We start from the raw sequence: 138,865 nt of genomic DNA on the forward strand, positions 1-138,865 counted from the left end.
TAGCAAAATTTGATTTTTTTAAAAATAATTTTATAATATCAATGTTCATTTTAAGCACCCCCTGAATACTTACTGATTTTAATGTTTCGCAGTTGTGAAAAGTTACGAGTAGTATCAGAGGGGTAGCCGTGTTAGTCTGGATCTGTAAAAGCAGCAAAGAGTCCTGTGGCACCTTATAGACTAACAGACGTATCGGAGCATAAGCTTTTGTGGGTGAATGCCCACTTTGTCGGATGCATGTAGTGGAAATTTCCAGCGGCAGGTAGCGTTTTCAAATCAATGTAAATGTTCACAGTTGTGGGATACTGGGGAGGGGGAGGTCAGCCAATAATTATTTTACAACAGTCTAATTTGAGAGTCAAAAAGATAATGCTTTATCACCCTTAAAACACCGTCAACAAGTCCAAATTTCTGAATACGAATGCCCCTTCATTTAAAATCAAACACTAATAAGCTCTCAGGCAGCATTTCTCTTCTTTTGCCTGTCTGGACAGGTCCATCCCTATAGATGGGAACATTTCTGGTAGGTTTCTGTGCAGGGTGAACTTGTCCTGTCCCAACAAAAATCAAATCCTTCCAAGCCTAAGAAGGGTCCCATTAGGCCAGGGCGATGGTCCGCCCATCCCAGTGGCCTGTCCTCGGCCAGGGCCGTCAGAGGGAATGAACAGAACAGGCTTCCAGCCACCCAGCCGCCCGCCTGTCCCTGCTCGGCAGCCAGCGGCTTCGGGCCACCCCGGGGTGCGGCTCAGCACCTTGGCCAACAGGCCGCAGCAGCAGGAGCCTGTGTAGCCCCTGGACTTCGCTGCCTTGCGGCTGCTCGGCACGTGTCCCGCCGCCGCCGGTCCCCGGGCAAGTCCGGCTGCGAGAGGCCCGAAGCCCCGAGTCTCCGCGCCGCCGTCCCCGGCCGGGCTCCGGTCACACCCCAGCCGCCGCCAGGGGCCGCTGCCGCCCCGCTCCGCCCCGCCGCTCCCGGCCCCGCCAGCCCGGCCGCGGCCCCCGGCCTCCCTCCCTGCGCCCCGGCTGCGCTCGCTCCGCTCCGCCCGGCAGCGGGGCCGGCCCGTGGCGAGGCGGCGCCGGGACTCTGCCCAGCCCGCAGCGGGAGCGGAGCTCGGCCGGGCCGGGCCCGCTGCAGAAGCCCCGCCCGGGGGGGCCATGGCCGAGCGGGCCGCTGCCCAGGTAAGGGCCCGGCGGGCGGGGGAGCCGCGGGCCCCGGCGGCTGCTCCCCGCCCGGCCCGGGCCCCGGGGGCGACCCGCGGGGCGCGCGGTGCTGGCCGGGGCTGAGCCCCGGGGCGGGGGCGGCCGGGTTCGGGCAGCGGGGGCGGGGAGCGGGGAGCGGGGAGCAGGGACCCGCCCCCGCTCCCACCAGCCCCGCTGGCTTGGGGCCTTCACGGGAAATTGGCCGCTGGAGGGCTGGGTTTGCCCAGGCTCTGGTCGTTCCCGGGTGGCCTGGGTCTTTGTCCCACCCCGGCGAAGCCAGGAAGCGGTTGGAGCCGAAGGATTCAGGCTGCAGGGGGAGGAGGGATCGGAGGCCCCGTCTACACTATAACCACAACAGGGTTTTGTCCCAGTTTGTGACCCGAGTCTGAGCCAGTTGCTGCAAACGCCCCTCAGCCGTGTCTCTGCAGCCCCTTTTCCACCCCACGGCCCTTTTCCATCCTCCCTGGGGAGCTTGTTTCCCTGCGTTCCAGGCTCCCCCAGGCACCTCCCCGGGTGGCCGCAGGCTGTCGTGTCCCCAAAAATCAACCGCCGCAGAGCAGCACGTGGGGGCCATGCACTCGGGGGCGTCCTAGCAGCAGCAGTGTCGACGTGGTTGCGCAGGCCTGGCTGCCCCTCGTCGTGCCAGGGCTGTGATGCTGGTGCATGCCACCCTCACACCTGCTCACAGAGCCTCTCGCCCTCAGCAGGGACCGAGCAGGGTTTTCTCACAGGGGGCTGCTGCGGCAGCTCCAGCACGGAGTGCTTGGCCGCGGTCTGTCTCTTCCTGCTCTCAGTTTTTCCCCCGCTCGGCTGACATGTGCTTGTCAGGAGCAGGGAAGAGGCGTAGGAGGAGATAGATATTGGCAGCACCAGAGCCTCCAGGCTTGTGTTACCCCCTGACTGGCCTTCCCCAGGCTCTACCACTCCTTCTACTTGAACAAAGGCTGGCCTGGTCCATCTCCACTACACCCATCTCGCTGGTTTTTCCAGGCTCCCTCCTCCCTCCCCTGCACACCTGTCATACTGCTCACGGTCAGGCTGTGAGGGAGATGGTTGGCTCTTTCCAGTGGTGAGAAATGTCATTCATGGAGCACCACTCAGCTGAGTGGTAAGAGTCTCTGGTGTGGGATAGGCCTGGCATGTGTTCCCCAAGAACCTTCTCCACGTCTGTTTTGAAATGGCAGCGGAATTAGGTCACCTGGTGGAAGAAGCGTTCAGATCAGTGGGTGTAGCGAGTACGTCGGTGATGAGCCTGAGAAGTTTATATCGTTAGAGTCCCAAACCCACCAAGATGAGGCTGACAGAGAAGGGTCTGTTGTCATTTTTGTTGTTGCATCTGGAAAGCAGCCGTAAAAGACTAACTCTCGGGCCCAGAGAGCATGGAACAGCCTGGAACACGTGTGCGGGCCTTACACCCTTTCTCTTTGTGGCCGATCTCTTCTTTTCTCCTTGCAAGCAGGCTCCGCAATGGGATGTCACAGCAGAGCAGCCAGTGCCTTTAACCTCTCCGACTGCCCCTGATCATACTTCTGAGGCAGAAATGCAGCTGCCACTGGAACAGACTGCCATGTGGCCAGAGGTAACTGTGGAGACGACTGTGGAGTCGCATGCCACGCGACTGTTGACGCTAGAGGGAAGAATGGGGATGGCGGAGAACAAACTAGTTGGCTGTGAGAGGACAGTGGTGGAGTTTGGGAACCAGCTGGAGAGTAAGTGGGCCGTGCTGGGAACTCTGATCCAGGAGTATGGGCTGCTGCAGAGGAGGCTGGAGAACATGGAGAACCTGCTGAAGAAAAAAGATGTCTGGATCCTAAAACTTCCCCCAGGCGCCCAGGGAGAAGTCCCCAAGGTAACAATATCCCAGCTAGCACTGAGGGGCAGAAGTAAAGCTGTCCCCTCTATTAGATGTCCACAGGGTGTGTAGCCCAGTGATATTCAGGTCTGTTACAAAATGGCTTGGATAGATTGGGTGTACTGGTGCATAACGCAGCACTGGTTGGGGCTCCTTAGCTCCGTTCTCCTCCTCTCCATCTACAAGCCCATCTAAAAGGGGGAGAACTACGAGACACTCTGTCTTAAGCTAAGATGCTGTGACAGGCTCTGAGATCCAGAGAGAGTACAGAGAGCCATGGAATGAGAACAGGAAATTAGCAAGTGTAGTCTAGAGCTATCGATTTTAACGTTGGTAATCAAGTCTTAACCTGTAGTACTGAACCTGCAGCTTTTCGTAGTATGCAACTGGTCAATGATCAGTTGAAGTGCCAGTCTTTGGTTTTATTACATCAATCAAACTATTGCCGGCTAAGACATGAAGAGGGGGGTAAAGTCACACTCAATCAGCAGTGGAAGGCTAGATAAAAGTAGTGGGTCCTGAGAAGGCAGGAGGGAGAATGCTTGGCTACGCACTGCTGGAAGCTTTCCAGACGTAAGGACAGCATGAGAAGTGGCATAAAGGCAGAACCTGAAGAAGCTGACAGAGTGTTAAGAGGGAACTGGGCAGAGTATGGCCATGAGAGGGAGCATTGGGGGCGCTGTGAGAGGCAGGGGTGAGCTGCGTCATGCTCTGAAGGTGATGACGACGGAGGTCTGTGTGACACTGTGCTGGGGAGGGGAGGTGCTGAATACTCTCCCCAGTGGGGGCAGGAGGTGCTGAGGCTGTGACGCTTGTGATTTCAGGTCCCTGTGAAGTTCGATGAGGTCTCAGGCTGTTTCTCCGGGCAGGAGTGGGGGGTTTTAGAGCAACGGCGGGAGGAGCTTCACAAGAACACAATGAGGAACAACTATGAGACGTTGATCTCGCTGGGTAAAGATGAGTTGAAAATTCCTTTAGTATCAGTCAGATCTCGGAAGTGCCAGATGCTGCTCAGTATATTGCTCAGGCTGTAGGCACCTGCTAGCCCTGCCTCTGGAATACTCTGGTCTTACCCACAAGGAGGTAGGGAACCCCTCTTCCTGATCTCTCTCCCCATGCATGATGGGGGGTACCTAGAGCATCTCCTGCAGAGCCTGTTTTGCTCCACACTACTTGGCTGATCAGATTCGGGGAGCACTCCTGTGATCGGTTTACCGTTCCTGAGCCCAGACAAAGCGAGCTAGTCCCACGTCAGACTTAAGAAAAGAGCAGCCACCCCCATTTACTTCCACTGGTGCTGCCCATGGCCTCTGGTGATGGAAGGGGGCGGGTTTAAACTGGTTAAAGATTCTGTGGATTTGTAGGTGTGAACTCAGTGAATTATTAACCAAACCCTAATCCCCTTAATATCCTTTTCCATGGACAGACAATATTGCTTCCACGCCTGATGCTCAGGCCCTGATTGAACCCGGGGTAGAGCCTCGTGTCCAGGAACAGCAGGAATCTCAAAAAAGAGAAACTCCACCGGATCCCAGCACAGGTGAGGAGGAACTGACCAGAGCAACTTGGAAGCAGCAAGAAGTCGTCAAGGGCAGGAAATTAACATGATTTTCCTGTGCTCTTGTAGTTGTTATATCTCTTCTGATGAGTTCGATCAACATGTTCCTTCTCTGTGGGAGTTTTCGCCATTCACAGCTAGTGCTGGCGCCAGTCAGGTGTTGCCATCTGCCCTGAAATCCTCCCTAAAGGATTCAGTGGATGTGAGAGAAACCTAATGTCATTCTCCTTCCCGTGAACAGGATCTCCCATTTCTACTCCCAGCGATAGCTCATGGATTAAACAAGAGGAAACGCCATTTACTGAGAGTCAAGAGGGCTTGGTAGAGAGAGAAATCCCTACAGATCCCATCAAGGGTGAGTTTACGTACACAGGAAATGCTTTGCCAGCAGAGGCAGAGAAGAGGGATGTTTTTTACTGGGCAGTGGAAGTAGATCACAGACTGGAGGAACAGAACGGGGGGGTGGGAAGGTGATAAATATGTAAGGACAAGGTAGGTATGGTGAAGCAGAATTGGGGCGGGGGGAGGTTCTGATTATTTATTTGTATGACTCCAGCCGTGTGCTAGGCACTCTACAGACAGGAACCCTCTCTGCTCTCAACTTCCTGGGTTTTCCTGGTGAATGAGGAATGTCCTGGGATGAGGTTGCTGTTAAATCCTCTCTGGATTCCCTATGATATTCCAGCAGATGAGTGGCATCTTGAGGACAGTGCTGCCATCCCGGAACTTCCCAGGGGGGCGCAAGGAAGCTCAGAGGAGGATTTCCAGACACCTGCTGAGAGATGGAGCCACGGAAGTCAGTGCAGCTCACTGACACAGCAGGGAAACCCTGCAGGAAGCAGCCTGGGCCAGCCCACTCCGTGTGGAGAAGACTTCAGCGGCCTTGCACCAGCCACTGATCAGGAGGAAAGTCACCCAGGAGAGGGACCATATATATGCAGTGAATGTGGGGAAAGCTTTGTCTGTAAGCAGTTGTTTGCAGTGCACCAGGGAGTCCACACACCAGGGGGAGTCTGCATTTCTCCGGCATGTGGAGAAGGCCTCACTCAGAAATCCGATCTCCTACATCCCCAGAGAAGCCAGGTCGTGGCAGGTGCAAAGCCCTACAAATGCTCTGAGGGCGAGATAAACTTTAGCCTCAAAGCCAGCCTTCTCAAGCACCAGGTCAGTCACACGGGGTACACCTGCGCTAAGTGCAGGAAGAGCTTCAGGCTGAAGATAAGCCTCCTCGTCCACCAGCGACTCCACGCAGGGAAGGGTGAGGGCCCGCTGCTCTGTACGGACTGCGGGAAGAACTTCACCCACCCCTCGCAGCTGGTCCGGCACCAGCGGATCCACACTGGGGAGCGGCCCTACCAGTGCACTGACTGCGAGAAGAGCTTCACAGAGAAGTCCAAGCTTACCAACCACTATCGCACGCACACTGGCGAGCGGCCCTACGCTTGCGCCCAGTGCGGGAAGCGCTTCATCCGCAAGCACCACCTGCTGAAACACCAGCGCGTGCACACGGGCGAGCGGCCCTACCAGTGCCCCGAGTGCGAGAAGAGCTTCACCCAGAAGTACTACCTGGTCGATCACCGGCGGCTGCACACGGGCGAGCGCCCCTTCCAGTGCCCCACCTGCCAGAAGAGCTTCACCGAGAAGTCCAAGCTCACTAGCCACTTCCGCATCCACACGGGAGAGCGGCCCTACCACTGCGGGGAGTGCGGGAAGCGCTTCACAGAGAAATCCCAGCTCACCAACCACTTCCGCATCCACACCGGGGAGCGGCCCTACGCCTGCGCCCAGTGCGACAAGTGCTTCATCCGCAAGCACCACCTGCTGAAGCACCAGCGTGTGCACACGGGCGAGAGACTCCACCGCTGTCCCCAGTGCGAGAAGAGCTTCCGCTACAAACAGTCACTGAACTGCCACCTGAAAATCCACCTGGGGAACCACTGCCCTGTGGGCAGCGCCCTGTCCCCTGAGCAACAAACCCCAGCTAGGCCTCTTTGTTTATGAGAGAGATGGGGCAGGAGTCCCCGGGCTGGGAGCGCCTTGCAGGTTCTGATGTCATGTGACGTACAGGGAGGCTGGGATTCCCATTCAACCTACAGGAGGGTGCAGTGTTGTCATAGCTGTGTTGGTCCCAGGATACGAGAGAGACAAGGTGGGTGAGGGAATCTCCTTTTATTGGATCAACTTCTCTTGGTGAAGGAGACAAGCTTTCGAGCCCCACAGAGTTCTTCTTCAGATCAAGCTGGAAAGCTTGTCTATTTCACCAAGAGAAGTTGGTCCGATAAGATATTACCTCATCCATCGTGCCTCCCTACAGGAGTTAGACATCCAACTCCAGGGCATCACATTCCCTGAGGCTGCTTGGAAAATCGCAGCCTAAAACAACCCACTAAATTCCTTAAACATCCAGCCTACAGCTGGTGCTGGATAACTATTTTATAACTGCTGGCAGTTTCATGCCACCATCCTGTAAGGGGTTTTTAATAAAACTACCTAGTTTTCACATGGCACTTTTCATCAGTAGAGCCCAAAGTGCTTTCCAAATTTAAAATTATTTTAACACGTTCTAAATTTTGGGAGCCCAGCTGGAGAAGCCTTAAAGGAGCCTGATTTTTCAGAAGGTGACTGCTTGGCACTTGCTTAAAATCAGACCTCTTGGAGGCCCAATCAAAAACTGAGGAGGCCCCCCAAATCACTTGTCACTGCTGAATAACATAGGCCATGATGTGCAACTGATTCCTGTTTAAAGTCTCTTTGGTAATAAATATGAACTTTTCCCCCGGGGAGCTCTCAGGCTGGGAGGTGTTGCCAGCTATTCATTGGCTTGTGGATATTTGGAAGGGGTACAGGTTCCTCTGTCACTGTTGTTCCATCTCATTTTGCTGCCGCTCTGAGCCAGGAGAGTGAAGCACTAGACTAAAATGCCCGGTGGTGTTGAAACGCCATGATCAGCACTCCTACCTATGGGCCAGGGACAGGAACGGGGACTTCCTCCCCTCCCTGTTTGGAGGGGAAGGATTTTGCTGGGTGGAATGAAGCAGGCAGATGCACAGTCTCAGCCTGATGTGACAAGGTGCTGAATGGTCTTCGTTCCTGTTGACTGCAATGGGAGTTGATGGCGCAGCTCAGCACTTTGTAGGATTAGGCCCACAGAGTGGAGAGCTTAAAAGCGAGAGGGACCGAGGGCCTGCAGCGAGCAGCTGGATGGAGTAAAGAAAGCATGGAAGAGGCAGCACTATGGGTGGGGGGGATGGGGAAGAAGGTGGCAGTGAGTAGGAGAATGGAGCAAAGGGGACAGAGAGGAGGGATGGTGGGGGTGGGGGGAGAAAAGAGAGGTGATCCTCCCAGGAAGAGGGCTAAGCTAGAGAGCAGAGTCCCACAGCTCTTAGCTCAGTCTCTGGTGAGGTAGAGCTTGATAGCAGGCAGGCTCAGGCTTGTTTGGTTTGGGGCCAGTGGAAAAGTGGCCACAATCCATTCGGATTCATAAATGAAGGGAGTGTCACTCTGGTTTGGTCAACTAGATCATGGGTTCTGAGTACACTTCCCAGTAAACATCCTAAAGAGCTGCTGGGTTGGTGACTGTAAAACCTGGCAGGGTGTCTCCTGAATGATCCAAGCCATGCGGACAAGGAGGGTTTTCAAACACTTTTGTAAATATCAGTTGAATGAACACCGTGCCTCTAACTAAACATCTTTCCCTTGATTTCAAGTCAGGTGCAAGTCTGTGTTTTGTACCATACCCCTTTCTGCCGAGCTTTCCAGCGTTTCCATTCGGCCACCTGTGTAACTTGCTTAATGAGTGCCACTAACCCAGCCCACCTCCGGTTTTTCCACTGGTCTATCTTCCACTCCCTCTGGCTGCCGGCACTTTAACCTCCTCCTGCTACAAGCTGAGTTTCACTAGCACTTTCCCAATGCTTGTCAGGTGAAAGACCCATTTTCAGGGTCAGGCCTATTATTTAAAACACCCAGCATTGTGAGGTCAGTAAATATGCCCATTGGGCAGATGGGGAAACTGAGGCAGTGAGCACTGAAGGTACTAGTCCAGGGCTATTGTTTTCAGTACTCCTGTTAGAGGTTTCAGAGTAGCAGCCGTGTTAGTCTGTATCCGCAAAAAGAAAAGGAGGACTTGTGGCACCTTAGAGACTTAACAAATTTATTTGAGCATAAGCTTTTGTGAGCTACAGCTCACGTCATCGGATGCATTCAGAGGTGTATGAAATGCTAAGTGAATCTCATGCATTAACCTGAAGTTTAAGACTTAGTGTGCATGGAACCACCAGTGTGTGCTCCTGAAAAGCTTGTGGTTCTGTATGGCCAGTGTGTTGGCTGCCCCCCCTCCCAAGTTTGTGCCCATGTTGGCCTGCATGCCCTATTCTCCCTCTGTTCCAGTCTAGGGGGCCCATCTCCTAGGAATGGCCGAGGGGTACTAGGTGGCTGGTCCCAGTCTCCTCATCTGGTTCTGGGGAGGTGGCTGGTGTTAGGTTGCTGTTGCCGAACACTGAAAAATCTTCCAGGGCGGAGGGTAGGACACAGCCTGCCACCCCCGGCCTGGGCCTGAGGGACTAGCAAACGGCCCCGGCCACTCGCTGTCAGCACGGAGACAGGGGTGTGAGATCTCAATGGCTTGCACCAGGGGAGGGTGACAGCAGGGAACCCCCCCCATTGCCCAGCGCCCGCTTGCCAGGGGTCCTGGGACATTGGGGATATAGGGGGCACGTTTGCTGGGTGGAGGAGAAGCCGCTTCCCTCTCCCCCCCCCCCCCCCGACCCTGCCTGGTGTAAGGGGGGGGAGGGAGTCTAGCCAGACCCTGCAGGGAGGGTGAGGGGCGCCCCCCCACCCCACAGCTAAGACGTGGGGGGGGCGTCTCGCAGGGTCTGTGACCTGCGTCCTCTCCTGGGCGGCTGTTCTACCCTCAGGGCGGGTCCTGCCTGGGGGCGGGGCCTCGCGGGGGCGGGGCCGGGCTGCAGCCCCTTCCCCCGCGGCACGCGGAGGCCGGCTCCGGCTGGCGCCCCTTGCAGTTCCTCCGCCGAGCCGCCGGGGGCGCTGCCGCGCGGGGTTCACCTCGCGGCGGGCGGCGATGGCCTGCCGGGGGACTCGGGGGTGGGGAAGCGAGCGCCGGCCGCCGCCGGTGCAAGGGACACGTGGAGCCCCCTTCTCCGCTCCCGGGCTCCCTCCCGCCTGCTCCCCTCAGTGCGCCGCTGCCCCAGGCACCCCGCCCGGCGCCCCGATCCCCCGCTGCTCCAGGGACCCCCCCAGGCTGCTCCCTTGACCAAGGGATCCCCGCCCGGCGCCCCGATCCCCCGCTGCTCCAGGGACCCCCCCAGGCTGCTCCCTTGACCAAGGGATCCCCGCCCGGCGCCCCGATCCCCCGCTGCTCCAGGGACCCCCCCAGGCTGCTCCCTTGACCAAGGGATCCCCGCCCGGCGCCCCGATCCCCGCTGCTCCAGGGACCCCCCAGGCTGCTCCCCTGCCCCAGGGACCCCCGCCCGGCGCCCCGATCCCCTGCTGCTCCCTTGACCCAGGGACCCCCGCCCGGCACCCCGATCCCCCGCTGCTCCAGGGACCCCCCCAGGCTGCTCCCCTGCCCCAGGGACTCCCGCCCGGCACCCCGATCCCCCGCTGCTCCAGGGACCCCCCCAGGCTGCTCCCCTGCCCCAGGGACTCCCGCCTGGCACCCCGATCCCCCGCTGCTCCCCTGCCCCAGGGACTTCCGCCCGGTGCCCCGATCCCCTGCTGCTCCAGGGACCCCCCAGGCTGCTCCCCTGCCCCAGGGACCCCCACCCGGGGCCCCGATCCCCTGCTGCTCCCTTGACCCAGGAACCTCCACCCGGTGCCCCAATCCCCTGCTGCTCCAGCCCCCTCCCCGGCTGCTCCCTTGACCCAGAAACCTCTGCCTGGTGCCCCAATCCCCTGCTGCTCCAGGGACCCCCCCAGGCTGCTCCCCTGCCCCTGATAGCCTTTGCCCGCTGCTCTAGGGAAACCCCAGCTTGCTCCCCCATTGACCCCTGTAGCCCTTCCTCCAAGCCAGTTCCTCCCACCGCCCCCTGGTGCCCACTGGCCCCCCAGGGATACTTTCCCTCTCTCCCTGCCAGCCAGTTTATAGATTCACAGACTTTAAGGTCAGAAGGGACCATTACGATTGTCTAGTCTGACCTCCTGCACAACGCAGGCCACAGAATCTCACCCACCCAATCCTGAACAAACCCCTGACCTATGTCTGAGCTGTTGAAGTCCTCAACTCATGGTTTAAAGACTTCAAGGTGCAGAGAATCCTCCAGCGAGTGACCCGTGCCCCATGCTACAGAGGAAGGTGAAAAAGTCCCAGGGCCTCTGCCAATCTGTCCTGGAGCAAGATTGCTTCCCGACCCCAAATATGGCGATCAGCTTAACCCAGAGCATGTGGGCAAGACTCACCAGCCAGACACCCAGGAATGAATTATCTGTAGTAAATCAAATCCCACCCCATCTAACATCCCATCACAGGCCATTGGACATATTTACAGCTAATAGTCAAAGATCAATTAATTGCCAAAATTAGGCTATCCCTTCATACCACCCCCTCCATAAATTTATCAAGCTTAGTCTTGAAGCCAGATAGGTCTTTTGCCCCCACTGCTCCCCTTGGAAGGCTGTTCCAGAACTTCACTCTGATGGTTAGAAACCTTAATCTAATTTCAAGTCTAAACTTCCCAATGACCAGTTTATATCCATTTGTTCTCGTGTCCACATTGGTACTGAGCTTAAATAATTCCTCTCCCTCCCTGGTATTTATCCCTCTGATGTATTTATAGAGAACAATCATATCTCCCCTCAGCCTTCTTTTAGTTAGGCTAAACAAGCCAAGCTCCTTAAGTCTCCTTTCATAAGACAAGTTTTCCATTCCTCAGCTTATCCTAGTAGCCCTACTCTGTACCTGCTCCAGTTTGAATTCATCCTTCTTAAACATGGCATCCCTCCAAGCTAGCTCCCTCCATTCCCCCCCCCCCGCCGCCGCAGCTGCCAAGAAACACCCCCTGGGGTGCCCCTCACTCCTCCCAGGTAGCTGCCCTTTCACCTGAACTGCTCCAGATGCCCCAGTCTTCAATCATGCAGCACCCCCATCTACCCACCTGCCCCTCATTTCCAACTGCCTCAGACACCCCCAACCTTGAACTCCAAAGGTACCCCCTGGCACCCTGCCAGCTCCCAGCCATCAGCTTCCCCAGTTGAACACCTCTCACTATTAAGACCGTCTGCAGCCCTTGCCCTACCCCCACCGCCAAGCTCCCACCCACCAGCTGCTTCATACTCTTCCACCCTCAGCAATAGTGTGGAAGGCTGGGCTCTTTCACCACACCTCTGACTTTCTCTCCTCTGAGAAATGTCACGCACCAAGCTAGGCAGATGTGGCTGCGATGTGTGTCCAAAAGCCAGTCCCCTGCTACTGGCGTGAAAGGAGACTCCCCATTAGCTGTTAGCAGTACTGAGTCCATGACACACAGCTGCACGGACAGATGCCATCTTTGGGCGGACCCCAGCCGGCGCGTTAAAGACTAACGCTGCCGTAGCACGGCGCTAAGGCTGCAAGGATACCACGGTTTCGGAGCTGGGCAATGCAAACGCCATCGACGGGGACACCCTGCCGGTGCCACAGGGCGCCCCCGCTGCTAAGCGCCTGCCGTCCGCAGCCAGGCTGTGCGCTGGGCCAGCACCCACAGAGGTGACGCGCCCCCGGGTTTCTGTTTGAGCTTGACACCCTCCCTCCCTGCAGGGGGGTTGCAAACCCTTAGCTGCCGTTTGCTCCTCCCCCCTGCAGGGGGCGCTGCTGGCGCGCGGCTCCCGCGGCCGGCGAGCCGCGCTCCCAGCATGCATTGCTCCCCCCAGCATGGCCGCCGCGCCCAGCCCCTATTGAGGAGGCGCTGGGACGCGGCCCAGCCCAGAGCCGTCGCTGCGCTCGGCCCCGCTCCCCGGCAGGCTCCGGCTCGACGCTCCCAACCCAGGGCCATGGCTGAGTGGGCGCCCGAGCAGGTAGGGGGCCGGCGGGGGCCGGCATCCTCCCCCTGGGCCCGGGGAGCCGGGAGCCGGCCCAAGGGGAGCTCTGGGTTCCCTGCCCAGGCCCGCGGGGCGGGGGGGGGGGGGACTCGCTCCCTGGTTCAGGGAGCGGGGAATGGAGCTTGGCTGCTTCACAAGCCGCAAGAGCCAGTTTCCTCCCCCCCCCCACCCCTTGTGTGTTTCTATGGCAGCCAATGCTGTGACTAGGGCTGCTCCCACCGCCTTTGTAGCCCAGAGAGACTGGCTCTGGCGGAGAAACCTCTAGGGCAGAAGGCTCCAAAGGGCTCCATCCACGTAAAGGGGCATCTGCCTGAAAAGCTCTCACCTGCTGTTGTTGCATGCGATGCCAAATGCTCTTACAAGTCACTGATTAGAGAAGGGGAAATGGGGTAGTTGGTTTCTCTCCCCCCCCCCCAGTTATTTGCTTTGTGCATTTGACAGCCCTTTGTGTGTACTCAGTTTCGCTGTTTTCTCTGGGCGGGTGGTCTGATTCCCCTATTGTTGGGGATGGGGAGGCTTTCACACACCACCAGGGAGGGGGGAGAGAGAAAATCAAAAATGCAACTGGAAAAACACAAATATTGGTGGGGTTGCAGCGACAGAGAGAGGAGCTGAAATTACTTTTAATGCATGTTTGGTTGGATTTCAAGTTTCACGTTCTCATTGTGACCCTGTAGTAGTAAAGATCCAGACTCGGGAAGCTCTCAGCTGGCTGTGGCATGTGGCTCTTTTGTTGTTTCTCTCTTCAACTGACTCTGCTATGTGAGAATGTGACCACCCCCCTTTCCAATATCTGTCATTGCAAACAGGCTCTTGAATGGGACATGGAGTCCCAGGACCTGTCACTTGAACAGCCTCTTGCTGTCCCCGAAACAACTTCTATGGAAGAAACAGATCTTCAGACGGCAGAGATTTCCCTTACCGTCGTGGCTGAAATCCAAGCTGTGGACAGAAAGGTTGAGGTTCAGGCAGCACAACTGATGAATCTGGAGGGAAGAATGAGGATGGCAGAAACGAAACTAGTCGGTTGTGAAAAGACAGCAGTGGAGTTCGGGAATCAGCTGGAGAGTAAGTGGACTGCGCTGGGAACTCTGATCCAGGAGTATGGGCAATTGCAGAGGAGGCTGGAGAACATGGAGAACCTGCTGAAGAACAGGAACTTCTGGATCCTGAGGCTCCCCCCTGGTGCTAATGGAGAAGTCCCCAAGGTAACAAGGTCCCAGCTAGTGCTGAGGGGATGTAAAGCCAGACCCTTTACCAGACACTGAAGGGGCTTTTCATATACTCAGAATGTTCTGCACAAGTAGATTTGTTTTAAAGGGAGTCCCCATCCCCATTCTTGCTGCTCACCTGCTCTGCAGCGTCCCTTTGTCTCATTGTTTCCAAGGTATATGGATTCTGCTTCTAACATTGCTTCCTTTGGAAATTTGACCTCTTAGCTCAGGCTAAGGTGAAGGGGGGACGCTTTCACTAATTGCGTGACAAACAATTTGAGAAAGGGAATAGGCTAACTAACCACCACTGAGATAAAATCAGCAGTGTTTCTTTTCCTTTTCTGTGCCCATCTCACTCATATATTTGGTTGTTTGGAGAATTCTAATGTAAATGTAACAGTGTGGCTGGCAACCGCATAGCTGTGTTTAATGGGAGATTTAAATGCAGGGTGTGACATCCCCAGAGAAGCCAACTCAGCCAATTGGAACAGGACTTTGCAACTAAAGCATCTTTTTTTGGATACTGATTGTTCAAAGTGCCCAAGGCAGCTCAGCCTACATAGTGTCTGGTGTACGCATGGCATTTGATAACACATAGGTAAGATGTGCTGCTGCTGTGAGCGACTTACAATCTGAGCCACCGATCCTGCAGTCAGATCCATGTGGGCCGACCGTTTGCTCCTGCAGAGTCTCATACAGTTTGGGGGGCTCTGCACGAGTACCAGGGTCTGCTCACATCCCTGCCTTTGCAGGATCAAGGGTCAATTGCAATAGATGCAACTAAAGGATGAAGCATGCAGCAGGCTGTCCAAAGGGTCTGCGATAGAAATCATACAGAAGGCTTTGGCTGTAGGAAGAGGCAAGGACTAGATGAGGTGAAATCCTGGCCCCAGTGAAGTCGATGGGAGTTTCGTCACAGACTTCAGTGGGGAATGGATTTCAGCTGATGGGAGCCAGGCCCAATCTTGGGGAGCACCAGGTGGGAATGGGGAGGAACAACAAAATCCAGAAGAGAATACAGTGACAGAGGGAGCACTGGGAGGGAGAAGACAGGGCAGAATGGGGTGTTGGAGGAAACAAGGGGTGGTATGTAGACATGGAGCAGAAGGTGCTGAGTGTATCACCCTTGTAATTGCAGGTCCCAGTGACTTTCAACAACAACTCGTTTAATTTCTCTGAGCAGGAGTGGAAGAGCTTGGACGAATGGCAGAAAGAGCTTTACAGGCACATCATGAAGGGCAACTACGAGGCTGTGATCTCGCTGGGTAAAGACTGGCTGGGCTTTCGTTCCTGTCTTCGAAGCTGTGTGGTCTCTGAAGTGCCAGATTTCCCCAGGGTCTGACTTATACAAGCTCCATTGCCCCCTGGTGGATTAGGGGTCTGGATGTCGTGGAGGGGGTCTGATAATGGGATATGGAGACTTTGACACAATAGTGGGGTGTTCAGTTAACTAACTAGGCTGCACTATCAGTCCCTATTGATAGTCAGTGGATGGGTGTGCCCATCACAAAAGAACCCACACAATTAGCACACCTTGCTCAGGGCTTGTGTACACTACAAAATTAGGTCCACTTAAGTTAGGTTTACAGCCACTGCAGTAATGAAATCAGCTGTTGGTGTCCACACTGCTCTCCTTCTACCAGTGGTGCATGTCCTCACCAGGAACATTGCACTGACTGAAGTGATGCATTGTAGGGCACTGACAGCTGTACAGGGCTCATAGCTAGAGCTCCCCCACCCAGGCCTGACAGCCCTAGCTATGAGTCAGGTGCTGGGCTCAGTTTCATAGCAGGGAGCCTACCAGCAGTGAAATTGATATTCATGTCAGTTTCACAGCTGCTGCTATGTCACATTTCCTCTCTGGCTCAGGCTGTCAGCCCAGCAGGGCTCACAGCTAGAGACCCCCAGCTCTGGGGCTGACAGCCAGTGCCCAAACAAAATGTGAAATAATAGCAGCCATGAAACTGATGAGAATGTCAATTTCATGCTGGTAGGCTCCCACCTGTGAGATGGAGCCAGTGCTGGGCTCCCAGCTCAGACTGTCCGCCCTGGGGTGGGGTGGGGCTCCCGCTTTGACCCCTGTTGCCAGGACTGACAGCCAGGAAGCCTGCTGCCGCCTGGTTAGGGGGGAAGGGAGGAGAGCCTGAACCTGGGTGGCAGCTGGATACAGGCTCTCTTCCCCTCGCCCCCCACCCCATCCCTCACCGGGAGGTAGCAGCAAGACTCTGTGCTGTCAGCCAACAGGCGATGTAAGTAACGCAGACACTGCGTCGCCCGAACTACATTGACCTAAGTGCTATGCCTCTCGCAGAGGTGGAGTTTTTAGATGGATGTTGTGGGCGACTTACATTGGTGGGAGCACCATTCTAGTGTAGACGCTTACCTAGGTTGATGTAAGGTAGCTTACAGCAACTAACTCTGCAGTGTAGACCAGGCCTCAGCTTGACAGGCAGTCCAGAACTTGGTGTGAACCCTGTATACTGGAGTGGAGACGAACGACGGTTATCACAGAGCTGGGGCACAGGTAGGAGAGGGGTGCTCTGAATGGAGAGAGAGGAATTTACCTGACTTCAGGTAAATCCATTAAAATGGTTACTTCAGTCTGCTTGCCTCTTGGAGTCAGAACTAGCCTGTCAGTCACTGGCAATAATCCTCTGTAGGTCCCTCCAGTTTTCTGCCTCCCCAGCAGCTGGACATCTCCCAGCCATCCCTGCTGGACAGCATTGCTGAGGGAAACTCCAGACTTCATTTCAAATGTTCAGCCATCTCAGCTGTGCTCCTATTTTGTCTGCTTCCCAGGGCAGCAGTGGATTTTGAAGGAGTTGGTTCCCTCAGCTCTGCTTTCCATTTGTAGGCATTTGCAGTGGCTACTGTCCCTCTAGGCTTCAGGGATGGAGGTAGGCTGGGAACAGCCAGAGGCAAAAGGAAAGGTCTCTCTCCTGCTTCACTCCCATACTGAGCGTCTTGCTGGGTGCTTGGTCGGTGCTGGGTGCGGAGTGCAGTTTGCTCACATCCCGTTTTGGGTGGGGTCACCTTGGGCCCAGCTTCCATGGGCAGGAGAGGTGGCAGGATTGGAAAGAGCTGGCCCTTGGGCAAGCAGGCGCCCCATTTATGTGAAGAGGATTGAGCTAGAAGGGCAGTGAACCAGCATGGAGATCGTGCCATTATCCTCACAGCCCGCACCAGGAGCCATGCCTCTGATTGCGCCACCTCCCGCTCCACTTCCTCACGGGTTGTGGATGGAGGGAACTGACACAGCACAGATGCTGCTAACACCAGAGAGTGCAGGAAAAGGGCTCCCGGCCCAGCTTTCCCCCCTATTGTCATCTCTATAAAGCCCCTCCTGCTCCCCTGCCTGGAGCCTTACTTATATCCCAGGCTGACATTTCCAAACTAAACCAAGACCTAACTTGCCCCTGTGGATCCCATGCCACAGAGAGCAGTAGAACTTCTGGGAAGCCCATCCTTGAGCCCCAGGTCAGTACCTTCCTTGAGAGACTCAAGAGACATGGGGGGAAGGGGAGATAAAGAAGCCTAGCCTCTGCGGACAGGGAAATCACCGGTCACTGGCAATAGTTTCAGAGCAATCTGAGCCCAGTTGCATGCCTGAAGCAGCCCTATGGGGACCTATTTCCGAAGGGGAAAATGAATAAATAAAATGAGTGTTTCTTCCCAGCATGCAGCAGGGCACAGCGATGCAGAAAACACCAGGCTGTGGAAATATACTGATTCCTCTAGGTGCATGTGCACACATGCTCCCCTACAAAGGGAATTCTCCTTCTTAGGAGAGGAAGGCCAGCAGCCTAAAGCAGAGGAAAGAATCAAATAGTAAAAAACAAAACAGGATAAACTTCCTGGCAGGAGTGAATGGAGTATTGTGGAGTTTCACAGATGGGGTCTGCAGCTGCCGCAGACAAACTATAGCTGTATATAGCCTCATGCACCTTGGGAAGGTGTAATGAAGGACAGGGGTATCCTGTCTCTCCTGAAAGACTGAGAAAGCATTGGGCTGTCATCCCCAACTGCTGCTGACGTCTTGGGTATTGTTCCCAGCTTGTGTTGCTGGTCTCATGCTTCACCACCTCCCCGCCGCTCCCCAGAAGATGGTTATGGAGTGAGGAGAGGGACAGCAGCCCAGCTGTGGAAGAATCAGGAGGCAGGAACGTGCCTCTTGGCCCATCATTTGTTGGTTTCTACCTGCCCTCAGCCTCCATTTTCTAAGGCCACAAGTTTCCTTATTACGCACAAGTCAATTTCCCCTGGTATCGCTACGAGGACAAGTGTGGTTATTTCTCCTGGTGGTAGGCAATGCAGTGTTTCTCACTGGGGGAGATTTTTACCTGGAAGAATGGACTTCTCAGTCTCCAGGCCCTTCCCAGGCAGCCAAGGCCAGGCAGGGGTCATTTCAGCCCCTGCTTGGGCATGAAAACTCTCAGGTGACATCAGGTGACAACCAAAATAAACAAATATGAACTGCCATCTGACACTCAAAGTGCCCCCCATGCTTTCACAAGCAGTGCTGACGTGGGTGAACAGTATTGCAAGTATGGTCCTTTTCAGTCTACACATTGCATGGCCAAAGGACTCCCCCCAGGGTGGGGAACAGTGACAATCACATCTTTCACGTAGGTTTCCTGGGATGGATAAGCTGGGGAATCCTCAGTTATTTCTCTCTTGGTTTGGCACTGGTGCAACGCTGCTGGAATCCTGGGTCCAGTTCTGGTGCCCACTGTTCAAGAGGGATGTTCATAAATTGGAGAGGGGTCAGAGAAGAGCCACGAGAACGATTAAAGGATTAGAAAACCTGCCTGAGAGAGGTAGACTCAAGGAACTCATGTCTATTTAGCTTAAGAAAGAAAAGGATAAGGGGTGACTTGGTTACAGTCTAAGTATCTACATGGGGAAAAAATTATCTACATGGGGGAAAATATTTAATAATGGACAACTTATTAAATATTGTTAATAATTAACCACTGGAACAATTTACCAAGGGTCATGGTGGATTCTCCATCATTGGCAGTTTTTAAATTGGGTTTGGATATTTTCTAAAAGCTCTGCTCTTGGGATTATTTAGGGGAAGTTCTCTGGCCTGTGTTATCCAGGGGGTCAGACTGGATGATCAGTGTGGTCCTTTCTGGCCTTGAAAGGAAACTCATAGATTGAGCGATTCTTTGAGTAATGAGGTCCACGAATCCTCTTTTCCCCCCCACCCCCCCCCGGAGACAAATGCATCCTCCAGAATAGAGCTGGAAATGGACTTCCAGGGATTCGGGTTGTTTGTTAGGTGGAATTTATCATGTTCTGCATTAGGAGAAATCATTATGCCTTTTTCTCAAAGTATAATTAACACAGTCTATAATTTAGGAAAATAGAATGAAATTATCTTGGCTGTGGAAGTTACCTCAACTGGAGGGAATTTTATGGCGCAGGGCGTTCCCTTGCCATCAGTGACTGACCAGGTTGGTTCTGCCCCCAAGCTGCAAGCAGGCTCTAGTACTTGTTGTAATGAATCTGGTAACCTTGTTACTCAAAGAAAGAAAATGTTCAGATAAGCACAGATAAAATCTTCCTACTCTCCTCCCCATGCTGCAGGGCGTGGGCCTTGGGAGCGCTCCTGGGAAGGCTCCTGGTGCCTGAGCCAGGCCGAGCGAGCCGTGTGCAGTTGAGTGTGATTGCTCAGACTGTGGGTGTGAGAGCATCTTCTTTAGCCTCTGTTCCCATCACTCCTAGCAGTGAAATGGGGGTAGCCGGCAGTGATTTTAAGAGTCTGTGTGTATTCTGACCTGCACTGTGTGAGTATGAATAAAAGTTTCTGCGCCCAATATCCATTTCCACATACAGACGCTGCCATTTCCAAACCCGACCTTCTGTCCCGGATTGAACGAGGGGAGGAACCCAGTGTGGGAGATCAGAGTGACTCTGAGGAAAGACAAATCCCTGCAGATCCCGGCCTGGGTGAGTAATAGATTAAAACTCCTCATAAACCGTGTGAGAGAGATGTTGAAACCTGGGGCAGTCTGCCTGAGTCTTTCATGCATATCTCTGCTGATGAGTTTTGTCAGTGTTTTTCTTATCATAGAATATCAGGGTTGGAAGGGACCTCAGGAGGTCATCTAGTTCAACCCCCTGCTCAAAGGGGGACCAATCCCCAACTAAATTATCCAATTTCCCCTATTTCATCTCATCCCTAAATGGCCCCCTCAAGGATTGAACTCACAACCCTGGTTTTAGCAGACCAATGCTCAAACCACTGAGCTATCCCTCTCCCCGTCAATCCTTTTCTAGCTACCCCTGGTTCTAATCTGATGTTGACCTCTCTCCTGAAATCGTCTCTATAGCATCTAATGGATGTTAGTAAAACAACACGTAATTCTCTCTCCTGTGAACAGGATCTCCCGTTTCTACTCCCAGTGAGAGCTTGTGGACTAAATATGAGGAGCCCCCTGTCACGAATCAGGGAGTCTCTGAAGAGGGAGGGATCCCTACGGATCTTGGCACATGTGAGTTTTAGACACAGAGCATCACAGAGCTCTACGTAGTCAGAGGTGGAACAGAGATGGCGCGCTGTAGATCTAGGCTCTGAGTCTGCACCCGGACAAAGAAGGAAAGTGGGGAAGCTGAGAGTGGTTGATTGCAGTGAGGGAGGGGGCAATAACAGAGAGGCCATGGACTCCGGGCTTTGGACGGATCATAGCCTCCATGGAAAAGAGATGGGCAAGAGGGAGGGAAAGGGGAGAAGTGTCACGTGGATGGAGTCAGCACGCAGAGTGATAGGCAGACACAAGGTCAGAGTGTTAGGGAAGAAAGAGTCTGCTGAGGGATCCGAGGAAATCTAGAAAACCAGCGAATGAGGGGGTATGGGTGATACTGGAACTGCAAGAGTTGCTTGGTTTAAAGGCTGCCTGATCCCTGAAGTTTGGGGGGGTAGAGATTTAGAAGAGTAGAGTTGCACTGCAGGGTAAAAGATAAGCAGTGAGGCTCCTAGCCTTGAGAGGAAGGCTATGGAAAGCCGTAATGGAACTGGGGAGAGAGGACTTCAGCCTAAGGTAGCGTGTAGTGGGTGTAGCCAGGACTACAAACAGGAACAATGCATGTCTTCTCTGATGGGTGGGGTGGAGAATCCAGCCTAGAGAGACAAGGACACGTAAAATAGTATTTAAAAGTATCTAGAGTCCAGCTGAGCACTACCCTGTGTCACACTTGGGTTCTGCTGATGGGATCCGAGGGAAGTGAAGGTGGAATTCACACTTTTGCTGGGGTTTCCTGCAAAGCCTGTTTAAAGGGACGTTGGACCTGTAATGGGACGCACACAAACCATGTTACAAAAACATTAAGGTTGCAAGTGAAGCACTCATGGGTTAGGAAGCGCTAGGGTTAAGGTTGCTTGTGCAGTGCTCCGTCGCACTATGGGGATGGTGCATGCGCAGTCCAGCACACACAAGCTAGGAGGGTCTGGAGCATGCGTAGCACGGACAGATTCCTTGACTAACTGATCAGTGAAGCTGTGAGAAGTCTAGTGAGCATGTGCAAATGTAGAATTTTCAGAGGGTTCTAACTTGGCCAGCTTTGGGTGATTTTCACAGGAATGTCAAAAAGCACATCCCTGGCTCAAAGGGCCCACCTCTTGCTGCCAAATTTCCAGTCCCTGCCCCAAAGCACAGGAGTGCCAGAGCTTCTCAAAAAGAGAGGTTGCTAGGATTTTAACACTGAAAACCAAAATATTTTCCCCTAGCCTTGTTCTCATAAATGGCTGAACTGTTTTGACTGAAAATTTACCCACACACAAAATTCAGCCTGAGGCAAATACGCAGCATGGAACGTTTCAGCTAGAACCATTAAGATTTGGCAAAGTTCTAAACAACTGAAAAGAGGGTGTTATACTGGAAAGGGTTTGGCAACTTTAATAATAGGTGATGCTGGCAGCCCAGCCGCACCTGTGGCTACTTTTAAAATCAAAGCTTAAATTCTGCAGAAGTCAGGGATGTGTTCAGTTCTCACCTAAAATGGCTGAGTCTGCAACAGTCCTGTCTCTGTGTTTCTTTCCAGTGTCTTTGATAACTGCCAAACATTGAAGCGGAGCAGGACCCCATTGTGCTAGGTGCTGTTCTAACATAGAACAAAGATGGGGCCCTGCCCCAAAAATATTTTGTATCTTTTCCAGTGTAAACACCATATTCTCCGAGTTCTATTGTGCTTCATCTCCTGAGAAACTCGCCATCTCCATCTAGCTGGGCCTCGTCGCCATAGATTCAGGCTTCAGATGTGAATCAGAAGTGTTTTGGTCTATTTGCATGCCAGTAAGGTCTGTAGGCCCCAGCTGGGGGTCATGACCACATTGTGCTAGGCACGTACATACACCTAACAGGACAGTCTGTGCCCCAGCGAGTTTACCGTGTACATAATGAGGCTTTTGTTATGCCACTGGATGAAGTGAATGTCTCTGTTCTTTCTGTTCTGGCAGATGAGCAGCAGTGTGGTGAGGAAGGTCCTGCAAACCTAGATCTTCCTAGCCTGTTACCAGGAGACTGGGAAGAGCTTTTCTGCAGTCCTGAGGAGGAATTGATGAAGGAGAGCCAGTCCAGCTCAGCGATGCTGCAGAGGAACCCTCCTGGGAGTGGGCTGAGGCGATCTGCTCGCCGTGGAAGAGATTTAGTGAAAAATGTCTCTGAGGAAGCACATGCAGCAGAGGGGCCGTACATATGTTGCGAGTGTGGGGAAAGCTTCCTAGACAAACAGCTTTTTACCACACATCAGAGAATCCATGCATCAGGGGGAGCCTGCACTTCTCTGGAGCATGGAGAAAACATTAGACAGAAACCCAAAATCACAACTCCCCCAAAAACCCAGGCACCCGTCCGTTCAAAACCCCCTAAGCGCCCTGAGCCAGAGAAAAGCTCCAATCTCAAATACGGCTTCGTAAAACACCAGGCAAACCACATGGTGGAGAGGCCCTATACATGCACTCAGTGCAGGGAGAGCTTTAGTCTGGAGGTGAGTCTTATCTTACACCAGAAGCTTCACACGGGGAAGGGCGATGGGCCCCTGACGTGTACGTATTGCGGCAAGGACTTCCGGGACCTCTCCAAAGCGATCCGACATCAGCGGATCCACACGGGAGAGCGACCGTATCAGTGCACGGAATGTGGGAAAAGCTTCATCCGCAGGGATCATCTCCTGAAACACTGGCGGGTCCACACGGGGGAGACGCCGTACCAGTGCCCCGTCTGTGGGAAGAACTTCCGCTACAAGGAATCGCTGAACTGCCACCAGAAAATTCACACGCGGAATCCCCAGCCCCTGGAGGGTTCACAGCAGCTGGAGACGGGAACCCAGACCACCCTCCTCGGCGTGAAAAAAGAAAATAAACAGTAGCTCCACCCTGGGTGGGGACTGAGGAGCTGTTGCATTTAAAATGAAAGAAAGCGTGTGAGGTGCATCACAACGGCGAATGAACAGAAGCCATGGCCTGTCCTTGTGGCCATGCTACAAAGCTTTGCTTCACTGACGTTTAAATGGAGTTCCTCTTACTAACTATTGGGGTGAAATCCACCCCATGCAGGGGGCCAGCATGAGGCCTATGCACCATTTAAACCCTGTGGGAGTTGCATGGGACTTAACAGGCCTTGTGGACTTCATCCCTAGAGAATAAATGAGCTATTCCCTGGGTTGGCAGCAGGAGTCAGCATTTAGTAGGTGTTTCCCCACCTACCCTGTTTCTGGTGCATATTTATAGGAGTGATACCAATTTTCATGGTCATTGTTTTCCACCGGCTTTCATTGCAATGCTGGAAGCATGGAGGGGGCACCATTCCCAGCCAGCAGGCCAGTCAATCTAGTGGAAGAGAAGAACTTGGCTGGGGAGGTGATGCAGGGGTGGGCAAAGGGACAAAAAAAACCCCTGAGTTGGAAGAAGTGGATGCAGAAACGGTCCTGGAATGGGAAGATAGAGGGGACCGGGAGGGAGGCAGATGGACATGGATGAAGGCTGTTGGGTGGGAAAGTAACTCCAGGGGAGGATGTGACTGTGGAGACCCTCTTCTCATTCCACCCCTGAGAGGGTGAAATTATGCACCAAGCAGGCTCTAGACTCTATTTTGGACTTGGCCCAATGGAAAGGTGCCTATGATTTATTCATATGAACTTCCACTGAAGGTGATTTTACTGGTCACAAGGGTAAGTGACACAAATGAGAGCAACTTATGCTAAATCCTGGAAGGGTTGTTTTAGTTAATGCTATATCAGAACTAGGATATTATTCTAAGATACAATAAAACATGTGGCACTATATTTCACAGTTGATCTAAGCTATTTAAATGTATGAAATAACTGACCCAAGTTTTGCAGACTTTTGTAAATATTGGTTGAATTATATAAGAAATAAGTGTTGTTAAGGAGTGACTGTAACTAGATGTCTCTTTCTCTGTGTAATGTCAGCTGCTGGTCGTGGTTGTGTTTTTGTAATACCTTTTTTGCAAAATCTGTCAATACAGTGTTTCCATTCTGAAGCCCTTGTCCGGCGAATCAGTGGCTGGAGCTCTGTCCTACTGCCCCGCCAGTCTCATCTTCTCCCTGCTGTATAGTTTGTTCTCCCTTTTCCCCGCTCCCCTGGCTGAAGCACGCTTGGCTGTACCTGTTAAGAGTTGCAAGTTTTCGTAGCATTTTCCTAGCAACCTAATTAGTTTGTCAATTGCATGGTCTGAACTAGCTCACCGTTGTAGTCAATGAAAACGATATTGTCAATGGCCAAGCATTGAAAAATCATGTCATGCCCCCCTATCATGAAATTGGTTTCAGAATGGCGAGGTGTTCAAAGTAATAAATGATGGAGATGTGTGTGTGTGTGTGTGTGTGTTTTCAAAGCTCTTCATGACACTTAGAACCTTTCCTTTATGGGTAAGTGAAAGGGGTGATTGTCAGGTCAGCCCAGGACTCAGAAAGTGGGTGTTAAGGAAAACACCAGTGATTGTGAGATGATGGCAACAAGAAGCGTCCCCTGACGGTGAAGCTGAGACAATCCCCTGTCAGCTATAGAGTTGCAGGCCAGTAAGAAAGGGAACCCCCCTGTGATTCCCCTAGCAATGGTGCTGGGGCGGTTCTGGGATCTCCCCCCTGCATGCAGCTCTGCACCCATCTGGCTCTGTATGGCGTTAAGGGGAGGCTCGGGCCAGTGCTGTGTAGGGGGTGCTCCCCGCAGGGTGAGGGGTTAACAGCCGCTCCTGGCCCAGCGGGAGGTTGGCAGCTCTGAAGGGCTGGGAGGCTGAGCGGCGCTGGGTGTCAGGCAGCTGCCGGGGATTGGCATCTAAGCGAACCTGCCGGCCCGGGGAAGCGAACTCCGCCAGGGGCCCGTCTGCTGGGGCCCGGGCCCCCGCCCCGGCTTCCCCCCCCGTAGGGGCTACTCCGCCCCGCGGCCCGGCCTTGCACCGGCGGGAGCGGCCTTGCAGCGGGCCCGGGGAGCTGCAGGAACCTGCCCCGGCCCGAGCTCCAGGCGGCTGAAGCGGGTTCGCCCAGACCGGCCCGAGCGCCGCGTTTCCGGGGGGACGGGACCGACCCGAACCCGCGGAGCGTCCGACAAGGCCCCGGAGAGCGGAGCGCCCGGCGCCGCGATCCCCCCGCCGCCAGGGGCCGCTGCCGCCCCGCTCCGCCCCGCCGCTCCCGGCCCCGCCAGCCCGGCCGCGGCTCCCGGCCTCCCTCCCTGCGCCCCGGCTGCGCTCGCTCCGCTCCGCCCGGCAGCGGGGCCGGCCCGTGGCGAGGCGGCGCCGGGACTCTGCCCAGCCCGCAGCGGGAGCGGAGCTCGGCCGGGCCGGGCCCGCTGCAGAAGCCCCGCCCGGGGGGGCCATGGCCGAGCGGGCCGCTGCCCAGGTAAGGGCGGGGGGGGGGCAGGAAACCCCCTGTCGGGGGGGCCCCCCGGGAGCTTCTTCCGGGCCCGCGGCGAGCCGGGACCGGGGCTTTGCTGCCCGGCAACCGCGGTGTCGGTCTCGGCTGAGCGCCGGGCGATGTGGGCAGGGCCCCGCACCCGGTTCCTGCCCCCGGGGCCGGGCTCCGCCCGGGGCCGCAGGCTCTGGGGAGGGCCCCGGGACCGGGTGGTGCCTGCCGGGCTCGGGCGCACGTCGGGGCGGGGAGCAGCGGGCGGCCAGTGGCCCCGAGACCGGGCCCGGTGGCAGGTTAACCTGGGGCATCTGCTCCGCCTGCCAGCCCAGGGGCTTTGCACTTTGTCCCTGCTGGGGGCTTGCGGAGCGGTTTTCCTGGAGCCCCCCCGGGAAGGGGATAGTTCAGGTCCTGGGCGCCCAGACCGCGGGTTTCTAACGGCACGGGAACAAGGGCAGCGCTTCCTGCACCCTTGGGGCTGGGCTGGGCTCTGGGACAGAGAGAGGATTTTCCACACCCTTCAAACGCAAACCTCCCCCTTCTGCCCTAACACGTGTTTGGGGGTCGGACTGGATACCAGCCCCCCCGGCTGCCCAAGGAGGCGTCGCTGCAGCTCAGGGGGGCTTTGCAACCCCTTCCCCCCAGTGCTTTTATAAAAGGCAGGCTGACCAGAGATTCTCCTTTGCCTCTCTGAGCACCTTATTTATTTGTATTTGACCCGCTGACGAATTGTGATTGGTTACAGCTGCCTGAAAACCTCCCAGATCCTCCAGGGCTGCCACACTGGTTAGCTCTGAATAGAGCCCTGGAACAATGCTGGCTCTGCTGGGCTTGAGCCGTGGAAATGTCCCAGTTCTTACTCCGCTGGGTCTGTAGGGTGGTTACAAATACTCGGCTGGTCTCTCAGGTGGGCGGCAGGGGCACTTTAGACAGGGGGGTCTGAAACTTTTTCATGGTGTAGCCCACGGTCTTTAATAAAGTGTGTGTCTTGCGGATGCCCCCTCCTCCCATTGGCTGTCACCCAGCCCGTTGCCCGCTGGTTTGCACAACTTCCCTGCAGCAACAACAGCAATTGCTTGCATGCAGAAATGATCTTAGGAAAGTTTGTAATTGTTCTGCTGGTGGCAGCAGTTCCTCCAGGTGGCTCCTGGTTCCTTTCCAGCAACTACTACTCAAGGCAGCTGGCCTTGGCTCCTCCTTGTTCCCTGCTCTTTCTACAGGTCATCAAGTTCTTCCTTCCAATGAAGAACCTATGACCCCGTAGAAGGAAGAAGGTGGAGCTCACGCTGTCAGCTCTCCACAGATCAGCTGTGGTCCATGGGCCATAGTTTGAGAACCTGCTGACTTAGCATCTGGGTTGCGTTTGCAGGGCTAGTGTGATGTCTATGTACCATTTTTTCTTTCCACACTGGGCAAAATTGATCTGGAAATCACAGACACAAACATGGAGTCCCAGGGCCCTGTTTGCTACAGAATCAGGTTTCAAAGCAGAAATGTGCCTGACAGTTGATCTTTCAGCCTTAGCTTCTGGAATCTCGTACTTTTGAGTGCTTAATTTCTCCATCTGACCTTTGCATAACATCATGCTAATTCTCTTGGAGGTTTTGTGTGTGCATTCAATAAAAATAAAAATGGGGTCTGAGAAAGCATCGAGCAGCTTGTAGCATGCGAGCGGCTGTTGCTCTTGGAGCTGATGTTGACAAATGGGACTGTGCTCCCAACTCCATTTTCCATGTCCACACACAGGCTCCAGAATGGGACGTGGAGTCCCAGCACTCGCCTCTTTCGCAGCCCCACACTGTCCCCAGACGGACTTCTGTGAGAGAAACCCCGCTGCAAACTGCAGAGATCTCCCTGACTCTAGTGGCTGCAATTCAAGCCGTGGAGAGAAAAGTTGACGCTCACGCCATCCGGTTGCTGAATCTGGAAGGGCGAACAGTGACGGCTGAGAAGAAATTGATAGGTTGTGAGAAAACCGTGGTGGAGTTTGGGAACCAGCTGGAGAGTAAGTGGGCCGTGCTGGAGACTCTGATCCAGGAGTATGGGCTGCTGCAGAGGAGGCTGGAGAACATGGAGAACCTGCTGAAGAACAGGAACTTCTGGATCCTGAGGCTTCCCCCAGGAACTAAGGGGGAGGTACCCAAGGTAATTATCCCAGTTAGCTAGATCATACTGATTAAAGATGGAGGGAAATTATGAGGTAATTGAGTCAATTTCTCCTCCACACATGCAAGGGCCAGATATAGCACCCCACTCAGCCCCACGCGGGATGTACAGGTTTTAAACTGATCAGTTGTTTTTTGGCTGAGAAGCAGAGTCTGCTTCTTGTTACTTTGTGATTCCAATCATCAGCCCCCTCTCCTCCTCCCATTGGGTTCTACACACGCCAGTCCCAGCTCCCCATAGAGGGTCAGTGAGCTCTCTGGAGCAGAGAATCACTTCTGTGGGATGTTTGTGTAGTGCCAGCTCTATAGTCTCCACTCCTGACTGGGACCACTAGGGGCAATCACGATACAAATAACGAGGCTAGAATCAATGGCTAGAAACGACTTGAAAGTGGCTTCAGGTCATTCTTCGCCCCTGGATCCCGCGGCCAATTCATGAGGGTTTGAAAATCGCTCCTTCCTTTTAAGCCGTGACGATGTGGGAGACCCACACAAACAACAGGGAAACTGGCCGGCTTTGCGAGGGAGATGACAGAAGTGCAACTCACACAAAGGTGCTGTCGTGCACAAAGCAAACAGGCTGAAAAAAAGAGGAAAATCCCCACCTCATCTCTTTCAGTTCTGGGCTCTGTAAGAATTACATATTAAAAAGGAAGTGTGTGGAGTTTTTTTAAGTTGAGGGCACCCCTTTAAAAATAGGGAATGATCCTGAACCGGATCAGAGCATGCACTGGACTGGGAATCCAGAGAGTTGGGGTCTGTTCTTAGGTCTGCCACCAACCTGGTCTGTGACCTGGAGCAAATCCCTTCCCTTCTTGAAGCCTTTTTCCCCTCCAACCCTATGTCTGCCTTGTGAACTCTGTGTATACAGCACTCAGCACTATGGGACCCTGAGCGCATCTGGGGCTTCCAGTAATATAAGTAATGGAAGGGGAGATATACCCAGATGATCTATAGATCTGATATAAACCAGCCTATGAGGGCACTGCAAAGCCCTGGTCAGAGCTGATTAACCCCATTCTGGTCCTTCCTACCCTCCGGCCAATGAAAGGAGAGGGATAAAGTGTGAAAGTCTCTGGAAGGGCTGTACCGCTGTGTGTTCTTCACTGTTGCTTACCATGTGACAAGGATCCTACTGCCAGGGTTGCTTCCTAGGGTGATTTCACCTCTTCATGCCGGGCCAAGTGGGAGGAGGAGCATTCACAGATTTGGTAGGGGACAGGGAATTCCGGAGAGGAAACAGGCCCGGATTGTCACATCCTTACTCACATCGAGTAGCACCTGAGTGCACGCCCTATTCACCAGGAATATCAGAATCGAGCCCTGGGTGACAAAAGGGGATGAAACGTGATGATGTTTATTTCCTCCTCCCTGTGCAAGTTGTTCTGAGCAGTTTGTCCAGTAACGTGCTTAGAAGAAGAAGAAGAAGAAGAAAAGTTGTGAAGCATTTCCGTGACACATGTGTTAAATATTCTCCCCTGGTCTCGTGTGTAGCGTCACGTGACCGCGCCTGCTGCTGCCATTATGATTTGACAGCTGCTGCTGAGCGTGCAATGCTTGTGGTTGCAGGTCCCAGTGACATTTGATGACGTCTCCGTCTATTTCTCCGAGCAGGAGTGGGAGAACTTAGACGAATGCCAGAAGGAGCTTTACAAGAATGTGATGAAGGGGAATTACGAGACCCTGATCTCGCTGGGTAAGGATCCTCTCATAAAACTTGTGACCTTTGCTCTGGGGGAGGGATATTTTCAGGTCTCTGCCTTCTGGAGGCTGTTGAGGGACTGTAAGAGTCAAGTGAATTTAACGTCCTTTATGGAGCACGGTGTCCTTCACCGGCACATTTGACGTGCTACAGGGCTGGAGGGTCGATTGAATTAAATGCGGGTGTCAGTCCAGGAGGGTTCCCGCCCCTCAAGCCGCAGCCTTCACAACTGACATGCTGCTTGGCCACTTCATCAGAGGTGCTTAGGGGAGAACGGGCCCCATCCAGAGCACATTACGCACACGTGGGGCATGGGCCTGGCCTAGCTGCAGATCCAGAGGGTCCTGAGCATACACGTGATGCTCTCCTCTGTCTGTTCCTTCCCTGCAGTGGGGCTAGGGGATCCGTGTGCCATTCCCTCCCTGCTTGGAGGTGAATCCTGGCAGCTGTCCCATCAGCTAGCCCTTTCTGCTTTATGCCCAGCTGGGGAGCAGTCATGTGATCTCAGCCCAGATGGAGCAAGCAGGGCTCCATTCCCTGCGGTTCCTCACGGACCCATCGGGGTGGGGAGAGCAGCTTTGCTGGTGTCGTGTTTGCCTCCATTCCTCTTCCCCATCCCATCACCGTCAGCGACCAGAGGGAGCTGGTTTGAAATCCATTCCTGCTCCATGTACTGGGTAGCCGGTGAGTGTCGATATCTCTTTCCACGAACAGACTACGCCATCTCCAAACCCGACATCCTGTCCCAGATAGACCCGGGGGAGGAGCTGTGTGTCGGGGATCGGGAGGACTCCGAGAGGAGAGAGATCCCTCTGGAGCCCTGCGCGGGTGAGTTAGAGACAGCCTCACAAAATGCTTTCTGGCCAGAGGTAGGAGAGAGAGAAGGTGCTGGACTGAGCTGGGGGTAGGGAGGGGGAACTGTGCAGAGCAGATGGGCTGGGAAAGCTGTGAGTGAATGTTCTTGATGACCAGTTGCAGAGAGGGGAGACTGGAAGGAGGTGGGAGGAGAGGGGGATGGTAAGGGACTAGGGTGACCGGATGTTCCGATTTTATAGGGACAGTCCCTATATTTGGTGCTTTTTCTTATATAGAAGCCTATTACCCCCCACCCCCCGTCCCAGTTTTTCACACTTGCTGTCAGGTCACCCTAAGAGGGACTAACAGGGAACACACTCTCGCAGGCCTCGGGAGTGAGAGCCGGGTAGACCGGCAAGGTAGCCACTGTGCAGAGCTGAAGGAGGTGATTGAAAGCAGAGCAGAGTTAGCATGTGGGTAAAGAGCCCATCACAGTGGGGCAGACACCCAATATTTCAAGCCCCTAGCTCACACAGGAAGGTGTTAATGGCTTTGTTCAACCCCTGATGTTGACCTCTGGTTGGGAGGGAGGGCAGTTCACATCCTGGGATCCAGTGGAGAGGCACCTGGAGGGGAGTTAAGAAGCGGGCTGGATCCAATGTCTGGAAGTTGAAGCTACACAAGTTCAGACTGGAAACAAGGTGTCCATTTTTGCTGGTGACAGTAATGATCCACTGGAAGGCTTTACCAGCAGTCAGGGTGGGGTCTCCACCCACTGACCATTTTTAAACCAAGGTTGGGTGATTTTCTAAACGATTGGCTGTAGGAATTATTCTGGGGCCGTTCTCTGGCGTGTGTGATACACAAGGTCCAGCTGGGTGATTCCAATGGTCCCTTCTGGCCTTGGGATCTATGAAAGGGGCCTGGCTTCATTTCCCAGCTGTCAGTGACCTACAGTGGTATGAGTAACAGCATATGGTATGAGTAACAGTGTGGCCGTGTGGTCTGCAAGGCGGGGCTCTCCAGCCTTCTGCGTGCTGGCTGCATCCTAACGGCATGAGGAGAAAGCCACTTGTTCCCAGCAAAGCCGACGTTCTGCAGCTGATCGTGGACCCCTACCCTGAGATATGCAGTCAGCGATTTCCCTGCACCTGTGCCCCCCGTCCCCACCGTGCGCACGCTGACAGTGGAGGGAGATCTCCCCTCCCAAGGGACGCTGGTACAAACTGCCCACTCACACTCTCGCCACCTGCCCTCTGGAAGAGTGACATGGTGGTTGAGATGCTGCTGGCGCCGAAAGGCTGATGGCACCAATGGCACTGAACCGGGGCAGTGGGAGACTTGCCTGTAGCTCTGTGCAGACAAGACCTTAGATCAGTAGAACACTTATAACTGCCCCCGCTTTACCAGGGGTATTATGAGGGGCTTGTTTCAGCTCCCTGGCCGTGGTCAGTCCCAGCCCGGCCATGAGCTTGCATTGAGAATCCAGGACACCATAGTTTCAGGAGGTTGCCTACATCCTCCACCTATGCAGTGAATACAGCCTGGATTCTCTTTGTATTGCAGCAGATAGTGGGGTGGTGGTCAAAATGGAGGAGGAGAACCCTGAGGAGGAGCCGGAGAACTTGGAGCTACAAAGGACGTTGCCGGAAACGGAGGTTTTCCAGTGTCCGGAGCAGGGAACAAACCATGAGGAGAGTCTGTGCAGTCCCGAGAGGGAGCCAGCGGACCTGCCCGGAAACGGCCTGGAGGAGCCGTCTCTATGCGGGACAGACCCCCAGAAGATCGAGCCGTTGCTTGTTTACCTGCAGAGCCCTGCAGCAGCGAGGCTGTTCGTATGCGCCGAGTGCGGGAAGAGCTTCCGCAGCCGGCAGCATCTCACCCTGCATCAGAGGGACCACGCAGGAGCAGGGGCCTGTCTGCTGCAGCCTGGGGAGAGCTTCATCCTGAAACATGGCCCCGGACCCCACCCCGGGGCCCAGGCGGGAGGCAAACCCTACAAGTGCTCCGAGTGCGAGCGCAGCTTCTGCCACAAGTCCAGCCTGCGGAAGCACCACCTGGCGCACACCGGGGAGCGGCCCTACGCCTGCACCGAGTGCCGCAAGAGCTTCAAGCAGAGGGTGAGCCTGGTGCTGCACCAGCGGATCCACTCAGGGAAGAGCGAAGGCTCCTTCATCTGCACACAGTGTGGCAGGTACTTCAGCCACCACTCCAACCTGACGCGGCACCTGCGCATCCACACAGGGGAGCGGCCCTACAAATGCACCGAGTGCGAGAAGAGCTTCACGCGCAACCAGTACCTGGTAGAGCACCAGCGCATGCATGCAGGCGAGCGCCCCTATCACTGCCCTGAGTGTGGCAAGAGCTTCCGCTACAAGCGATCGCTCTATTACCACCAGAACATCCACACCGGGAAGGGCTTCCCCCTGCAGGGCTTGCTGGACCCCGGGCCGGGCCATGTGGGGTAAACCAACAGCAGGGCCAGAATCCACACTCCGTGGGGCTTACAGGGGGCTGCCTCCCTCCGAGAGCAATGCCCGAGAGCTCCAGCCATGGCACTGCAGCCACTTGATTGTTACAGAAACTAAGCTATATTTTTCAGAGTATTTTGAATGCAGCCTTTTGTTAAGAGAAGTAGGAGTGTCAGCCTGGATAAGGCGGAGGGTCCCTGTCCTGGACTCAGGGCTGGCAGAGCCTAGCTGGGAGGGAAGGGTGAGGAGATGGGGGGTAACTTGAAGGGGACATGGGGCCTTCCTAGCCCCACCTCCACCGAGTTGTTCATATGGGGCTGGGCACTGATTTCTCTGCAGTGTCCTAGCCTCTGTGTCCTGCTGTGACTGAGTGGTAAAGGGCCCCGGCAGCATGGAAAGGGGAATCCCCGCCGCAGGCCCTGGGTCTCCTGCAGCCCAGGGAGAAGAGCTGGCAGTAACGGTTCTGACCCACCATGTGGGACCACGGCCTATGGCCTGGGTTAGGGAACACCGTTACCAGGCAGGGCTGCACCCAGCTCGGTTTCAGTGGGTGTTGCCAGGGGATCCCCTGGCCCATGAATGTTCAGATGTTTCGCTCCCACACTTTGCTGCCCCATGGAGCTGGGAATCTGTGCGGGATCCGTGTATTCTCATAGCAGGGGCCATGGACGACCCAGCCATGATCCTCTAGGAATCTTGCTCGGGATTCCTTCCTTCCCTGGGCTCCTCCAGTTTGTTCCTGTGGTGATCCTCCTTGCAGTTAATTTTCCCACCTGCCTGCTGTTTGGCTGGAGCGCCCTGTGATGCTTCCCTGGGGCACCTTGTTACCACCTGCCCTTAGCATGGGGAAGCTTGGTCTGTGCCTGCCAGGGGTCAGCTTCCCAACTCCAGCAGGCAACACAAGCCCTCCCAGGTAGGCCTCGCAGGGCCCCTTCCTCTCTGCTGGTTACCGATAGGCCCCCTCGAGCCTGCAGTATCTCCCTGGCACGTCCAGCCCCTGGCCTGCTGCTCACTTGCAGGATTCACAGATTTGCTGCTTCCCAAGAAACAGCCCACCCCCCCACTGCCCCTCAGTTTGCCGCTCCGCTTCCCACCCAGCACTTATATTGGTACATCGTGAAATCAAGGATAAGGTTATTTAATGAAGCCCAGAGCATCAAGTGATAGCAAATGGTTCCAGCCAAAATAAAATCATAACCAGTGTTGTAGGACCTTGCCTTTTCATTCTCGAGAGCCCCCACGGCTGGGAGAATATTGCTCACACCCCAATCCTGGCAGCATTTTACAGCCTGACTAGCTGCTTGCCTCCGAGGTGAGGGATTCCGGGTGTTTCCTTGCCTCCCAACCTCTACCAGTCCCATCCTTTGTCTTTATTCATAACAGGACGTCAGCTGCTGTTTGTGTCAGCGTGTGCAATCTGCGAGAGAGGATGTTCACAATCTCCCCTTTTCCCTGTGGCTCGGTGTGCAGCCGGGCCCGTGGAGTGAGCTGCCCAGTCATATGTGGCTGGGGAGAGAGCGGGGTCTGCTGCTTTCTGCCTGAAACGAACATTTCCAAGGTGTGTCGCCTCCTGGGGACCTGCCTTGTTCCCTCCAAAACCCTAAGAAGGTCATTTTCAGTCCAGAGCCAGCTCTCTTTAATCATTCTCCATACATAGGTCATGCAATGATTCTGATGACTGGTAGGTTACTGGCTCTGCGTAGAGACCTTCGAAGAACTCTGATGCATACATCCGACCCAGGGGATCCCTGCAAAACTCTGTGCCCTCTGCCAGGTGGCACCAAGGAGTCTGCGGGTCACAAGCCCATGTACGTTGTAACCTTCCCCCACCCCCTCTCTAAGGCCATTTCAGTGAGATGGGGCAGAGCACTTCGCCTGTTGCAGCACAGGGGCATGGATCACACCCTGTGTGCTTCAGCGTCACTGAGCCGGGCATGGCTCCCACGCTGCCTGAAGCACACGAGAGCAGAGCGCCCCGGGGGACATGGCCTGAGAAGGACCAAGGTGGGTGGGATGAATCGGAGAGAGGAGGGGAAACAAGGGCAGAAAGCCAGGAGGGAGGAACTTGGTGGGTTGAAAGGTCCATGGGATGAGGTTCTCACAACGGCCTAGGAGGTAGGGCAGGGCTATTACCCCCACTCTACAGCTGGGGAAACTGAGGCACGGGCTAAGTGACTCACCCAAGGTCACTCGGGAAGTCAGTGGCATAACAGGGAACTGAACTGAGGTCACTGAAGTCTAAGACTGGTGCCCTAAGCCACTGGGCCATCCTGCCTCTCATTGCCATTTGGAGGAGGGGGGCAGGTTGGTAGCAGCAAGAGTCTGGTCTGGGCTCGATTTGTTTTTGGCCACACAGGATGGTAAAAACAATCCACCCAGTCTCGGGACTGAATCCAGTGCGACTTGCCCCCAGCCCGCTGCAGTAGTCCGGCTCGCGGTCTTCCACGGACATCCACCAAGGGCTGGTTGGTCACTGAAGGATTTCTGTGCTGGGAGCAGCCCATTGGTGTGCTGCTAGTTAGCATCTGCCCAAAATGAAAGTGAAGATGGCTTTGAAGTGACCCCACCAACCAGATTCTCCAAAGCAGGCCAGGAGATGGAGGGAAGCTATGAAGCTGCTGTGACGGGGTAGGTTCCTTCTGGGACCGGGTCCTGTCAGGTGCTAGTCTGTCTCTTTTACCTTTCTGCAGTTTTCTCCTCTCTGACCCCTGGTTTCCTTGAGAGCCTCCACCCCATACGCTTCCCCCACTGCTGATCTGCTACCCCCCACACTTACTCCGCCTTTACTCTCCTCCCCCATGACCAGTGTAAGCTGTGGATGTGGCTAGCTGTGTTTGTGTTGGCTGTTTAGACTGTAAGTTCTTCGGGGGCACGGACTGAGTCTTCTGTGTCCTGGCACCTAATAAATGATGATTATTCCCCCCTACGGTGTAACTAGCTTGTCTGTTCTGACATTGTAACAATAACACACCTAAACCCTAGCTAGGCTGAGCAGATCTCCTGAGCTGGAGGCAGCTCTGAGATCTGGGCTGCTTCCAGGGGAAGTGAGGAGCAGGAGTGGCAATGGGGTGGGGGGTTAGATGGGAGGGCTGAAGAACTGCAGGATGGGGGAGAAAGGAGGGGGCGAACTTTGGAGAACAGGGAGGGGGATCCAGACTTTGGAAACCCTTAAGCCCACACAGGGTTGTGGGGAGATGGAGAAGGTGAGAAAAGAAGAACATGCAGGGGAAGGAGAAAAGGGGTGGCATATGGTGGGAGAGGGGAGAACAGGCCATGCCTGTCGGGGGAGTCCTGGAATAATGTTCTCTGAAGCTTAGTGGGGAAAACCTGACCGGTAGCCCAGAGTTTTGGCCACCCACAGCGATAATGCATCCTGCAGTGGGGTGCATTTAGATGGGCCCTTGTGCCTGTGTGGATCCCCCTGCTGAAAGAGCAAGGCCTTGGTTTTAATTCAATACAAAACATAACAGAGAAGCTGCCTCCATCCCTGGGGGAAGAGCTGGTGAAACCCACCACTAGCCAGCAGGTGTAAAGATGACGCATGGTCATTTTTCAGACCAAACAACCTTATCTGTGCCCTTGTTGTGGTGTGACCAGTTTTCTCATTAGCCTGTGCTGGCCCTAGCAGTCCCCTTGCAAGGTGTCATCATCACAGGGGTCTTAGCTGCCAGATAGTTCTCCTTGAGGCAAACAGCATCAGCCGTTGTCTCAGGTCGATGCCATGGGACCCGTCCTTTTCCCCAGGGGGGAATATCTGGGAGAACTGTTCAAGTAAAATTGTCTCTGCCAATGGGGCTCCCATTTTCATCTCAGGTCTGAGCCACCCCCAACAGGAATCTTGGGGTGATCAGACAGGGCCGTCCTCCCGAAGGATCCCGCTCCTCCTGGAAACATAGTGCAGGACCTTACATGACATACTCTCAGCCTTTAAATCCTGGCTAAATACATATTGGTGTGTGCTCCTAGCTACTTCATCATCAGTGAGATCTGTGTGTGTGAATGTCTTTTCCTTTTATGTTAATAGCGAGTGTTAAATCCAATGTCCAGTCCTTTAAGTGTAAATTTTTCCTTGGAGTTAAACCTCCATTTCACACAACTGCAACTTGGCTGTTTCCTGATCTTCAAGTGTTCCACATTGCATCCTTCACATTTTTAATGCCATTTTTGGTATTTAATTTCCTAGATTTAAAATAAAAACAATTTCCCCCCACCCCTGTACTGCACAAGTGCAAGCCCTGTACAGCTTCACTCAGGGTCTCTGCACCAGACCCACACAGGCAAGGGTGGAAGGCGATGACAGGGGAAGGCTAGGGCTGGGGGAGGGGGGAAGAGCCAGGTTTATTCAAATCCTGTGTTGTATGCTAGGGGTGCGGAGTGACTGCAAAATACCAAGCCCCCAAAATAAACCACTGTAGCTAAAACTAATAAATCTGTGGCCTCAATTTTCATCAATAATGGGGGATTTTGGGTGCCCTGATTTCCAAGTGCCCAATGTGAGCCATCTGAAAGAGTCCTGATTTTCAGAGGGAGGTTGCTCAGCACTTAACAAACCTGGGGCCCCATTGACATATTTCAATTTGGACACCAAAACATGTCACCTCATTATGACATACTATACCTTGGGGGGAGCGTCTTGTTACCCCCATATTCCTCATCTGTATATAATTGTGATCTTGCATATAAAGCAGACTGTGTGAGGTATAAGGAGAAAGTTATGATCTGCTGAAAGTCATTTCTCTATCCATATATGTATATCATTAATGCACATGAAGTTATGATAATTGTGTTGTATGGTTGTCACTAAAACATGCTGTAAATCGGGGAATCCACCAGATACTAACTCCCCAGAAGCAACAGCAAGGAAAGTATTAAATGCCTGGGCAGGGTGTCAAACAACCCATCAACCACCATTGTCCAGCAAGGGAGCTACAATTCAATGACTCGCCTGCATGAGGCCACACCAAGGGAATTGCTCATCCTTGTCTGGAGACTCAGCAATGCACCCAGCTGTGCCTGGACGTGTGCTTCCCAAGCATATGGGTATGAGGGTATAAAACAGAACACAGCGGGCCAACGCTTCATCTTTCTCCTGCCCTCACTGATGCTGTAAGCAACGACACTGAGAAGACTTAAGACTGCAACAGAGGAGACTGTCCCAGGTTTCAAGGGTGAAATCTGTGTACTATGAACTGCAGTATCCAGTGGGGTGAGAAAAACTGCTTAATCTAGATGTTGCCCAGTCTAATAGGGTTGAGAGTTTAGACTGCATGCTTACATTTTATTTTCTGTTGGTAACTAACACTGACTTTTTGCCTATCACTTATAGTCACTTAAAATCTATTGTAGTCAATAAATTTGTTTTACTATTTATCTTTACTAGTGAGTTTGTATGACGTGTTTGGTAAATCTGCTCAGGCTCTGCAAAGGCTGGTGTATGTCCACTTTCCATTGATGAAGTGGTGAACCAATTAATAAATCTGCATTGCTCGTCTTGAGCAGTGCAAGACATTATATTTCTGGGGTACAGTGCTAGGAGCTGGGGGGGATCTGGCTGGTGTTCTTATGTTAGTGCCTGTCTCTGGGTGATTCATGAGTGGCTCTGGGAGCATTCATGCCATGTCAGCTAGGTGTGGGGGCTCCACATGCGGTTGTGCTGAGCGATCACAGCACCTGGAGGGGTTTGCTGCTGGTCACTAGCAAGGCACTGTGAGAGACGGCCCAGGCTGGAGAGAGTTCAGAGGGGCACAGCAGTCCAACAGTCCCAAGCTGCACCCTGGGGATCCCATCACATTCATATCACTAGTTGCTTTTGAAACATTCAGCCTGTGCCAATCTCATAAGAACATAATGTAAGAGTGGCCAGACTGGGTCAGACCATTGAACCCAGTATCCTGTCTTCTGACAGTGGCCAATGCCAGGTGCCCCAGAGGGAATGAACAGAACAGGGCAACTATCAAGTGATCCATCCCCTGTCACCCATACCCAGCTTCTGGCAGTTGGAGGTTTAGGGACACCTAGAGCATGGGGTTGCATACCAGGCCATCCTGGCTAATAGCCATTGATGAACCTATCCACCATGAACATATCGAATTATTTTTTGAACTGTTATACTTTTGGCCTTCACAATGATTTTCACAGGTTGACTGTGCATTGGGTAAAGAACTACTTCCTGAAGTTTGTTTTAAACCTGCTGCCTGTTAGTTTAATTGGGTGACCCTTTTGTGATGCTGTATGGAATCTGGGGGACACTTTAGGATATTATGAATACCAATATTGTAAAATTGCAATGAGTTGTGCCAGGTATGCCACGTAAGGTATCTGTAAAAATGTTATACTGTAATTTGCCAAGTATGATCTTTTTAATATATGCTTGTATCACCTTTGTATTGTAAGTTATAGATATGCCTGGTATATCTGTATTTCCAAACTTGTGCTCTGCATCTGAGTGACACTCCCAGACAAATTGGCAACAGCCTGCTTGATGGCCCATCAAGGGATATCAGCTGTATAATGAACCCATTGAAAGGTTCAGGGGCTATATCTTATGATTCGGCAAGGCATGCAGGGACATGCCTATGGACAGAACTTCAAGGTTTCCATGCCACGTGCTAGGCAGCTTGTGTTTGAAACAAAGGAAGCACAAGCTGCGTGGCAAAAGACTATAAAAATACAGTTGCATCCTCTCCATTTTGTCTTCATTCCTGCCTCTTACCTCTGGAGGAACTTTGCTACAAACTGACGCTCTGAACGACCCATCCCAACTGTGGATGTGCTCCAGAGGGACTTTCAAGCCAGCAAACTTACCAATACTGCTAAAAACCTGATCTATGGACTTTGAAGTCTTTGTATGTATGTGAGTGTTTTACCATTTAATAACTTTCTTTATAATAAACCTTTTAGTTTCAGACACTAAAGGATTGGCTGGCGGCGTGGGATTTAGATCCAAACTAGTATTGACCTGGCAATACGGCTGGCCCTTTGAGGGTCAGAAGAACATGTTGTATAGTGATAAGAATTTTAAATTATTCCTCCCCTTATTGAACCTAGATGCTGATTGGGAGCCAGAGACTGGAGTGCAATGAGAGGACTGTGTGATTCCTTTTTTATGCTTCATGATAACCAGTGTGGGGGATCAGAAGTGCAGTTTGTGACTAGTTGGGGAGTTTAACTTTAGTGTTAACCACCAGTTTTGGGAGTATCTGCTCTCCCTTTTGCAGCCTGCCCCGACCTTGGCATTTCCAGTGAGGGTTGCCCTAAGCACACCGGGTCATCCCCTAGTTCTTGTGTGATGTGAAGGGGTAAGTAACCCTTCTCTATTCACTTTCTCCACAGCCATTCATGATTTTACAGATCTCTATCATATCCCCCCCCCTTTAGTTATCTCTATTCCAAGCTGTACTGTCCCAGTCTTATTAATCTCTCCTTGTCTGGAAGCTGTTCCATAACTCTAATCATGTTTGTTGCCCTTCTCTGTACCTTTTCCAATTCTAATACAGCTTTTTTGAGATGAGGTGACCAGAACTACACTATATACATGGCTGTATATAGAGGCATTATGATATTTTCCATCTTATTATCTATATTCCTTTCCTAATGGTTCCTAACATTCTGTTGGCTTTTTTGGCGGCTGCTTCACCTTGAGCAGATGTCCTAATAAAGCCTAATTTCATCTGTCAATCTCAGACCAACCGGAAGATGTACTAGCTCTGCTTTACAGATGGATCCACTGAGGCCATGTGACCTTATGGCATTTACAAGGGTCAGAGCCCCACTATTTGAAAGGCTCCCTCTTTAGCTCAGACACGACTGTCTTGTTCCAGTGCAGCACACAGCAAATGCGGCAAGTCATGCCAATCTTCTGGGGCTTGTTTCCCTTCTGTGAAATGTGAGGGGCAGTAGCGGGCGCGTCTCTAGTGTCTTGATCCCAACGCACTTTAGAAAGGAGGGATGGGGGCAGGGGACGAATGCATAGACCCACTGTGGGGGTGACCTGCACAGAAAACATGACTTGCCCAAGTTCACATGCACATCCATTACCCAGACGGGTTACACAGCTTGGTTCAATGGCTCTCAGCACCCGCACTATAAAAATGGTTCCAGCGCCTGAGTGGGTGAGGTCACATCAGTTATTGGACCAACGTCTGTGGGCGAGGGAGACAAGCTTCGCAGCGGCTTCTCCCGGCTCCAGCACCGCTGCCTGCTGTATGGCACAGACCAGCCGGGGCCATGGAAAATGCGCAGTCAAATCTCCCTGCGCCCCCGGGCGGGTGTTATCCACGGGCAGAGCGGCTCGCAAGGGGCATGACTGGGGGGGGCACGGAGACCTCGATAAGCGGGGGAAGGAAGCAGCAGCGCGACAGACCCCTGGCCCCCACCGCTGCTGGTCCCAGCGCTCCCACCGACCCCGCTGCGAGCGCGGCCCGAGCCCAGGCTCGCCCTAGAGTCCGCCGGGGCCGCGCGCCGGCCCAGGGGCGCCCCGCCCCGCAGAGCGCCCGGCGCCCCGATCCCCGCCGCCAGGGGCCGCTGCCGCGCCGCTCCGCCCCGCCGCTCCCGGCCCCGCCAGCCCGGCCGCGGCTCCCGGCCTCCCTCCCTGCGCCCCGGCTGCGCTCGCTCCGCTCCGCCCGGCAGCGGGGCCGGCCCGTGGCGAGGCGGCGCCGGGACTCTGCCCAGCCCGCAGCGGGAGCGGAGCTCGGCCGGGCCGGGCCCGCTGCAGAAGCCCCGCCCGGGGGGGCCATGGCCGAGCGGGCCGCTGCCCAGGTAAGGGCCCGGCGGGCGGGGGAGCCGCGGGCCCCGGCGGCTGCTCCCCGCCCGGCCCGGGCCCCGGGAGCGCGGCGCTGGCCGGCCGGGCTGGGGCTGAGCCCCGTGGGGGGCTGGATGTGGGCCCCGCAAAGGGGCCGGTGCAGGGGCGAGCAGCGCTGGGCGCCGAGCGGGGCAGGCGAGCCAGGGCCGGGCTGGGGTTTGCAGGAAGGGGGCCAGGCTGCTTGGCGCGGCAAACACCCCGGTCTTTGTGCCCTTAGAAATACCCAACAGCCGGCTGGTCACCTGGGCCTCGCTCTCCCCTCGCCCCAAACGCCTTCTCAACCTGTCCAGAGTCTTCCCTGCCTGCCCTGGTTTGGGGGGTTTTAAAACCGGGGCACCCAAGTGCAGGAGCCAAAATGTAAGCACCGACTTTGCAGATCTTCGCCGCCTTGCAGTACAGGCGAACGTGACAGCGCTGCTCTCTTGGGGTTACTTTGCCATGTAAACAGCAGCTGCCTTTTTCTCCAGGGCTCTTCTTGTGTGATGGCCGGTAGGAAGCGGGATGCGCAGGAGCGCGGTCCTCTGTTGAGATGCGATCCACCTTATGCAAACTTCTGAGAACCCCCTGGAGCAGATCCGTGTGTTTTCCAGCCTGCTACTGCTCCATGTGACCGCCCCCTGTTGAGGGGGGGAATGCTGTCTTAGCGGGTTTAGGACAGGGTCCAAAAAAAATTTAATAAAATTAAAACGAACAGCTGTAAAAAACATGCCCGGGATTAGGTAGATGAACAATTATTTCTCTGGTTTCAAAATAGAAAATAACAGGCAAACCAGCAGGCTGGACATTGAAATCTCAGATGCTCACACTGTGGTCTAAGAAATCTACCCCCGCCCTTTGTCAGTAAGGAACTGATTTAAGCTACATGGATATAGGGCACTCTTACATTGAAGTCAAAGTGCCTTCACATGGGGGCTGCAGTTTCTTAACTGATTTAGTTAAATTGGTACAATGATCTCATGGAGACAAGGGTTGGAGGAGACTCTCCTAGGTTGGATCGAGACCTCAGTTCTCTCAATTTCTGTCCTTGCACCCAGGCTCGGGAATGGGATATGGAGTCCCTGCACTTGGCTCCTCTGCAACCCCACGTTGTCCCCAAGCAAACTGCTGTGGGAGAAATCCAGCTGCAAACTGCAGAGATCTCCCTGTGGACTGTAGTGGCTGCTATTCAAGCCTTGGAGAGGAAGGTGGATTCCTATGCCTCGCAGTTACTGAGTCTTGAGAGCAGAACAGGGACAGCTGAGAAGAAAATATGTGACACAGAAAAAGGAATGATGGAGTTTAGTAATCAACTAGCCATGCTGGGATCTCTGATCCAGGAGTATGGGCTGATGCAGAGGAGGCTGGAGAACATGGAGAACCTGCTGAAGAACAGGAACTTCTGGATCCTGAGGCTTCCCCCAGGCACTAAGGGAGAAGTCCCCAAGGTAAGGATAGTCCAGCTGGTGCTGAGGGGGAGCTATAAAGTCTTGAAGTTGGATCAGATATCGAAAGGGGAATTGAAGAGAAATGATCCTTTTTTGTACCTTATGTGCTCTTTTATTTTAATATAATTTGTAGTGTGTGGTTTTCCTCCTCCACACTCTGGCTGCTTCCATCCTTGCTTACCAAGTTATTTGGATTCTGCTCCATCCCTGCTTCTCTAGGCAGTTTGATTTCTGTGGAACTAAGAGGAGTAAGAAGGCCTTTTACAAACTTATCCGAGGAGAAAAAAATTGATAAATGATCAGGAGTCTAAAATGGCAGAAGTGCTGAAGTGCTCATTTAAATTTGTCTATAATGAGAAAAATAAAACAAGGTGCTTGAGCAGTGAAGAGGCAAGGAAGGCCTTGATGGTGTAGCTGCTGATGTGTAAAAAACAAATTTCAGGTAAAGAGGCTATATTATATATCTGAGCAGGGTAACATGAATTCTGGGGGCCAAGAGGAACAGAAGTGATAAGCACTGAAACTTAACAAAGGACATATTTTGCCACATAGATTTGCTCTTTTTTTTTTTTTTTTTTGGATTGACTTGCAAGCTTCTCATCTGATTTAGCACACCAACTCAGGGTGTGTAGCCCCTCTGAAGTCACGTGAGTAAAGACTTTCTGTGTGATTGAGGGTTTGGAGGACAGGGCCCCTTATGCACTGTCTGAACACAAATAAAGCATTTAATTTAGTGTCTTGTATTCATACTACAAGCATTAATCTAGATTGACTGGATACTGGCATTGTTACCTGGATAGAAAACTGAGGGAAGGCCTATAAACAAAGGGCAAACGCTAAGTTAAGTGGATATTGTCATGTTAACATTGTGTTTTGTTTTTAATTCTTTATCTATATTACCCCTGTGATTTCAGGTGCCAGTGACATTCGATGATGTTTCCGTCTATTTCTCCAAGCAGGAGTGGGGGAAATTGGATGACTGGCAGAAAGACCTTTACAAGAATGTGATGAAAGGCAACTATGAATCATTGATCTCGCTGGGTAAGGATCAGTTTTCTTTCGCTCATCTGTTAGAATGTCCATGATCGCTGAAGTAAATCCTAGAGATGGCCCTTCTAGGGCTGGGAGAGGAGAGCAAGCTTGCAGTGCTGTTGCTAGTGCTGGATCCATTCTGGAGGGATAAAGGCCTTCAGTCCACAGGTGCAACAGGCACCTTTCACCAGCAATGATCATTCCAGTGAAGCAGCGCTTGTAGCCTTCAGTTTGTGCTTCACTCGTTCCTTCCATTCAGCAGAGAACGAGAGATCTGCAGCGATTGCTCTATCTGCAGCTTTCCAGCCCTGAATAACTGTTCCATATCATTGTACATGTTCAGCCTACACACCCTGGTGCCGATACAGTTTGAATATCCCAGGCCTGCTCTGTGCATTGTGAATGTGCCCTGACATTACTGCTATTGCATGGGCTGGACTAGATGGAGGGCTGTGACTCGTGATGCTGGTGCTCTTGCCCAGGGTGGTGAGTGATGACTCAGTTGCTCGCTGTCATTACTTTGCTGTGCTGGGTGTTCTTTCTCTCTCTCTCCCTTAGCTCCCAGCCTTTAAAATGTCTCCCAGTTTCTGGTATCACCAACCTCAAGAGCTAAAAACTCGGCAGAAGGAAGGATGCAATAGTCAGGAAACTGATACACAGGAAATCTTATAAATCTTATAGCTTTATTCTGTTGTGCCTTTGGATGTCTGAATTTGGGGGCGGGAGGAAGCAACCCACCAGCCCCTCACTCCTAGCAGCCAGCTCTCTCCCTGCTTGTGTGAGGGCGCTGCAGTGTGAAATGGGCACACAGGAAACTTTGGGTCTGGGCTTCTCGCCATGCTGCTTGCCTGCAGGAATGGAGGGCTCCTCCCTGTGCCTGAACCGGGAGGGCAGACTGGTTTAAAATCACCCTTGCTTGCCGTAAATAATACTCAGTGCCAATGACTAACCCTCCCATCCCTTCCTGTCCTCTCACATGAACAGACTACGCCATCTCCAAACCTGACCTTCTGTCCAGGATTGAACAGGGGGAGGAGCCGTGTGGAGGGGCTCAGGAAGACTCTGAGGAGAGAGTGATCCCGATGGAGCCTAGCACAGGTGAGTTATGTGGAGTGTCATAAAGTGCTTTGCTGTCAGATGTAGGAGAGGAAGGATGGCTCAGTGGTCAGAACACTAGCCTGGGAGTTGGGAGACTTAGGTTCAATTCCTTCTCTGCGACAGACTTTCTTTGCGACCTTGTTGTCTATATGCCCTATCTGTCCTACCTCACAGAGGTGTTCTGAGGATAAATACTTGGTGTGAGGACTCTCAGATTATAGAATTGGAGGCTTTGTAAGCAGGATAGGTAGGTAAAATAGTGCTGCACAGAGTTGGATGAACAGATCGAGAAGGAGGGGCACTGCAAGAACAGGCGCTCCCTCCAGCTGTGGAGTGTGAGGTGGTTCTTTATTCATTGGGTACGCTGGATGGCACAGAGAAAGCTCTGAGTGAAGCCACAGAGTTGGCTGGTTTGGAAGCAGTTTGCTCTAACTTCAGCCAGCCAGGATAGAGAGAGCCATGGAGGGGTTCGGAGATGGAAAAGAAGCCAGGAAAGATTGTGTGTCTTCTCTGGAGCAGAGGGCCAGGAATTAAGAAATGCAACACAGAGGGTTTGTACTAGGTGTGTGATTAAGGTAGGAACCATATTTCTGCAGAGACAGAGGAAGGTAAGGACTGAGCCTTCAGCTGCTGCTTTTCATACTCCCTGTGCCCACTGGCTAAGCTTTTCCAAAGGGACTAGTGACCCTGAGTGCCATAATGTTCGGGTGCAAGTGCAAAGAGCCATGAAATCCAGCCTGGTTCCCTACTAAACACACCAAACTTCTCTATTGACATAAAAATCAGGAACCAACACAAGCTGCATCTTCACTGCCTTATTTTGTGCAAACCTCTCGATTGCTCTCATCTCTCCCTGCATCGTGTTGTACCTAGCCCAGACTATAGGCACCTTTCAGAGTAGGTTGTTTTTCTGTTCTCTCTGTATAGCACCTGGGTGCTCTGTATAAATGTTCGCTAATAGAAGCATGAGAATGGGTGGATGTTAGCTAATCACAATGTAATTTCTCTCCTCTTGCAAACAGAATCACTGAGCCTTACTCATGATACTGTATCGTGGGTAAAACAAGAAGACCTGTACCTCAGGGATCAGTGGGACTCAGAAGGGAGAAAGATCTCTACAGAGCTCAGCACAGGTGAGCGAGCGATTGGAATGACTCAAACAGTGAGTGCAAAAGGAATCTGTCAGTCAAGGGAGATCTTTGTCAGCGGTTAGCATCCCGTCTTGTCAGAGAGTCCTCTCTCTCAAACTGCATTTCTCAGATCACTTTTGCAGGGCTCAGTCACAGCTACCCACCAGGCCTGACTGATTTCCATTCAGCCATCTCTTTTTGGGCTCTTTGGAAGGTGGGCTGGAACAGAATTGGTTCTTCTCCTTTTTTATGCCAAAGGGACATTCTCCTCTAAGTCTCTTAGCGTGGCGTCTCTTTTCCTTGGCTGGCGCTGAGGTACTGTGATTGCACTATAAGTCCCCGCTTGCTGTCTCCCTGTGTAGGGGTTTTAGAGTGGGGCAGTATGTTGGTCACACAGTTTTCCCAGGCAGATGGTGCCTGGAAGCAGAAAGATGGCAGGGTGCTGAGAGGTGGGTGGTGGATGGACAAAGAACAGAAAACTAAACTCTTGGTTTCTCCTCTGAGTCCAGCAGACAACGAGGTTGTAGTCAAAGCTGAGGAGGGAATCCCAGTGAGCCTGGAGCTGTACAGCTCATTGCCTGGACGACCAGAAGAGACTGTTTTCCAGTACCCTGAGCAGGAACCGATCTGTGACGATCAGGGCAACGTCAGCATCCAGGGGGAATACCCTGACGGGAACAGTCTGGAAGACTCTGCTGCAGGCGAGAGAGACTTCAGTAACTTCACCACGATCATTGTCCAAGAGGAGAGCCTCCCAGGAGAGGCGCCGTACGTCTGTTCTGAATGTGGGAAAAGCTTCCTCTATGAGCAGCAGTGTGTACTGCACCAGAGGATCCATGGCAGAGCCCACACGCCTCCTGAGCGCAGGGAGAGCTTCAAGCAAAACCACTGTCCCAAATCCTGCCCAGAGATCCAGCCGGGGGAGAGACTCTATAGCTGCCCTGAGTGCGAGCGGAGCTTCCCTCAGATGTCGAGCCTCAGCAAACATCAGCTCTCCCACACGGGGGACCGGCTGCACACCTGTGCTGAGTGCAAGAAGAGCTTCCGGCTGAAGATCAACCTCATGATACACCAGAGGAGTCACGCGGGGAAGAGCAGGGGCTCGTATATCTGCAACGAATGTGGGAGGGGCTTTAACCACCATTCAAACTTCATTAGGCACCAGATGATCCACACTGGGGAGAGACCGTATGGCTGTACAGAGTGTGGGAAAACGTTTATGCGGAAGGAGCACCTCCTGACCCACCAGCGCCTGCACACGGGAGAGCGGCCCTACCAGTGCACCGAGTGCCGGAAGAGCTTCACCCGGAAGCAGCACCTGGTGGGACACCAACGCATCCACACGGGGGAAAAACTCTGGGGGACGCTGGCAGCACAGAAACGCTTGCACAACCTGCCAGGCAAAACGCACAGGGGAGAGCCTGTGTCACTGCACTTAATGCACAAGGAATTCCCCCCGTAGATGTTGTGTGTTAAATGCTACCAGGGAGCTCTGGCTGGGGACAATCATGATGGCATCTGAGCAAAGGAGGGAGACCAAGGCTCTTGGTGTTGAACAGGGAACTAAATGTCAGCAGGATGATCCGTGGAGAGGTCTAGGCTGCTGCTTTGTTAACAGTTGAGTCCATTCCCACTATGGCAAAAAAACAGCTAGGCAGCCTCAGTGCTCCATGGGAAGCTTGTCATTCTTTTCCTGTGTTTCTCTCTTGCTAATTCATCACACTAAAGGTAGTTGCATCTTCCTTAAGCCAACGAGAGCTACTTTTCAATGTTCATAGGTGTTTGACCTGTCAATCAGGATTCCCAGCTGGTGGTATGCTGGTAAGGTGCCCATTGGAAAGGGGAAGTCATCTCTGTCAGTTAACGGAACACATTCACTTTCTTTTACAATGTTTAGTCACTGTCACTAGCTTATGTTCAGTGTTCTTGACAGGAGTGGACATCTTTCCCTTGGGGCTGTGTCTCGGGCACCATTCAAATGATGGATTCCGTGTTTGAGACATCACAGGGCTGCTATTAACCTGTGAGCATCATGAAATCTGGATAACTGTCCATGAGCCCATTGAAGTAATAGATTGCTTGGGGGACATTTTCAGCAGTACCTGAGTGACTCAGTCCCATTGACTTCCCAGAAGGGGGTGGAACGGGGACTCTTCCACCTGGGCCCATCCCCCAAGGGAAATAGCTGGTTAATATTTACGTTCCTCTGTTCCAGTAGTTCTAAATCCATGGCCCACATGTGGCCCAATTAACACACAGCTGCAGTCCAGCTGTGTGCTAAAGGTGGGGGTCCAGGGCCTGGCCCCACACAGTAGAAGTCTGGGGTCCAGGACTGCCACCTGGCCCCAAAAAGTCTGGGATCCAGGATTGGGGCTGCTATCTAGCCCCACGGTGTTGGGGGTCCAGGGCTGCTGGCTGGCTCTACACAGCAAGGGTCCACTGCTGCCCGCCGGCTCCTCACAATAGGGTCCAAGGTTGGCGTTGGGGCTGCTGGCCGGCCCCGCGGGATTGGCGTCAGGCCTGCCGCCCAGCTGGCCTGCCACCTGGCCCCATGTGGCCATGTCCAGGATCAGGGCTGCTGCCCGACCGCACACAGTGGGGTACAGGGTCCTTGTCACCTGGCCCCTTGCCCAAAGCTCTGCTCCTGGCCCCACTCTGTAGAGGGGTCTCTGAGTGGGAAATGCTGGGCTTAGGGGTCTCTGGGGGGAAACTGGGGGGGGGCGGGCACGTGTGCTGTGGTTCTCAACCTGTGGCCCACGTAACACATTGTGGGCCGCATATACGGCCCACAATGATAAACAGGTTGAGAACCACTGCTCTGTTCGTATCCATGTGAGCAGAGTTTTTGCTCTGAGAGTCGTTCACATGTACGTTCTCTCAAATCCTCTTTTCAAAATGCACAATAATAAAATGTACAATCAACAGCAAAACAAAGATACCGTCAGAAACTGACCGTCTGCCAATGCAGCTCAGCCTGTCATACAGCAGCAGTACGTTTCATTGCACATATCCATCCGGTCTGAAATACCACGATGCATGGGGAGTGATTCAGAAAGAATTCTTACCTGATGTGTTTGAGATAATGACAAAAAAAAGCTTATTGAAAAAATTGTCAGATGATTAAGATCCTAGAGGGCTAGTACCCTCCATATCTGCCTGATTGTGAATTCCATACCCCCATAGTGGAGCAGTTACTGGCCCCATTGATTTCCAGGGGACTGAGTGTAGGATAAGTGCTCACCAGTGAGAGAAAGGGGTTCAAAATCTAGTCCAGAGGGTGTGGGCCCAGCCTACACAAGCTGGGAGGGAACAGTGGGGCTGAGAACAGCTTGTTGTGCATGTAGAGTTCTTTGAGACTCACCTACGCCATGTTTTTCACACAGATGTAGAGCCAGAAACTGGTTTCCTTGAGCAGCGTCCTGGCCTCAGGCTCCTTTATTGTTAAATTATAACATTGATATTGTGGTAGCACTTCCAGGCCCCAACCAGGTAAGGGCCCCATTGTGCTGTTCACTGTACAGGCGTAATACAGGACAGTCCCTGCCCCAAAGAGCCTACAGTCTGCAAGACAAGATGCATCAGGTAGATGAGACAAATGAGTGGGGGAGACTAACCAAATTCTTAGCCGGATGCTCTCCACCTGCCCAGCCATTATCAGGTTGCAGTTTCTCATGTGCATTTTGGAAGACTCGAGTTTTGAGGAGAGAATTGAAGGACAAGGTGTAGTGGTTTTATGGATTTTGACTGGGAGCTTTCCCCACATGTAAGTGGTGTTGTGGGAGAAGTGGAGAATCAGCAGTGGAAGCCAGCATCATTGGTGGAGCAAAGGCAGAGTCAACGTTGTGCTGAGGTAAGAGGTCCAATAGGATAGCACTACATTGTGGAGGACTTTTTGTTCGATGCGACTGAAGAGGAGGGGCCAGTGGAGGGAAAGAGAGGATGACAATGATGAGCTAGGAAAGGACTTTAGCAACACTGTTTTGAATGTGTGTGAGGGCTGCGAGATTGCTGACATTGAGGCCAGAGAGGAAGGGAGAGTCAAGATGTGAGATGATCAAGACTTGGACAAGAATTCTGGCTACATGGGCAGAGATGAAAGGTCAGATACTAGAGATGTGGTGCAGTAAGAAGTGGCAAGATACAGACATGGCCTGGACGTCTGATTTAAAGGAGAGAGATGAGTCAAAAATGTTACAAGGGGCGAGAGGAAAGCTTTGGGGGAAAGATCAGGAGCTCTGTTTTGGCCATGTTAAGTCTTAGTTGACCACTAGACCTCCAAAGGAGATTTCAGAAGACAAGCCGTGTTCTGTTGTGGCCATGAATGAAGAAAGGCCCCCAGCAGAACAGAGTGGGGGTATCCATGTCTTAGCAGCCACTTTTTGAGGGAAGCGGGCTGAGCTTCCTGCACCCCAGAGAGAGGGTGTGGAAATAATTTTTCTGATCCATCACATGGGTCTGCAACCTGTGAGTAGATTTAGGAAATACCCTGGCGAGGCAGGGCTGCACCAAAGTTGGTATTTAGCAGGTGTTTCCCAGGCATCAATTGACTCAAGGAGGTTCGGATATTCAGCTTCCTCGTTTTATTCCAGGTTGAAGCCACTGAGAGTATGTCTACACTGTAGTTAGATGCCCGTGGCAGCTGGCTTAGGCTAATTGCGGTGTAGACATTCAAGCTTGGGCTGGAGCCTGACCTCTGCGACCCTGAGAGGTGAATCTCTACACACAGCAATTAAACAGCCCCTTAGCCGAGTCAGCTGGCACGAGCCAGTAGTGGGTGTCTAATTGCAGCATAGACATTCCCAGTTTCACCCATGGAGTGAGAGAGACCTGTATGTTCTCATACCACGGGCTGTAATAATCCAGCTTGGATCCCTCTAGAGCAGTGGTTCTCAACCAGGGGTCTGCATACCCCTGGGGGTACGCAGAGGTCTTCCAGGGGGTATGTCAACTCATTTAGAGATTTGCCTAGTTTTACAATAGGCTACATAAAAAACACTAGTGAAGTCAGTACAAACTAAAATTTCATACAGACAATGACTTGTTTATACTGCTCTGTATACTATACACTGAAATGTAAGTATAATATTCCAATTTATTTATTTTATAAATGCTGTGACATTTTTATATCTGATTTTGTAAGCAAGTAGTTTTTAAATGAGGTAAAACCTGGGGTACACAAGACAAATCAGACTCCTGAAAGGGGTACAGTAGTTTGGAAAGGCTGTAGCTCACGAAAGCTTATGCTCTAATAAATTTGTTAGTCTCTAAGGTGCCACGGGTACTCCTTTTCTTTTTGCGAATACAGACTAAAACGGCTGCTACTCTGAAAACTGCTCTAGAGGAAAGGAGTACCCGTGGCACCTTAGAGACTAACAAATTTATTAGAGCATAAGCTTTCGTGAGCTACAGCTCACTTCATCGGATGCATTTGGTGGAAAAAACAGAGGAGAGATTTACACACACACACACACACACACACACACACACAGGAGAGATTTACACACACACACACACACACACACACACAGGAGAGATTTACACACACACACACACACACACACACACACACACACACACACACACACACAGAGAACATGAAAGAATGGGTTTATCATACACACTGTAAGGAGAGTGATCACTTAAGATAAGCCATCACCAGCAGCAGGGGGGGGAAAGGAGGAAAACCTTTCATGGTGACAAGCAGGTAGGCTAATTCCAGCAGTTAACAAGAATATCTGAGGAACAGTGGGGGGTGGGGTGGGAGGGAGAAATACCATGGGGAAATAGTTTTACTTTGTGTAATGACTCATCCATTCCCAGTCTCCACCCAAGCCCAAGTTAATTGTATCCAGTTTGCAAATTAATTCCAATTCAGCAGTCTCTCGTTGGAGTCTGTTTTTGAAGCTTTTTTGTTGAAGTATAGCCACTCCTAGGTCTGTGATCGAGCGACCAGAGAGACCGAAGTGTTCCCCAACAGGTTTTTGAATGTTATAATTCTTGACGTCTGATTTGTGCCCATTCACTCTTTCACGTAGAGACCGTCCAGCCCGGCCAATGCACATGGCAGAGGGGCATTGCTGGCACATGATGGCATATATCACATTGGTAGATGCGCAGGTGAATGAGCCTCTGATAGTGTGGCTGATGTGATTAGGCCCTACGATGGTATCCCCTGAATAGATATGTGGGCAGAGTTGGCAACGGGCTTTGCTGCAAGGATAGGTTCCTGGGTTAGTGGTTCTGTTGTGTGGTGTGTGGTTGCTGGTGAGTATTTGCTTCAGATTGGGGGGCCGTCTGCAAGCAAGGACCGGCCTGTCTCCCAAGATCTGTGAGAGTGATGGGCCGCCCCCCAGGACAGGCCGTAGATCCCCGATGATGCGCCGGAGAGGCCTCAGTTGGGGGCTGAAGGTGATGGCTAGTGGTGTTCTGTTGTTTTCTTTCCTGGGCCTGTCCTGCAGTAGGCGACCTCCGGGCACTCCCCCGGCCCCGCCAATCTGTTTCTCCACCTCAGCAGGTGGGCACCGTAGCTGCAGGAATGCATGATAGAGATCTTGTAGGTGCTTGTCTCCGTCCGAGGGGCCGGAGCAAACGCGGCCACATCGTAGCGCCTGGCTGTAGACAATGGATCGAGTGGTATGATCTGGATGAAAGCCAGAGGCATGCAGGCAGGAACAGCGGTCAGTAGGCCTCCGACATAGGGCGGTGGCTATGCGACCATCGCCCACCAGCACCGCAGTGTCCAGGAAGTGGACCCCCCGCGTGGACCGGTCCAGGCTGAGGCCGATGGCGGGATGGAAACTGCCGAAACCATGGTGGAACTCCTCAAGAGCTTCCCCTCCATGGGTCCAGACGATGAAGACGCCACCAATGCAGCGCAAGCAGAGCAGGGGCACCAGGGGACGAGAGCTGAGGAAGCGCCGCTCCAAGCCAGCCACAAAAATGTTGGCACACTGTGGGGCCACGCGGGCACCCATCGCAGTGCCGCTGATTTGAAGGTATACATTGTCACCAAATGTGAAATAGTTATGGGTCAGGACAAAGTCACAAAGTTCAGCCACCAGGTTAGCCGTGACAGTATCGGGGATACTGTTCCTGACGGCTTGTAGTCCATCTTTGTGTGGAATGTTGGTGTAGAGGCTTCTACATCCATAGTGGCTAGGATGGTGTTTTTAGGAAGATCACCAATGGACTGTAGTTTCCTCAGGAAGTCAGTGGTGTCTCGAAGATAGCTGGGAGTGCTGGTAACGAAGGGCCTGAGGAGGGAGTCACATCAGCCACACTATCAGAGGCTCGTTCACCTGCACATCTACCAATGTGATATATGCCATCATGTGCCAGCGATGCCCCTCTGCCATGTGCATTGGCCGGGCTGGACGGTCTCTATGTGAAAGAGTGAATGGGCACAAATCAGACGTCAAGAATTATAACATTCAAAAACCAGTTGGGGAACACTTCGGTCTCTCTGGTCGCTCGATCACGGACCTAGGAGTGGCTATACTTCAACAAAAAAGCTTCGGAAGCAGACTCCAACGAGAGACTGCTGAATTGGAATTAATTTGCAAACTGGATACAATTAACTTGGGCTTGAGTGGAGACTGGGAATGGATGAGTCATTACACAAGGTAAAACTATTTCCCCATGGTATTTCTCCCTCCCACCCCACCCCCCACTGTTCCTCTGATATTCTTGTTAACTGCTGGAATTAGCCTACCTTGCTTGTCACCATGAAAGGTTTTCCTCTTTTCCCCCCCCCCTGCTGCTGGTGATGGCTTATCTTAAGTGATCACTCTCCTTACAGTGTGTATGATAAACCCATTGTTTCATGTTCTGTGTGTGTGTGTGTGTGTGTGTGTGTGTGTGTGTGTGTGTGTGTATATAAATCTCTCCTCTGTTTTTTCCACCAACTGCATCCGATGAAGTGAGCTGTAGCTCACGAAAGCTTATGCTCTAATAAATTTGTTAGTCTCTAAGGTGCCACGGGTACTCCTTTTCTTTTTGCAAATACAGACTAACACGGCTGCTACTCTGAAACCTGCTCTAGAGGATTTTCCTTTCCTCCAGGGCTACCTCCTACGGGTTGCTGTGGTTTAAGCCTGCTATGTCTGTGCAAAGCCTTGTGTCTAAATTCATGCCTGCTGAGTGTAACATCTGTGCCAACAAAGCTAGCTTGTCTCTGATGGAATCAGTGCAACAGTCTGCACCACTTTAGGTCCACACTTTGGAGAGATGGGCATCGCTTCAAGCTGAAATGGTGACGCTAAGTGTTGCCAGAATCAATGCAACAGTTGAGTGTGTCCATATCATTCACCAGTGTTAGCTGTGCCATTGGGTGCTGCCCCCAGCCATTTCTTACTACTGCACTGTGGTACCTATCCCATACATGTTTAGCACAACTCCCCAGAATGGAAGGAGGGGTTGGTGTGGGAAGCACTTGATGTGGTGGAGCAAATGCCCCCCTCAGCCAGGAAGGGGTTAATAAGCACCTGTAGGCACAATCAGCTCCCACACTGGCACATCTGTGAAACCTGCTCTCTAAAAGAGAGGCACCAAGCCCTGTAAGGTTGGCACTCAGAGGGAAGGAGAGCCAGGGCCCGGAGCTCCCTGAATCCACAGAACCGGCTGACTAGGAAGGCTGCTGAAGATCCTCTGCTGCCCAAGTCTTCTGGATAAGCAGAGGAACCTTAAATTGTTCTAGTTTCTTAGAGCCGAGGACGCTCAGCCTGGGCCTCTCAGACTGACCAGGGGTTAAAGAAACCCAGCTTTGACTCAGAGACTCTGACTTCTTTGCCTTGCAAGACAAATTAGAGGATTGGGTCAAAAGAAATCTGATGAGGTTCAACAAGGACAAGGGCCGAGTCCTGCACTTATGACGGAAGAATCCCATGCACTGTTACAGGCTGAGGACCGACGGGCTAAGCAGCAGTTCTGTAGAAAAGGACTTGGGGATTACAGTGAACGAAAAGCTGGATTTGAGTCAGCAGTGTGCCCTTGTTGCCAAGAGGGCCAATGGCATATTGGGCTGCATTAGTAGGAGCATTGCCAGCAGATCGAGGGAAGTGATTATTCCCCTCTATCTGGCACTGATGAGGCCAACCTGGAATATTGCATCCAGTTTTGGTCCCCCCACTACAGAAGGGATGTGGACAACTTGGAGAGAGTCCAGTGAAGGGCAACAAAAATTATTAGGGGGCTGGGGCACATGTCTTACGAGGAGAGGCTGAGGGAATTGGGCTTATTTAGCCTGCAGAAGAGTTGGGGGGATGTGATAGCAGCCTTCAACTACCTAGAAGGGGGTTCCAAAGAGGATGGAGCTCGGCTGTTCTCAGTGGTGGCAGATGACAGAACAAGAAGCAATGGTCTCAAGTTGCAGTGGGGGAGGTCTAGGTTGGATATTAGGAAACACTATTTCACTAAGAGGGTAGTGAAGCACTGGAATGGGTTACCTAGGGAGGTGGTGGAATCTCCATCCATAGAGGTTTTTAAAGCCCAGCTTGACAAAGCCCTGGCTGGGATGATTTAATTGGTGTTGGTCCTGCTTTGAGCAGGGGATTGGACGAGATGACCTCCTGAGGTCTCTTCCAAGCCTAATCTTCTATGATCCACACTGCATTGGGGTTGCAGGACTGTTCTACTTTGCCCTTTTTGTTGAACTACTGCGGCGGGGATGGCAGAACTACTCTCCTGATACTTGTATCTGGAAACACACAGCTCCTCTTCCGATCAACTCTGTAACAACTGCAGCACCCAAAGGAAGGCACTGGGAACAAAGGGAGGTGCCCCTACCCACTTCCCAAAGGGGACACTCTAGAGGTAAATCCTATGACACCTGCCACGCTGTGTGTGGCCGGAAGGCTATTCTTGGATTTTGTAATGAGCATCCTGGAACGCCCTGGGAACTGCTGCCATTTCCTATATTCATCTCAACATGGAGGAGAGATGGGGTTCATTCCGTCAGAAATTCTAATTTGATTGATTGAAATCTTGCTGAATTGGTGGCCAGGACTGGAGACTGTGGCGAGCAGAATTCCAGCAGAGTTCATGCGTTGGGGATGAGGATATTGCTGATATCCTAGATCCATCCTGGAACTGCAGGCCCTGCCCCAGAAAAGGGGAAGGGAGGACTCAGGCTGCTGATCCAGATGTGTTGTTCTATCCCACTGGTGTCTAAGGCTTGTCACTGAGATGCGTGCCACTTTGGGTTCAGGACCCCACCTAGTGCTAGAAACAACTGTGGTGGGAACCTGGCATGAGGACTGTGGCTGCAGAGCTTCTAAATGGGCAATGAGACTGACTGTCGGTCAGCTCTAGGGGGAGCTTGTCATGGCTGTGGGACTCCAAGTGAAGTTATAGATTAAAGGCTTATGGATTCTGACGTACGGTGTAGCTGCCCCGAGCCAGTCATTCTGGGTGGTACGCAGAGTCCTAGCTTGGCTGGGCAGGGGGCAGTGCTCTGCAGATCTAAACTGCCCATCTGGCACTCCCATAATGCAGTGAGAGGCACTATAGAAAAAACCTAGTGTCACTGAGCAACACTGGGAATTGCTTAAAAGGAGAGGACTAGGGGGTAGGGCAGTTAAGTGAGGGGTGTATTTCTGAGCTGCTGGGTGCTCCTGGGCCGCTTTCTGTGCCTCTTCCTCTCCCTCTCTTGGATTGTGAAGCCCTGGGGGCAGAGACCCTCTCTCACGCTGTGACTGTACCGCGCCCAGTTCCCAGTCTCTCTTGGGGCTCCCGGGGTGCTGCCCGAACTACTACTCGAAGGTGGGTGAGGTCATATCTTTTCTCGGGTGGGAAAAGAAACAAGCCCCTGTCAGAAGACAGGATCCGGGGCCGGATGGACCTTTGGTGTGACCCAATAGGGCCCTTCTGACGTTCTTTCAAGCTCCACAGCCCTTCCACAGGGCTGGGCATCCTCGATCTCAGCCACGCGAATGAGTCAAGGGTGACTGGGTTAGGGCCGCTCTACGCAGCCCGCCGGCCCGGGGGCAAGGGGCTTCCAAGGCCGCCCGGCTCGGCTGGCTGCAGTGTGAACCAGAAGTGAGGACTGGGGCAGCGGATCCTACTGCAGGGGTGCGCCCCTGGGCCCCCTGGTCCGCCGCAGCCCTCAGGGTTACCAGCCTCACCCGGGTTAAGGGGCGCGAGGAAGAAAGGAGCCAGGCTTGTTGCCGGGCAGATGGGGGGGTGGGGGAAGGCTGCAGGGTGCTCACCTGGCCAAGGGCGTTGGAGCCTTGTGATTGGGTGAACCCTGGGGGATGGAGGGCTGCCTAAGCCAATCGGAGTGGGGGAGGAGAGGGAGCCAGCTGGGCCGGAGGGGCGCGCGAGACCCCGCCCCCGCATCAGGGGAATGCAGGGGCGGGCCCATTCCCCCCCGCCCGAGGGGAGCACGCGCCACCCCCATCCCCCACGCTCTCTTCCCCCGGCCCGAGGGGAGCACGCGCCACCCCCATCCCCCACGCTCTCTTCCCTCTGCCCGAGGGGAGCACGCGCCACCCGCCCACCACTGCCCGTCCCCTGCCCGAGGGGAGCACGCGCCACCCCCATCCCCCACTGCCCGTCCCCTGCCCGAGGGGAGCACGCGCCACCCCCATCCCCCACGCTCTCTTCCCCCGGCCCGAGGGGAGCACGCGCCACCCCCATCCCCCCACTGCCCGTCCCCTGCCCGAGGGGAGCACGCGCCACCCCATCCCCCACGCTCTCTTCCCCCGGCCCGAGGGGAGCACGCGCCACCCGCCCACCACTGCCCGTCCCCTGCCCGAGGGGAGCACGCGCCACCCCATCCCCCACTGCCCGTCCCCTGCCCGAGGGGAGCACGCGCCACCCCATCCCCCACGCTCTCTTCCCCCGGCCCGAGGGGAGCAGGCGCCACCCCCATCCCCCCACTGCCCGTCCCCTGCCCGAGGGGAGCACGCGCCACCCCCATCCCCCACGCTCTCTTCCCCGGCCCGAGGGGAGCACGCGCCACCCCCATCCCCCACGGTCTCTTCCCCCTGCCCGAGGGGAGCACGCGCCACCCCATTCCCCACGGTCTCTTCCCCCTGCCCGAGGGGAGCACGCGCCACCCGCCCACCACTGCCCGTCCCCTGCCCGAGGGGAGCACGCGCCACCCCCATCCCCCACGCTCTCTTCCCCCGGCCCGAGGGGAGCACGCGCCACCCCCATCCCCCCACTGCCCGTCCCCTGCCCGAGGGGAGCACGCGCCACCCCATCCCCCACGCTCTCTTCCCCCGGCCCGAGGGGAGCACGCGCCACCCGCCCACCACTGCCCGTCCCCTGCCCGAGGGGAGCACGCGCCACCCCATCCCCCACTGCCCGTCCCCTGCCCGAGGGGAGCACGCGCCACCCCCATCCCCCCATTGCCCGTCCCCTGCCCGAGGGGAGCACGCGCCACCCCATCCCCCACGCTCTCTTCCCCCGGCCCGAGGGGAGCAGGCGCCACCCCCATCCCCCCACTGCCCGTCCCCTGCCCGAGGGGAGCACGCGCCACCCCCATCCCCCACGGTCTCTTCCCCCTGCCCGAGGGGAGCAGGCGCCACCCCCAGAGACTCTCCCGGCCTGGGAAGGGCAGGGCGGTTCCCCCCCGCCTATGCTGGAGGAGAAGGCAGGTGACCCCCCCGCCCCAGCCTGCCTTCCCCGCTGCCACGATGGAGGGGGATGCAGGCCCCCCCGTCATTGCCTTCCCCCCGCCCGAGGGGAGCGTGGGCGACCCCCCCAACTGCCTCCCCCTCCCTCTGCCGAAGGGGGTGGGGATGCCCCTCCCGCTGTGTGCCGGGGGGGCCACAGACGATGCCCTCACTGCCCCCCGTCTGCCCCGGAGGAGACGCACGGGTGAGCCCCAGGACCTCTCCCCTGCGCGAGGGGCAGTAGGGGGACCCCCGCTGCCGACTTTGCCCCGACAGGGGTTTGCCGAGCTGCTCGCGGGGCAGCACCTGGTCTCTGAAGCCCCGAGCCCCCTGCGCCCACCGGAGTCAGGCCGATGGCGGCCGCAGAGAGCGGGGCGCGCCGCCATCGGCCCCTCCTCACCGCCTCGGGCCTGCGCTGCCTCCGCCAGGTCCGTGGGTCCCCGCACGTTGCAGAGCCCGGGGGTGCGAAGGGACCTGGACTGGGGAGCCCAGCGGCGGGGCGGGGTGTTACTGGCGGCTTGGATGGTGCCCCCGACCGACCCGCTGCAAGCCCACCTGCCCCGGGGCAGCGATCGCTGCTCCGCCCGTAGGGGGTCTGGGGCGAGGGGGTGTCACACTAGTCCCGGAGTGAGCCCCGAGGTCCCCCGGGCTCCCGACTCCCCGAGGCAGGCGGTGGCGGCGCCGCGAGTAGGCGCCCGGCGGGGGACAGCGCCTGACCCAGCCCCTTGGCCGAAGCCGCGCGTTGTTAGCGGAGGCTGAGCTCCGCCCGCGATCCCCTGACTCCGGCAGCCGGGGCTCGCAGTGACCCCGCCCGCTCTGCGCTGGGCAGACGCGGGGCGGCGGTTCCCCGCCAGGCCGGGGCCGTGCGCCCCACCCGCCGCCAGGGGCCGCTGCCGGCCCCGCCGCCCGGCCCGCTCCTCCCCGCACGCAGCTCGCGGACCCTGCCAGCGAGGCCGCGGCTCCCGGCTGCGCTCGCTCTGCTCCGCCCGGCAGCGGGGCCGGCCCGTGGCGAGGAGGCGCCGGGACTCTGCCCAGCCCGCAGCGGGAGCGGAGCTCGGGCTCGGCCGGGCCGGGCCTGGCCCCGTTGGGATCCAGCCGCGCGGCTCGTCCCCTGAGCGGGGCGGCGGGCGAGTCTCGTCGTGACTTCCCCGGGTCCCTGCGGAGCAGCCTCGCCCGGCCCTGCCCGCCCCCAGCCCGGCCAGCCGGCGGCGGAGCCCCTCGGGCCCGGAGCGCTGCCCCGGGCGGGCGGGCGGGGAAACGCTCATGTCCGCCCCTGGGCCGCGGTGAGGGGCGAGCTCCAGATCCCCCCGCCCGGCCGAGCTCCGGCTGCGCCTGGGCCGGGAACAAAGGGCCATGGCCGAGCGGGCCGCTGCCCAGGTAAGGGCCTGGCGGGGGGCCCCGAGCGGGGCAGGAAATCGCCTGGCGGGGGAGCCTGGACGGGGGGCCCTTGGGAGCTTCTCCCTGGCCTGGACCCCGGGAGCCGGCCCCGCGGGGAGCCCGCTCGCTCCTGGGCAGGGCACGGCCCAGGCTGGAAGCTGAAGCGGGAGGAGGGTCCTGAACCCGCGGGCGGGAGGCGGGAGCAACAACGATCTAGCTGGTGTTTCCCAGACACCGGGGGCAGCTCCGCTCCTGCGGGGCCATTTGCGGCTGGTCCGGGGAGCAGGGAGCGGGGCTTTGCTGCTCGCCCAGCTGCGGGCGACCGACCCCCCTGCCGGGCCCGCCCTGGCAGCGGCCAGCGCTCCCGCCTGGCTAGGGTAGCAGGATCGGGCTCCTGCTGCGGAGCTGGAGGAGAGCAGTTCGTACCCATTTGTTGTTGAACCATAACTCAGGGTATTGTGTTGCGCGCACACACGGTAGCATCGCAGCCGCCTTCCAGAGGTGGCAGAAATGAGCTTCATGGGACCTTGTGACTGTTGGAGAGTCCCTCTCTCTAAGGGGAAAATGTTGATGCTTCTTGATGATGGTTAATAATACATTCTCTTTTATTGCACAACACTTCAGGTGTTGAGCTTTTTCTTTTGTTTCTCTCATAGTCTGGACTGGAGGGTTGAAATCCTAAAGTCGTCTGTTGACATGAAGCATAACTCCACAACCCCATTTCTGTGACTTTTTTCACATCATAACAGATCTTAGGGGCTCTGTTTTGTTAGTAATGGCGGCTTTGTTTCTCTAATTTAATTAATTGGATTTTATTATTCTTTGTATAGCTACTTTAATCCCCCAGAGTTCAAAAGCTTTTCATAAAAAGTAGACATATCTACTGGGATCTCTAAACAGAGAGACCTCTAGGTGGAATGTGCCTTCTTTACCAGTGTGTGCAAAACATGTACACGAAGTCGAGGACAGGATATCAAAAATGACTGTGTTAAACTAATTCTGTGGGTGAAATCTACAATGGAGGAAAGTCCAGAATTCTCTTGTTCATACCTTAGAGACTAACAAATTTATTAGAGCATAAGCTTTCGTGAGCTACAGCTCACAAAAGCTTATGCTCTAATAAATTTGTTAGTCTCTAAAGTGCCACAAGTCCTCCTTTTCTTTTTGCGAATACAGACTAACACGGCTGCTACTCTGAAACTTGTTCATACCATGACTCTTATGGAAAGTATTAAGGAATGTTAAATGACCACAAAGAGTCAGGTTCTCGCTTTTTCTCTCTCATCTGTTGCACACCACTGGCCATGGCTTGTAGGGTATGTGTAGCTGCACGCGGCAGTGAAAGGTAGGCTGCAACCACCCTGCAGTATGTAGCTACACCCAGCAGTGAAAGGCTTTAGCAGCGGGGAAAGGCTTCTGCAGTGAGGAGTTGCTGGAACCTTTCCTTGTGCCTCTTCCCTGCCAGAGCCTTTCCCTGCGGCTGGAGTCTTTCACTGTAGCGGGGAAAAACTCAGGCAGTTCCCTGCTGCCAGAGCCTTTCCTCGCTGCAGAGATCTACTGGAGCCTTTCCCCACTGTCTTCCCTCCGCCAGAGCCTTTCCTTGTGGTGGGGAACGCTCCAGCAGCAAGGAGACAGTGGGACACTACACTGCTAAATAATAGCAGTATATACAAGGAAGGCACAGCTTGGGCTTGTAGAGAGCTGTGTAGGGTACAGCTATGTTTTTACTCGCCTCAGCAGTACCTCACCGTCTGTACTGCTGTTTTTACCTGTGCTGGGGGGCATGTATTGTATGTACTCTACATGCTGCCATAGGGAGGGTGCAGTGTAGACATACCTTGAAAGATGGCACCTCAGTAGCACGGTGCCTCTTGAATTTTGATGAATCTTTGCTTAGACATCAGTACAGAACCAAATCACCAAAACCATTTCCAGCGGCTGCCAGGGTCTCCCTTCCAGGTTTTCCTCCTGAGAACTGACAAGACACATCCCTTATTTTGTGTATTCCAGTGAGACTGTAACCTAAGGATGGTATAAGAGTGAGCTGCTTAATGGCTTCAAATCCAACAATCTAAATACTACTTAAGAGTCTGGCACATGTAGGGAAAAGGGACTACAGGAATATAAGAGAGTGAAGTTCATTTCCCCTTTTCTAATCAATTAAAAAATTGAAAAATAACTTTCCCTTTAACTGAAGTCTGTGGGTCCCTTAAATATGAGCTGTAACTGGACATGTGCACTGACTGCTTTTTGAAACCCATGGGAATGTCCCCATAAGACTTAAGATCCAATACCAGGTATTGCTAAGAGCAGGAGACTCTTGCCCTGTTTCTCTCTGTAGCCGACCATGTGACCACAACTCCATGTCTAATGTCTGTCTTTGCAAACAGGGTCCAGAACTGGATGCAGTGACACAGTGCCCATCTCCTTTACTGCCTCCCATTGTCCCGGAACGAACTTTGGAAAGAGAAACTCAGACTGCAGAGATTTCCCTGACTGTTGTGGCAGCAATTCAAGCCGTAGAGAGGAAGGTGGATTCTCATGCCACACGGTTGTTGGATCTGGAGGGGAGAACTGGGATGGCTGAGAAGAAATTAATAGACTGTGAGAAAACAGCAGTGGAACTTGGCAACCAGTTGGAGAGTAAATGTGCTGCACTGGGAACTCTGATCCAGGAGTATGGGCTGCTGCAGAGGAGGCTGGAGAACATGGAGAACCTGCTGAAGAACAGGAACTTCTGGATCCTGAGGCTCCCCCCAGGCACTAATGGAGAAGTCCCCAAGGTAACAATATCTCAGCTAGTGCTGGCAGGGAAGACTAAATGTTCAAACCAGTCTCTAGAGCTTTGAACGCAAGCTCAAGCCTGCAGTTTGGATGCAGAATTAGAGGCACGTTTTACAAGTGCCTACTGCAGACTAGAGAACAGTAGAGCATATACTATGGCTGGAGTAAGGCGTGTGGAGGAGCTGGGAAGAAGTGAGCCCTGGTGAGAGTTAATTGAACTAGGAGCTCAAAGAAATTCAGAAATAAAACTGCCCCTTAATATTTTCATGCTTCTTTTCCCTCTCTGGAGCTGTTTGTGGGAAGTGGATCAGAGGAGAATGTCCTTGTTATGAACAAAAATATTAACATAAGAACAGCCAAATTGGGTCAGACCAGTGGTCCATCTAGCCCAGTATCCTGTCTTCTGACAGTGGCCAATGCTAGGAACTTCAGAGGGAATGAACAGAACAGGGCAATCATCAAGTGATCCATCCCCTGTCATCCACTCCCAGCTTCTGGCTAACAGAATAGCCATTGATGGCCCTATCCTCCATGAATTTATCTAATTCTTTTTTGAACCTTGTTCTAGTCTTGACCTTCACAACATCCCGTGGCAAAGAGTTCTGCAGGTTGACTGTACGTTGTGTGAAGAAGTACTTCCTTTCGTTTGTTTTAAACGTGCTGCCTATTAATTTCATTGAGCGACCCCTAGTTCTTGTGTTATGGGAAGGGGTAAATAACACTTCCTTATTCACTTTTTCCACACTGGTCAAGATTTTATAGACCTCTATTATACCCCCTCTTAGTCGTCTCTTTTCCAAGGTCTTGGAAATCTCCCCTCTTATGGAAGCTGTTCAGTACCCCAGTCATTTTTGCTGCCCTTTTCTGTGCCTTTTCCAATTCCAATATATTTTTTTTTTTTTGAGATGGGGTGACCAGAACTGCATGGAGTATTCAAGATGTGTGTATACCTTTGATCTGTATAGAGGCATTATGATATTTTCTATCTTATCTATCAGAGGGGTAGCCGTGTTAGTCTGTATCCACAAAAACAATGAGGAGTCAGATGGCACCTTAAAGACTAACAGATTTATTTCATGGGTAAAAAGCCCACTTCTTCAGATTAAGCTTTTGTGGGTAAAAAACCCACTTCCTCAGATGAGGCATCTGAAGAATTGGATTTTTTACTCACGAAAGTTTATGCCCAAATAAATCTGTTAATCTTTAAGGTGACATCAGACTCTTCGTTGTTTTTGTCCTATCTATCCCTTCCTAATGATTCCCAACATTCTGTTAGCTTTTTTGACTGCCGCTGTACATTGAGTGGATGTTTCCAGAGACCTATTCACTGACTCCAGGATATATTTCTTGAGTGGTCACAGCTAATCTAGACTCCCATAATTTTGTATGTATAGTTGGGATTATGTTTTCCAATGCTCATTACTTTGCATTTATCAACATTGAATTTCATCTGCCATTTTATTGCCCAGTCACCCAGTTTTGTGAGATCCCTTGTAACACTTTGCAGTCTGCTTTACTATCTTGAGTAATTTTGTGTCATCTGCCAATTGTGCTACCTCACTGTTCACCCCTTTTCCCAGATCATATATGAATATGTAGATCAGCACTGGTCCCAGTACAGGCCCCTGGGGGACACCACTATTGACCGCTCTCCATTCTAAAAACCAACCATTTATTCCTACTCTTTGTTTCCTGTCTTTTTAAACCAGTTACTGATCCATGAGAGGACCGTCCCTCTTATCCCATGACTGCTTGTTTTGCTTAAGAGTCTTTGTTGAGGGACCTTGTCAAAGGCTTTCTGAAAGTCTGAGTATACTGTATCCAGTGGATCACTCTTGTCCACATGTTTGACTCCCTCAAAGAATTCTAATAGATGGGTGAGGCATGATTTCCCTTTTCAAAAGCTGTGTTGACTCTTCCCCAACAAAACATGTTCATCTATGTTTGATAATTCTGTTCTGTACTATAGTTTCAATCAATTTGCCTGGTACTGAAGTTAGGTTTGCTGGCCTGTAATTGCCGGGATCACCTCTGGAGCCTTTTTTGAAAATTGGTGTCACATTAGCTATTGTACTTGTGGCACCTTAGAGACTAACATTTATTTGAGCATAAGCTTTCGTGAGCTACAGCTCACTTCATCGGATGCATACGATGAAGTGAGCTGTAGCTCACGAAAGCTTAAGCTCAAATAAATTTGTTAGTCTCTAAGGTGCCACAAGTACTCCTTTTCTTTTTGCGAATACAGACTAACACGGCTGCTACTCTGAAACCTGTCATTAGCTATTGTCCAATCATCTGGTACAGAAGCTGATTTAAGTGATAGGTTACATACCACAGTTTGTAGTTCTGCAATTTCATATTTGAGTTCCTTCAGAACTCTTGTGTGAGTAGCATCGGGTCCTGATAAATTAAACAGTAATAAGTCATTAGTTTGTTCCCTAAGCTTCCTCAGATTTGTCATCTAAAAAGAATGGCTCAGGTGTGGGAATCTCTCTCACAACCTGTGCACTGAAGATCGATACAAATAATTTGTTTAGTTTCTCTGCAATGGCCTTATCTTTGACTGCTCCGTTAGCACCTTGATTATCCAGTGATCCCACTGATTGTTTAGCCAGATTCCTGCTTCTGTTGTACTAAATTTTTTTTTGCTGTAGGGATTTTTTTAAAGTAGGGATTTCTCAGATCCAGTTCATTAGGATTTGGGGGTAATGGTTCATGGCTGACAGTCTTCTTCCAGTAGCCAGACTTCTTCTTAGTGTATACACAACATGCCTCAGGTGGCAAATGACCAGGATTCATCATTGTGTTTGGTCCACTGGCTGGATCATTAGCTTCCACGGCCAAGGCCGGGTACTGATGGGGAGTGTGACGTGAACGCTGATCCATGCCAGACTGATTCCCTGATATTACAAGTTGCCATTAGTGAGGCAACCAAGCAGAAGAGAGCAGGTAAGGGGTGTCTGAGGCTAGGAAAGGGTGGCAGGAAGCAACAGGTAGGTGTTCTCTGGTGCCAGCCAAAAGGGCGTAGCTGGGACTCGGGAGAAAGGGAACAGGCTTGATGTACTTAAAAATAAAAATTGGTACTAGGTGAACAATGCAACCAAACAAAAATAAAAGTTCCTTTAAAGTTCATTCATATTTGCATTGCCAGCTTTTGCACTTCACAGATATTTTAGCAGGAAGGTTTACTGGTGGAAATGTCACTGAAAATGGTATTTTTTTAAAATAAACATTGCTGCATATTCACAAAGACTATCAAATTTATAAGTGTCAATACTTAATTCTGAATCATAGTCATCCAGTCGAAACTGAAACAAAGGGCTGTGTGTCCAATCCAAACTGCTCCGTTCAAATACTCATAACAAAGTTCTTGCAAATTAGCTACACCTTGGAATTATCTGCAGAAGTAATTAGTTGGCAAATAACCTTAAAACTGCAATCTGTTTGATGATTTTATCAGGTGGAATTCACCATATGAATGAATTATTATGAAATATTTGCCCAGCTCTGCAGAAAAGAGCTGCCTCTATGTGTATCTGCAAACTGTAAACATTTCTGAATCAGTTTTGTATAATAACTAGTGACAGTCCAAAACTGTGAACCTCAGGTCTGGAACAGAATTTCTCCAGAGTTCTGGAGCAATTAAACATGGGGCTTGAGGTCATCTCCTTCACAGAAATGAGGATCAGCCATGATGCCTGATTCTGATCTCATTTATTAATTTGACACACATTATAACTTGAATAATTTCAGTGGCCTTCGTCCCAGTTTATAGAATCAGATCTGTGGGGTTTGGATAAATTCTGATCTGGATTTGAAGCCGGCAGTGTTCAGAGCCAGGGTTTCAACTGAGATACATTATGTTGTGAAAATAGGAATCTGAGAATTGTTTCCAGATACACATGAGAATAGATTTCTGTGTTGTGAATTCTTCACCTTACTGACTTAGCTTTGACATCTGAGTGGGATGAAAAGAGGTTTTATTCGCCTTTCATTGAAGTTAAGGAATGAGATGCCAAGATATAAGTGTTGCAGAAGGTGCTAAGTGTGTAACGTTTGTGATTCCAGGTGCCCGTGACATTTGATGATGTCTCAGTCTATTTCAACGAGAAGGAGTGGGAGAAACTAGACGAATGGCAGAAGGAACTGTACAAGAATGTGATGAAGGGCAATTATGAATCTTTGATCTCCTTAGGTAAAGATCAGTTTTCACCTATTCTAAATGAACTTCAGAGATTTTACAGGCTGGTGGGTCAGCACATAGTGTCCTCAGTGTCTTTATGATTGAAGGTCAGCTCCCTTTTAAAAGTAGACTTAAAAATACTCCTCCTTCCACTGCTTTCTAGCTTTGGGTAGTGACTGGACATATGTGTGTTCATCCCTTATAAATAAGGCTATGATTTTTTTCATAGAGATCACGGTAGTCACAGAATCTGTGACTTCCAGCGACCTCCGTGACTCTAGCTCTGGGGGGGGGTGCGCGGAGCTCCGAGTGGCCCTACCCCCCTGGAGCTCTGAGTGGATGGCAAGGGGGGCCCCCAGAGCTCTGAGCACCCCCTGGAGCGCCGAATAGGACCCCACAGCTGCCTAACCGTTGCCCGACAGTGTGGGGACCCTGCAGCTGAGCTTCCCATTTTGTCATGGATATTTTTAGTAAAAGTCATGGACAGGTCACGGGCTTCTGTGACTTTTTCTTTATTGCCCATGACCAGTCCGTGACTTTTACTAAAAATATCCATAACAAAATCTTAGTCTTTCTTATAAAAACTGCTAGGCGATGCTCACATCAGGGCTGAGACGTGCTGGCGGAGCAGCATGGGAAAAGCCTGCATTGTTTGCTTATGCTGCACCTATTTTCTGGATAAACACAGGTCTCCAAAACTCTTAATCCAGTGCCTTTAAGGAATGCTGAGTTCACTTTAAAATGGTGCTTTGAATATAAAAACTGCTGTAGACATGCCGTATAGACACATACATTAATAATTAAAGGCTGACTTTCAGCATTGACCTAATGCTGTTCCCATTTAAGTTGGGCCAATGCTGAACTCCTCTGAAATGTCCTGTTCCCCTCCCGTCCCCCCCCCCATCTCCTTTGCTAAAGGGTGGTGGTTGGTCATTGCTTCTGGAATATGGTGGTGGGGGAGAAATGACTTTTATGAAAAATGATGAGGAACGGTTCCTGTATGCAGATACTTTTCAGATCATTATGATAAAGAACAAGTGCTCTAAAGGGACACTGTGTAGCTGATTTCAGAGTCTGAGTTAAATGTAATTTCAGTTCTTATGTTGCTTCCTGTGTCCTCCTGCTGATTTTTGTGACTTTATTGCATTTTTTAAACAAGTTTAAAATAAACTTGCCCCCCCACACACACACGCAGGAGAAACAGTAGCATTGCCTTTACAGGCAGTGTTGTCAACTGCACACTGAACAAATCGGAAAAAACAGAGGAATAACTTTTGCCTACTCTGACAGTTACAGTTCTCTTAGGTGTTAGTTGTTGCAGTAGTGGGTTGCTAACCCTGTTGAAGTCAATGGGAGTTTTACTATTGACTTCAGTGGGACCAGGATTTCACCCAGGAAGCTGAAAAATTCTCAGTGTGATTTTTTTGTTTTGTTTTGTTTTGAAGTTGAGGGTTTCCCTTTAATCCTTTCTTTGTACATGAGGGGTCTCAAATTCCATTAGGCCTGGAAATTCCTGATTTTCATCTAGGGAACCCAATCAAACACTCATGAGATTCATTTCCCTTTTTCAGAGTCTGCATTAAAACATTCTTGTGTCCATTCACTGTACCCATCATATCCACTGAGGAAAGGTAAGGGGAAATGTTGTTAAAGCTTATGGCACAATAATCTCTTTCTCACTGAATAGACTCTGCAATTTCCAAACCTGGTGTTTTGTCACATATTGAACAAGGAGTAGAGTCACGGGTCAGAGGGCTGCAGGACTCAGATGAGGAGAGAGAAATCCTTACTGACCCAAGTGCAGGTGAGTAGCAGATTTACGCAATACCGAGTAAATGTATTAATTGTAGCATCTGATAAGTAGAATAATGATATGGTGCATTGCACATCTGGGGGCGCTGATTCTGGGCAGAATGCAGAGTTCTACCAGAGATGGAGTAGAGAGAGAGAGAGAACAAGGGCAGGAGTATTCCTTGCTGGGTTGCTACAGTGAGGGAAGAACAGAGAGACAGTAAGGGGAGAGGGAAAGCACAGTTGGGGTTAAAGACAATCTTAGACTCAAGGGAGCAAGGTTTGGACACATAATTACTCAGTATCCAGTTATAGGTCAGCCTGCAAAACAGTGACACTCCAGGCTGTGGAGTCATGGGAACAGGGCACTGTAAGTGGTAGAATGACTCAGCAGGGAAAACAATACAGCTGCAGTCCACAAGGTATCTTCCTTGCAGGGTTAGTGCTTATAACAAGGAAAGAGAATCAGCTAATACAAGCATGGAAATGGAAATACTTGGGGTTCAACCCAATCTTTCCAAAGACTCCCCTTCTCCCCTGCCTCTCAAGCAACCGCTCTTATAGCCCTTCTTTCTATCTGTCTGCCTCTCCTCACTGTAGTATCTAGCACCTCATAGTCACTGATAGATTTGTCTTCAGAACATCCCTTTGAGGTAAGGTATGCTAGTCCATGTTTTATAGCTCAGGAAACTGAGGCACAGGGTAGATTAAGTGACTTGTCCAGGTTAACACAGGCAGTCTGGCTGAGGCAGACATTGACTCCAAGTATCCTGAGTCCCAGTCCAGGGCCCTGTCCACTAACCCATCCTTCCTAGCATGCCTCTCTGAGTGCACCTTTTCAGACTGGGGGGAAGCTAAGATGGGGTGAACACCCTGTTCAGTGGGGACCAGGTGGTGTCTCTGCACCTTGTCCCATTAGGAGAGATGAGGATTAGGGCAACTAGGATGAGCAACTGGAAGATCAGAGAGCGAGGGTGGAATGAGCTCACTGCATGGCCAGGAGGCTGGATATGGAGCTGCATAGAAAGGTGATGGAGGGTTGGGGTGAGATGGTCTTGGAGAAAGAGATTATACTGGCTATCGGATTCTGGATCCCCTGAAGCTTGCAGCGTTGGGATTTAGGAAGATCATTAACCCCGGGAACGTTTGAGGTGACTGAGGCACTACTAAAGACTTCTACAGTAGTGGTTTGAGGTCAGGGCAAATCACCTTCTGCAGGAAAACGCAAAAATGGCAAATCAGCCCTAAAATTGTGGTGTCTGCAGTGTCACTCTTTCCGTGATGTGAATGCACTGTGAATCAGAAAAGGATTATTGCTAATGGTTTCTTATATCCCAGCTCAGTGGAATGAATCATATCTGGGTTCTCTCTTTATTGCAGCAGGTATAAGGGTTGTGATCAAAACAGAGGAGATTCATCCTGAGGACTGCCCTGAAAACCTGGAGCTGCACAGAATGTTGGAACGATCAGAAGGAAGTTTCCAGAATCCAGACCAGGAAGCAACCCATGGTAGTCCGTATGGCTCAGTAACGCCTCCGAGAAACCCCTCAGGGAACTGTCTGGACGAGTCCACCGAATATAAAACAGATTTCAGTGAAATCAGAAGAGTCATTGTTCAGCAGGGTAACTGCACAGGTGAGAGGCTGTATGTGTTGAATGTGAGAAAAGCTTTAGGTCAAGGAGAAGCCTTGTATTACATCAGAGGAGCAGAGCAAAAGCAGGACTGTATGAATGCACAGAGTGAGGAAAAGCTCCAGGGTACAGCAGTGATGTACAGTGCAGCAGAGAATAAATACGGGAGGGAAGCCCAAAGTCTGCCTGGGGGGGAAGGGAGAAATTTTTAATCAAAAGAACAGTCTTAAATCCCACCAGAAACCCATGCAGGAGGGAAACCTGTGGAAGTAGTGACCATGAGAGCAGTGGAAGTCACACATCAAGTCGGGACTCCAGAGTAAGACACACCAGACACGCATAGTAAATGTCAGAAACGTCTCTCTGAAGACCCGTCCTACTGCACAGCAGAGACTTCATTCATTAGGCTGTAACAGGTGACTAGCATGTTCCTGGTGGGGAGAAGGCTTCAACCACCTTTTGTGTCCTATTAGACATCAGAGACTCAAGAGTGAGACACCTTGCCAATGCATTGAGTATGAGAGGAACTCTATTATAGTGCAAAATCTTGTAAAATGCCAGTGAGCCCACATTGCAGATACTCACTACATGGAATGGAGGAAAGCATTAGCCAACCATATCCGCTTCTCCATCACCAGCTAGTCTGCTCAGAAACTGGATCAAAACACTGAAGAAACTAAGTGCTTCCAGAGATAAGCAAACTCGGCTATCCCCAAACAATGCTTTTCCTGAGGATTTACCAGACCCTATTCAGCTGTCGAAAGCAGCCCCCTCTGGGTAGAAGAAAACTGCTGTGTAAATACTATGAGCTAAAATAGGATTAAGGTAGAATTAGAAGTGTGTTTGGATGACTGTTACGTAGGAACTAGAGTTAAGTCTTTTAACCTGTCAAAGGGCTTATTCCTAGAAGGCAAGGAATTGGGTATAAAGTTATTGGTGAGCTCTGCTAGGGGAGAGCAGACACCCAGAGTATCTACCAGACCTATATGTATACCTTGGACATTTTGTGCCATGTAGCGTGACTGGGAACTAATCAAATACCACGCCCAGTGGAAAGCATAGTCTACCTCATACTTACCCAGAGGGGCCTGATCATCATGCCATGTTTTCCAGGGAGACCCAGAGTGATGATTAACTGGGTCCTGTGATTAGTGCAGATATTTTCCATTCTGCTAAGTCTGTCTTGCTAATGTGGCCAAGAAGGAAAAGCCAGCCTCGTCATAGCTCTGTGTAGTGTAGTCATAGTGATTTCATCCCGTTTTGCCTAACGCATCCTTTTCCTACAAGTGGGGAATGCAGAGGGAGAATCCTAAAACAAACCTAAAATGGACCAAATTGTTTTAGCCAAATTAACATTACTGGAGTGCTCTATCTCATCCAGGACTTCACCATCCAAAGTAAAACTTGGATGAAAGTCCCCCCTGCCTTGTAGCTCAGTATTATATGTTGCTTTATGGTATTTTGTGTTGCCAAGATCTCTCTGGCTTTTGTGAAGATCAGTAAATTTTACAACCCTCCCCCCCACTTTTTTTTTTTTAAAGAAACCTTTTCTTGTTTCTCTCAGTAGCTGGCAGCCAACTATTTATCTGGGTTATATGTGCATTCCTCTGTTTTCTTACCTATTCCCTACCGACGTAAAGTGAATTGGAACAATTTTTGACACTACTTTTAGTTAGCTTATTTCATAGATATGTTTAGCTCCGTCCTAGGTGATCTTTGATGCACGTGATGATAATTTGCTGCTTAGGAGGTGGTGGTATAGTGCTGTCCTGTAGGAACTGAGCCGTGTCTCACTTACAAACCCTGACTCTCTAAAGTGTAAAAGCTAATAATAGCTTTGTTTATATACAAATGGCAAGACCCAGCCAGACTCCTGCTGCAGGACTTAAGGCTGACAAACAAGCGCTCTTCTCAGGTTGGGGTCTGCACAGTGTCATTGAGGATGCTTCTGATCTTGCTGAGAATGATCTATACTCAGCCAATATTTTATTAACAAGGGGATATCACAAAATGGTGTCCCTGAACTGTATGCCAAGCCACATTTGTTTCAGGGAGAAGTGGGTGAGGGGATTGCTGAATAGATTACCATATATACTCGTTCATAAGCCAAATATTTTTGGTAAAAAAGTGACGCATCAAAGAGCCGGGATCAGCTTATAAATGGGTCTTCACCAAAATTTGATGATTTAAAACTCTTATGAAATCATTGAATTGACTATCTAATACATTGTCGTTTTGTTTACCTGGAGCTTCTGCAGGCATGGAGCCCCTCAGTTCCCTGTGGCCGCGGTTTGCCGTTCCCAGCCAATGGGAGCCGTGGGAAGTGGCGCCATTGAGAGCTGAGGGGCTCCGTGCCTGCGAACACTCCAGGTAAACAAAACATCCTGACCCGCCAGCGGCTTACTCTGACAGGCCAGGAGCCAAAGTTTGCCAACCCCTGAAATATAGGATCGGCTTATGAAAGGGTCATACAGTTTTTACCATTTTTACTTATCCATCCTGGGGAGGGGGTCGGCTTATAAACGAACTGTCTTATGATCAGGTATATACGGTAAATTTGTTTTCCCATTTAAACAAATATACCTCCTCATACCCAAATGGGGAACTAGATAAGTTCATGGAGGATGGGTCCATCAATGGCTATTAGCCAGCATGGGCAGGGACGATGTCCCCAGCCTCTGTTTGCCAGAAGCTGGGAATGAACGACAAGGGATGGCTCACTTGATGATTACCTGTTCTGTTCATTCCCTCTGGGGCACCTGGCATTGGCCACTGTCGGAAGACAGGATTCTGGCCTAGATGATTTAGTTGGGGATTGGTCCTGCTTTGAGCAGGTGTTGGACTAGATGACCTCCTGAGGTCCCTTCCAACCCTGATATTCTATGGTTCTATAGACCTTTAGTCTGACCCAGTATGTCACTTGCTCCTAAAAACTCCTCAGGCAGTTTCCATTGTGTATCAAGAATGTCTTAATCATAAGAGGCTTCCGTTATCCTAAGCAGATGAAATTAATGATGTCTTGGTTCTCTTTTGAATTTTCCCAGATGACGGGATTGTGATCAAAACTGAGGAGGAGGATGATCCTGACTCCCTGGAGCCATATGCCATGTTCTCGGGCAGAGCAGAGCAGCAGATTTTCCAGAATCATGAGCAGGGGACAACCTGTGAAGCTCAGTGCAGTTCCAAAATGCAACAGAGAAACCCAGTCGGAAACAGGCCGGGGCAATCTACTCCCTGTGAAAGAGACTCCAGTGAAACGAAGACAGTCATCGTCCACCAGAGAAACCGCACCAGGGAAAGACCTTATATCTGTCCTGAGTGTGGGAAAAGCTTCATGCTGAAGATCAACTTTATAATCCACCAGAGGAACCATCTCAAAGAGGGGCCCTATGAATGTAATGAGTGCGACTTAAGCTTCAGGATCAAGCAGCAGTTTATCCTGCACCAGCGCAGCCACACACGACGGGGAGTTGGCCCGGCCCGACGTGTGGAGAACTTCAGAGACAAGCACAGCCTCAAGCCAGAGCCGAGAACGCCACCGGCAGGGAAACCCTATAAATGCACTGAGTGTGAGAGCAGCTTCAGCCACAAGTCGAGCCTCAGCAAACACCAGATCACGCACGTGGGGGAGCGGCCGTACACGTGCAGTGAGTGCAGGAAGAGCTTCCGGCTGCAGATCAGCCTGATAATGCACCAGAGGATCCACACTGGGAAGAGCGAGATGTCCTTCATATGCCCTCAGTGTGGGAAAAACTTTAGTCGTCCCTCCCATCTCCTCAGGCACCAGAGGACTCATACTGGGGAGCGGCCCTATAAATGCACCCAGTGCGAGAAAACCTTCAGTGAGAAGTCCAAGCTTACCAACCACTATCGCATCCACACGCGGGAGCGGCCGCATGCCTGCACTGAATGCGGCAAAGGCTTTATCCGCAAGCACCACCTGCTGGAGCACCAGCGCATCCACACTGGGGAGCGACCCTACCACTGCACTGAGTGCGGCAAGAACTTCACTCAGAAGCACCACCTGCTGGAGCACCAGCGGGCTCACACCGGCGAGAGGCCCTACCCCTGCACTGAGTGCACTAAGTGCTTCCGATATAAACAGTCCCTTAAGTACCACTTGAGGACGCACACAGGGGAGTAGGAGCCAATGGGAGCTGCATCCAATCTGAGCATTTGAGTCAGGAGTCTTTGTGAAAGGAAGCAGTGGTGCAACAGTGTGTAGGGACTGATAATTTGATGTAAAACAAATAAAGCAAATAACATGCAGCAAAATTAAAAAGAACAGAAAAAGCTAATTTAGGGTAAATATTCATCATAATGTACAGGATATTTTGCTGAAGTAGGACTAACTGCTTTTTAAATCTATTCCTTTTGATAATAAATGTGAAGTAACTTTTATTTGATAAGCAAATTTAAGATTTCAGTTTTTTTAAATATAAATATTACACTGTACATCGTACCTTTTAATCTGGAAAACCCCATAGTGGTTTACATGCCTTATACAGGGATCGTGTCACCTGCTGCCGAGATGCAGCTGCCCCAGGGTGGAACATGGCATCTCTTTAACAGTGCACAGGAATAGTACGTGCTCCAATCCCAGTCGAGATGATTAGCGTATCCACACACAAACTACAAAAAGAATTTTGTATAGATTATTTAGATGTACAATGATAAAGGATGTCTTGCCCTAACACAATGATTAATTATACAATACGGTGGAATCCCAGTCACGTTAAAATGGTTGTGCCACCTGGAAGCCAGCCAGCCACCTACCTCTTTATTGTTCTGGGAAGATAGACAGTGTAAAGTGGAAATTTGTCTCGCTGACTGATGTAAAGACCCCTGCTCTTGTGATGAAAAGAATCTACTCAGTTATCCAGTCTGTCTCCCTGCCAACACATGATGTTCCCAAATTTGTTGGTCGTTCTAATTTCAAATGACCCAAGTGGTAAAGTTTCTACTGCATCCCTTGGCCAACTGTTCTCAGCTGCCCCATCTCAGCATTAGAAAGTTTGCAAATATACGCTAACTCTCTAATGGGCTTTATTAGAGCATAAGTGGTCAGGGCCTTGGTGTTCTATTTCACCTGAAAGAGCAGTACCCTCTTGAACACTGCACTGGGGCATTGGCTCAGTGCATGTTCATTCAGTAAGGTCTGGGAGGGGAGGGTGGGGCTGGGAGATCCTTGGAGGAGCCCTGTCAGTGCTAGTTTCAGCACAGTGTTCAGAGTGATATGGAGCCAGGTGCTGGTTTCCCAGCACAGTATCCCTGTGTCTAGAGTGTCCTGCTGTGAATGGGAAAAACCAACGCAGCACAGAGTGGGGTGGTTGTGTCGCAGGTGCTCTTCTGTGTGTGTTTGGCGTGGCTCTGAATCTCCTGCAGCCCAGGGTGGAAAGAGGAATAAAGCCTTGGGTTGGGTTTAGGAAACACCTGTTTCTAGATCCGGTTGTATTTCCCAAGGATCCACTGAATGGTGAATATTCAGGTATTGAATTTCATATTGTTGTCACACTGGAGTCAGTGCAGAGGGAGGGACCAATAGCTCTTCATACTGGGCTATAAACAATCCAGCTTCGTGCTACTGGATTACTCCTTCCTCCCAGTGCCTTTTTCTGAAATTCTTACAGCTCTGTGATTATTCCAGTTCTGTCATCTCATGATTCTTGCAGTTCACGTGATTAGTGGCATCACATTTAATTTTATTGGTTTTGGTCACAGATTAGATCTAGAGAAATTTGAGCTGAAAAGTCATATTAGTCTGTACAGTGCACTCCTGGGTGCCAATGTAGAATCCTCTCCTATTGGATGAAATTCTCCCCTGTGCAGATGGCCAGCAACTGGGTGAGTTAAGTAGGATTTAGGTGGTGTCAGTGCCTTATTCTGGCCTGATCACAGATAAATTGCACCCATTTGGACAATATGGCCAGTAAACCATGGTGTTTATTTCTTTTTAAAGCTGTTAACATGTTTTTCAGACTAAATTGTGTGCTACGTAAAAATAGGCATCTCATTAGAGGCATCAATGTATGTTCTGTTTATATAAAATGTAATGTATTAGCTAGCTATGCACTGACTCTATCTTAAGCACTTATGTGGCCCCAATTATCATAGTATCTAAGTACTTCACAACCTGTAATGTGTTTATCCCATCACATCCTGTAAGGAATTGAACTCAGGTCCTATATGTGCTAAGCAACAGCCCTAATCACTGGACTGGCCTTGCTTCGTGGTCCCTTACAACCTGATTTTGCAGTAGAGCATTTTATTGGAAATTGCAGTTGTACCTCCCTCCCCCAAATTATAATACCACATATTTCCTCTGGCTGTTTTAATTGCGGGGCTCTAATGCTTGGAATTCTCTTCTTCCAGATAAAATACAAGCATTCTGGATTGAGAGAATTTAAAAAGTAACAAGATAGGCTACAAAGATATTGGGAACCAATATAAACCCAGTCAGGGATATAGCGGTCAGGGACTGTCTCGGCATTTGAACTATGGACTCACTGCTGGGTGTCCATACTGTTTGGAGACTGGCCTGTTCTGTGAGCTCTTCCCCTGTGTAGATGGTGCTGCTCATGCCCAGAGCTGAGGAAGAATCTTCTCTGGGTTTTGCTTTAAATGGCTACCGGCTTGTTCCCAGGCTGTACTCTGTCTCTTCAGCATAGCCCATCGCCTAGTGAGGAGAAACGGGGGCTGCCTACCCCAGCATGGGAGAGGGAGAGTTGGGGAAACACTGATGTCCACCCTTGTGCAGAGATGAGGAGGTGAGATCTGGAGTCCTCCTGCCCCACTGAGTTCCATCTGCATCTGGGATTGGGAAAGTGGTTGATGGCTGAACGTGGGCTCCAGCTCAGGTGAGCGATTTAACCTAGGATCTGAAAGCATAAAGCTGTGTTGCCTCAGCTGAGAGACCCAGGTCTATTGGCTCAAAGGCTGTAGCAAACTCAGACTTGTGTGTTGTCCAGCTAGTAGAAAGGGACAGCTCTGGCCTGTGAGTGGAGTCGTATTGGCTGTACATGCAACACTCACAGTTGGGGAAAGACAATTGTGTTGTACATTCCAGGCAGCTTCCAGGCTGCATACATACTATTTTTTAATGTCATGCTTGGAAGGAGGTTTCCTTTTTCCAGACTGGTAATGCTTTGAATCAGGCCAGCCAACCGAAACTTCAGGGGATGTCATCGTTTCACTCTCTGTATTTAAGTTTAAATGAAACCCATAGCATCACGTTTTGCTCTCATTTTCATCCAGGCACTGAATGCAGCCGTTAGAAGAATTTGGCCCTATTTTCTCAGTATGTTTTTAAATTAAAATTCCTTTCTCAATGTTAAAGATTTAAGAATGTTTCTCTTATTGTCATGACCCATGGGCTGTGGGTCCCTCTGAGATGAGTATTTGTCAGCTGAATTGGTTTATTCTCAAGTTGTAGGTGCGTGAGTGAGGGAGTTTGTAGGCTTGTGCAGAAGCTGCTCTGCAAACCAATGTCAACTTAACATACTGAACCAAATAACAGAAATCACCAGTGCAGACAAGACACCAAGCATCTTAAATTGTTTTTTTCCTTAAATGAGCCTCTGATCTTCCAATCAGATCAGTGTGGGTGCAGGGGCACTGGTTTGTGTGCCTAGCATGTGTCTGTATAGTGCCTTGGTCAATGGAGTCCCATCTCACTTGGGGCCTCTTGGTGCTGCTGTGATACATCATATGGTCTGCCCATGCGGATCTGATTGCAGGATGGGGGCCAGAGTCTGCCTTACAAACACAAGGTCCAGAAGGATCTGGGACTGCTTTGGAGACAGAAAATATCTGAAAGCTGATGTAAAAAATTTAGGGGGCAGGGTATGAAACAGCCCTGCTTTGGTGTGTGATGTGCATGTCAAGTTTCAGCCCAAAGCAATTTAAGCTGTCGAGAGATTTAACTCTCTTCTCAATCAGCTTCATAATGAACACCTCAATAAACCATAAAGTATCTCAACTGGAATGTGACCCCGTAAGAACAAAGATCCAAGCTCAGGAAGCACTGAGGGGCCAGTGGCAAGTGAGAGCTCTTGAGTTGCGTCTCTTGTAGCTGACTCTACCAGATGAGAATATGACCTTGCATTCCTCTAATTTTCTGTCCTTGGAAACAGGTTCTGGGATGGGTTGTGGAGTCATGGCATCCAATGCATTTACAACCCCCTGCGGCCTCTGAATGAACTTCATTGCAAACTGCAGAGATTTCCTGGTGGACAATAGTGGCAGCAATTCAAGCTGGGGAGAGAAAGGTGGATTCTCACGTCACGCGATTACTGAGTCAGGAGGGGAGAATGGGAACGGCTGAAAAGAAATTAATAGACTGTGAGAGGACAGTGATGGAGTTTGATAACCAGCTGGGGAGTAAGTGGGCCGTACTGGAAACTCTGATCCAGGAGTACAATCTATTGCAGAGAACGTGGAGAACCTGCTGAAGAACAAGAACACTGGATTCTGAGACTTCCCCGCACACTAATGGTGAAGTTCTCAAGTTAACAATATCTCAGCTAGTGGTAGGAGCAAAGCCTGACTCTGAGTCAGACATTAAAGAGGTGTTTAGCATGGGCGGAAAGAATTTTTTGTGATTAACACACACAACTGAGAGTCATAAGATCAGGGTTCTATTTCTGCTTCTGCCAGAGACTTCCAGTGTGACCTTGGGCAAGTCATTTATCTTACTGTAGTGCCTAGGAACCCCAGTCTAGGATCAGGCCCCATTGTGCTAGTTGCTGTACAGAGAAGTAACAAAACAGTCCCTGCCTTAGAGGGGTTGCAGTCTAGGTGAGGGACAGGATGCAACAGGTGGGCGAAACAGACAGCTGTGGGGATGAATGGATAATAAAGCACAGTTTAGCCAAATCTAGGACAAAAGTGAGGATCGCATTTTTAAAATCCATCTCTTCTTACGGATCCCTCTGTTCCCGGTTGCCCATCTTCAGATGCATAGGGCTGGCCTGGCTGTTTCCACCTCTGAGATTCTGGCTTCCGATATATAATGTGAGATACCCAGGATCTGAGGGCACACTGAAGCTACTACTGATAACTTGGAGTTTTGCCTCTCTGGGTCTAAGATCCCTGTTTTAGTAATGAGGGGAAATAGTACTGGCCTACCTCTCTGGAGTGTTGTGAGGATGCATTCACTGATACTTTTGAGGCACTCCTATGATCCCCAACACTGGATCATCTGGGCATTTCAAATATGTTTGTGTTTCAAGATACAGGGCTATTCAGCTAATGCATTTTATTCAGCAGTTTAATTGAACTGCTGTATTCACGTTTAATGAAATGTTGAGTCTCTCAGTAATGAATTGAAGATGCAAAGGAATGTGAATTGCAAAAAAGAAACATGTTGGCAGTAATTTGCACAACAATGATACTAGGGGAATGTGAGGAATGTTTATATGAGGACTTTTATATTCTCCTACTCCTTTTCCTATTTAATAATAATGCAGTTGAATAAGGAAGTGTGGCATGTGAATGCTCATGATTTCAAGTCCTGGTGATGTTTGATGACATCTTGTTCTATTCCTCCTGGGAGACGTGGGATAATTCAGGAGCTTTACAAGAATGTGATGGAGAACTATGAATCTTTGGGTGAAGAGAATGGTCCACTCCCTTATTAGAAGCTTGGTGATCAGTGACGTTCCACTTCTAGCTTTTTTTCTCTACTTGCTGTGGGTTCTGGAGGGTCAAGGCTTAGAGATGTCTGAAATCACCATTGTTCTGAATGCGCTGTTGGGAGCAGGACCTACCTCCTATCAGACCTTTTACTTTTCTGCAGATTCCTAAGTAGCTTCTTTGCTTTGGATCACCCTTCACCTCCAGTTTCACAAGCAGATTGCTCAATAATCATTTATAATTCCTTCCAGCTAGTATTTAAATGAATTGTATATTGTTCCATAAACAGATTCTACTATTTCTGAGCCCTGCCTAGTAGCCTACGGTGAACAAGACGGGGGAGCCATGTGTCAAGGATCAGGGGGACTCTGAGGAGTGAGAGATCCCTGTACAGGTGAGTTACACAAAATACTGCAGTGAGAGATTGGAGAAGAAAGGAAAACTTTGTAGGGAGAGGACGTTGAGAGAAAGGTAAAGGGCTGGAAAGGAAAAAAGTAGCAAGCTCTCAGAAGTTCTCTTGCAAATTAGTTACTGAGAACAGAGGATGGAAAGAGATAGCGACAGAGATTTTGGAAAAGGTGATAAGGTTCAGAGCAGATCTTAATCTAAAGGGAATAGAGAACAGGAAGTGAGTTGGGGTCTTGGAAAGGCAAAGAGTTCCATATAGATAAAGTACCATAGTGTCTGTACCATCACATTCAGTACAACCATGGGGAGGAGGCACACAGGCTGGAGATGCACAATGAGTAGAGGACAGTGTGGGGGCTGTACCATTGCGGAGCTGGTGGAATGAGTTTGAGGAGAGCTCTGCAATGAGGAGGACAATCTCGAATTAATGTCAGAGATTGTAGTAGGAAGCCATTGAACATGACAAAGGATTAGACTGATACAGTATCTAATATCAGCCATGTCACAACCTAGCCTTCATTCTAATGGGAACAATATTGTACCTGAAAATCATTGTGTTTGCACTGTTCCGTCTGCAATGAATTGTGGTGCAAATATGAGTAGTTAGACATGGCACTATCTGATCTGTTTGTGGCTAGACCTCTGACTACTTTGATTTAGAGAGAAATCTATAAAACTCTGGCCCATAGTCATAATTCACAATCACAGCTAATAGAACAGACTAGCTCCAGAATTCAGGACCTCCCACAGATCAGAGTGGAGGGATTTTGGAAGATCATAAAACAGGGAAATGCAGTATTATAAACCAGGTGTGACTAGGAGATAAGTAAAGACTTTTTCAAACTCTATTGAAAGATTTGGGAAGGAATTTGGTAACATTGCATTGGTTCCTGTGTGATAGCAGGATCTATGATGCTCCTCATTTACACTTTTTAATTTCAAAACCTTTTGTTCATGTTAATCCTCGTAGGATTCTCTGAACTGTTTCATTTTACAGATTGGGAAACTCAGGCAAGCTGGTTAAGTAATTTAGTCATGGCAACAGAAGGAGGAGATATATCTGAGCAGCAGTTAGAATTCAGTCATCCTTTGAAGGTCACACAGCTCATTTAAAAAGGAAAGGTTAGTGTCATGATCCAGTCAGTGTGGGATTCAAATCCAGACCAGTGAGAGGTCGCATCACTGCCTGCTGTATAACCTTGGGCGCCTCACAATGCTTTGATGCTGTAGCTCCCAACCTGGGCCACTCCCAATCAGCCTACCAGCATGCAGGTCACATCCTGAGTGTCTGTGTGGTAGACAGTCCTAGCTCAGCAGCCCTGACCTCAGCAGTATAGTACAGCCTCATTCGGACTTCCATCAGCCTGGCTTACTACTTGCACCCTGAGACACTCCCAGCTCCAAATTTTTCCAAAGCCATGAGCTCTGCAATGTCCTGGACTGTTCCGAGAAATAATACAGTTAATTTGTTCCTCTAAAGACACGAAAACGCATCACAGCTTATTATCTTAACTGCAGTGAATATACCCTTCCCTTCAAACACAGCACTGAATTGGTTTATAGTAAAATAAACCAAACTGATTAATAACAGGACATAAGTTAGATGATGCTAAGTAAAAGAAAAAAAAATTAAAGGGTTATAAGCAAAAGTGAAAATGCATCTAAAAGTCTAAAACTTAATTTAGCAAGATACAGGCTTTGTTCAAGATACACTCTCACCAGTCATTCTTCCTAGTCAAGGCTGACTTTCTCTCAGGACTTTTCACAAAAGCACAAGGGACTGATTTCCTTCGTCTTCCCAGGTGAAAGATCTTTGCCTAAGCAGGTTTCTCATCTAAATTCAGTTTCAGAGACTTCAGCTCCCCCGATTGAGGGACCTGTCTTTCTAAGCTTGCAAGAGCTCTGGCCTCTTGTGTCTGTCTAGTGATGGATGCCTGAAATGGCTTATCTGTCCTTGCTTATATCTCCCGAAGTTCAATAATCTTGCTTCAGGAGGCAGGAAGCCCTCTTGTGTACTCAGGTTGATCTGTGCACCAGGCGCTGAGCTCCTGTGAGCTTCCCATCCCCCTGTATGTAAATAGGGCTTCCATTGTTTTGATTCTACCATGCTTAATTTACACAAGAGACAGGTAAATAGCTGCTCTCCCTCTGCTGTTTCCGCAGGAACTATTCCTGCCTTTGTTGGACCACACACTTCAAAACATAAAATAAATGAGTATTCATAAGTCCTCCTATAGCGTTAATACATTTTACAATATAAATCACCAATGTGTTAGTTATTCATAAAAGACCTTCCATGACACATGACTATTGCATTCGATCAGTTGATTCAGTTGCTCATTATCTGAGGTTTAGACGCCTCCCCCCACACCCGCCTTTATAGCTCAGATAAAATTTCTCTTCCCAACTGAGGTGTAGCCAGGCTGTCTCTTTCCCCAATTTGTTAGCTTTGTTTATCTGGTATGTAAGTGCATCTCTTATTTAATTTATCCCTACTGAAAGCATTAAAAATAAATGAATAAAACATAATGTTATGTCTTTCCCTAATTTTAAGAGGAAAACATGCTTCTTATGCAGTTAGTACATTTATAAATAAAGTCTGGTAAACAAGTGTGCAAAGCCTGAATGACACAAGAATAACGGAGAAGTGTTAACATTCATTTTTAGAATTTTTTTTTATGGAGTTAGTACTTTGCTAAATTAAGCTATTGCACAATTATTTAATGACTTTATGACAGAGAAAGAAGTGTTAATACAGTTATACATATACAACCACATGCAATTTTCTCAGTTTTAGAGAAAAACAAGTTTAGGTTTAAGTCTAGGTTTACTTGATCCTGTCTCAGTGAAGGGGGCTGGACTGGATGACCTCTCGAGAGGTCCTTACCAGCCCTACATTTCCATGATTCTATTATTCTATAATTTTAATGCAGTTATTTAATGCACTTCAAAATAAAATAATTAAATAATTTACAAAAACCTTAGTAATTACAGAAGACAGATTTAATGCATATATATTAACACTGTATTTTACAAAAAAATCTTTATATGCAGTTAGTGCATTTCTAAATAAAACTTTGTCAGAGCAATATAGAAATGTTAATACATCATATATAGAATTATGCATTTTTAGAGAGAATTTTTATGCATTTAGTGCATTTTTAAATAAGGTAATTAAATAATTGTACCTAGTCTTAAAGATGGTAATAAAAAAGTGGTAGTACATACATATATATGTATAATACATAGACAAATACATACATATATGCACAAAATGTATACAGACAAATATTTTTATGCATTAAGTACATTTCTAAATACTCATTAAATAATTGTACAAAGCCTTAATGATAGAAGAATAAAGGAGTGTTCTATAAAATTGTGCATTTCTAGAGGAAAATATTCTTTTTATGCAATTAGTACAATTCTAAATAAACAGTAAACAGCTGTACAAAGTCTTAATGAGAGAAGAATAAAGGAGAAGAGTTAAGATGAATTCTTAGAGGAAAAATATTTTTTTCTGGAATTAGTATTTTTCTAAATAAAATCTATTAAATAATTGTAGAAAAGGTTACTAAGAAGAATAAAGCAGAAGTGTTACTTAATACATATATATAATGCATTTTGAGAGGAAAATATTTGTATATGCAGTTAGTACATTTCCAAAGAAAGTCATTAAACAATCATGTAAAGGCTTAATGACAGCGAAAGGAGACCTTAATACTTATACCTGCATTTTTCTCATTTTTGGAAAAAAAATCTTTATATGCATTTAACTCATTTCTAAACAAAGCCTTAAAGTCAGAGGAATAAAGAAGTATTAGTACTGACATATAATCATGCATTTTTAGAGGAAAAGCTTTCATATGCTGTTAGTACTGTTCTAAATAAAGTTCATTAAACAACTGCACAAAGATTGCAAAATATTAATGACAAAGAGAAAATATAACTACTCTGTGTGTGTAGGTTTCAGAGTAGCAGCCGTGTTAGTCTGTATTTGCAAAAAGAAAAGGAGTACTTGTGGCACCTTTAGAGACTAACAAATTTATTAGAGCATAAGCTTTCAAGTGAACTGTAGCTCACGAAAGCTTATGCTCTAATAAATTTGTTAGTCTCTAAGGTGCCACAAGTACTCCTTTTCTTTCTGTGTGTGTAGTTATATTTTCTCTTTGTCATTAATTATTTACATAGATATATACTCATATATAATATAACTAGAGAATTAATTATATCGTACAGGATACAGTTGTTCTCCAGCCTCCCTTCAGAGATGACCAAGAAAGTTTTAAAATAACACAAAAAGGAAAAAGGCGGAGAGAAGAGAAAAACTTCCCCCACCTCCTCTCCCGCCTCCAGACTGGCATGAGACAAATGGCAGAAACCCCTGTTCTGGGACCTTGGGACAAAACACACTTCATTGGCTGAGCCTTTCAGAAGGTATCCTTTAACTATGGGACCCTTTGCAGAATCATACCTCCTCGAATATTAAATTGCATCACATTTTCCTGAGCCAGTCTGTAGGTTTATTCTAGTCTCATGGCCTTCTATGGGATTATTCTCTGTATCATATTTATTAAAGTGTAATTAATCCCAACAAAATAAGTACGCATATACACATATCCAACTTTGCACAACACCTATGTAAATTTAAGGGTGGAGGATGAGAAGAGTGTCCATTTAATGCCTCTTGACAGGTCTTCTGTTGTGCGCCACATTACCCAGTCGATGGTAATGTTGAAGAGGATTGCAAACATGACACGCCCCTGACATACTCCTGTTTTGACTTCAAAACTGAGCTCACTGTGATCAGCACTGCACGTAAAGTTGAAATAGAAGCTTTTGATGACATTGATTATACGGAAAGGAATCCCTTGAAGACCTGGACTTTGCGGATGATGTCGCTCTCCTATCACATATCCAACACCATATACAAGGAAAAAAAACTTGACTCAACACATTCAGCCAGCTAATTGGACTGAAAACCAACCGCAATAAGACCGATATCACGACCTTTAATATTGCCTCGCCATCACCAGTACGGATAGAGGATTATGTTCTCACCAATGTAGAAACATTCACATACTTGGGCAGCATCATCAGGCAGGATGGTGGAACAAGCCTGAACATCTGGAACAAAATCAATAAAGCCAGGAACACCCTCAGGAGCTTAAATACAGTCTGGAAATCATCAAAATACAACACCAAAACCAAACTCAAGATTAATCAGAGCTGCGTACTGTCAACACGACTTTAGAATGCAGAATGCTGGGGAATGAGAAAGTATGACATGTCCAAACTGTCTTCATTCCGTACAACCTGCCTCAGAAAAATCCTTTGTACCTTTTGGCCCAGAACAATCTCAAACCAAGATCTATTGACACAGTGCAGCCAAGAGGATATGAGCACCATCATTGCCAGGAGGCGTTGGAGATGGATCAGTCATGTGCTTCAGATGGAAACTTGATTCCATCACCACAGTAGCAATAAGATGGACACCTGAAGGAAGTGAAAATGAGGCTGCCCGAAAACAACTTTGTGAAGAAGAAAACGTGGCGAAGAGCTGTAGAAGCCGAGCTGAAAACCCTGGGGCACCGCTAGGGAACCACTGAAAGACTCACCAGAAACAGACAGGAGTGGAGGAGCATCGTCACTGCCCTAAACACCAGAGGCGTAATGCGAACATGATGATGATGTAAATTTAGCAATTAGCCATATTTGTTTTTTAATTGTGGACCAGGAATAAACTTTCCTCTTTTTACACATTTCCTTTAGCAAATGTCTTTAAAAATTGCTAGAGAGACCACAATGGAATTACATGGCTAAACTTTATTCCAATTTCCCTTATTCCATTTACTCAAAGTAATGTATTTTTTCAAAAATATAAAAGGTTATTAGAAATTAGCACCTATTGGCTTAGTCTGTATTAGAGGATTCTTAATTTTTAGTAAAGTTTTTGAAAGGCCCATAAACTTTTTTTTTTTTTTTTAGCAAAACATACAACACGCAAACACACACACAAAGTACCACTGATGCCCCCTCCCCGTCCTACTTCCAAAAAAGAATTAAGTATACATTTAAGCCAACCTGTATATTATTTTATAGTTAAATGACTGTAAGCATATATTCAAACTAGTTTTATAATTAATTATAGGTAAAACCCACTCACGCATCTTCACATTTATTTTTCTGCATTTTATACAAAACACATACCCTAACTTAAAAGAAATCTGGTGGTGTAAAATTGTTTAATACACCCCAGGCAGGCAAAATGCAGACCTAGTTTAAACTATTTTATGTAAAAGTTTATTACACTTTTTACCAGAGATGATAATACTGACCCCTCCCTGCACTCACAAACACACACACATACATACACACAGCACCAACAGCCACTCCCCCTTCCTTCCCAGAGCAATTAAATATACATTCAAACCAAACTGCATATTATTTTATAAACTACCTGAAGGATAAACTCAAATTAGTTTTATTTTATAGATGTCTCTCTCTGTCTCTTTCTCATGTGCACGCGCACACTTATTTTTCAGTATTATTTGATAGAAAACCCACACACAACCTAACTTCAAGGAACTCTATTGCTGTAAAATTGGTTAATACACCCCTGTATAAGACAAAATGCAAGTCCAATTTAAACTACTTACTGTATAAAGTAACAGTGAGCTGTAGCTCACGAAAGCTTATGCTCTAATAAATTTGTTAGTCTCTAAGGTGCCACAAGTACTCCTTTTCTTTTTATAAAGTAACATTGTAAATGTTTAATGTAAAAAGAGTTGGTAGCAATTTTAACCTCTATTCCGTGTCTTTGCAGCCTGAGTGATATTTTGTAGAATTACCTGAAAAGCAAAAAAGAACTTTTGTTAATCGGTACCCTAAGAGACACACTGGACCCTCAACGAAGAGCAGTGACTAAATACGAACCCTAAAGGAATGATGAGGGAACAAAGCTATGGGCTGCCCTGTGCAGTTGCACTGGTGCAAAACTTCAAGCCCATATTTTTTTTCACTGTTACAAAGCCCTGTAATGACAGGTTTCAGAGTAGCAGCCGTGTTAGTCTGTATTCGCAAAAAGAAAAGGAGTACCTGTGGCACCTTAGAGACTAACAAATTTATTAGAGCATAAGCTTTCGTGAGCTACAGCTCACTTCATCCGATGAAGTGAGCTGTAGCTCACGAAAGCTTATGCTCTAATAAATTTGTTAGTCTCTAAGGTGCCACGGGTACTCCTTTTCTTTTTGCGAAAGCCCTGTAATGTAATCAAAATGCATCAATATCTTTACTTCTGGAGCAATATTTTAGAGAGCTAGCTGCAAAACAATTACTTTCCCCCCATTTTACTTGTCATCACGTTGAAGTGGCCCCAAAGAATTAATTTCCCTGCCCTTTTGTAAAACTCTTCGCTGTACAGCGCCTTTAAACCTGTAAGCTGTAGCACACCCTCCTCCTCCTACCCAACCGCTCATAAATAAGACATTTTGATTTTGCCTTAACCAAAGAGGAAGAAGTTTAGTGAAATAAAAATTACATTATATTTAAAAGATGTACTGTCCTACCTTTAAAATATAGTGTTAGCTTGTTTTGAAAGTTTTGCATACACCCTATTGCCCAGCATACAAAAGAACCCAAGCAAATAAAAACTTCCCTACAGCCAGTTTACAAAGATGGGATATAGGCCTCTTAATAGGCTCATTGCTTGTAGAATGCACCCTCCTGAGGTATGCCAAATTGCAAAGCAATCTGACAAAGCATGTTGATTTTAGAGCACTTAGAAAGATGTACCTTTAAACAAATGTCTTGTCACAACTTATAATACAAGGGATCTTGTGGCTGAGGAGCAGCTGTCCAGCCTTCCAAATAACAAGAAGGAGGGCAGTGTCTCAGTGGGATTCCAGGGACCTGGGTTCTACTCCTGCCTCAGCTACTGGCTTGGAGAGTTACTGTGGCCAAGTCACTTAATTCTTTGTGCCTCCCCTTCTGCAAATTACTCTGAAGGAATGTAGAGAAGGCTCCTGCCCTGAGGGTTTTACAGTCTAATTTTAGATGTGATGCAATGACTCAGAATAACAAACAATGGGGTGGGGGATGCCCTTCCAACAAGTATGGCAACCGATGGCAGCAGAGTTATGATACTGGGTTGCTATTTATATGCTTCAAAAAAGCAGCCTTTAACAAACTCCGAGAACTGGTAGGTAAGTTCTCGGGAAGAAAATTGAAGGGAAAAAAGAGTTCAGGAGAGCTGGCAGTTCCTCAAGGAGACAATATTAAAGGCAAACTGAAAACTATTCTGATGCAAAGGGAAGATAGGAAGAATAGTAAAAGTAAGGAGCTCTTTAATGACCTGAAAATCAAAAAGGAATCCTACAAAAAGTGGAAACATGGTTAAATTGATAAGGAAGAGTACAAAACAGCATAAGTCTGTAGGGCCAAATCAGAAAGGCAAAGGCACAAAATGAGTTACACCTGGCATGGGACATAAAAGGCAATAAAAAGTGGTTTTTTAAATACATTGGGAGAAAGAGGAAGGAAAGTGTAGGTCCTCTATTTAGCGGGGAAGGAGAGCTAATAAATAACTGATGAAATCAAGAAAGCTGAGGCACTTAATGCCTATTGTGCTTAAGTCTTCACTGAAAAGGCTAACGATGACCAGATTTAAAAATTTTAAAGCTAATGTTAAAAAAAAAAAAGATATAATACATAGGTTGGGGAAAGAGAGTCTGTACATTTGGGTATAGCGCTTAGATTATCCACAAATACAAAGTTTGTTTTTAAAAGACACATGATATATAGAGTACAGAATCAGCAATAACCCAAATTTATGTGAATAGATTTAACAATACAGTTTAGAAATTAGAATCTGAATACTCGGGTACATCACTCATGAAATGTTGTACAGGGATGTGGTTGTGGAAAGCAAAATATAGCAATAAGTGAGATTGTCCCTCAGTAAACACAATTAATATTAACAACCAGGGGGAAGGAATACAAGCCAAAATAGGGAAAGAAAGGTTAAAGAATATTTAGATAAGTTAGATGTATTCAAATCAGCAGGGCCTGATGAAATTCCTCCTAGGGTACTTAAGGAACTAGCTGAAGCAATCTTGGAACCGTTAGCAATTATCTTTGAGAACTAGAGGATGGGAAAGATCCAAAACACTGGAGAAGGGCAGACTTAGTATCTCTCTCTTTACAAAGGGGAACAAGGAGGACCCAGGGTATAATAGACCAGTCAGCCGAACTTCAGTACCTGAAAAGATACTGGAGCAAATGGTTAAACAATGAATTTAGAAGCATCCAGAAGACAATAGGGTTATAAGGAATAGTTAGCGTAGCTTTGTCATGAACAAATCATGCCAAACCAACTTAATTTCCTTCTTTGACAGGGTTACTGCTCTAGTGGATGTGGAGAAGCAGTGGATATGATATACCATGATTTCAGTAAGGCTTTTGACACAGTCCCACATGACAGTCTCATTAGCAAACTAGGGAAATATGGTCTAGAATTATGAAATTACTATAAGGCTATGTGTGTGCACAACTGATTGAAATACTGTACTCAAAGAGCAGTTATTAATGGTTTTCTGTCATATTGGGAGGGTGTATCTAGTGGGGCCCCCCAGACTCAACCCTGGGTCCAGTACTATTCAATATTTTCATTACTTGGATAGTAGAATGGAGGGTATGCTTATAAAATTTGAAATGCCACCTAGCTGGGAAAGGATGCAAGCACCTTGGAGGGCAGGTTTAACATTCAAAATGACCTTGACAAATTGGAGAACTGGTCTGAATTCAACAAGATGAAATTCAAGGAAGACAAGTGTAAAGTTCTACACTTAGGAAGGAAAAATCAAATGCACAACCACATAATGGGGAATAACTGGCTGGGCAGTAGTGCTGCCGAAAAAGATCTGGGGGTTATGGTGGATCACAAACTGAATATGACTCGTCAATGTGATGCTGCTGCAAAAAAGGCTAATATGATTCTGGGGTGTATTAACAGGAGTGTCATGTGTCAGAAACAGGAGGTAATTGTACTGCTCTATGGGGCACAGGGGAGGCCCCAGTAAGACTACTGTGTCCAGTTCTGGGTACAACAATTTAGGAAAGAGGTGGGCAAATTGGAAAGAGTCCAGAGGAAAGCAACCGAAATGATAAAAGGTTTAGAAAAGCTGACCTATGAAGAAAGGGCATGTTTAGTCTTGAGAAAAGAAGACCGAGGACAGACCTGGTAACGGTCGTCCCTTACATTAAGGACTGTTAGATAAGAGGATGGGGATCAATTGTTCTCCCTGTCCACTGAAGGTAGGACAAGACATAATGAGCTTAATCTTCAGCAAGGGCGATTTAGGGTAGGTTTTCAGGAAAAGCTTTCTAGGGATAAGAGTAGTTAAGATGGGGAATAGGCTCACAAGGGAGTTTGTGGAGTCGTCCCCCCCCATCGTTGGACGCTTTTGGAAACAAGTTGGACAAACACCTGACGGGGATGGTCTAGGTCAGCAGTTCTCAAACCGTGGGTCAGGACTCCAATTTAATGGGGTCACCAGGGCGGGTGCTTAGACACGCGGGGGCCCAGGGCCAAAGCCCGATTCCTGCTGCCCGCTGGTGACCCTCCTGGGGTCGTGCAGTAATTTTTGCTGTCAGAAGGGGGTCGGGGCGCAATGAAAGTGTGAGAACGCCTGGTCTCGGTTTACTTGGTCCTGCCACAGCGCAGGGGGCTGGTCTTGATGACCTCTTGCCGGGGGGGGGGGGCCTCCAGCCCCACGCTTCTCTGGTGCCATGCTCATGCTTATGAAGGGAAGCTCCCTGCAATTCTGCTGTGGGCAGCCCCCGGAGCCTCTGCGATGGGCCTGGCAGGTGGCAGAGGCGCACAGGGGGGTGGGGAGGGAGTAATTCACTGGGAAGGCCCCCGGAAAGGGGGAGAGCAGGGACAGGAAGATCCCAGTGTCCAGCCCCCTCCTCTGCCACCAGCAGAAAGCCCAGCCCTGGTGCCCCCCTTCCCAAAAGGTGCGGGGGGGGGTTGCAGGCAGGAGGTGGGGGGGGCTAAGGCCTGCTGGGAAAGGCGGGGGGCCCTGTCGGGGGTGGGGGATGAGGCCTCGGGGCAGGAGCCCGCCCCGCCCGGGAGGACCAGCCCTGAGAGGGGGCGGCCCGGGCAGAGGCGCGGCGGGGAGCGGGGGGATCCCGGGGCCGCAGCGCCCAGGGGAGCGAGGCTGGGAGACCCGCCCCGGCGCCGCGATCCCCCCGCCGCCAGGGGCCGCTGCCGCCCCGCTCCGCCCCGCCGCTCCCGGCCCCGCCAGCCCGGCCGCGGCCCCCGGCCTCCCTCCCTGCGCCCCGGCTGCGCTCGCTCCGCTCCGCCCGGCAGCGGGGCCGGCCCGTGGCGAGGCGGCGCCGGGACTCTGCCCAGCCCGCTCCGGCTCCGGCTCCGGCGTCCGGCTCCGGCTCGTTCCCTGCGGCGCAGCCTCGCCCGGTGCCCCCAGCCCGGCCAGCCAGAGCTCCTGGGGCCGCTCCCGGGCCGGGACAAAGGGCCATGGGCGAGCGGGCCGCTGCCCAGGTAAGGGCCGGGGGGTGGGTCGGTGTGTGGGGGGGTGTCGGGGTGGGTGTGGGGGTGTGTGTGTGTGGGGGGGTGTCGGGGTGTGTGTGTGTGGGGGTGTGTGTGTGGGGGGGTGTCGGGGTGGGTGTGTGGGGGGTGTGTGTGTGGGGGGGTGTCGGGGTGGGTGTGTGTGTGTGGGGTGTCGGGGTGGGTGTGTGTGGTGGGGGTGTGTGTGGGGGGGTGTTGGGTGTGTGTGGGGGGGTGGGGGGTGTCGGGGGGTGTGTGTGTTGGGGGATGTCGGTGGGGGTGTGTGTGTGGGGGGGGGTGTCGGGGTGGGTGTGTGTGTGTGTGGGGGGTGTCGGGGTGGGGGTGTGTGGGTGTGGGGGTGTGTGTGTCGGGGTGGGTGTGTGTGGGGGGGGTGTCGGGGTGGGTGTGTGGGGGTGTGTGTGTGGTGGGGGGGTGTCGGGGTGGGTGTGTGGGGGTGTGTGTGTGGTGGGGGTGTGGGGGTGTGTGTGTCGGGGTGGGTGTGTGGGGGGGGGGTGTCGGGGTGGGTGTGTGGGGGTGTGTGTGTGGTGGTGTCGGTGTGTGTGTGTGTGGTGGGGGTGTGTGTGGGGGGGGTGTTGGGGGGTGGGGGTGTGGGGTGTGTGTGTGGGGGGCTGGGGGGTGTCGGGGGGTGTGTGTGTTGGGGGATGTCGGTGGGGGTGTGTGTGTGGGGGTGTGTGTGTATGTGTAGAGGGGGGGTGACGATTTTCATTGATACTGGCGCAGACACAAATAGAGGGGGTGCCACGGACTGGCCCAGGAAGCTAGAGAGGCTCCGGCTCAGCCCAGCGTGGGGGGATCAGCAAGTATAAAATCCTCCTGCCCTGGTCCTGCCGGAGTGTGGGGCTGGGGCCGGGGCCCGCAGCGGCTGTGCAGCAACCCAACAGCCTGGCTCCTGTTCGACTTTCACCTTCCTCATCCCTGACCATGTCACTCTTTATCCGGACACGCTGCCTATGTTGTTGTTATCACTAGATTTGTTGGGTTAGATCAGGCCTTTTAAGAGTCATTTTTCATAGTTTCATAGTTTTCCGGGTGGGATTTTTTCATAGCTCAAATTTCCCCCTTGGGATTCATTTGAGATGATTTTTGTTTTCGGCCTTGATCCTCTGTAGGTGCCTGTGCAGAGCCCCACTATAGTAAGCGTGCATGGGTCTGACACACAGAGCCCCATTGAATTCATGTGGAGCATCCCACAGGTACATGCAGATGCAGAATCGGGGCCGTGAACTATTATTGGTTGGGAGTTCTGTGCCAGGAGCTATTCAGCCATTGGTTTCCGTTGAGCGTCTATAACTGCTTTTGAAATTACATGTCAATTTAAAAGAAAAAAGCACAAGTCTGACATAAGTGGTTGGAAATTGTAGAGGAAAAATAAACCACCAGACAAATCTGGATCATGTAACTGAGAAAAGGGAAAGAACAATAAAGTCATCTTGTCCAGGCCTTTGTTCAGGCTTGGCTTAAGTCTCCCAAGCGACAGCTCTCCCACCCCTTTTCCTGGGAGACTATTTCACAGATGAACAGACTGTTGTTTTCTGTGAATGCAATAAAGTCACTCCATATTAAGAGGTACATTTTTTTGTGTTTATATAGAATTTTAAAGAATTGTTTCCATGTGTACCAGAGAGGGATGCATAGCCCTCTGGGGGAGAGGTACAAAGTAATGCCATGTAAATGGTATTTGGTACTGTGATTACGTTTTGATTCTCTGTCTAAACCTCGCTTTTTGTTAATCTTATTAAACTCAATGCGTGCTAGATCGTGAATCTCTTACATGAGAAATCCTAATGCCTCATCCCATTTTCAGTGGGAGCAGTTAAATGTGGAAGCAGTTTGTGTTTGTCAGGCAAAGAGAATTGAGCTGAAAATGCACCAGGATTGTTTTTAAAAGTAAAACCACATCTCCAGCAAGGGGACAAGTACTAAGAGTTGCTGAGCACCTGCTGCTTCCCTTGAAGCTCATGATTTGGCCTAAAATTTATTCTTGGTTCCTTTGAAGTTAAAACAGGCAACATTTATGAGAATTTACAAGTGCTATTTTGACCCCCAAAATAATTCCATATTCCACAAATTCAACAGAAACCTACTACAGAAGAATGGCTATCGTGGGTCAAGTATCAAAGGGGTAGCCGTGTTATTCTGTATCCCCAAAAACAATGAGGAGTCCGGTTGGACCTTAAAGACTAACAGATTTATTTGGGCATAAGCTTTGCATCTGAAGAAGTGTGTTTTTTACCCATGGAAGCTTATGCCCAAATAAATCTGTTAGTCTTTAAGGTGCCACCGGACTCCTTGTTGTCATAATGGGTCAGACCAATGAACCAATCTAGCCCAGTATCCTGTCTTCCAACAGTGGCACTGGTGCCAGATGCTTCAGAGGGAAAGAACAGAACAGGTAATCATCTAGTGATCCATCCCCTGTTGTTTAGTCCCAGCTTTTGGCAGTCCGAGATGTAGGGACACCTAGAACATGGGGTTGTCTCCCTGACCATCTTAACTAAAAGCCATTGATGGCCCTATCCTTCATGAACTTATCTAACCCTTTTTTGAATCCAGTTCTACTTTTGATCTTCACAACATCCTCTGGCAATGAGTTCCACAGGTTGACTGTGTGTTGTGTGAAGAAATACTTCCTTTTGTTTGTTTCAAACCTGCTGCCTGTTAATTCAATTGGATGGCATCTGGTTTTTGTTTTACATGAAGGGGTAAATAACACTTCCTTATTTACTTTCTCCACACCAGGCATGATTTTATTGACATCTATCATATCCCCCCTTAGTCATCTTGTTTCTAAACTGAACAGCCCCAGTCTTTTTAATCTCTCCTCATATGGAAACTTTTCCATACCCCTGTTGGTTTTTGTTTCCCTTCTCTATACCTTTTCCAATTCTAATATATCTTTTTTGAGATGGGGTGACCAGAACTGCGTGCTGTATTCAAGATGTGGGTGTAGTGGAGTTTTAAAATGGCATTATGATATTTTCTGTTTTATTGTCTATCCCTTTCCTAATGATTCCTAACATTCTGTTTGCTTTTTTGACTGACACTGCACTTTGAGCAGATGTTTCTGAGAACTATCCACGATGCTTCAAGATCTCTCTCTTGAGTGATTTCAGCTAATTTAAACCCCATCATTTTATATGTAGAGTTGGGATTATGTTTTCCAGTGTGCATTACTTAGCATTTATCAACCTTGAATTTCATCTGCCATTTTGTTGCCCAGTCACCCAGTTTTGTGAGATCCCTTTGTAAGTCTTCATAGTCGCTTTTGGATTTCACTCTCTTGAGTAGTTTTGTATTATCTGCAAACTTTGCCACCTCGCTGTTTACCCCTTTTTCCAGATCATTAATGAATATGTTGAACAGTCCTGGTCCCAGTACAGATCCTTGGGGGACCCTGCTATTTACCTTTATTCACTGTGAAAACTGACCATTTATTCCTATCCTTTGTTTCCTATCTTTTAACCTGTTACTGATCCATGAGAGGACCTTCCCTGTAATCCCATGACTGCCTATTTTGCATAAGAACTTTTGGTGAGGGACCTCCTCAAAGGCTTTCTGAAATTCCAAGTACTCTATATCCAGTAGAAAGAAAAGGAGGACTTGTGGCACCTTAGAGACTAACAAATTTATAGAGCATAAGCTTTCATGAGCTACAGCCCACTTCATCGGATGCATACAGTAGAAAATATAGTGGGGAGATTTTATATACACAGAGAACATGAAACAATGGGTGTTACCATACACATTGTAATGAGAGTGATCAGGAAAGGTGAGCTATTACCAGCAGGAGAGTGGGGGTGGGGGAAACCTTTTGTAGTGATAATCAAGGTGGGCCATTTCCAGCACTTTACAAGAACAGTAGGAGGGGAAATAAACAAGGGGAAATAGTTTTACTTTGTGTAATGACACATCAGCTCCCAGTAGTCTCTTTGGTCACTCAATTACTGACCTAAAAGTAGCAATTCTTCAACAAAAAAACTTCAAAAACAGACTCCAAGGAGAGACTGCTGAATTGGAATTTATTTGCAAACTGGATACAATTAATTTAGGCTTGAATAAAGACTGGGAGTGGATGTATTTCCCCTCCTACAGTTCTTGTAAAGTGCTGGAAATGGCCCACCTTGATTATCACTACAAAAGGTTTCCCCCATTCCCCGGTCCCCGCTCTCAATAGCTCACCTTTCCTGATCACTCTTGTTACAGTCTGTATGGTAACAACCATTGTTTCATGTTCTCTGTGTATATAAAATCTCCCCACTGTATTTTCCACTGTATGCATCCGATGAAGAGAGCTGTAGCTCACGAAAGCTTATGCTCTAATAAATTTGTTAGTCTCTAAGGTGCCACAAGTACTCCTTTTCTTTTTACGGTTACAGACTAACACGGCTGCTATTCTGAAATATATCCAGTAGATCACCCTTGTCCACATGTCTGTTGACCCCCACTCAAAGAATTCTAATAGGTTGGTGAGTCATGATTTCCTCTTATAAAAGCTCTGTTGACTCTTCCCCAACAATTCACACTATAGTTTCAACCAATCTGCCTGGCACTGAAGTTAGGCTTATTGGTCTGTAATTGCCAGGATCATCACTGGAGCCTTTTAAAAAATTGGCATCACATTAGCTGTCCTCCAGTCATCTGGTACAGAAGCTGATTTAAGCAATAGGTTTGATATCACAGTTAATAATTCTGTAATTTCATATTTGATGTCCTTCAAAACTCTTGGATGAATACCATCTGGTCCTGGTGACTTATTACTGTTTAACTTATCAGTTTTGTTCCAAAATCTCCTTTAATGGCAGCTCAGATTTGTCACCTCAAAAGAGTGGCTCAGGTGTGGGAATCTCCCTCATGTCCTCTGCAGTGAAGACTGATGCAAATAATTCATTTAGCCTGTCTGCAACAGCCTTGTTTTTCTTGAGTGCTCCTCCTCAACTGTCTAGTGTGGCTCCACTGATTGTTTGGCAGGCTTCCTGCTTCTGATGTACTTTTTAAAAAAAAGAAAAAAAAGAGCTTATGAATGAATATTCCTTTAAAGGAAAAGACTTATGGGGAAAGGGATGCAGAATTAAACACATGCTCATAGCTAATACCGTGCTATGTCTGTATACCGTACAAATGTTTGTGAAAAGCAGGCTGAATTTACTTTAATTTTGTTTTCTTACCAAAAGAAATTGAGCAGAACAGTTATTTTCTAGGATGGCTATAGATTTCTCCCATTTTTTAGGACACTTATTAAAGTTAGTTTGGGGGTATGTGGTGATAGGGCATGTCTACACTACAAAGTTTAGTCAGGTTACGTTGACCTAACTATGTAAGAGAACATGCTATAGTTTTCCTCCTCTGGCTGTAACTCGCTCGCTACTCCGACCTAGTAAATCCACCTGAATGAGAGGCATAAGGTTTAGGTCGACATAGTTTGGGGGGCGCAATGTCTGTATAGACATTGCCTTACTTGCATCGCTTGTTGGCTGTCAGGGTGGCTAATCACTGGAGCTGTGAAATTGAGAAGAATGGCATTTTCACTGCTGGTATAGTCCCTGTTTTGAAATTGAGCTGTAAGGGGGGGAGAGCTGGAGCCTCACTGTCCTGCACTGAGAGACTGGGCTGTGGGCTCCTCACAGAACTCCCAGCTGTAACCCAGGCTCTCTGATCCCGCTACGCACAGAGCTCCCAGCTGGAGCCTGGCTGCTGCCTGGGCTCTCAGCTCCGCACTCGGCATGGAGCTCCTGCTGCTGAGAGCCTGGGTGACAGTGGGGCTCCAGCTGAGAGCCCGGGCTCTCAGCCCCCCAGACTGCCCCTCTTAAGTCACTGCAAGTGCTCCTGGTGAGGACATGCACCACTGACCGAAGGAGGGTAGCGAGGATGTGAAAAACTGCAGTAATTACTGCGGTAGCTGTAAGTCTAAGGGCTTGTTTTCACTACGGCGGGTAAGTCGACCTAAGTTATGCTACTCCAGCTATGTGAATAACGTAGCTGGAGTCGACGTAGCTTAGGCTGACTTATCCTGGTGTCTTCACTGCGCTGTGTCGATGGGAGACGTTCTCTGGTCAACTTCCCTTACTCTTCTCAGAGAGCTGGAGTACCACGGTTGACCAAAGAGCGCTCTGCCATTGATTTAGCAGGTCTTCACTCGACCCGCTAAATCCATCTCTGAGCGTTGATCTCCCTGGTAGTGGAGACCAGCCCTAACTTAGGTCAACTTAATTGTATAGTGTAGACATGGCCTGGAAAAGGAGTTAAGTTCCAGTGCTCAGTATTGTCACTAACACCAAGCATGGTCCTTCCTTCAAACAGGAGGATAATTTCTTCTCTCATTTATCCTGGTGGAAATCCAGAGTAACTCCATTGACTTCTGTGGAATTACTCTACATTCATATTGGTGTAACTGAGAGCAGAATTTATCTGCTAACTGCAGTGCTTACTCTGCATTTTGTCTCCAAATTACTACAGTGGTTGAATAGCCTGAAAAGTGCTTTGAGGTCTGATTCTTCTGATGAAAGACACTGCGGATATGTCAGTATTTATTACCGGGGGTTTCTTTTTTCAATATGAATACACACACAAATAACTCTCCCTTTCATTGGTGTGACATTAGGCCTGAGTTATGAGACAGTATCAGTGGTAACATTTTGTAGTTGCATGTTGACTCTTGCCAGAGAAAGAGTTGCTGGATATGTGCGTTAGGTGCATTACAAACCAACATAAACTGAATATCTTGAAATATAAAGCGCAAGTTACCAGCATAGGAAGAATACGGTGTCTGAGAAATGGGTTAGGAAAAGAAGCAGTTACCAAGGCAAAGGAGGGGGGGAAAGAGTGCCTGAAACTATTTAAGAGTAATTTTGGAAGTGAAAATTGTGCAAAGCTGATTAAAAAACCCTGATCCTCATTAACATGTGAGGTCCCTTTTCCTAATGGTGTAACGGGACATTACTGAAAACGAGGATCAGGTCCAAATGTTAGTAAAACATGGTGATTGTCTGTGCAATGCAGCTACCAAGCTTCGGCCCAATGCAGTCTGTCAGTTATAAAACTAGCAAATTAGTTGGATAATAGTGTTAGCATGCTTTTTATGGTCACATCTGGAGTGTGGCCCTTTAAAAATAAACATCCATCCATAGAAAGTGCTGAGCAGCCTGTGATGAGCAGTTCTTGCACTTTCTCTTTGTAGCTGGGTGTGACAGATGGTGATGGGACCCCAACTTCATCTGTTTCTCTTCTTGTGGACAGGATCAGGAGTGGGACATGGAGTCCCAGCAATGGTCACCTTTCCAACCCTCTACTGTTCCTCAACAAAATTCTGCTAAAGAGACACAGCCAAACTCTGCAGAGATTTCGCTTTGGACTGTTCTAGCCGCAATTCAAGCGGTGGAAAAGAAGGTTGATTCTCATGCCATGCGGTTACTGAACCTGGAGCGTAGAACAGTGACAACAGAAAAGAAATATTTTGACTGTGAGAAAACGGTAGTGGATTTTGGTAATCAAATGGAGAGTAAGTGGGCCGCGCTGGGAACTCTGATCCAGGAGTATGGGCTGCTGCAGAGGAGGCTGGAGAACTTGGAGAACCTGCTGAAGAACAGGAACTTCTGGATCCTGAGGCTCCCCCCAGGCACTAAGGGGGAAGTTCCCAAGGTAATGATGTAGCTAATAATATTCAAGAACTGTAGTAAAACAGTTTTCATTACATCTCTGATTACTGCCACCCTGACTCTAATATTCCCAAATGCCTTTATGCCTGAAATTTTGTATACGTGGCCTGTTGGCAGCAGAGGGGTTTTCTGGGACAGTCTGGTGTTAAGTGGGCCCATTGTTTTTGAGAGAGGAATGTTTTCAAAAGGTTTCACTCTTCAAAGAGTCTTTATTTTTGTAAGTTGATCTCTCGCACAACTTGGTGCAGAAACTCCATATTTGTTCGTTTTCCTCTGTGAGATCTAGTGCAATATGTTATATAATGTTAGAAACTAGAGTGAATCTGGAAGCACTATGTTGTGTCTGTGGACTTCATAATCTTTTTGATCATGCCACGTTTATAGATGCAACAGCAGTAGCCAGTGGAATTTGTAAATACGACAAACCAAATACATTTTGAGGTAAGTTGGTTAGAGCTCTGCAAGTGTGGCCGGAGCAATCAGTACAGTCTATAGGCCAGACGGTTTGCTTCAAGGAATTTGGAAGCTTTATTCAATTTATAAATTGTTCTTGAGGTTTGTGCTCACTCGCAGCTGTCAGCCTTTCTCCACTTCTCATTAAATATCGAATAGGGCTCTGCAGGGGTAACTTGGATTGCTGCCTTTTCATTACTCTTTACAAAATCTTGACTGCTGTGAAGTGTCATAAATAAAACTGAATTCATCAGGTGAATGAATATTGTATTGTATCTGATCACAGGGGAGCAGATGCACAAACCATTACTCACTCTGAGCAGTATCTTCATCCACCAGTAGTCCCGCTGAAGTCACTGGAGCTACTCTTGTCTGCATGGGGAAGTTACTGCAAAATATCTGTGGTGTGTATTTATTTGGTGTGTGCAATCTAGTCAAGCCACAGTGTCCTTATTGATGTTCAAGGCACGAAAACCACCAGGAAGTTGAGTCATTTTGCTGTCTTCAACAATGTGTGTCATGGTTTGTGGCTGCCCACATCAACCTAGTGGACTGTCTCTAAAATGCCACCGAAATTCTGCTGCAGCACAAATTCCATGTCCGGTACGAAACCGGTTCAGAACGCTCCATTGCCTTCGCGGTCAGTCAAACCCGGGTTGATGTTGAGTGGGGTCCGAGACAAGATAATTATTTGTCACTTTCTCTGCGGATCATGAAGCTCACCACGCGTCCTCTGTCATCAATCCTGCACCTGGTAAATTTATCCACAAAGGGCGCCATGAGGGCAGATGACTATGTGGTGGATTAAACAAGGCTTTAATTAATGGTATATGTGGCATATCACGTAATTTCATCACGAGCTTTGCTATGCTTTCCTCTCTGTGAACACTTGGTGAAGCAATATTTCAGAGAGCCAGTAACCATGGTAGAGGAGTAGATTTAAGTGTGCTTGAAATAATACGCATGGCAGAATTATGTTGTACGTCGATCATCTTTGTGTGAGATGAACGGGCCCAGACTGGAGCACAGCACTCCACTGCTGAGTAACAGAGTGCCAAGGCTGAAGTGTGTAACGTTTGGGCATTGGCGCCCTATGTCATCCCGGCCAGGTTGTTGTGTGTTTTGACCTTAGTTGCTGTCTCTGTAAAATGGTCATGAAATGTGAGAGTTCTCTCCAACGTGATGCCTAGAAGGACCCGGGTGTGAATCGTGTTCTGTTCGCTGACCATTGAGAACTACATTCAGCTCTCTGCCCGTTTGTGCATGATGTAAGTGGAAAGCGCTCACCACAGTCTTACTTCCACTTGTTATCAGGCGCCTTGGACGACAATACTCGGCCATATGGTGTGTATAAAAAGCACAGTACCCCATGTGGATGCTTTTCCTCAGCACTTCCAAAATGGATTAACCTACACTACACGAAGGCACTCTTAGTGTGGAATAGCTGTTCTACACTAGCTCTTCTGGGCTTCTTCCCCATGTAGACAAGCTCTAAGATACTGCTCAGTGGGAATGAAGAAAAGGAGTACTTGTGGCACCTTAGAGACTAACAAATTTATTTGAGCATAAGCTTTCGTGAGCTACAGCTCACTTCATCGGATTCATTTGGTGTTTTCCACCGAATGCATCCGATGAAGTGAGCTGTAGCTCACGAAAGCTTATGCTCAAATAAATTTGTTAGTCTCTAAGGTGCCACAAGTACTCCTTTTCTTTTTTGCGAATATAGACTAACACGGCTGCTACTCTGAAACCTGTCGAAATGGGAATGAAGGTATCAGTGCTTTGGCATTCACAATGGGCTTCCCAGTATGTAGCACAAATGGTGCTCTTCTAGAGAGCAGAGTCATTCCCCTCCCTTTTGTTCCTCTCCTCATGTGTTTCCTTATGTTTGTGTCTGAATTCTAGGCATTCGGAGGGGAAGCATTGTGGGTTTCTGTACAGTACCTGGAACTGTTACGGAAGCTGTAAAAATAAATTATAATAATGAGAAATGTTCTTGTGTCCCCCTCCCCCCGTCTCTTAAATGCTAAAGATGATGTAAGTGGCAGTTGACTTTAAGACACTGGGGTGCCATACAAGGTGCTGAATCTGTAACCTCTGTGATTACAGGTTCCATTGGCATTTGAAAATGACTCCGTTTACTTCTCTGAGCAAGAATGGCAGAACTTAGAGGAATGGCAGAAAGAGCTTTACAAGAACGTGATGAAGGGGAACTATGAATCTCTGATCTCACTGGGTAAATATTGGTTCTCACTCATTTAGTAGATGTTCTGCGATCTCAGATATTCATGGGCCAGCTCCAGCACTGGGCTAATGGATTTGCACTTGACATAGAATCTTTGTGATGGGTCAACACATTTTTCACTGTTGTTGATGCCAGTCTAGAATGAAAGGCATGCAGGGATGACCTGGTCCCTCCATCTCCAGTGCCTTCTGGCTGTGGATAATGGCTGCAGTTACTTGGAGGTATGCATCCCGAAACCTGCTATGGTCCATGTGTGGTGCTGATGTAAAATCTCCTACAGAACAGGGTAACAGAGGAAGAGCACCACAGACAGAGAATTATTAGGTGGGAAATGCACAGAGGCATCATTGTAGCTAGAGGGAGGCATGATTGCATGTGCTGTTGGTGTAGTACACAAGTACTGTTGATTATGGAGGCATCGACTTGATGGCCTGTCGCTGAACTGTGTGTTGGAGACACGTGGGCTGCTGGAAACCTCACAAGCGTTGATGGGCACAGGCTGGATTAAAGGCAGTGGGCAGGAGAGACAAGGGGCCAGGTGGAGAAAAACTGAACAAAGGGGAGGGATCGATGGACAATCGGCTTGTGGTGGGATCTGGTGCTTGTAATCTGGTGCTTGTACATTTAGGTCTAATGTAGGAAACTAATAAACCAAGTGGGTTCTCATTCTGGTCTCAGGAACTGTGGACACAAAATAACCATCACTTACCCCAGGGGTGGCCAACCTGGGACTCCAGAGCCACATGTGGCTCTTCAGAAGTTAATATGCGGCTCCTTGTCTAGACACAGACTCTGGGGCTGAAGCTACTGGTGCCAACTTTCCAATGTGCTAGGGGGTGCTCACCGCTCAACCCCTGGCTCTGACACAGGCTCTGCCCCCACTCTACCCCTTCCTCTGAGCCTGCTGTGCCCTTGCTCCCCCCCCCCAGCCTCCTGCATGCCACGAAACAGCTGATTGGGAGGTGTGGGGTGGGAGGGGGAGGTGCTGATCGGTGGGGCTGCCGGTGGGTGGGAGGCACAGGGAGAAGAGCTGATGGGGGGGCTGCTGATGTATTACTGTGGCTCTTTGGCAATGTACATTGATACATTTTGGCTCCTTCTAAGGCTCAGGCTGGCCACTGCTGGCTTACCCCACAGACAGGCTCTGGCCTGTCTGCAGGTTAATAACTAGGGAAGTAGCTTAATATTTAGTGCCTGAAAGATAACGATCTTCCACTACATGGAGAGTCCTGAACCTCCGGCAGGCAGCCCAGATCCTCCCTCAACAGACATTTGTTTCTCTAGGAGCTTCGTTCCCATTATGCACCACTACAAACAGTGTTGCGGTGCCTAAAATCTTACTGCTCAATGCTGCACGGAGCTAGGGAACACTGACCTGTTTTTCTATCAATAGACTATGCACTCTCCAAACCTGACCTTCTGGCGCGGATTGAACGAGGGGAAGCGCCCTACGAGGGGGAGGAGGGAGATGCAGAGGAGAGAGAAATCCCTGCAGAGCCCAGCACAGGTAAACTCGTCCTCTTTTCCTTATTTTAGGGCTTTCCGTGGTGTCCTCTCTGTGGGATCTAAGCAGGAAACAAAGGTGTTTGTGAACTGCCAGTGACGCAGCTTTTCAGCTCTGGTTCAATGACTTGTTAGCAGCGACAGTGTAGAGCTGTTAGAACAGCATAATGGGATTTATCTTTCCAATGTACAGAATCGCTGGTGTATACGCTTGACGCGACCTGCCAAAGTGAAGGCGAGGAAGAGCCGTGCATCAAGGGACAGGAGAACTCGGAGGAAAGAGAGATTCCAGCTGAATCCCCAATCGGTGAGTGCAGAAACAGCAGTGTTTTTGTAGCTATCTTGTCACAGAATGCATGGAGCGAGGTAAGAGAGAGGCCCCTGCTTTAGAGAGCTCGGGAAAGCTCTTATGAAAAGGGGCATAGGGAGCAGAAGACGCGGGAAGAGAAGTCCTGTGTAAAAGCCATGCAGCTGGCTGTTGCAAGGGGAGGACAGAAGGATGCTGCGATGGGGGCAAAGGGGATTCACAAAAGAAAGTCAACTTGCCACCTGTTTTCTCTTTCCATGAATAGAGTGTGCATTTTCCCAGCCAAGCTGTGTGTCCCGGATAAAGCGAGAGGAGGAGCTGTGCATTGAGGAGCAGGGGGCCTCGGAGGAAGTGGAGATATTCTCAGGGCCCAGCACTGGTGAGTTATCAGCAGTCTCACAGAATGCTGTGCAGGCAGAGGTGGAGTGGAGGGCCGGCATCGTACAGGGACTTCCCCGGGGGGAGGAAGTGGGGTGGGAGTGTTCTTGCAGGCTCATGAGGGGGAAGTGGCCGTGACAGGAGAGAGGGGGACAAGGGTCCAGAGCCAGTCTGAAGACAAGGGGAGGGGAAAGGAAGGGTTTAAGGCCAGAGTTGAGCACAGCATTTCCCCCTAACAGAGGGAAAGCACCAGAAACGTGGCAGTTTATGCAATGGAGTAACCCGCCCCAAAAATAACCCCCCCCCCTCGGGGGCAGCAGATGCTATGGCAGTGACCACCATGTGGGAGAGACCAAGGACAACCAGGGAGGGTCCCGAAGATGAAATAAGACAAGGCCAGTACGTTGGATGGGAGGAACAGCTCTCTGATCACTTTGTGGGGACGTTGGGCCCCAGGGTCAGCTCCTAGCTAACGGTTCCGTCCTGGGCCTGCCAACCAGGAGTATGGCCCATTTAGTCTGTCGGGCCAACAGTGAGGAGCCTGCCCCTTGCATGGGGTCTCATGAGCCCTGCCGATGCTCACTGCCTCCCTGCCATCGTCCCTAGACACGCAGATGGAGTGGAGTCGCTGACTCCAGCTCTGAGCAGGGGTCAGGTGCCCCTCCCTGAGGAGGGGATGGGGAATCCCACAGCCGTGGTTGGAGCTCAGGTGCTCTGCATAGCTCCAGAGGGCTCCATACCCCAGATGCCAGGCCTGAGGACCTGGCCATTAAAGCTTTCAGTCTTTGCTTATAAATCAGCCCCGACACACCTGATCGCTTTGGTTGCTCTTCCCATAATTCCTCCCACCCTCTCACTAATGCCGGCACCAATGTGTTTAGAAATGAAAGCTGGATTCCAGCTACAGTCTGGGGTTGCCAGGTGTCCGGTTTTCGACCAGAACGCCCCGTCGGAAAGGGTTCCTGGCAGCTCCAGGCAGCACCGCTGATCGGAACATTAAAAGTCTGGCTGGCGGCGCAGCAGGGCTAAGGCAGGCTCCCTGTGTCCTAGCTCCGCACAGCTCCTGGAAGTGGCAGCCCCTAGGTGGAGGGCAATCAGGGAAGCTCTGCATGCTGTCCCTGCCCCCAGCGCTGGCTCCACAGCTCTCATTGGCCGGGAACCGTGGCTAATGGGAGTTGTGAGGACAATGCTTGCCGGTGCGGGCAGTGTGCAGAGCCCCCATGGTCCCTCCGCCTAGGGGCCGGACATGCCAGCCGCTTCCAGGAACTGAGTGGAGCCAGGGCAGGCAGGGAGCCTGCCTTAGCCCCACTGCACTGCAGACTGGGAGCTGCCTGAAGTAAGCGCTGCCCAGCTGGAGCCCATGGCCCGATCCCCCTCCTGCACCCCAACTCCTCCCAGAGCCTGCACCCCAACCCTTAATCCCCTCCCGGAGCCTGCACCCCACAACTCTGCTGCACCAGTTTTCGTAGTGGCTGTGTGTAGAGGTTGAATAGTATCAGAGACACTAAGGAAGTAATCCTGAATGCAGTGGTGTTGTAGTCATGTTGGTCCCAGAATATTATAGAGACTAGGTGGGTGAGGTAGTATCTTTTATTGGACCCCCTTCTGCACCCCAACCCACTGCCCCAGCCTGGAGCCCCCTCCTGCATGCCTCATTTCTGGCCCCATCCTGGAGCCTGCACCCCTAGCAGGAGCCCTCACCCACTCCTGCACCCCAGCCCCCTACTCCAGCCCTGATCCCGCTCCCACACTCCAAACCCCTCGTCCCCAGCCTGGAGCCCCCTCCTGCACCCTGAACCCCTCATTTCTGGCCCGACCCCAGAGCCTGCACCTCCAGCCAGAGCCCCCACCCCTTACTGCACCCCAACCCCCTACTCCAGCCCAGAGCCTCCTCTTGCACCCCATACCCCTCATCCCTGTCCCCACCCTGGAGCCCGCACCCTGTCCTGCACCCCTACCCCCTGCCCGGTGAGGGAGAATGAGTGATGGCGGGAGGGGGGATGGAATGAGTGTGGGGCAGGGTCTTTTAGAAGAGGTGGGGCAGGGATGGGGCCTTGGAGAAGGAGGGGGCAGGGGTGTTCGGTTTTGTGTGATTAGAAAGTTGGCAATCCTAGTACAGTCTCACAACAGCAGTCTAGAGAGGGACGATGCCCTCTCTGCCCAGTGGGGAGATATCTCTGTATGTGCTGCCCCAAACTGCATTGGCTCTTTTTGCCACCAACGTTGTCGTAAAAGCTCTTAACTAATTAACAATCTGTTCCCACCCCATGGGTCACTTCCTGCTTTTGAGGTTCCTCCTGCTCTCTGAGTACCGGTGTCGCAGGTTGTTTCTCCCTCCATGTGCTAATTGTGTTTTCCAGGTTGAATTTCCTTTTGTTATCTCTTACCTAACTTGTAATCTTCTTCCGGTGGTTCCTCTTGATGTTTGTAACCTGGCTAGTTTAGTAACCTTTGTCAATCTCATTAATACACTATTTACTTCTCCTTCCAGTCATTAGTAAAGACCTGAAATAAGCTTGAACCCTGCCTTGCCCTGTTGGACTCCTCCCCCTGACTTGATAGCTGTTATTTATCGATGCTCTGTGTGCACTGCCCTTTGGCTGGGTTTTGGTCCATATCACAGTGCTCATAGCCAAGCCCGTTGGAATGAAATGCTTGGATTGGAATGGCCAGATGGTGTGGCCTGGTCTCCTGGAGGGAGTCACGGGCAGGATTAGCCTGTCAGCATTCTGGGAAGATTGTGAAGCCAGTTTTGAGGTGAGAGGTGACTGGAGAACTGTGGCAAATGTCCTGATGATGAAACCTTCTGTGTGGTCTGCCCCGTCGTGACGGGATCCTTGTGCACAGACAGTGGTCGTCCTGTCCAGGAATGGGAAACAATTAGCCTACTCGTGTTTCTCCTTCTAAGAAGGACGTCTGCGCAGATACTCCCAAGGGAGCAAAGGGGAAGGTGCGTGCCCAGGATCCAGAGAGCCGTTGGAAGAATGAGCGCTGCTGACCCATTTGTACGGTGAAGGAAGCAGCAGCGCAGACGCTTTGAGCAAAGGAAGTGTGCTATGCTGTGGTGATGGTGGTGGGTCGGTGGAGAACGTCTCATGTTCACAAGCTCTGAACGCCAACGGGCACCCAAACCAAGGATTCTAAAGGGGGGTTGCCTGGCTTCCGCCGGGGGGTTGGGAGGCTGGACAGAGGGACTCCTCCGGGGAACACTGGACCTGAGGGAGAGAACAGAGGCAAGGGGCATGTTTTTGAGAGCCCGCTGGACAGACAGTGGCTGTAAGGACAAGCAGTGCTGACTGACAAGGCTCTAAGAGAGCTTCATCAGGGAAGGCCACAGCTACCGATTTCCCCCCCTCCTGCTCTAGTGCGTCTAGCCACAGTCGTTTCTAGACAAGGCGAAGTTTAAATGCTTTTCTCTGTTTCTACTTCTCTCCAGTTTGTATGAAGTCTCTTGTTTAGATGCTACTGTAACTCGGCTGATGCGGGGCGATAGCTGCTGCCTGCATGTCCCCGAGGCAGAGGAAGAGAGGTTGGACTCTCTGGTCCCAAGGTCCTAGAAAGAGCTTTTGGCAGAACTGTGGTCTGGCCTTCCCACGAAAAGGCACCATAGGCAGAGCCCTCTGCCATATACAGGAGCCTTGGCTGCAGGCAGGAGTGAGGAGTTCAGCAACAGCTGGGACAATGTTAGGAGGATATTTTAAAGAAACTGGTTTCAATCTATATCCAGCAAAGCCCTTGAGAACCCTTCCCAAAGGGTGAAATTCACCCAGTGCAGGAGGTCTCCCCAGGGCTCCCAGCATCTCTTAACGCACAGTTCTACTCTGCAGCTGTGTGTGAACATGACCCCGTCTTCCTCAGCAGGCTCTTAGGTTTACTCATTCACGCCTGCTGGCACGAGAGGCTAAAATAAGCTCTTACAACTCAACGCCAGTACCGCTAAAAGGGAGTGAGCTGGATTCTTCGTGCATCATCAACAGAATTGTTTGTTAGGTTCCAATGACGGGGACAATCCGTTATGCCTGTGCACACCCACTGAAGGCAAGGGGGGTTGTAAAGGCGTCCCTAAAGCCAGCCTGCAGAGTCTTTGGGATTCATGGTGATGTACCATAAGGAAGACCCCATCTTACCTCTCAGATCCCAGGCTGAGTTTGCAGAGCTTGTAGCCAGAGGACTCATGGTTTGATTTGTAAACTAAGCACAGCTGATGCGGAGCAGCTGAGAGTCAGTGAAGATGGAAACTCCTGATGCCATTTGTATTGTGGCTTTACAAAGTTTAAGTGCGGCATGAAGGCTTTCAGTGCGTTGGGCGAGTCTTCTGCACGGGGGGGGACTTACAGCCAGTGAAATGCATTTTGTCTCTTTAGACATGAAAGCTTAGATTGTGAGGGGAAAAGTAGCTGCTTCGCCCCTGATTCTCCAGGGGCCTTGGTAACAGTCGGGTGTTTCCAAGCACTGAAACAGGAAAACAAGATGTTGTTGAGCTCATCGTCTCCAAGGGGAGCCGGATGCTCAGCACTGCTGGAATCTGTCTTTTCACCCTGTCCTCCTCTAAACACAAAATATTGCCCAGGACTGTTCTAGCTCATTTGCTTGGGAGAAACCTAATGTAATGGGCTTTTGTAATGAGGTGGGAATGATTAACAGGTTTCCTTTATCCCAGGCGGACACTATAAAATTCTTTGTATTTTATTTTTGTTTTATTCCAGCAGATAATGGAATCATGTTCAAAACTGAGCTGCTGGAGCATGGGGAACATCTCAAAAACTTGCAGCTGCAAAGGATATTATCTGGAATGTCTGAAGAAATTGTGGTCCAGACTCCCAGGGAGGGAAGGCCTTTGGATCGTCCAGACAGCTCAATAATGCAGCACAGGAACCATGTCAAGAACAGGTCGGTAGAGTCAGTCCCCGGGGAAGAAAGTTTCAGGGAAAGCAACACTGTACCTTTCTACCGGCGCAGCTACCCTGGTGAGAGACCACATGTGTGTGCTGAGTGTGGGAAAGGCTTTCGGCTGAAGAAGAGCCTCACAATGCACCAGAGAAGTCACGCAAAGCTGGGATGTTATGAACCTGCAGAGTGCGAGAAAAGCTTTGTGTACAAGCAGCACTTGACGATGCAGAGAATCCACACTGGAGGAGCCACTTACAGCTCTGTGGAGTGTGAGGAAAGTTTCAAACAGAATCACCACCTGAAATCCCACCCCAGAATCCAGACAGCGGACAAGCCTTACAGTGCCACTAAATGCACGAAAAGCTTCAATGTCAAATCACCATACAGGCAGCACCAGAAAAGCCACGTGCGAGAGAGACCCTATAAGTGTAGTAAGTGCCAGGAGTGCTTCTCTCAGAAGAAAAGCCTCATCATGCATCAGAGAATGCACACGGGAAGGAGTGGAGGGTCATTAATGTGCACGTACTGTGGGAAGAACTTCAGTCACCCCTCGGATCTAATTAGACACCAGAGGATCCACACGGGGGAGAGACCCTACCAATGCACTGAGTGCACAAAAAGCTTTACGCAAAAGCAGCATCTGCTCCAACACCAAAAAATCCACACCCGTGAGAGGAACCGTATAAACGTGCAGAACATGAGAGAGGCTTTGCTGGACAACATCTTCTTCTAGCTCACACAGGGCCCCCTCAGTGCGATGGCCCTATACTGTCGCTATGTGCTCATTGCTGTAGACACTCAAAAGAAACAATTTACTGCCAAAGGATGCACATTGTAGAGTAGGGGCCACACAAACTTCTTGCTGGAGTGGTGGTGTGTTGCGGTATCTCGTAGCTCACTTGAAAAATACTTCTAATGTGAAATGCTCCAAGTTTATAAAAAAAAAAAAAAAAAAAAAAAAAGTAAACTGAATCACTTCAATTAAGTGATAACGAAATTTGTTTCTCGGGAATGTCTGCTATTTGTCTGGAACTGACAATATGTAAGCTACTCCCCTCGATGATATCCTGCAGCAGTCAGTTCCATAGGTTAGTCATATGTCGTACATGCCCCAAACGGTCTACAGGTTACTAAAAGTATACACACACAGGGCACTAAGTGACACTCTTGCTGACAGCAGGACTTTGGAGCAGTGGAGCTGCAGGTTTTTGCCTGGAGCTGGAACACCGCTCCAAAGCCCTGGCTGACAGTCTCTGTGCAGATCCCAGGGAATGGAAGTTGGTTGCTAGGGGTAGGGCAGTGATGAGGCATATGAACAGGGCAGACGGAGGAAGTTTGCTCTGCAGCTGCCAAGTTCCCAGAACTATCCATCCAGCTCCTCAAGCACTGAAACTGACTTCTCGTGCTGTCAGTTGGGCCATATTCTTTCTAAATGACACTGTAAATCTGGGGGAACCCACTGAAGACTCTGGAGTGATTCCAGCCTTATGCTGCAGTAGCTGTGATCAGAATTTGGTCCAAGACTCATTGCACATGAGTACATCTGTAGGTGAGAGCGCATTCGCAAGGTTTCCTTTTATACCTCTGTTTAAGACACAAACAATGCAATTGAATAGAAAAACAATTTGTTAGCAGGAGACAGTACTTTCACTACACTCAAACGCTTGCTGATTTTCATATTGCAGTGAATTACTGTCTTGATTGCCCTCTTTTTTTCCTGGTAGCTGTAGCATAATATTTGTTTATTTATTATCTGGTCGGTATTTTTCCTGTCTGTACAGTATTTTGTTTGTTTCCTTTGTGTGCAGCTCATGTGTGTCTGCTTCTCTTATTCTCCTCTCAGTTCTTTTACTCTCATTTTTAGGAATCAGGTCTTGCCATACTTGGGGACTGTTAAATAAATGTTACCAAGCTGTGTGAGTTTATTTGGTACATTATCTAAATGTTTAGATCCCAACTACACTGGGGCTAAAACTGCTACCTGAAGTGTTTTAAACGTGTTTTAATTGGTCACTAGGCAGGCCCACATCATATTAATCCTGGGTTAGAAACTATATTGTCCTCTCCTGGCTTCCAATTTGGGCCTGTAACTGGTGTCTAGTTGTTAGGACTATGGCCCCTTGTGGAGGGGAAGAGCTGTTCCACTGACTCAGTCTGGCAGCCAGACCTGGGTGGGTCTTATAAGCTCCATTTGGGAACATCAAAGGCTGTGGGCTTTTAAGGAAGAGAGAGGTAAAGGGGGACCTGTAGGGAGAAATCTCAATATAGTTTTTCAGGCGAGAGAGTGGCTGGTGATTGACTTTGCTTTAGTACAGTGCTGCCATAAGGTCTTGTTCGGTCATTTAAATAAAGGCAAAGTCCTGAAGGGTGCTGAATTTGGACAGTAACCATTAAGGGAGCATGGAGTGGGGACTCTAGCCATTTACAGGGCCTTTCCCCACTCCCTACTTAACCCAATTTGGGCCCATCCACACTCCTGAGCCAATCTGGGTTTAAACCCAATGAACCTGAGTAGTTTTTAAAAAAAACAAACAAAAAAAAAAAAACAGTTCATGACTATTTTAGCCCTTGTGCAGCTGGGAGTTCATATTTAATATACTGTGTTGGATTTTTAGTTGAGAAGTTTATTTTTCCCAGCATTGGTGAGTTCTTTGATTTAACAGTGGCTCTGAGGGATCCGGTCTGTGATCAGGTCTCTTGTTTGTCTCTGTATTCATTTTTCAAAGTGTACTAATCCATGAGCACGTCAGGCTTCACCTGTGCCACATTGCTGCACACCCTGAACCACTCAAGGGCAGCAGGGTTAGAACCCAGGTTTTCCAGAAACACAGGGCCCTGCCACACGTGCAAAGGAGAATCTCTCTTAGCATTTAGCAACATAGGGCCTGTGGTAGGTGGAGGAACACTTCTGATTTTGTCCAGTACACATGTACTAGCCAGTTCTTCAGTGTCTGTTTTTTTAATTACTTCACTTAACCCCCTTATTTCCCTTTTAAACTTCTACTGTTTAGACTGTGAGTCCTCCAGGGCAGAGAACCTGTCTGTCTCTGTAAAGCGCCGGGTAAATTGACGGCAGTAGATGCTTGATTATTAATAATAATAAAATTAAGCTTGAACAAACTACTGAAGCTGCGAAGTTCTGAATGTTTCTTTTCTGTGATGCCCATCCTGTTGTGGGTTCTGGACAAAGTCCTAGCTGTGAAAGCAGCTCTGCGTGGTCCTGGGGTGTGGGCTAAGAAGGAGCGTCACAATGCAGCACCACTGAGTTACTAAGGAATATATGATGTGTCTTTGGACTTTTTTCTCAATTGGAAGGCCCCCATGTGCCTCGTCTGAATGATGGAATTCTGCAGCTAAGAGCAAAACCTAAAGTCGGGACATTCTTGTGATGCTTCATTCTCTCAATGGAGAAAGGGTCCTAGGTGAGTGAAACTCCACCTCACACCAGGAAGACTTGATTTAAAAAAACACAGCAGTGGAATTTGAGTGTGTGCGTGTGTGTGTGTGTGTGTGTGTGTGTGCGCACGTGCAAAGCCAGTACTGTACCAGCTATGAACAGGACAGTGCCCATGCAAATGCCAGACAGCAGAGATAACCACCTAAACTTGGCGTGTAAACAAGGAGCCACTAAATAGGGATCCAGTGCTGCTTTTTCAGACTGACCAGGGAGTCCAAGCAAACATCCTCCTGGCAGTAAAATAAACCTTCAGCCACTAGAGCATGCACGCTGCATTACTGACTCCAGCATGGCCTATGACTTGATTGCAAGGAATTCACAGACCTTCCAAGATAAAGATGCAAAAGGAACTGCTGGATAAGACAAAGGATGCAGAGACTCTCGGTTACCACTCAGAAACTGCAGCCCCATACGTTTAGATGTTTGATTTCCTCGGAACTGGAACGGGCCCTCCTGCAGTAATCCTCTCCCTAGTTTGAGATGATTTCTGTAGCTTGCACAAATTGTAATTTCATTTACAAATATGGTAATCGCCACAGGTGACTTCTAGGCTGTTTTGGTATCTCCTACAAAAAGATGACAAGCACAGCAGTAAAGTCCTAGAACTTTTTTATCGCTACTCTATTGAGCCTTTATTAGCCTATCCATTGAGGCCAGTGCAGAATTGTTCTTTCTAGTATATTTTCTAGTGTTGATCTTTTAATTCTTCACTATTATAAAACGTATTTCAGAGCATTAGTGAGAGAGAGAAGTTAACTGGTTGACTGATATGGTGTCTACTTTGTGTCTTTGTTCTCCTAAATATTTCACAGACACAGGCAGACACTAGGCACCTTAGAAATGGGTGGGTAGAAGAAAGCAGATGGACAGTAATTACATTTTGATTAGGAGTTTTTTAATTAAAATGATTTCTGTTCAAGCCTCCTAAGCATCAAAAAAGTCAGTAGATTACATTGGATGTAAAAAGAACGAGGAGGACTTGTGGCACCTTAGAGACTAACAAATTTATTTGAGCATAAGCTTTCGTGGGCTAAAACCCACTTCATCGGATGCATGCAGTGGAAAATACTGGATGTAAAGTCTCCATTCCCTAATACTGCCTTGATATTAAAGGTGGACTGCTGTTTGATACCGGGTGAGAAGTACTTCACTTCCCTAAGTCCTGTTACTCTACAAAGTTAGAAGCTAAGAAAACTAATTTTAAATATTCTGGGCACTCTTGAAATTCATACCTCAGAACTGATCTCAGCTAGGAGCCAGGAAGAAATATCCCTTCGTGATACAGTATTGCCCAGCTGACCAAGTAGCATCTAGATTCAAAGACTCTTGTCTGAGGCAGACACCAGGTAAAATGGGATTAGTGGTCAGTTCCTGTAGGGTGATTCCAGGCTTCCTGTTTAGAAGCCAGTTTAAAAAGGGCCAATTTCTCTTCCTTCCCTGTGCTCTCTGGCAGATGGGGAAGGAGGGGGGACAGGAGGAACAATAGGATGTGGGTCAGAAGAACTGATCTTTCAACATTATTAAATGTTTTCCTTCCGCTGGTGGCCTCCTCTCTGGCTCCCTTGGTGGCTGGTTGTCAGTGGTGTCACCTGCAGGCCCCACCCCTTCTCTGTATCAGGAAGTGACACACCAAAAATGTCTTTCGTCTGAAGAAGACTCAGCGTTGTAATGGCTGGCTCGGATGTTGTGGCCGACCCTGCAATCAGAGGCTCCTGGGTGCCCACCTGGAGAGGAACAGGCTGAAATGCCAGTGGTCCAGTTTGGGGAGCTGCCTGGCCCTGGCGGCTGCAGTGACAGTCCCTGGGGGGTTGGGATGCTCCCGCCTCTTCTGTAGTCCTGCCTGGGGCCTCTCATGGGATCCCCACATCCTCCTGTTTGACAGGAACCCTTCTGGTGCTGAATCTCCCACTTCCTCTAAGTGTCTCTGTCCGTCCTGCCATGCTGCCCATCTTCCTTTGGTCCCCAGCTGCTGTGGCATAGAAGGATGGGGTGAAGAAGGTGGCACATTGACTCTGGAGCTCGGCATCCAGGGCACATGGACTTTCTTAAAGCAGCCAGCCTTGATTTCCTTCCTGGAGCCGATCATTTCTCAAAACATCTCCCAGGGCTTTCAGCAGGTTTGGAAACTGGGAAGCTGCCTAGGGAAGGTCTGCCTTACAAAGCTTTGTCGGTATAGCTGTGTTGGTCACGGATGTGAACCCCTCCTCCCGCAGCTGACATAGCTGTGCTGGCACAGCCTCCAGTGTAGGTGATCGGCACAGTGATGTCATTTGGGGAGGTGATGTTACTGTACTGACAGAAAAACTCATTCTGTTGGGATAAGCTGCCTCTACGCTAGGAGGCTACCGCTATTCTGGCTAGGAATTTGTAGCGGAGAGAAGACCTTAATGCTTGTTTTTTATAGGAGCCATCCAGTGCCCTGGTGTCCTGGGACCCCTGACTGGCTTGCATGGGACAAACCCATCTCCTCCCCGCTGTTTTATTCTCCTCTGGCCAAAAACATTTGGTTTGAGACGTCAGCTCCGTCAGTGTCAATAAAACATAACAGCCCCCAATGTCTCTTTCCATAGATTATGCAATTTCCCAACCTGACATTTTATCCTGGATTGTACAAGAGGAAAAGCCGAATGTCAGGAATCCAGGAGCCTTGGAGGAGCAAGAAATGCCTACGGACCCCCGCCCAGGTGAGTTACGCATGCCAGTGAGTGAATGGAAAGGCAGCGCCCTACAGAGATGGGGGCAGACTCTTGCCCAAGCAGAGAATTTACAGCACAACACATTATGGGAGAATGGGGGCACAGGGGGCAGGCTCATGTATTGGGGGGGCAGATAGCCAAGCGAGTCAGCTTGCAGACGTGGTGCCCAGAGGACGAGATGGAGGGAGGCTGTAGTCTGCAGAGTTTAAAGCCAGAAGGGACCAGTTTGACCACCTCATAACACAGGCCACTGAATCCCACCCAGCGACTCCTGCATTGAGTCCAATCACGTGTGTGTGTGTGTGTGTGTGTGTGTGTGTGTGTGTGTGTGTGTGTGTGTGTGGCGGGGGGTGAATTGGGGTTACAGCTGACTGCAGACCCATGATAATAAGCTGACGTCCTAAGGTGAGGTTAGACGAAAAAGAAGACAGAAAAGTGTTGCAGATAGATGAGGCAGCACAAACAAATGACTGACCTTCCTCCACCCCTCCGTCCAAAGCAAGGGGGAGGCCTGGCTGTGGGAAGGAGAGGAGGCCATGGCTCGGCTCGGGGTACAGATGGCTCCGAAATGAGGACAGGAGGGAGGGAAGTGGTCAGTGGGAAGTTTGGAAGCCAGGAGGTGCTCCCCTTGTTCCCTTTCCCATTGTCTTCTGATCATTCCAGCTTCTCTCCTCCTTTGTCTCTACATCACCTCAGAAATCCCTCCCTCCTTCGCTCCCCCTGCAGCTGTAACCTTTATTCCCACTTTGATCACCTCCTGCTTTGACTGCTGCGACCTCTTCTCTGGCTGGGCTTCCCCATGAGCTGAGCACCATGAGCAGGGCCTGCGTGTGCTCAACAGCTCTCAAAATTGGGATTTAGGTCTGTGAGTTTAGGCCCCCAGTTTTGAAAATTTTGGTGCGTGCAGGGAAGGGAGCTAACAAATAATAGACATGAATAAGAAGGCTGAAATAAAAGCGCTCTCTCGTGTCCAGCAGATTATGGGATCCTGATCAAAACAGAGCAAGAGGAATGCCCTGCCACCCTGGAAGCACTTGGAACGTTACCAGGAACGTCCCAGGAGGACGTTGGGCAGGGTCCTGAGGAGGGTTGGTGCAGTGCAGCATCACCACTGCAGAACCACTCAGGAAGGAGGGGACCAGCTCAGCTTGAAAGATGTTTTGGCAACAACAAGCCAGTCGCCATTCACCAGAGAAAGTCTGCCAAAGACGGGCCTAATAAGTGTGCCGAGTGCGGGAAAGGCTTTAGGCTAAAGAAAACCCTTATCATTCACCAGAGGAGTCACACCAGAGCAGGACCCTATGACTATCCGAAATGTGCAAAGGGCCTCAGTCACAAGCAGCAATACCTGCTGCACCAGCTCCATACAGGAGAGGGAGCTGGCAGCTTGCCAGACCATCAGCAAAGCGTGGCCCAGATGCTCAGTCTACAAGCTGACCCAGCAAGAGGCAGATGCTGTCCAAGCATGGAATGCGATAGCAGCTTCAGTTCGAACTCCAGCCTAAACAATCCTCAACTCCTGCAGGCAGGAGAGCGGCTTTACGTGTGCACAGAGTGCAAGAAAAGCTTTCGGCTGCACATCAACCTCCTCATACACCAGAGAACCCACACAGAGAAAGGCCAAGGGCCTCTTATCTGTCCATACTGTGAGAAATGCTTCAGCCGTTCTTCCCACCTCATCCGACACCAGATGAGCCACACGGGGGAGAGACCCTATAAATGCCCAGCATGCGAGAAGAGCTTCACGGATAAATCCAAGCTCACCAACCACTACAGGATCCACACCGGGGAGCGGCCCTACCACTGCAACGAGTGCGGGAAGAGCTTCAGCCGCACGCACCATCTCCTGAAGCACCAGCAGATCCACACGGGCGAGAAGCCGTATCACTGCACCCAGTGCCCAAAACGCTTCTCGCAGAAGCACCATCTCCTGGGGCACCAGCGTGTTCACACTGGGGAGCGCCCCTACCAGTGCACAGAGTGCGTCAAAAACTTTACACGGAAGCAGCACCTCCGCGAGCATTGGCGGGTCCACTTGAGAGAGACCCTGAGTGCTCCGAACACTTTAGACACCAGTGGACTCTGAAATATCACTTGGGAGAACAGGATCAGCTGAGGGTATTAACAGCAGGCTAGTCCGTGGAGAATGTGTTGGCAGTGGGGGGAGACTTGTAGGCTGGTATCTCTTTACAATGAAAGCATCACGAACACAGAAAAATGAACCAATGAAAAAATGAAAGCAGGTACTGCATTCATCTTGCCTTCAGTGAGCTGTGTGCCAGGGCTAGCGGTATTGGACCCTTAACCTGCAGTGAAATGTTTGTTAGTGTGCTGTAACCTTTATAAAAGCATTCCTTTTGAAACACTTGATATTGTTATGACAAAGGAATTCCATGTATTTGGTGTTCACTTGGTGATTTCAGATTGACTTTTAAAAGTTCCCTGTATGTTTTATAGTGCATGTCTAGGAGTCATTTAATACTCTGTGAAAATGCTGCTAGCTCTGAGGTGGAGCATGGTGTCCATCTTGCCTCACCATCGTTACAAAAGCTAAAGACAAAGCCGAAGACTCCAGAACGAACTCCCACCAGAGCTAAGGCCTATCACAAACCTCACCACCCTGTGCTCTCAAGGTTTGTCTACACAACCCTGCAGTTTGGACGACAGGGGTGTAAACTGTATTGCCGCACTGTGATTATCCTACGTGTGTGAACGAAAATTGACCTAGTTCACATTAGTGTAGTCCACCTCTGGTCATGTGAACTAAAGACCTTTTTAGTTTGCACTTGCTGGGTCTACAGAGGGCGGGTGCAGTGCAATGTTGTAGTGCACACTGTAGCATACACCCTGGGTGTCTAACCTGCGGGGACATGCAGATGTGTCCTATGTGCAAGGTGCAGTTCTTAGACCTTGCCTTCTCTAACATAACCACAGCAATGGAAGGATCCAGCCTGGACACTCCACTGCAAACACTGCTCCACCTGGGGAGAGAACATACGCCCCAGGCGTTAGTCGCAGTGTTTGATGCGCTGCCAGGAGGTGCTCCAATGCTCTGGGGAGAAGTGTGGGGCAAGAACCTCTATAGACTAGAATACAGCCCCCAAACTAAAACTACAAGCACTATTGTTGTAATGCCTGTAGCCTCCTGCCTGATCTTGGAGGTCTGGTCTTCTATCCAGACATCCAGGTGCAATTTTGCTTATCTGGTAACAGTCCCAGCCAAAAAGGAGGCATGTTTGTGTGCCACAGGTTGATAGATGCACTTAGTGTGAGAGCAGGAGTGTAACATCTGGGGGACTGTCAAACAAATGCTGGGAGGGCCAAGTGAAGGCTGGACAATAGCCTGTTGGGGTTGTGAAGCCCTCTCAGCCCTTCCTCCACCTCCTCCTTAGCTGAGGAAGAGCCAGGAGCTGGCTTCCTTGTGCAGCATCCCTGCCTGTGTGTGTCCTGCCATGGGTGTGACAGGCAAAGGCCACCAGCCTCACCAAGTGAGAATTTGTGTCTCTGGGGGCCCTGAGTCTTGTGGGGGGGGGTGGGAGTGATTCTCCCCTCGAGCATGGCTGTGATTGACTGGGCTTAGGGACACCCCTCACCCCACAGGCCTACACTGGGCTTAGCCTTTAGCAGGTGGGCTGGAGGGAGCCACTAGCTCATTTCCCTTCGTTTATTGCCATGTTGGGGCCAAAGAGCCTTATTCTTGCCGAAGTTTCAGAGTAGCAGCCGTGTTAGTCTGTATTTGCAAAAAGAAAAGGAGGACCTGTGGCCCCTTAGAGACTATCCTCTCTGGTCCTTTCCTGTCCCAGGCAGGGCCAGCTCCCACTCCGGGCTCGTCCCAGGAGCAAGGGGTAGCCACAGAGAAGCTTCTTTTCCAGGCCAGCTCCGGCGCTGGGCAATGGAGGGGGGAGACCGTCCCCTGCTCTAGCCAGGGTGCAGATCCGGCCCAAGGGGTGGGTACTTTGGTTTCTTTGCTGGCCGATCTGGCTTCAGCCCGCTGCGGGGAGCGGCCCGGGGGTTCAGGGTCACACGGGGACCCCGGGGGGGGCGGTTGCGGTTAAAGGCAAACGCAGAGGCTGGGTTGCCTCTTGTTTCTCTAGGGGCAGAAGCCCCCGCTCGCCCCGGCAGCCGCTCCCGCTGCCCCCGGGGACGCTGGGCCAGCGGCGGGCCGGGCTCCGGGCACACGTGGCAGGGGCGGACCCTGGAAGCAGCGTCCGGGGCCCCGCCGCTCCCGGCCCCGCCAGCCCGGCCGCGGCTCCCGGCCTCCCTCCCTGCGCCCCGGCTGCGCTCGCTCCGCTCCGCCCGGCAGCGGGGCCGGCCCGTGGCGAGGCGGCGCCGGGACTCTGCCCAGCCCGCAGCGGGAGCGGAGCTCGGCCGGGCCGGGCCCGCTGCAGAAGCCCCGCCCGGGGGGGCCATGGCCGAGCGGGCCGCTGCCCAGGTAAGGGCCCGGCGGGCGGGGGAGCCGCGGGCCCCGGCGGCTGCTCCCGGCCCGGCTGGGGCGGCTCCGGGGGGGGGGTCGGGTGCAGCCCCCTGCGCTGCGGCCGGGCCCGGTAACCCTGGTCCGGCCCTGACTGGAGTCCGTCCAACTTGTTTTTAAACGTTTCCGGGGAGGGGGGCTCCGCAGCCCCCCGGGGAGCCTGGTGCGGAGCAGAGGTGCCCCCAGAGGTCAAAAGCGTCTCTTCAAGAGCCCCCCGGAGCCCCCCGGCTGCAGAGAAGCCCGTTCGCTCCTGTCCGCCCGCTCCGCCGGAGGAGAACCATTAACTGCTCAGGTTTCAGAGGAGCAGCCCTGTTAGTTTGTATTCCCAAAAAGAAAAGGAGGACTTGTGGCACCTGAGTCTCTAAGGTGCCACAAGTCCTCCTTTTCTTTTTATTAATTGCTCACCAGCTTTTTCTAACAGCCCCCCCCCACGTTGGAAGACGCAGCAGGTCCCCCCTGGGTGCTCGCCTCTTGCCGCTAAACGTGCCCCGTGTTTTCAGCACTTCCTCGCAGGTCAGGTTTGCCAACCCTGTGATCAGGTTTGTGGCTTTCCTCTGGACTCTTTCCAATGTGTCCACCTCCTTCCTCAGTGGTGGTGCCCAGACTTGGACCCAGAGCTCCCCCCGGCTGGGGCTGCCCAGTGTCCTGCACACCTGTTACCACACCCCAGAATCAGCTCTGCCTTTTTTGCAGCTGCAGCACATGGACAATTCCAGTTCAGTTTGTGGATTTAGGGAGGGTACAGCCAGATCTGTGAGGCTCCCCCATTCACCCACTTAGATCCCCCAGCCCCGTTCACTCTGTTCTTTCCTTCTCCCCCACTGGAAACCCCCACTCTCTCCATACGCCCACATGCCATCAGATATGGGGCGGGGGGGTGGAGGTGGAAGGACAGCCCTGCCTTTCCAAGCCCTCGTCCCCCCCTACAAAAAGATTCCTACACTTCATGTATTAAACCCTGTGGAAATTCCACAAACCAAACCTTTGTCTAACAGGGGCTGGCTGGGTAGGTGTGACCCCCTCCCCCAAGGGAAATCATAAGGAGCAAGGAAATGACAGTGTCTCAGGCTCCCCTTCACTGTACCCCACACTGCAGCTTTCCACAGACATAAGAACATAAGAGTGGCCACACTGGGTCAGACCAACGGTCCATCCAGCCCAGTATCCTCTCTACCAACAGTGGCCAATGCCAGGTGCTCCAGAGGGAGTGAACCTAACAGGTAAAGAGCAAGTGATCTCTCTCCTGCCATCCATCTCCACCCTCTGACAAACAGAGGCTAGGGACGCCATTCCTTACCCATCCTGGCTAATAGCCATTAATGGACTTAACCTCTCTCTTAAACCCTGTTATAGTCCAAGCCTTCACAACCTCCTCAGGCAAGGAGTTCCACAGGTTGACTGTGCGCTGAGTGAAGAAGAACTTCCTTTTATTTGTTTTAAATCTGCTATCCATTAATTACATTTGGTGGCCCCCAGTTCTTATATTATGGGAACAAGTAAATAACTTTTCCTTATTCACTTTCTCCACACCACTCATGATTTTATAAGTGAGAGTGACAGTGAGAGACTTGGCATCGTGGCAAGGAACGTGCTGCTCCCACCAGTGACCCAGAAATGCTCTTTGTGCACCCCATTCCTAGCATGTCTTTAACGGCAACCTTGTGCGTCCCTCATAGAGACAGGACACCCCCTCCTCCGCTGGTCCCATGAGCACGTCACAGTATCAGTGGAGGTGGTGGGGAAGGGTTTTGCGTTGTACTGGGGCAGGGGTGAAAGTAAGTCTAGAGACTTACCGGTACAGGGTTGGTCTGGGACCGGCTCTGGCGCCCGGATGGGGTGGGGCCTTGGGCAGAAGGGGCAGGGCTGGGGGAGGTCAGAGCCAGCCCCGGCCCACCCTGTACCAGCAAGTGCCTCCTTCCCCCTCCCCAGGGTAACAGCGGCAGCCGGGGGCTCTGGCAGTGGTTTAAAGGGCCCAGGGTGGTAGCGACGGTTGAGCCCTGGGCCCTTTATATCATCCCCAGAGCCCCGCCGCCGCTTCCCCAGGGCTCCAGCAGCAGGGCTCCGGCTGCCACTACCACCCCGGGCCCTTTAAATCTTCCCCGGAGCCTGCCGGAGCCCTGGGGAAGTGGCGACGGGGCTTCGGGGACGATTTAAAGGGCCCGGGGCTCGACCGTCGCTACCACCCTGGGCCCTTTAAATCGCTGCCCCAGCCCCGCCGCTGCTACCCCAGGGCTCCAGCAATGGGGCTCTGGCAGCAATTTAAAGGGCTGGGGGCTCCAGCCGCTGCTGGGAGCTGCAGGCTCTTTAAATTGCGCCTGGGGAAGCCGATCCACCCCGGTACGGCGCACCGGCTCTTGCTGGCTTACTTTCACCTCTGTACTGGGGGAGGAATGTGTTGTGCGTCTCCACAAGGGAATTCCGTCTGCTGACGCAGGGCTGGGCGCTTAGCGGAAGTGCACTGTGTGGACGGCAGATTCAGAGGAGGCCTTTGGTCTTTCCTGGCTTTTCAGGGCTGGCTCTCTGGGGCATCTCACACTTGCTCAGCCTCAGTCCCTTTTAAGTGGAGTTTCGCTTGTGGAATAACGAGTCCCCCAGCTCCACTTACGTTTCTGTCCTTGCATACAGGCTCCAGAATGGGACTCGGAGTCAAAGCGCCCAATGCCTTTACAATCCCGCTCTGACCCCAGACAGACTTCTGAGAGGGAGAGCCAGCTGCAGCCGGCAAAGCTTTCCATGTGGCCTGCAGTAGCCGCAATCCAAGCTGTGGACAGGACGGTGGATTCCCATGCCACGCGGTTGCTGACTCTGGAGAGGAGAGTGGGAACAGCTGAGAAGAAATTAGTCGATTGTGAGAAAACGGTGATGCAATTTGAAAGCCAGCTGGAGAGTAAGTGGGCTGCGCTGGGAACTCTGATCCAGGGGTATGGACGGCTGCTGAGGAGGCTGGAGAACATGGAGAACCTGCTGAAGAACAGGAACTTCTGGATCCTGAGACTCCCCCCAGGCACTAGGGGGGAGGTCCCCAAGGTAACGATACCCCAGCTGGCGCCGAGGGGCAGAACTAAATCATGTGCAGAGATTTTCATGAGTCGGTGCCTAAAGCTGGGTTCCTACCTTCATATTTAGGCAATGAATAAGTGGCCTGATTCTCCAAGTGCTGAGCGTCCCGCCGCTCCCATTGGAGTGTGCTTAGCACTCTGGAAAATTGGAGTATTTATTCATTGCCTAAATATTGCCCCTTTTTGACCTGTGTGGCTAGTCAAAGTGAAAGGCCCTGGGGATGTTCCTGCTAGAATTTTATATTGATGATATTTTCTTTGATGTAATGCTGTTTATTTACAAGGAAGATACAAAGTTCTGCTTCTCCCAACACAGGAGAGGAACCAAAGGCTAAAAGAGTGTCTTCTTAGCTTATAGCTCCAAGCCTCTGTAGCCAGCACCAGAGCCAAAATCTCTCTCTAGGCTTTTCTAGGGTCCAACACCAACTCATGTTCCCGACCACCAAGCTGCTACTCGCTGGCTTTCTCCCTCCTCAGTGTTGTCATTTCTGAGTATTACACGCTCACGTGTGCCCCTTCTCCCACACATTCATAACCCCTTTTGTCTTTGGTGGAGATTTTGGGATTAATTTCCCCTGATCGTTCTGTTAATTTAAAGAAGTGTTTACATCCAGTGTCAGTAGTTGGTGACCTCTGCAGTCACCATACCTCTAGGCATAACAGGGTGAATGTCTGAGCTGAGGGGTCTGTGTATACTGGAACTGTTACTGTGCCACAGCTGCAGCAGTGTAGACGCTCATTACTGCGACGGAAGGGGTTCATCCATCACTGTAGTATAATCCAGCTCTCCAAGAGGTGGTGGCTAAGTCGACAGAAGAATTCTGGGGTTTAGAGGTCGGTGTGAATTTTTCACAGCCCTGAGTGACGAAATTAGGTCGACCTAAGTTTTAGGTATAGACCAGGCCTTGCTTTAGACATCCACTTTTGAAACTCGTGGCCTCTTTCTCAGGTCAGTCTATTGAAAGATTTCTTTTCCCGTTGACATTCCATCTCCGCAGCAAGATTTCCCCAGTCAGGGCCGCACGCTGGAGCGTGATTGCTTGTCTCTATTCTGGAAGGACCAGAGTATGTTCTAACCAAGTTACAGAAACATGCTACAATAGCGCACAGGCGAATTGTGTTGACATGCTGCTCTGACGCTGTGTTGGCTGATCCTTATTCACTGGCCTAAAATGGTTTGGATGAAGAGAGTGATGTGATCTGGCTGCCAACCTGTGTGACGGTGCCTAAAATCACACTGGTTAGGAACATCGTGGCTGCGCTGGGCCCATTCCCTCCCCGCTGCAACTCCGTGGTGTCAGCGCACAGTGATCAGCGCTCAGGCTCCATATCAGAGTCCAGGGTTCAAATGTCTGCAGGGGAGGAAGGACAGCCTAGGGCATCGGGCACTGAGTTGGGACTCAGGAGACCTGGGCTCAGTCCCAGGCTTCTTATGTGTCCTGGGGCAAGTCACTTAGCCTGTGTGTGTCTCAGTTTCCCATCTGTACAATGGGCATAACAGCACTGCCCTGCCTCACAGGCCTATTGTGAGGCTACACACATCCGACTGTGAAGTGTGGAGATACAATGGTGACAAGGCCATATAGGTACTTTGCTTAGGTTCAGATGTTGCTCCATATTTGCAGCCTCTGAGAACAAATTCTGTAGGCAAAACCTGAGCAAAGAGTTGCTCCACAGGGACCTCCTAGCTCAGTTAATTGCTGGGGCTAGATGGTCTCCTTTGGATCAGTACTCCAAGAGTACTGCTTCTGCAATAGCATCTTCCCAGTTCCTGAAACCTGCCGAGGACCCGGGAAGGGCCTCCCCTGTGAAAGGGGGATCTGGGTGCAGCTGCAGATGTGGAGTCCATAGTAGCATTTGAGCTGTACTGCCTGGTACCTGGAGAGCGGGATGGAAGCTCCAGCACTGATCCTGGGGGAGAGCCACATGTGGCATGGATGGAGAGGGGGAAGCAGTCTCTGCTCTACCCCTACGCCTGACTAAACATTCTGATTTTCCTTTCCAGCTCTGCCGGTGCAGGGGTGGGGAAAGCATAGCCTCCTGCAGCTCTAGCTGTGACGTCTGGGTGTTTTTACATGAAACCCATTTCTAATCATTTCCCTAGTAATAGCCAGGCAAAATTAATCCTCCCCATCTCTCCTGATTCATATGACAAGTGGGATTGACCCAGGAGGTACTGAGTGTGCATCGCTTGTGATTCCAGGTGCCGGTGACGTTCGATGATGTCTCTGTCTATTTCAACGAGCCGGAGTGGGGGAGTTTAGAGGAATGGCAGAAGGAGCTTTACAAGAACATGATGAAGGGGAATTATGAGGCCCTGATCTCCCTGGGTAATTTTTTTTCTTCACTCGCTTAAGAGAAGCTGTGAGATCGCTGAAGGTAGAGTTAGCTCCAGCTCAAGTTTATTCTCCAATTCCTTTCATTCCTGGTGGATCAGTAGGTAAAATCCTTGTAGTGCGGGTCTTTGACTGACGGTGCATTTCAAAAAGAAATTAAAATACACAGTGTTGTTCCTTATTGCTCCACCTCCAGTGCTTTCTACATGTGGCCTAGATGGTGGGTGTATTCAGTTGTGCATATTCTACACATGCACAGAAACTCTGGTGCTGTTGCATTAATGTCAGATCTCCTGACTGAAGACAGAAGTTGTGTCTGAGCTAATGGAAACCTTTGCAGTCCCAAATGAACATAGTGACATGGTGTAGCTGGAGGTCTCGCCATTTCATCTATGAGCTTCACTCCCACTCACTCCTTGGCCTCTCAGCTTGAATGGCCAGTTACTAGTTCTAACTGAGAAGATGGGTTCTGTGATTGGGCTGCATGGAGACCCCAAGTCGTATTACGCAGGTAGTTCCCAACCAGCTGCCAGAGGGCAATGGCTTGTGTTCCCTACTGACCTGAGCTGGATTTGAACCAGTCACCTAGAAGAGAGATTCCGTGTCCTATCACTAATTGTGTGGACCATCCAGCTCCAACTCTAGATACTGGACAAAATTCAGTGCTGGTGTGTGTGGGTACCTGTAACAGGGTGGACTAGATCAGGAGGAGGCCTCACAGCCCTGCCTCACCCCTCCCTGGAAAAGAGAAGAAGAGACTTCCTTCAGGTAGCCTAGAGTGGCTGCAAGGGAAGCAGCCAATCGGGGCCGGAAGGACCATATAAAAGGGAGCAGAAGAGGATGAGCAGTCAGTTGCTGCCTGGAGCTGGAAGATGAAAACCTGGGTTCCTGGCTGGCTGGAAGAGCAGCAGGACCATGGACAGCTCACTGCAGGCAGGACTGAGCCCAGGGAAGTATGCTTGCAGGGACCGGGGGAACAAGAGGTGCTCCTGGCTGGCTGCAGGGGCTGTAAGGGCTAAGACAGGTAGTTACTGGCAGGGATCGGGGAAGTGAGGGAATCGCTACTGACTGGCTACCAGGACTCAATTAAGACAGGCTACAGAGAGCTGGCCCAGGGAAACGCAGGTCGTTAAAGGGATGTGGCATGTGGCTGATACTTAGAGGGTCCCTGGGTTAGGACCTGGAGGGCTGCAGGACATTTTGGACTAATACCCCAGAAAGGGTCCGTTTGCACCTTGACTGTGTGAGACTCGGGCAGAGGACTGAGTCCTGAACACCTGCCTGACAAGCACAGCAGCCAACGGGGGACGTAGTGAGCTGAGAAATTGAGGAAAAACTGCAGCCATGCACACACTCAGCCAGTGGGTGTTCACGAGACAAGGGTGCCACCCCATTACAGTGCCACTCCCCTTTACCCCAGTGGGTTCTGAGTGACCAGCTGCATTGAGACAGATGCAAATGGTGTCCGAAGTTAACCGGTAACCCTGGCGGCCCTGCATCGGGCCGGCTGGGCTGGGCCGTGCCTAGCCTGCTGGCGGGCTCCCAGGCCCTGGCCGTGCTGTGCCGCGCCTAGCCGGCCGGCCGGACCCCTGGCCATGCCGTACCCAAGGCCCGGCTGGATTTGCCCAAGTCCCCGCTGTGCCAGGCCCGCCCAGCTACCTTAGTTAATCACTTCAAATAATTGTAATCATTTAACTGGTTAACTTTTTTAACCAATATTTGCAACCCTAATACATATTATGTAATTAGTAGGAAGGAAAGGAATAATCCCGGGGGTTGACAGTGGACAGCAAATTCGATACCCCAAATGCACTGCCCAGTTTGCCCCAGGTTTTCCTTGGCTAAGATCCTGCACCTGAAATGTCAGGACATAACTGTACTTTGTGTGTCAGAGAACAGCCCCAGTGTCCCCAGACTCCCTGGCGCCGTTGTATTGGAGTATAAATAGTGTCCAAATTAACCTGTCTGCCCCTCTGCAGGTGGCTCCCTGCTCGACTTCTTGGTGCTTAATAAATAGGCACGTGGATTAATACTTCCTGTGCCCACGGCAGCCCCTTCCCTTAGGAAGAGTCAGAAAGCCCCACCCATCAGAGGAACAACACCCTCCCCGGTGCAGCTTCTCTTCACATGACCTGTCACCCTCAGCAGTCGGGGTTTGGGTATTTCAAACCATCGATAATGGTCTGTAATGAGTATCCCACTGTGTGAATCAAACCCTAGAGCTTCTCTCTCCATCTGCAGACTATGCCATCTCCAAACCTGACCACCTATCCCCGATTGAACGAGGGGAGGAGCCGGGTATCTGGGATCAGGGACGTTCAGAGGAGAGCGAGATCCCTGCAGACCCCAGCCCAGGTACCTTGAAACAGGTCAGAAATGAGCCCCGAGGCCTCTCGTTTCAGCTGGGTTCCCAGGGGTCCCGTTCCACTGACTGCCATGGCTGGAGGTGTGACTGCCTGGCGAATGTGCACAAGGCGTGAAGTCAAATGGCTCGGTCCAGTGAACGCTTCACAAGCTCTTTCATTCCCTCTGTTTCAATGGGCACTTTTCTGACACTTGTGCCAGGGACAGGAGAGAAGAGAGAAGACCTCTCTGGGAGGAGCAAGTGGGAAAAGGGGTCCTTTGAGAACCCAAAGCCCGGAACAATCCAGGGGCAGTTACACAATTTAACCCTGGGTGCTGCAGAACGTCCCCTGTCCTGAACGGGCTCTGAGACCGGACAGCTCGTCCAGCCCCCGGGGGAAACACTAGAACGAAGGGAAGCTGAAATTCTAGCAAGCTCTCAGAACGTGCAGCTCTTCCCCATAGGTGGATTTCTGTTGTCCTTGTCCCTGGCAAGTGCCATCTGCAGCTCTCCCCCCATCCCACCACGGCCCCCCGCCCCCTTCCTGACCATTCTGGCATCGACCCCATCTGCAGCCCTCCATTTCCCCTCCCACCAGAGCCGCGCTAGTGTCTGTTCAGAGCAGCCCCCTCTGAAAACCAGTGCTGGGCAGAGATGGGTTTGAAGCTCCTTGGCCCAGCTCTCAGTGGGGAGGAGAAACGCGCAGGGTGTCTCTGCGTTCAGGCTGGAAGGGGGAAGTGCCAGCCAAGGAGCTGTACCCGCGCGAGTTCTGATCAAACGAGCAGGCTAACAATAGAAGTGTAGCCGTGGGGGTGCGCAGCGGGAGGGACTAGCCGCCCCACGTACGATCTCATCTGAGCCATTACAGATGTACTTGGGGCAGCCAGCCCCTCCCACCGCCACAGCTACACGTCCAGCTCGAAAGTCGACGTACCCTTAATACCCTTGGCTGGGATTTGGTAAACAGTCTAGCGACTTCGGGCTCCCACCTACAGTCCATGGGAACTGGGTGCCCAACTCCCCTAGGCTCCTCTGAAAATCTGAGCCCTTCTCTTTCCTGTGAACAGAACCCCCCATTTCTGCACCAGACATTTCACTGTGGATTAACCAGGAGGAGGAGGATCCAGGCTGCAGGGGCCAAGGGGGCTCTGGGGAAAACGAAATCAGTGGAAGCCCCTGCTCGGGTGAGTAATGGATTTCACCATCTCGGAGCTGCTGAGCGCAGTGATCACACCGGAGCTCTTATCTCTGCGCCCAGCCGTCTCCAGGAACCAGCCGCCGTTTCCTCGCCCTCTGGGCAGACTGTCGCCGACGTCTGCATTGCGGTACCCGACTTTTGCTGGCTTGTCCCCCTGCCTTTCAGTAGCACACAGCCTGCCTTTGCCTCGCCCCGTGTGGGGCTGGCAGGGCCCTGGGGGTGCTGGCAGGGAGCAGCCCCTCTGCCCATGAGCTGGGACGGGACCTGCCCTGCATGCAGAGGATGCTGTCTCACTTCCTTGCCTCCAGCGTGGGAGCCTGACCCGTCTGGCCGTTAGTGCACGTGCTCTGCGTTCATTAAGCCCAGCAGGGTGGGGGTGTCCCTTAGTGTTCTGGCCGTTCAGCAAATCGCCTCCTTTGGAGCCGCCCACACTTGTCTTTGGGCGGAGGAGGGGTCCAAAGTGAAGGTGGTCAGGCCTGAGCTCGGTGTTCGGCTCCGGCCGAGAGTGGGGAACGCGGTGTAATCCTCTTTGCCCTGATCAGAGTTTCAGATTGTCCCCCCCGATGCCGTGTCCTGGGTTAAACGAGAGGAGGAGCCGTGTGCACAGGATCGGCCGGTCTCTGCAGAAAGCAGAACCCCTGCAGGCCCCAGCCCTGGTGAGTAGCAGCCAAGACCACTGGGCACAGGGCGTGAGGGGACGAGCGGGGAATCCAGCCGGACCGTTTTACAATTTCTGCTCATCTGGTCTCAACTTCTAACATGTTGTTAGTTTACAGGCCGCAAGCCAGCCACTCGCACCCCCTCCTGGCCTGCCACCCCCAGTCCCATCGCTGAGCAGCCTCCTTTCCCTCTTTGGGTAGTCTGAGCGCTGGTCTTAGCCCCTTGTTTTCAGCTGCCTCTTGATCCTCACAAACACCTTTTGTATCCATTAAAAAGAAACGTCTTCTCTCCTCCAGCAAAGAGCCAGTGCTGGCTTTAAACCCCTAACTCAGGGGTTAAGTGGGAGTAGAAACCAAACTGGAACGTAATCCCACAGGGGTGGAAGGGACCTCTGGGACCTGGAGTCCAGTCCCTGCTATCGCCGGCCACCCCAGCATGGAACCCCGTTCAGAAACTTATCAAGCTCCATCTTCAAACCCCTTTTTCTTGCCTCCGCTTCTGTTGGGAGCCCCTTCCGGGACGTCTGTCCCCTGATGGTTAGAACCCGTCTGCTAATTCCCAGCCTGCTCTTCCCTGTGAACAGAATCTCCTGCTCCAGCGCCTGACCTTTCCCCCTGGGTTAAACCGGAGCCAGAGCCGTGTGTGGGGACTCAGCCGGCTTTGGAGCAAAGGGGGCTCCCTGCAGAGCCCAGCGCAGGTGAGTATTGGAGAGAAACCGCTCGGAACCAGTGAGTGACGAAAGGAGCTGGTCAGATCCAACTTCCAGCGCATTGCGACTGCAAACGGGCCGCCGGGATCATCAGGCCCCTCCCACCCCCTCCAGCACGGCCCCTCTGCCGGAGGGAGGGGGGTGGCGTAGGCCTGGCCATTCCAGCCTCACTCCACCTGGGGAATTCCCAGCAGGCCAGGTAAGGCTGCTGTGCAAACCCAGAGTAGCTGAAAGCAGCCTCATGGCTGGTGATCTCAAGGCCCAGGTCCAACCCCAGCATCGCAGTGAGACGGGGAAAACTTCCCCTCTGCCCTTCTCTAGGGGGAACAACGGATTTATCGACCCCGAAGCGAGGCAGAGCCCGGTCCCGTAAACCAGCACCTTGATGAGTGTCCCTGCTCGCTCCCCACGGCCAACTTTCTGGGACTTGATTCCAAAGCTGGAGCCCCTGAATTGCAGAATTCCTTCCCTCCCCGGCAGGTGACGTGAATAACGGCTGCTTTCTTGTGCCCCGGCAGGTGACGAGATCCCGCTCCAACTTGCAGAGGAGCATCGTGCTGAGGAGGGGGGCGAGGGCCCAGGCCCCCCTGGGGCAGTTTGCGCAACATCCAAAGGGACCGGGGTCCAGAGCGCTGGCGAGGGCCCTGTGGCTCGGCAGAGAGGCGTCCTAGGGAGGTTGGCTCAGGGCAAGAGGGGCATTGGGGAGCTCAGAGCGGCCGGGGGCCAGCAGAGAGCCATGAGGGGCGAGCGACCCATCCCGTGTCCCGAGCGTGGGAAGTGCTTGTGGCAGAAGCAGTCGCTGCTGAGCCCCAAGAGGAGCCAGTTGGCGGAGAAACCCACCAAGTGCAGGGAGTGCGGTGAGAGCGTCGGCCGGATTCAGTGCTGCCTCCAGCACCAGCATATGCCCCCGGGCAAGCTGCCCTTGACCTGCGCCGAGTGCCGGAAGCGCTTCCGCAAGAAGCGGCCCCTGCTCTTTCCCCCGGAGCCGCACCCGGCCGAGCAGCCCTTCTCCTGCCCCATCTGCGGCAAGGCCTTCAGCCAGCGGGACACGCTCCTGGCTCACCAGAAGACCCACCTCTGAGAGCACAAGTCCGTGTGCGCTGCCTGCAGCAAGGGCTTTGTCACTGAGGAGCACACGCAGAACCAGTGGGCGCCCGCCATGGGGGGCTGGCCCCACCAGTGCAGGAGGGGCTTCGCTTACCTGTGCCTCCTGGCCAAGCACCAGTGGGTCCCTCCAAGGGCACTCAGTGTGGACGGGGCTTTGCCCACCAGGACAGCCTGGCCCAGCACCAGAGGACTAACGTCTCCTGCATGAGCCTGCCGAGGGCACCATGGGGCTGGCAGCGGGGAGCCAGGGCCTCTTGCGCTGCACCGGCCCCTGAGCTGGGCTTGGCAACCCAACCCCCTAAGCGCCCGGTGCCCCAGCTCTCCCCGCTTTGCACTGAGAGCAGTGAGTGCCGTGAGCCCTCCACACCTCTGACTATCCCCCAGGCAGGGGATTTGGTGCGTGTGGAAGATGCCAGGTTAAGCAGGGCTGGACAGTGACGGTCTCCGTCCCCAGAGCAGGCCTGGCACGTGTAGTGACCACACCAGCATCCCCACCAGGTCCTTCCGTTCAGGGGTGGATGGGTCGTTCCTAACCACGGAGACTCCGGTGCGGGTCTGGCTCACACGCTCTGCCTGTTGGTAACTGGACGGTCTGACCAACGGGCATTGTTGGAAATGGCTGATGATAATGATGTTTGGCCGGTACTGACCTGGGACCAGGTCACAGGTGTAAAGCGCCATCCCTTGTGACCAGTCCTCCCTGCTCCCAGCCACTTGGCCACTCCGAAGTCATTGAGGCATGAGATCACGCACAGTGGAGAGCAACCACGTGTGTGCACCGAGTGTGGGAAAAGCTCCCGGTATGAGCATCTCCTGGTTACCTGCTGAAAGTCACAGCAAGGTGAGCTCCTCCTCAGGGACGGGCACCTGGGCCTGCAGCAGGGAATTAAACGTGGGCCCCTCTATTCCAAAGCAGAACAGGATTGGTTGCTCAGCTGTTGTGGTTTGACGGTAGAAATATCACAGCTGTTACCGGCTCAGATACAGCCCAGGAATTTAACTCTCGGCGCTGGGAGAATCCAGAGGGCGTAGTTCTCCACTGCCTTGCACCCTGTGCAGTCTTTTCCCCCGTGCAAAGTGGGTGCAGAACGCTTCCGGATCAGCTTGCTGCAGCCTCTCCCTCTGGGCCAGTGTCAATGAGAGCAGAGGGTGCAAGGCAGTGGGGGGACAGGCCCTGAGTTGCAGTCATGGATGGCTCTCCTCCAGTGAAGACAGCTAGGTTGGGATTTTCATAACAGCCTTTGGGAATTAGGTGCTTAAATTGTATTCAGAGTCAATGGGAGCTGGGCACCAAGCTCCCTTAAGGGGCCCGAGGCTTGGAGCTTAACTTGTTTCTAGAACAGGGGTCGGCAACCTGCAGCATGCATGCCAAAGGCGGCACGCGAGCTGATTTTTACTGGCACACTGCTGCCAGCCAGGGTCCAGCCGCCGGCCCCGCTCAGCCTGCTGCCTGCCTGGGCGAACGGAACCCCAAGCCGGCCGCGGGCTGAGCTGGGCCAGCGGCCAGGACCCCAGCTGGCAGGAGCTGGCAGAACCCTAGACTGGCAGCGGGTGAGCCGCTGACTGTCTGGGGTTCTGGCCGCCACCCCACTCAGCCCACTGACCGTCTGGGGTTCTGGCTGCCGGCCCTTTGCTAGCTGGGGTCCTGGCCGCTGGCCCAGCTCAGCCCGCGGCCGGCTTGGGATACTAGCCGCCCAACCCACTCACCTCGCTGCTGATCTGGGGTTCCAGCTACCCGGCCCCCTGCCAGCCGGGGTCCTGGCCGCCAGGCCCGCTCAGTCCGCTGCCGGTCTGGGGTTCTGTTGGTGGGGGCCCTGTAAATGTAAAATGTATTACTGGTACACGAAACCTTAAATTAATGAAGACTTGGCACACCGCTTCTCAAAGGTTGCTGACCCCTGTTCTAGAACGTTAGGTTTGGATTGAAACATAAATCCTTGATGCTGCTGGTCCTACTCCACATTCCTACCTGCTTAAGGGAAGTGGCAACATACACAGCGAAATGTCAGAATAAGCTGGGTTTTTAAAATTACTTTCAAAACACTGCTTTTGGCTGCCTGTCTTCTCCGAGCTCCACAGCTCAGCCTATTACCAGCCTGGTGTGGGCTTCTCTTCTGCCTTGGTTCACGCATCGACATATTTATTCTACATCACAGATCCGGGCTGCTGAGGTTTTTCTTTAGTTTCATTTGAGAGGCTTTGGGCGCATTTAGGAACTGATGCTCTGACACCCAAAATACACTGGGGTTTCCTTTTCAGGAGGAGTCAGGGGAAGAGAATCCCCTTCCCATGATTTCCAGGAACAAAAGGCTGCAGTAAACCTGTCTGCTCCAGAAACATGTAAAGAGCAGCTTGGTAGAAATGGGGGTTTTCTAAAGTCTGTAAATAAAATTGCACAAGCTAATTCCATGGGTCTTGGCTCCTTTCTGTCCTCCTGCAGCAGAGGGAAGAAGAGTGTTGTGGTCTCTAAATAACAGGGACTGGGGAGTGTACAGTTTGCTACAGATACTCAGATGAACTCCAGCCCTGCCCTGTGCAGGTGGAACCCTGCTGAATTCTGTGGCCCACTGTGGACAGCTGAAACAGGTGTCGATGGCCCCTATTAGTGCCAGGACAGGAGTGGGAGCTGGATCCGCTTTGCACCCAGAAAAATGGAGGTTGGGTGGGTTGAGGCCTTCTTGTAACTCGAGCCCTAGCCAAGAGTTGGGGCTGTGCCTGCCAAAGCATCCACGAGTCTAAGTGCAGCCCCCAGGAGGAAAAGTGGGAATGTAGGAGTAAAGGGCAGAGTCTGATAGTCTGCCCAAGAGGATGTGATCGTGGTAGCCTGCGGGTCAGCTTGACTTGCATGAGCCTGAGCTGGGCTTCTCCTTAATGACTGGCAGGCCCCAGGCGGCCCAGGAGGGGAGCGCTTTCAAGGAGAACCTATTTTTCTGCCCTGCCGTGGTTACTTGCTCCTGTTCGTGTGCGGTAACAGTCCCCGGAGTGGGCCGCTGGATCTCAGCCCAGCCTGGTTTAGATGCTACGTTTTAGAGTGCAGAAAACACACCACTGTTAGCCTGCTGTGTTAGGGTGCGGCACTGTCACGGTGTGGCTCAGCAGTGTGTCTAGCACATAGCAGTGTTTTGTGTTGTCACTGCACTGCTACACAGCATCAGTCTAGGCTCTTGCAGGCAGCTGGAAAACTATGCATTGTTTTAGTGTCCACAAGTGAGCGAGGCACTTCCCCAGACAGACAGGTGTCTGCCTTCCAGGAGCGTACAGTGGTGGACTTGGTAGACAAGTGTCACGGAGTGTGGGGGAGTCTGGGGCCTGCACCCCTCTTCCTGAGATTCACTGTGACTCTCAGCCAGCCAGTAAAATGGAAGGTTTATTGGACAATAGAAACACAGTCTAAAACAGAGCTTGGGGGTACAACCAGGACCCCTCAGTCACATCCTTCTGGGGGCCAGGGAGCTTAGACCCCAGCCCTGGGGTTCCCTGCATTCCACCATCCAGCACCAAACTGAAACTAAAACCCACCCTAGCAGGCTCCCTCCTGCAGCCTTTTGTCCACATTCCCAGGGCAGAGGTGTTACCTCCCCCGCCCCCTCCTGGGTCAGGTTACAGGCTCTCAGGTCTCCCATCCACAGGGAATGAAACCCCTGCCACATTCCCAGATCAACACTCCCCCCTCCCTGCTGCGTCACATCTCTCCCCCCTTCGAGACTGAACTGAGCGGGGTCACTCTGACCAATGACCTAGGGAAGTTCAGGGCCCCCTCTCCGGGACAACGCATCCGCTATCATGTTGGCACTTCCCTTCACATGGACCACGTCCATGTCCTAATCCTGCAGGAGCAGGCTCCAACTCAGGAGTTTGGCGTTGGCTCCTTTCATCATGTGCAGCCAGGTCAGGAGAGAGTGGTCGGTGTACACGGTGAAGTGTCACCCGAAGAGATATGGCTCTAGTTTCTTGAGGGCCCACACCATGGCCAGGCACTCCTTCTCGATGGCCGCGTAGCTCTGCTCCCGGGGTAGCAACTTCTTGCTCAGGTACACAATGGGGTGTCTCTCTCCCTTTTCATCCTCTTGCATTAATACCGCCCCCAGTCCCGTGTCTGAGGCATCTGTGAACACCATAAAGGGCTTGTCAAAGTCTGGGTTTGCCAGAACTGGGCCACTGGGCCTCCTTCAGTACCCGGAAAGCCTCCTGGCACTGCTCAGTCCAGACCACCTTGTCTGGCTTCCCCTTCTTGCATAGCTCGGTGATGGGGGTGGCTACGGCGCTAAAGCGGGGCACAAACCTTCGGTAGTATCCTGCCAACCCAATAAAGGCCTGGACCTGCTTTTTGGTGTGGGGAGCGGGCCAGTCTCTGATCACCTCCACTTTAGCTGGTTCTGGCTTTAGGCGGCCGCTCCCCACCCGATGGCCCAGGTAAGATACTTCAGCCTTCCCCACCTTGCACTTCTCTGCTTTTACAGTCAGCCCAGCCTCCTGGAGTCAGTCCAGCTCTTGTCTAACCTGGGACGCATGGTCCTCTCAGGTCTGGCTAAAGACACAGATGTCATCAATATATGCCATGGCAAAACTCTCCATCCCCCTCAGTAGCTGATCCAACAGGCGCTGGAAGGTGGCCGGCGCTCCCTTGAGGCCGAAAGGCAGGGTCAGGAACTCATAGATCCCCAGAGGGGTGATAAAGTCCGATTTCAGCCGGGCATCTGCATCCAGCGGCACTTGCCAGTATCCCTTTGTAAGATCCATGGTGGTAAGGTATCGAGCTCCTCCCAGCTTGTCTAGGAGCTCATCAGGCCTGGGCATGGGGTAGGCATCAGATACAGTGATGGCATTGAGCTTCCAATAGTCCACACAACCAGATTGACCCGTCCTTTTTGGAGACCAGCACCACTGGCGAGGCCCAAGGGCTGGCACATGGCTGGATCACCCCCAAAGTCAGCATGTTCATGACCTCTCTTTCCAGGTCCTGAGCAGTTTTCCCTGTGACTCGGAAGGGGGAGCATCTTATCAGCGGGTGCGACCCTGTCTGTACCCAGTGGACAGTCGGATTAGTGCATCCAGGCTGGCTGGAAAACAGCTGTCGGTACAGATGCAGCACCCCTCTGATCTCAGCTTGCTGGGCAAGGGTTAGCTAATCCAAGAGGGGAATTGTTTCCAGGGGGGAACCAGATCTGGTGCCAGGGAATAGATCTACTAAAGGGTCATCTCCCTGCTCCTCCCAGTGTCCACACATGGCCAATACCACAGTTCTCCTGGCACAATATGGCTTCATCATATTCACATGGTACACCCGGCGGTGATGCGCCCGGTTCGACAGCTCCACCACATAGTTTACCTCATTTAGCTGCTTGACAGCCTTGAAAGGGCCCTCCCAGGCGGCCTGTAGTTTGTTCTTTTTCACGGGGATGAGAACCATCACCTGATCCCCAGTGGCGTAGGCATGGGCCCGCGCTGTGCGGTCATACCAGACCTTCTGCTTCTTCTGGGCTCTGGCCAGGCCCATGAGTTCAGCAAGTCTCTCTCGGAAGATCAGGACATACTCCACCACTGACTCTCCATTGGGAGTGGCCTTCCCCTCCCATTCGTCTCTCATCAGGTCCAGGGGGCCCCTTACCCTCCTTCCATATAACAGTTCGAAAGGCGAAAGTCCGGTAGACTCCTGGGGTACCTCCCTGTACGCGAACAGCAGGTGAGGTAAGTACTTGTCCCAGTCCTGCAGGTACTGGTTCATAAAGGTTTTCAGCATCATCTTTAGCGTCCCATTGAACCTCTCCAGCAGCCCATTGGACTGGGGGTGATATGCTGAGGCCTAGTTGTGCCGGACCCCACATTTCTCCCACAAACACTGGAGCAAGGCTGACATGAAGTTGGATCCTCGGGCTGTCAAGACTTCCTTGGGGAACCCCATTCGGCTGAAAATGGTCAGCAGTGCATCTGCCATGATGTTTGCTTCAGTGGACGCTAAGGGCACTGCCTCGGGGCAGCGGGTGGCAAAATCCACCACCACCACCAGAATGTATTTCTTCCCCGACCGGGTCGTCTTGCTGAGAGGCACCACTATGTCCATGGCCACCTTCTGGAAAGGTTCCTCTATGATGGGAAAATGGTGGTGCACCCCCACATCCTTGGGCCCCTCCTTGGGTCCCCATTTCAGGTGTACCCTTGCCACGGGCACCTTGAATGGGGTCCCACCCACCCTGTCAGGGTCAGGTAGGTGTTGGGCACCACCCGATCTGGAGCCACCACCTCGGGCCGGGCCAGCGTCACCTCTGCGCCCATATCCCAGTATCCATTGACCTTCCTCCCATCCACCTCCAGGGGAAGAAGGCACTCTCTCCGGAGGGACAGCCCTGCGCCCACCCTGTAAACTGAGAACCCTGGGTCCAGAGCCTCCAGCCCTCTGGCAGAGCTGGCCTGGGGTACTCTTTCCTCCTGAGCAGGTGGTAAGCTGGCAGCCCCCCTTGCCTGGGTCGTCTGCCCCTCGTCTAGCTGGGTCCCTACCCAGTTAACCCTGGGTAATTTGGGTCTGCTCAGTCTGTCCCTGAGCCTAGGGCACTGGGTCCGTATGTGGCCTCTATGGCCACAGCGATAGCAGCTCAAGTTACGTTGGCCCCCTCTAGCGGGTCGGAGGGTCCTGATGCCAGGCGTTTCCCTTGGGAGGGGGTTCTCCATATTTCACCGCCAGGAGGTCCCATGGTGACTCTCTCTGCATTGTGGGGGGCCTGTTCTTTTGGGACTCCTCCCTGCTGCCTCCGGACCGACTGTTCACAAACTCATCGGCCAGCTGCCCTGCCTGCTGTGGATTCTCCAGCTTTTTGTCCACCAACCATAACCTCAGGTCGGAAGGGCACTGTTCATACAGTTGCTCCAGTACAATTAGGTCAAGCAGGTCCTCTTTAGCTTGGGCCCCAGCTGTCCACTTGCGGGCATATCCCTGCATTCGGTTGACCAGTTGTAGGTATGTGACCTCAGGCGTTTTATGCTGACTCCAGAACCTTTTCCGGTACATCTCGGGGGTCAGCCCAAACTCACAGAACAGGGACTTTTTGAACAGTTCATA

General features: G+C 51.0%; 6 protein-coding genes across 20 annotated transcripts; all 6 read left to right on the forward strand.

Moving 5' to 3' along the window:
* The first annotated feature begins 986 nt into the window (after positions 1–986).
* LOC119850773 (zinc finger protein 436-like) lies at positions 987–8,313 on the forward strand. 6 transcript variants are annotated; one of them, XM_043507052.1, is made up of 7 exons: positions 1,012–1,103; positions 1,134–1,176; positions 2,657–3,046; positions 3,874–4,000; positions 4,476–4,589; positions 4,849–4,962; positions 5,293–8,313. In XM_043507052.1, exons 2-7 carry the CDS (start codon positions 1,153–1,155, stop codon positions 6,606–6,608), a joined length of 2,085 nt encoding a protein of 694 aa, XP_043362987.1. In that variant the 5' UTR covers positions 1,012–1,103; positions 1,134–1,152; the 3' UTR covers positions 6,609–8,313. The 6 variants fall into 6 exon arrangements, with proteins under 6 accessions (XP_038245250.1, XP_043362985.1, XP_043362987.1 ...); XM_038389322.2 differs by having other exon boundaries at positions 987–1,176; XM_043507050.1 differs by having other exon boundaries at positions 990–1,176; positions 2,265–3,046.
* A 3,852-nt stretch (positions 8,314–12,165) lies between these two features.
* LOC119850780 (zinc finger protein 777-like) lies at positions 12,166–24,357 on the forward strand. 2 transcript variants are annotated; one of them, XM_038389343.2, is made up of 6 exons: positions 12,166–12,306; positions 13,448–13,846; positions 14,991–15,117; positions 19,694–19,807; positions 20,242–20,352; positions 22,314–24,357. In XM_038389343.2, the coding sequence occupies exons 2-6, from the start codon at positions 13,463–13,465 to the stop codon at positions 23,222–23,224; spliced, it is 1,647 nt and encodes a 548-aa protein (XP_038245271.1). In that variant the 5' UTR covers positions 12,166–12,306; positions 13,448–13,462; the 3' UTR covers positions 23,225–24,357. The 2 variants fall into 2 exon arrangements, with proteins under 2 accessions (XP_038245271.1, XP_038245270.2); XM_038389342.2 differs by having other exon boundaries at positions 12,169–12,614.
* A 1,124-nt stretch (positions 24,358–25,481) lies between these two features.
* On the forward strand, positions 25,482–34,054 carry LOC122458449 (zinc finger protein 777-like). Of its 5 annotated transcripts, XM_043507065.1 has the most exons (6): positions 25,487–25,638; positions 25,669–25,711; positions 27,464–27,862; positions 29,452–29,578; positions 30,299–30,412; positions 31,946–34,054. In XM_043507065.1, exons 2-6 carry the CDS (start codon positions 25,688–25,690, stop codon positions 32,845–32,847), a joined length of 1,566 nt encoding a protein of 521 aa, XP_043363000.1. In that variant the 5' UTR covers positions 25,487–25,638; positions 25,669–25,687; the 3' UTR covers positions 32,848–34,054. The 5 variants fall into 5 exon arrangements, with proteins under 5 accessions (XP_043363003.1, XP_043363001.1, XP_043363002.1 ...); XM_043507066.1 differs by having other exon boundaries at positions 25,483–25,711; positions 31,949–34,054; XM_043507067.1 differs by having other exon boundaries at positions 25,483–25,711; positions 29,497–29,578.
* Positions 34,055–41,393: 7,339 nt separating this feature from the next.
* LOC119850706 (zinc finger protein 777-like) lies at positions 41,394–48,081 on the forward strand. 5 transcript variants are annotated; one of them, XM_043507061.1, is made up of 7 exons: positions 41,394–41,534; positions 41,565–41,607; positions 42,685–43,074; positions 43,989–44,115; positions 45,091–45,204; positions 46,227–46,337; positions 46,844–48,081. In XM_043507061.1, the coding sequence occupies exons 2-7, from the start codon at positions 41,584–41,586 to the stop codon at positions 47,794–47,796; spliced, it is 1,719 nt and encodes a 572-aa protein (XP_043362996.1). In that variant the 5' UTR covers positions 41,394–41,534; positions 41,565–41,583; the 3' UTR covers positions 47,797–48,081. The 5 variants fall into 5 exon arrangements, with proteins under 5 accessions (XP_043362996.1, XP_043362995.1, XP_038245057.2 ...); XM_043507060.1 differs by having other exon boundaries at positions 41,394–41,607; XM_038389129.2 differs by lacking the exons at positions 41,394–41,534; positions 41,565–41,607 and adding an exon at positions 41,725–42,007.
* An 11,798-nt stretch (positions 48,082–59,879) lies between these two features.
* Positions 59,880–118,381, forward strand: LOC119850707 (zinc finger protein 777-like). Its single transcript, XM_038389130.2, has 15 exons — positions 59,880–60,328; positions 62,719–63,111; positions 67,181–67,307; positions 68,983–69,099; positions 70,467–70,721; positions 73,763–74,858; positions 78,657–78,759; positions 92,020–92,319; positions 99,580–99,981; positions 102,561–102,687; positions 104,090–104,203; positions 104,393–104,506; positions 104,772–104,885; positions 115,802–115,915; positions 116,902–118,381. The coding sequence occupies exons 1-15, from the start codon at positions 60,305–60,307 to the stop codon at positions 118,011–118,013; spliced, it is 4,512 nt and encodes a 1,503-aa protein (XP_038245058.1). The 5' UTR covers positions 59,880–60,304; the 3' UTR covers positions 118,014–118,381.
* A 1,749-nt stretch (positions 118,382–120,130) lies between these two features.
* LOC119850783 (zinc finger protein 282-like) lies at positions 120,131–134,215 on the forward strand. The gene is made up of 8 exons (XM_038389350.2): positions 120,131–120,359; positions 123,024–123,425; positions 125,661–125,787; positions 128,035–128,148; positions 129,205–129,321; positions 129,878–129,991; positions 130,579–130,692; positions 131,223–134,215. The coding sequence occupies exons 1-8, from the start codon at positions 120,336–120,338 to the stop codon at positions 131,783–131,785; spliced, it is 1,575 nt and encodes a 524-aa protein (XP_038245278.1). The 5' UTR covers positions 120,131–120,335; the 3' UTR covers positions 131,786–134,215.
* The last annotated feature ends 4,650 nt before the right edge of the window (positions 134,216–138,865 follow it).

The sequence above is a fragment of the Dermochelys coriacea genome, chromosome 2, assembly GCF_009764565.3.
Source record: "Dermochelys coriacea isolate rDerCor1 chromosome 2, rDerCor1.pri.v4, whole genome shotgun sequence".
In the NCBI taxonomy this organism is placed as follows: Eukaryota; Metazoa; Chordata; order Testudines; family Dermochelyidae; genus Dermochelys; species Dermochelys coriacea.

What these genes read in the sequence shown, in the direction of transcription:
- LOC119850773 (XM_043507050.1), top strand. Translation starts at nt 2,489, where the DNA reads ATGAGGCTGACAGAGAAGGGTCTGTTGTCATTTTTGTTGTTGCATCTG. An exon ending in CCCAGGGAGAAGTCCCCAAG is followed by an intron (nt 3,047 to 3,873) that starts GTAACAATATCC and finishes TTGTGATTTCAG; the next exon opens with GTCCCTGTGAAGTTCGATGA. An exon ending in CCCTACAGATCCCATCAAGG is followed by an intron (nt 4,963 to 5,292) that starts GTGAGTTTACGT and finishes ATGATATTCCAG; the next exon opens with CAGATGAGTGGCATCTTGAG.
- LOC119850780 (XM_038389342.2), top strand. Translation starts at nt 12,453, where the DNA reads ATGCATTGCTCCCCCCAGCATGGCCGCCGCGCCCAGCCCCTATTGAGG. An exon ending in CTGAGTGGGCGCCCGAGCAG is followed by an intron (nt 12,615 to 13,447) that starts GTAGGGGGCCGG and finishes CATTGCAAACAG; the next exon opens with GCTCTTGAATGGGACATGGA. An exon ending in CCCTACGGATCTTGGCACAT is followed by an intron (nt 20,353 to 22,313) that starts GTGAGTTTTAGA and finishes CTGTTCTGGCAG; the next exon opens with ATGAGCAGCAGTGTGGTGAG.
- LOC122458449 (XM_043507064.1), top strand. Translation starts at nt 25,688, where the DNA reads ATGGCCGAGCGGGCCGCTGCCCAG. An exon ending in CTAAGGGGGAGGTACCCAAG is followed by an intron (nt 27,863 to 29,451) that starts GTAATTATCCCA and finishes TTGTGGTTGCAG; the next exon opens with GTCCCAGTGACATTTGATGA. An exon ending in CCCTCTGGAGCCCTGCGCGG is followed by an intron (nt 30,413 to 31,945) that starts GTGAGTTAGAGA and finishes TTTGTATTGCAG; the next exon opens with CAGATAGTGGGGTGGTGGTC.
- LOC119850706 (XM_043507058.1), top strand. Translation starts at nt 42,607, where the DNA reads ATGGAGACAAGGGTTGGAGGAGACTCTCCTAGGTTGGATCGAGACCTC. An exon ending in TGAATCATTGATCTCGCTGG is followed by an intron (nt 44,116 to 45,090) that starts GTAAGGATCAGT and finishes TCACATGAACAG; the next exon opens with ACTACGCCATCTCCAAACCT. An exon ending in CCCGATGGAGCCTAGCACAG is followed by an intron (nt 45,205 to 46,226) that starts GTGAGTTATGTG and finishes TCTTGCAAACAG; the next exon opens with AATCACTGAGCCTTACTCAT.
- LOC119850707 (XM_038389130.2), top strand. Translation starts at nt 60,305, where the DNA reads ATGGCCGAGCGGGCCGCTGCCCAG. An exon ending in CTAATGGAGAAGTCCCCAAG is followed by an intron (nt 63,112 to 67,180) that starts GTAACAATATCT and finishes TTGTGATTCCAG; the next exon opens with GTGCCCGTGACATTTGATGA. An exon ending in GCGAGCGGGCCGCTGCCCAG is followed by an intron (nt 92,320 to 99,579) that starts GTAAGGGCCGGG and finishes TCTTGTGGACAG; the next exon opens with GATCAGGAGTGGGACATGGA.
- LOC119850783 (XM_038389350.2), top strand. Translation starts at nt 120,336, where the DNA reads ATGGCCGAGCGGGCCGCTGCCCAG. An exon ending in CCCTGCAGACCCCAGCCCAG is followed by an intron (nt 128,149 to 129,204) that starts GTACCTTGAAAC and finishes TCCTGTGAACAG; the next exon opens with AACCCCCCATTTCTGCACCA. An exon ending in CCCTGCAGGCCCCAGCCCTG is followed by an intron (nt 129,992 to 130,578) that starts GTGAGTAGCAGC and finishes CCCTGTGAACAG; the next exon opens with AATCTCCTGCTCCAGCGCCT.